This window comes from Triturus cristatus, chromosome 1_1, assembly GCF_964204655.1.
Source record: "Triturus cristatus chromosome 1_1, aTriCri1.1, whole genome shotgun sequence".
NCBI classification, from domain to species: Eukaryota; Metazoa; Chordata; class Amphibia; order Caudata; family Salamandridae; genus Triturus; species Triturus cristatus.
The window spans coordinates 1,251,457,168-1,251,601,346 of record NC_140579.1 but is presented as its reverse complement, the minus strand read 5'-3'; the positions used below and the strand labels follow the sequence as shown (position 1 = coordinate 1,251,601,346).

At 46.9% G+C, this 144,179-nt stretch overlaps 2 long non-coding RNA genes across 3 annotated transcripts; one reads left to right on the top strand and one right to left on the bottom strand.

The window, feature by feature from the left end:
* Positions 1–59,884: 59,884 nt before the first annotated feature.
* On the bottom strand, positions 59,885–63,152 carry LOC146871912 (uncharacterized). Of its 2 annotated transcripts, XR_014981210.1 has the most exons (3): positions 63,060–63,152; positions 60,386–62,624; positions 59,885–59,950 (listed from the first exon to the last, which is right to left on the bottom strand). It is a non-coding gene; the product is annotated as an uncharacterized LOC146871912 (long non-coding RNA). The 2 variants fall into 2 exon arrangements; XR_014981209.1 differs by having other exon boundaries at positions 59,885–62,624.
* Positions 63,153–63,188: 36 nt separating this feature from the next.
* On the top strand, positions 63,189–64,046 carry LOC146871911 (uncharacterized). Its single transcript, XR_014959626.1, has 2 exons — positions 63,189–63,545; positions 63,981–64,046. It is a non-coding gene; the product is annotated as an uncharacterized LOC146871911 (long non-coding RNA).
* The last annotated feature ends 80,133 nt before the right edge of the window (positions 64,047–144,179 follow it).

The window sequence follows — 144,179 nt, the reverse complement described above, 5'->3', positions numbered from 1 at the left end:
CCGAGGTTGAGGGCTCCGGGGGCGGCCTCAGCCTCTGGTGATGGCGCGGTAATTCTAGCCCGATATGAGGGGTGGGCACCCTCGATACACAGCGCTCCTTGCGCTCAATGAAATTTAAAGCGCTCCCGGCGCTAAATACGGATAAAGCACTCCCAGCGCTAGAGCCACGTAAAGCGCTTCCAGGCACTAGAGGAAAAGCGCCCCCAGGCACTATGGGGACAAAATAAAGCGCTCACCGGCGCTTTAGAAGGTCAAACAAGGGTCTCGGTAAAAATATAGCGCTCCCAGCGCTATAAGCAAGGTCCAGCAACAAGGTCCTGACAAAGTTCAGGAAGGTAGGCAGAGGGGGAAAGGCTGGGCCAGGGGCCAGCTCACTGGGCCCTCCAGGCAGGAAGGCAGTCCCAAGTGGCGGTTCCCCCCTCAGATAGGATCCTGGAAGAGAACAGCGAATGGTCCCAAAAGTCCACCAGGCATCCAGGGGCTGGGCAGGGCCCAGGGAGGCAAGCCTTCCCCTGGGCCCCAGCAGCAGCACGCCCCTGGTAGATTCGAGCCAGAGCAAGAACATTTTCATGGGGTCACAGCCCCTCTTTTATACACCAAATCTTTTGTTCTCAAAGGTGCAGGGAAGGGGCGAACCAGATATAACTGGTTCCTGAGCACTTTGTTTTGCTCAGCCCCTCTCCCTATTCACAGAACAGGCCAGGGTCATCAGTCGCACCAGAGGAGACGGAGCCAGCATTGTGTGGGGAAAGCCCAGCCCTATTCAGGTCCCAGGTGTACTCCTCCCACTCATCAACATGCAGCTCTCTCCACCCACCACTGGGGCAGACCCATCCTGACTCCTGGAGCCAGGCACACCAGCCAATCACACGCCAGACAGTCACTTCACATTTTTGCCAGCGTCTCGAAGTGGCGCTTCTATACTAGCTACAGTAACGGCGCACACATCCTTAGGCAGCATTCACTCTCACGAGTTTGCACATATCAAACTCGACCCTGCACTCCCCACGCATCAGGAACTAGCACGGTCACTCAGATCCCCCATGCATTCCTATGGGAGGGCAGGTCAGTCTCATTCAACCACACAGAGCACACGTGCTTTCCACTGGGACACAGTGTAAAAGCGCCGAGAGGCCTAAAACCACTAGTACAACACAGGAAAAAGGCTAGGATACTGCAAAAAGTTCTAGGGGTGAACTTGCCAGAAGGGCCATGTCCAAGAGAGGCTCATTTAACCCTCTTCCCTCTAAAGCTGCCATTACATCTTATGATGTGTCTGCTCATTTGCGGTGCTTCTCTGAGGAGTGACAACGTGACGGCTGCGGGTTTCTGTGCAGCTCCCATAATGTCAAATACACACAGCTCTGGTGAAGACCGGCTACGGGGTCAGGGACAAAATGTGCAGTTCGATTCCCTAAAGTCAACTGGTTTGAAGGAGAAGCAGGTGGATGGACAAGGGTTTGAGAGATTTTACATTGCGAAAGCAAAGGTCTGCAAGTCAATGCGATATAGGGTTGTATGACGATACATTAGGAATACACTTTAGTAATACATTTATTATTGGGTTAGGGAGCTCTCTCTCAAGCGTTGTAGATTCTGGCAATGCCTTTGAGTCCTGGCTTAGAAATGTACCCGTTGTTAAATAGTCTTGTGTTCTGAAGTCTGAAGCATTGGTGGACCCTCATAGATTATCCCCAGGGCACCCCGAACCTTTCTAAAAGAGCAGGACTGATGTTCTGGTTAATGCAGTTCTAGTCTACTTCGTAAGAGTAACCGTGAAGCCAAGCATTAGGTACGTTTTCAGGCATCGATAAACCAACTCTTCCAATTAATTAATTGAAGTCCTTCGAATGCTTAATAAAAATGATTTGTCTCTTAGTTAACCTGCTTTTTCTTTGCAACTGCAGATACAAGTCTGCCCTCTAGTGGTTTACCACGATGGCAACATTTTCCAATTAAGAAAACCGATTCCCTACTTCTCCAGTATATTTCCCCTACATGACATGGATAAAATCCTCTCGGTAGGCATGCGTAGTAGTGGTGTCGGTGTGTGACACACCCCATGTGTGTACCGTTACAATCTTGTGCAGTGATGCACTTTAGTGTGTAGACACTGCTGTGTGATGCGCGGCGTGTTGGAGGCCTTCCTATGGATGTGTGGTGCACACCTGTGTGTGCGCGTGTGTGCACGTACACAATCCTGGTGTTTTGTGACATTCTTTAGGTGTGCCCCTTTGCTGTGTAATACATATTATGGTGCCCGCTTGTGATGCACACTTGTGCACTGAAGCGTGCGTGTGCACGCCCGTGAGCGTCCGATAACGTGACCTGTGCAGACATTTCTGCACCTTGAGGCTCGACGAGAAATGCAATACGGCAGCTGTGGTGGTGGACGGCGTATTTATGGGTGGCAGCGGTGATGTGTGAGGCAGTGGGGGCTCTGTGTGTGTGGCCGTGTGCTGCAATGTGTCAGCAGTTTTGAGCTTGGACGTTGTGATTTACGTGGAAGTAGTGCACTTTGACTGTCTGGTTAGCTGAGAAAATAGGAAACAAGTAATACGGGTGTTGATGACAAATTAGCTGCAAGCACATTGGGGGAAGCATTTGCAATGCAATAAGTCTAGCATTTGCAAGAGTTTAAGCTATTAGGATTCTAAATGTCAATGTCTTTTATTTATGTTTAAAACATAAATAAAAGGCATTGTCATTTGCAATGTCAATAGCTCAAACTTGCGTTAATGCGAGACCTATTGCATTGCAAATGCTTGTTCTTTATCTATGCTGCGTAGGTTCAGGGATGCTATGCAGCATGGCTAACAAGTATTGGCAAAGCCAATAGGTCCCAGGACTCTTCCGGCCTCTCTTATGGGGTTGACTTCAGGACTTCGAGCACAGTTTCTTTTCTGTGCCTTTATAAAGTTTCCGTCTCTCAATCCCACACTCTCCTCCTTTTCTTGGGGTGTCTTCTGCATACAGAGGCGCTCCCTCTTTATGCATCTATGGCCTGCTCTCCTCTTCCTTCTTTCTCACACACTCTTTCTGCTCCTCTATCTGGAGTTCATTCACCATTTCGTGCACAAACTACACATCCCTCTCTGTCTTCCTGTCTATCTATTCAGTGCAGCTCACACCCCTATCTATCTACCATGCCACATAATTCCACTACACTAATCCATTCCACACCACACAATTCCACCAGATACAATTCCACAACTAACAATTCCAATGCAACCCACATAATTCCACTCCAAACCACATACACCCACTCCAAACCACCACATACACCCACTCCAAACCAAAGCACATGGGTAAAAGTTATTGTCATTCACAACGCCAATACATGTAACTCTCGCGAATGCGAGACCTATTGGCATTGCCATGCTTGTTGCTCATCTCTTGGCTGGAGGCCGTTATGATATTGCTCTGATTTCTGCTCTCTAGTGGTTTGGAAAGGTAGAAGGTTAATAAGTGAAGCTCTACAATTGTTTGCCCCTTCTTAATCCTCCCTATAGTGTGGTTTGTCAAGAAATGTTTCTGGATCTTTCTTAACCATGAGTTGAATGTCTTGTGGTGTCTGCACCATCGTTGCGTCCCTGCGCTGTATGCGGCGTGTGTCACGTGGTAACGATCAACGCGGTCCCCGCAGGGCGCAATCTGTGTGATGGATGACACAGCGCTGTTGCATTCTATTTTATGTTAATAATGGTATGCTTAGTACTGTGTAGCTTTGTTTACTGGAACATGGAACATTGTACCTGCGTGGTACGATCTATGTTCCATGTTCCAGGATTGGCAGTTACTTGTGATCTTTCAGTACCTTGTTGTGCTGTGTCTCTGTTCCTTCATATAAAGCCTTATCTATTCAAATTTACCTTGTCTCCTGGATATTTCCACTTTACAAACTGGCAACGGGTCATGGAAGGATTAATCTGCCACAATCCTGCTGAGACACAGGTGAGCTGAGACCTTCCTCCGGATCCACGTTGTTTGCGGTGATTCAAAAAGTGATGAATAGTCTCGTCTTGTTGCTGGTGCCTGATTTATGCTGATACTGGAAATCCCGAGGCTGCCAGCGCTTGGCATCACAAGTTATAAATTTTTCTTCATTTTCCTGGATTACGCCCTGTGTGTGCACGAGCATCTACCCTGCGTTGCCTGGATACCTCGTGAAGAGCTGACACTGGATTTGCCTCTAAGGTGCACATGGGCTCATGAAGCGTTGCTTGTTTACCCTATCAAAACGCTCGTTGTGCTGATGTATACGCACGAATAAAAGAAGAATGCCAGTATTGGATGCGTGTGACATCATCACGCTAGCGGCCATATTGGTAAAACCGGGTGTACAAAGAAATTATACTATCGGTTCTACTTCTACTTGGATTTAACGGCGTTGGTCTCCTCACTTTAAATATTTTGTCCTTCTCTAGAACTTGATGCTACGATGCTCGCGTGAGGTAATTTTGTGAGTTATTTAACGGTGGAACAGTTTGTGCTACAAGACATTTGACTGTGGAACCACTTGGGCTGCTGTGACAGTTTTTGTCAATTTGAACTGCAATATTTGAATTTGAGAAGCAGAGGAGTTGACAGTAGGGGCAACTAAATAATTCTTGCACCTTGTTTATCATAATACTTTATTTACTTCTACAGAAATTTTGTTGAGTGCGCAACATAACTGTCTAACGACTGTACTCTAGTTATAAGACTTATAAGTGTGACTGACTGCAAGGTATTGATTGTAATGTGTGAAATAATTTTTTTTCATAAGACTTCACATTGTGCTTCACCTTATGTTTTAGCGTCCACATAACTACATAGTTTGAACCAGTCTGTATATTGAATTATTTTCCTTTCATTGAAACATGCAATTTGATCCACCTTCTAAGTTTTTACAAAATAAAGGTGAACCACCAATTCCCTGGACAAGATGGAAGGAGGAATTTTTTACTTTTTTAAAGGCCATCGACGGAGAACGCATATCAGCTGAAAGGAAAAAAAAACATTTTTCTCCATTCCTTGGGTTATGAAGGACAATTGGTTTTTAGAACTCTTCCTCCAGTTAGATCTGGTGGAGATCACAATGTTTATGATGAAGCTATTTTGCGTATAGAAGGAAGGTTTAAACCTACTACTAGTGTGGCACTTAATAGGTTTAAATTCTATACTAGAGCTCAGGATGAAAATGAGAGCTTTGATGAATTTCTCACTGCTCTACGTGCTTTATCTTTACATTGTAACTTTGGTCTAATGACTGATGAGATGATCAGGGATCAAATCATAGTGCATGTCAAAAGTAAAAAGATTCAAGAACAACTGTGGATTTTAGGTGATCCTAGTTTGGAGACGGCAATTAGTACTGCCAAACAGCTAGAACAATCTGATAGATGGATTAAAGCACTTGACAAGGATACGAAATCCGTCACTTCTAATGAAGTTAGTGTGATTAATCCAAAGGGATATTCTACTCACAAGAGTGAGAGTAAGTCCAGACAATTTTATTGCTATAGATGTGGCAATCCGGAGCACATAGCTTCGTTTCCGCAGTGTCCTGCTATAGGGAAGGAGTGTAATAAGTGTGGACGTTCTGGGCATTTTTCCAAATTGTGCAAAAATGTATTTAAATCTAAATCTGATTATAAGAAGTTTACTCCATCTCCTTCCAATGTTGGAAGAGGAAAAGTTTCTTATGGTGCATGTGAGAATTTGCCAAATGATTGTTCCTTTGGAAGTGTAGAGTCTGGTGTTGTTTCAATTCAAAATCCTTTTGATATGTCGGAAACGGATAAAATTGGTTCGCCTAAATGCGTTGTTGACATTTTGGGGAAGAACTTGGAACTCATGGCAGACTCTGGATCTCCTTGGACGATTGTTACTAAAGAGTATTGCTCCCAGTGTTTGGGTGATCTAGTTGATATTGATTCTCTATGTGAGCCGGATATTTTGGCTTTCAACTTTGATGGGTCTAAAATTGATTTTATTGGTTACAAAGAGGTACCTATTCGGTTTAAAGGTAATTCCACCACTATTAAGTTATATGTTACTTTCAAAGGTGCTAATATGCTGGGTTGGCGTGGCCAAGCCAGGCTAGGCATTCTTTTAAATCCCAGAGACAAAGAGCCAGTTTCAGTACTTGCTTTATCTTTATCTACTGGGGATTTTTCACAATTATTTCCTCAGGTTTTTTCGGAAAGTTTAGGGAAACTCAAAGGTTTCACTCACAGGATCAAAGTCAAGTTGGGTTCAATTCCCATAAAACAAAAGTTAAGAGGGGTTCCCATCAATATTAGAAATGATTTAAGGGATATGTTGGATACCATGATTAAGGATGACATTTTTGAAGAGGTTGAGTCTTCAGAATGGGTGTCTCCCATTGTTTTAGCCCTTAAACCGGATAAAAGTATTAGGTTTTGTGTTGACTTAAGGGCACTCAATACCAATTTAGTTGTGGATTGTCATCCTCTTCCCAATATCAATGAAATGCTTTGTATGTTAGACGGTGCATGTGTGTTTTCCACTCTTGACCTTCGGTCAGCCTATCATCAGATTGAACTCACAGATGATTCAAAACACTATACTGCGTTCATAACACCTCATGGCCTTTTTCAGTTTAAAAGGATGCCTTTTGGCCTGGCTTCGGCCGCTTCTGTGTTCCAAAGAGCTATGTATCACATTTTCAGAGATCTTTCTACATTTGTCAAATGTTTTCAAGATGATATCTTGATCTTTTCAAAGAATAATGATAACCATTATCATCATCTTAAAGAAGTGTGCTCTAGGTTAGGTGAGTACGGGTTAACACTCAAGGCTAGTAAATGTAAATTTTTCTGTAAATGGGTAGAATATCTAGGACACACGCTTTCTGGTGAAGGTGTAGTACCTAAGAAAGCTTTGGTGGATGCTAAAATCAATGCACCAGCGCCTGACAATAAGGATAAACTTCTTTCTTTTGCAGGATTATGTGAATATTATAGCAAATGTATACAGAATTTTGCCACTAAAATGAAACCTCTCAGAGAATTAATGAGGAAGTCTTCCGAGTTTGTCTGGACAGATAAACAGGATGCAGCGTTTAAACTTATTAAAGAGGAGATTATCAATGCTCCCACCTTAAGGTCATTTTGTGTCAATAAAAAATGCCTCATTACTGTAGACGCTAGTCTTTATGGACTGGGAGGAGTTCTTAGCCAGTGTGCTGGTAAGGATGAATGGTGTGTAGCGTTTGCATCAAAGACCCTTTCTGAGACGGAAAGAAGGTATGAAGTAATTGAAAAAGAACTATTAGCATGCATCTGGGCCATTGAGCATTTTCGCAACTATGTATGGGGAAGTAGGTTCATACTTAGAACTGACCATAAGCCTCTTGTTGGTATTTTATCTCCAGGAGGTGGTTGGAACTCCACTGCTCGCATAGCTCATCTCACATCTCGTTTACAGGAATATGATTTTGAAGTGGCATATTGAGGAACTTCGATTTCCGATCGTGATCGAATCGCCCCGCCATTTTGTGCTCCGCCGCCATTTTATGTTGCCATCACTCAGGCAGCATGGTGAACGAAGTCTATTCTGCTTTTTCTGCAGCTTCGTGTCAGAACAACCCTTCTGCTTCTATTTGCAAAGCTGGTGTTAGGACTGGCCGAGTACACTAATCCCTGTCTGGTTTTTCTAATCCCCGTCTCAACTATCTGTTGGTTCCCACTATTCTTTTCTGACTTTATCTTATCGTCTGACCTTCACTGTCCTCTGCTAGCATTCTCTCGTTTCACAACTGTCCTCCAACACACACAAACGTATCTCGCCACCTGCAAGTTAGTTACGAATCCGTTAATGAATTAGTTTGAGGAAGGGGTGACAAACATAGTTGGAGGAGAGGTTTCTTCGAGTCATCTGACACTTTGTTTTCAAATCTCTCCTATTGGTTCTGTCCTGTTTTTCAATGTTTCTTATTGGCTCTTTCTTGTATATTCTGGGCGTGTATTCGGTTAATGTATATGTTACCTATATGGTATAAAAGTTTGTGCGCCACGGAGTGAAGTGGCAGTCTCCTGAGAACCTACCTTGTGTACTTCTGAGATAACTGTACTAGCTGCAGCTAATAAATCTGATCTTCTAACGCCTAACAGAGTGTCCCGTGTCTCTGTGTAGCTGAGCAGGAGAACCCAGGAGATTAAGGCGTACCCTGCGCCGCCAGGCCCAAAAGGTTCTGGTTCTTCAACTGGCGCCCAACGTGGGGCGGCTTCAGTGGTACCGGTTCTGCCTGAAGGTCGTGAGGAACCCCGCAAGAAAACTTCTGAGGATTCGCGAGCCACGTCAAGCGACCCCTGTATGTCGAAAGTGGTCCGAAGGTCTTTTGCAGCGCGGTTACTCCTTCCTGACGGCTACTGACGACCGCTTCCCTGACTGCCGCCCTGCCTTGGCCCTTCCTTTGGTGATGTATGGTAAGGCGAGACGGTAGACGGGCCTCTGTTGGCGTGAGAAGACGTCCTTAGTTAAGTATTTGGAGGGTTGCTCCCACAATTTTGTTTCTTATTGTTTACTCTTGGTTCTTAGATTCGACTATTGCAATAGCCGAAGCCGAGGGTAAGTGCATTTGTGCTGCGTAAACTGAGTTTTACCCCCTTGAAGTTTGTGAACAGTCCGGTGATATCACGAGATGCCTGGTCTGACTAAGTTTGGAAAATTTTGTTGCTTTGGTTGTAATAGGGATTCCCGGCTTGAGGACTCTTGTCCGATTCCTTCGGTTGGAACTCCCACATATGAGCTCTATTCAAAACATGGTATTGGCCCCATTGCCTTTAACGAGGCGTGGACCCGATACACAAAGAAAGATGGTGTTCTAAAATGGCCAGAAAATGGTAGTTTTGATCCTGATGTGTTAGACAATTTAGAAGCAGTCTTGTTCAAAAGAAAAGCCCGGCCGGCAATGTTTGACTCTTTCCGCCTTTGGCGTAAGGAAGCCAAACAGAAAGAAATTAAGCAAGCAAAACGAGATAGAAAAGCGCAGGGTATGACAATTATACAGGCTGCCCAGCAGTTTAAAGACGATGAAATTGATAATGCGACAGAAATCTCAGAGAGACAACATCGTATGGCAATAGATAAATGCTATCCGGTGTTGCCTGTTTCCCCTTCCGAAAATAGGAAAGATTTAGAAGAAGATCCCCTAATGTCTCACTTATTGAGATTGCCTCCGCCCTATGTACAAGGTGCCAATGCACCCCAGTTGTTACAGCCTGTTCAGCCGCCAGCGGTACCTCCGCCTGTTCCGGCTCTTCCATATTTGCCTCCTCCAGTATTACCGCCTCTGCCAGCTTTAACATTAACTTCGACTTCTTTGCCCTCGTCTCCTGATCTACGATCTCCTTTGCCTTCCGCACCTCCCGCAATTATTGGTTCTCCTTCTATTAGCTCGCCTAACACTTTGTCTCCTATTCTCATGTCCAACTCTCCGTATATGCGTAAGCGACTCACAGACACTGTCACCGGTATTCTATCTCCTTTCTTTGAAGCTTAAAATGTGTCTCCGGCTTTTGCTCAAAGACAATCTCGTAGTTAGTACCCAGATTTGGAAGAACGAGAGAGATTGGAATCTCTCGCACAAAAATGGATCAAAAAGGGTCCCCAATACAGTGTACTTGATATTATGCCCACTTTCTCACAATGGAATGCACCCACGCAAAGATATGTTTTCGATGTAATGTGCGATACTCTTATTAAAGAATGGGAGGATGTGAATTTAAATTTGGTTCCTCAGGGTCTGTTAGATGTTCAGGCTGACTTTGATAAAGGACTTGTAGTGGGTCCTAAAGTTGAAAATGCTGTAAGGACACTTATTTCCTTTAGAAACTTTTTATCCTCTCAGACTTTCCTTGATTCTGATCCGTCGGTTAAACTGACACTGAAAAATTATCCCATGAGAGAGGTTCCTCCGGTATGGAAGGAAGAGGTTGCAGCAGTAGGTGCTAATCCAGCTATTCCTGCTCATTTTCAGCGTATATGGGTACATGTCCCCTGGAAGAGATCTGAAGTTTTGGCCCTAAAACAGACTCTACCGGATCCTCGTAAAAACCCTGTGGGTTATTATAAAGAATTAACACAGACAGTTGATGCTTGCATCATGAACCTAGCTGATATCGATATGTTAATGGGAAATGTAGTCCCACAGACAATATGGGCTAAGATTCGTAAGGAAAACCACGCACAGGAATTAGGTGCTACTTGGGATGTTATAGCTGCCACAGATAGAGACCAAGTGGGTGGTGCAAAGCCTGACGCTTTGATTTCAGAACTCCCCGGTAGGATTATTACATTAATGAAAATGATGATGCCTGCATTGAGAGTTAGTTGGGATAAATTAGCGGCATGCAAACAAAAGAAAGATGAAAGTGTCTCTGATTTCTTCATCCGTTTCGAGGAGACATTTATTGATCACAGTGGTCAAGATATGGCTACAGAGGGGGGCAGCGATTATTTGTGGACACATTTGTATTTAATTTGCTTCCCGAGCTGTCACACAAATTAAAAGATTCAGAAAGTTCATGGGCTGTTTCCTCTTCTGCCCAGATATTGGCTACTGCACAATATTATGAAAACAGAGATAAAGAAGAAAAAGAAAAGCAAGAGAAAAAGACGAAAGAATTAAAAATGAAGGATCTCTTGCAACAAGCTTATCCTCCTCGTCTTGCTCAGCCTCAGTTTCAACAGCCTCCGCAGTTTCAGAGGTTATATCAAAAACCTGAGCCATACAATCCGTGACCTTTGTTAGGACCTAATCAATGTGCCTATTGTAGAGAAGAAGGTCATTTTAAAAATAGTTGTCCGGTTTTATTACAACGCAATGGAGCATTGTCTGTTCCACGAGGACGTGCTGGCCTCCAATCAGCAAACAGAGGTAGAGGTCGAGGTGTGTTGACTCAAGAACAGCGTGCTCTTCCTTCTCCCAATTCTATGAATTACTTTGATCAGCAAAATGTTAGGTCTACACAGTACTACAATGAAGACCATTATATTGAAAGCGGAAACGAAAGTCTTCATGCTAACTAGGACAGCCATGTACAAAGCAAGGGAGTTGTGTCGATTCCAGTAGATCAGAATGGACTTTATGTTAACGTCACTACAATGGGTGTTTTAGAGCCATTTCTTCTAGATACTGGGGCGATGAGAAGTTCTATCATTCATTCTAAACTCCCTGGGGCACCTTTGTCTGGCTTAACGAACGTATCTGTAGGATTTTCAGGCGCCCCTGTTCGTAATCCGGTTTCTTGCCCTCTGCCTATCTCAATTGGCCCTTATGATTTGGAAGCTCCACTTCTGTTGACGAATGGTTGTGGTGAGAATCTGTTGGGTTTGGACCTATTGAAAAGAATGCATGCTACGATATATTGTTCTCCTTCAGGTGTACATCTTACTCTAGGACAGAAACTGATTTCTCCTATGTATTTGTCCAAAGATCAGTTACCACCTGAATTGCTTTCTCTTCCGGCAACGCTTTGGGCCACGGGTCCGAATGATGTGGGCTGTCTCGAAATTCCACCTTATGTTGTCACTCTCAAGCCTAATGTTGAATTGCCGCGTATTCCGCAGTATAGAATTTCCACTGAAGGTGAAAAAGCGCTTTTGGAAATCATTCATGATTTGATTCAGAAGGGTGTGGTTGAAGAAACAAGAGGTAACACATGCAATAGTCCTATTCTTCCAGTTCTTAAACGCACTGATCCTTCTCAGCCACCTGTATATCGTTTTGTAATTGATCTTCAGGAGGGAAATAAAATTGTTGTACCACAATTTCCTGTTGCTCCAGATATCACTGCTCTGTTGACAATGATACCTTCCACAGCGACTTGGTTCTCTGTTATTGATCTAAAGAATGCCTTCTTTAGTATTCCTATTGCAGAAGAGAGTAGGGACATTTTTGGCTTCTCTCTTGGAGGCCGAAGCTTCCGGTTTAAGCGCGCACCTCAGGGCTATTGTGAAAGTCCCTCCATTTACAGCCAAGCTTGAAAATGTCATCTTGATACTTTTCATTTGCCGTCTGGTGCTGCTCTTATACAATACATGGATGACTTATTGATCGCTGCTGATTCAGAAGATATTTGCAAAAATGTGACTGTTGCATTGTTACGCCATTTGTTTAATCTGAATCATAAGGTTTCACCTTCCAAACTACAATATGTCCGTCGAGAGGTTACCTACTTGGGTCATCTCCTATCAAAGGAGGGACGACGATTAACACCAGAACGAATTCAGGCGATTACGCAAATGTCTGTGCCATCCACACAAAGGGAGGTACGTGCCTTTCTGGGTATTACTTCCTACTGTAGGCAGTGGATCCCTAACTTCTCTCTGTTGGCCAAGCCTCTGTTGGCACTCACTTTGAAAGATGCGCCTCAGCCCCTTCCTTGGACTGGTGAGTGCCAAAGGAGTTTTACTGACTTACGTACTGCTCTGTGTTCTGCTCCTGTATTGGGTACTCCTGATTACAGTAAGCCTTTTACGCTCTATGTTCATGAGAGAGAAGGTTGTGCATTGTCAGTTTTAACACAGCAATTTGGAGACAAACAGCGGCCATGTGCCTATTTTTCGGCTACGTTAGATCCCGTAGCTAAAGCATTGCCCAGTTGTCTCAAAGCGACAGCAGCAGCAGCAATTTCTATTCAACAGTCTGCTGGAGTGGTGTTGGATAACACTCTCATTGTCATGGTACCACATGCAGTGGATACCTTACTAAACAGAACGAAAACGCAGCATCTTACGAGTGCTCGTCTAGCTGGATACGAGCTGACGCTTTTGGCTAGTCACGTACACATCAAACGATGTAATACCCTAAATCCAGCTACTCTGTTTCCCCTTCCAGATGAGAAAAGTGTTGAGGAGCAACATGATTGTTTCTTTCGTACTGAGGAAGAGACAAAAGGAAGAATTGATTTGAAAGACACACCGCTAGAGAATCCGGATGGAACTCTATGGGTAGATGGTTCTTGCTTTAAAATGGCTAATGGAGATACAGTTGCAGCCTATGCTGTAACTACTTTACATACAGTTGTGGAAACAGCACGTGTCAGACACAATTCAGCGCAAGCAGCAGAACTGATAGCTTTAACGAGAGCATGTATATTGTCAAAAGGGAAAAGAGTGAACGTATACACTGACAGCCAATATGCCTTTGGTGTAGCATTCAACTTTAGGCGTCTTTGGAAGGAAAGGGGATTCCTCACTTCACATGGCACTAAAATACAACATGGTCAGTTAGTAACTGATCTTCTTGAATCACTTGCCTTACCCACCCAAATAGCGATTGTGAAGTGCAGTGCGCACAAAAAGATTACAGATGAGGTTGGCCCAGGAAATGCATTTGCCGATGTAGTAGCGAAAAAGACAGCGAGAGATGTTACAAGTCGAATGTGTGTGGCAGGTCCTGCGAATTGGGTCAGAGAGAGAGGAATGTATGAGAATACAGTAGAAAGTGTAAAATCGATTCAGGAAGAGGCTACAAAGAAGGAATTAAGTAGGTGGAAAGAAAGTACGGGAATGTTAGATGAGATGGGTTGTTGGGTGGAATTATCTGAACACCAACGTTGGCTGTTACCAGATGCCTATGTACTCCCAGTAGTTACCATGGCGCATGGTCCAGCCCACTTAAGTGCAAAAGGTATATGCAAACTTCTGGCTCCAGTGTGGCAAAATGAAGGAATCCCAAAGTGTGCAGACAATGTAGTGAAACATTGTATTGTTTGTTTAATGTACAATCCGGGAAAGGGAACCCCAACTCCAACAGGTCACTTTGCTCCTCCATCATATCCATTTGAGGTGTTGCAGATCGATTATATTCATATGGAACGATGCAACAACCTTAAATACGTTCTGGTGGTAGTATGCGCCTTTTGAAGATGGATAGAAGCATACCCTTTAAAAGACAAATCAGCCTTATCCACAGCTAAAGCTTTACTAAAAGAATTTTTCCCCAGGTTTGGTTTGCCGCGCATTGTCTGGAGTGACAATGGGAGCGAATTTGTTGCCAAGTCATGCAAAAGGTTTGTGCGGGTCGTGGTATCAAGCAAAAGTTCCATGCGGCAAATCATCCACAGTCAGCGGGTTTAGTAGAATGCTACAACGGTACATTAAAGTTAAAACTAGCAAAAGTTCAGGCTAGTACAGGACTCAATTGGCCCGATGCTTTACCATTGGCTCTGCTGTCCACCAGAACTGCAGTACACTCTCGTTTGGGACTTAGCCCTTACAGAGTGGTTTTTGGATGCCCGGCTAATGTATGGGGAGTCCCTCGCCGTAAGAAATACTCAGACTTGCCATATCCAATGTTGATTGACTACTTGCATGATCTTACGACTAAATTGTGTGTTCTCCATCAACAGTTTCAGAGTGCTTTACCGGAGGCTTCCACAGATCCAGGTCATTCCATCCGACCAGGTGACTGGGTCTGCACCAAGAATTTCCAAAGGACGAGAAATTTGGAGCCCAGGTGGAGGGAGCCTCGTTTGGTGCTTTTGACCACGAGAACAGCAGTTAAAGTTGAAGGAAAGAAAAACTGGATTCACGGCGTGCATTGTAAGAAAGTGCCTTTGCCTTTACCTTATGATCAATGGGTGCGTAGGGGCATTGGTGACTCTGAAAGCGAGAAGGTTCCACGATTCGTGCCCTTTAGTGATGCACGCCTGAATGGGGCACTGTCTGAGAAAGAGGACGACGACATTCTGCAGGAAGCAATAACACCACATCGTCGCTTGGATACGACAAATCCATGAACATTGTTCCAAGACCAGACTGTACCAAACAAAGAACATTATAATTTGAGACCTAGACCAAAGAACACTTAAGATTTTTCTCTCTTGTGTAGTATTCTGTCCCGGTTGCAGGGTCACGGTAGGAGTCTTGATTGTGACCTGAGTAGTGGCAATAGGCCTGCAGGATTTGCAGTGTCATAGGACGGCAGATAATCATAATTGAGTGATCGAGGAAGATTGCCGTGAGCATCCATTAGAAAGATGGAAACTACACAAAGCAAAAGAGAGAGAAAGGATTAAATAAAGAGAGAATCCTGTAATTTAATGTACAGTCATTTTAATATAACCTTATGTGTTATTATATTATTGTGTATTGTTTTGGCGTTTCTAGGTTGGATTATTTATGCTCTGCAGCAAAAAGTTGTCTCTCCTTCTTCCTCTTCGTCTTCTTCTACTGTCTCACCACATCTATTTCATACCCTTCCTCAACATGAACTCATTAGAAGAACTGAATATTACAATAACTCATTTGTCCAGTTATTACATCAACACCAGTTAGTGGTCAATACAACTGACTGTTGGGTGTGTGGACCCTTGCCACATACCACAGAGAAAGGAATGCCATATTTTGTTCTCCCGTTTTCTTATGAGGGTTCTGCTTGGGCTTATTTTGTCATTTTCTCCAATGCCTACCAAAGCAAGTTCAAACGATCCGTTAGTTCATATATTGGTGGTCCGGATTTTAGTCATAGCTCATTAATTAAGGGAATGGTAGCTATGGCTAAAATCATGGAAAATAGTAAGATTTCCGTTGATGAAAGAAAAGCGTATACAAACTGGAATGTCACCCATTATGTCACTAGCTTAAGTGATAAGATCAAACAAAGAAAATCTCCACCAATTTGAACTATTCCTCATCAGGGAAATTTCTGTCTGCAAATAAATGATCACTCTTCTGACACCATACAAAGAAATAACTGTTCCCACATATACGTTTACTCCTCTCAGAACTCGCCTCCTCTAGTGCCATCTCAGGGCACGTATTTTATCTGCCACAATAGAGCTTACACGTGGTTACCAACAGGTTTTTCTGGTACCTGCTATATAGCTTTCCTTCTTCCCCCTACATACACCGCTTCTGCAAACTATCATCGAAACAGATATGGCAGAGGGATTGTTGATTCAAAAGACACAGCAGACCAGGAGGGAGGAGATTTCCTCAAAGGATTTCTTCCTTTTTGGGGTCCAATGGCCAACAGCAGAAATATAAGGCAACTGGTCCGTGTCGTAGAGACCACAATAGACATTACTGTAGGAGCCTTAAGTAATATCACGGCAGAACTACAGGAGGACCGTCTTATGACCTTAAAAAATCGAGTTGCCTTAGATTTTGTTCTTGCAGATCGTGGTGGAGTGTGCAAATTGATCGAGTCAAGTTGCTGTATTTTCATACCTAATGACGCTCCGACAGTATACCAAGCTATCTCCAAGTTGCATATAATCTCTGAATCGATTCATCAGGACGAAGGAGATTGGTCCTTTTCGGAGTGGTTTTGGGGACTACTGTCCAAATGGGGTTGGAAAGCATTGACATTCCTTGGAATAATTTTGACCATTATTTTCTCTTGTTGCCTTTGTATGCACTGTGGTCCTGCCATCTGTGACCTTTGTGCTACAATGTGCATCCCTAAACCCAAATCACCAAGAACAGAAAACATAAGAATGATGTTACAGCAACAACTCGATGACCTCATGGCTATCGACACTGACTCAGATTAACATGAGTCTATCTTGCCGGAGTTCTGGCAAAAGGAGGGTCTGAGGAACTTCGTTTTCCGATCGTGATCGAATCGCCCCGCCATTTTGTGCTCTGCCGCCATTTTATGTTGCCATCACTCAGGCAGCACGGTGAACAAAGTCTATTCTGCTTTTTCTGCAGCTTCGTGTCAGAACAACCCTTCTGCCTCTATTTGCAAAGCTGGTGTTAGGACTGGCCGAGTACACTAATCCCTGTCTGGTTTTTCTAATCCCCGTCTCAACTATCTGTTGGTTCACACTATTCTTTTCTGACTTTATCTTATCGTCTGACCTTCACTGTCCTCTGCTAGCATTCTCTCGTTTCATACCTGTCCTCCAACACACACAAACGTATCTCGCCACCTGCAAGTTAGTTACAAATCCGTTAATGAATTAGTTTGCGGAAGGGGTGACAAACATAGTTGGAGGAGAGGTTTCTTCGAGTCATCTGACACTTTGTTTTCAAATCTCTCCTAATGGTTCTGTCCTGTTTTTCAATGTTTCTTATTGGCTCTTTCTTGTATATTCTGGGTGTGTATTTGGTTAATGTACATGTTACCTATATGGTATAAAAGTTTGTGCGCCACGGAGTGAAGTGGCAGTCTCCTGAGAACCTACCTTGTGTACTTCTGGGATAACTGTACTAGCTGCAGCTAATAAATCTGATCTTCTAACGCCTAACAGAGTGTCCCGTGTCTCTGTGTAGCTGAGCAGGAGAACCCAGGAGATTAAGGCGTACCCTGCGCCGCCAGGCCCAAAAGGTTCTGGTTCTTCAATATGTTCCGGGCAGAAACAATGTCACTGCTGACTTTCTGTCTAGATTACCTAGTAGTGATGGCTGTGTTTCTTCGATCGAACAAGACATGGACATAGTTGCCACAATAAAAGATTTTGTGTCTCAGGATTTTGTAAAATTATCTCAGAGTGATTGGACATTGGAAATGGAAAATGATCGTTTGTGTCAGAAAATATTGAGTTGTGTGAAAAATGGGTGGCCTAAGGAAAAGGGTGCTCCTGCTGATCTTGCTCCTTTTTGTCGTGTATCTGCGGATATAGAGGAAAGTGATGGTTTACTTTTCAAAGGGGGTAAGATCATTCCTCCTATTTCCATGCAAAAAAAAATTCTGTTACTTACTCATCAAACTCACTTGGGTATGTCATCTATGAAGCGTTTAATTAGAGCTAACTTTTGGTGGCTGGGCCTTGACAAAATGGTGGATAGAACGGTCAGAGAATGCCCATAATGCATTAACAGTGATAGGATGCTGCACACTTCATCTGCTCGCCTGTTGTGTGGCCAGCATTTCCTTGGCAAAAAGTGGCCTTTGACATCTCTGGACCATTTAGTAATCTGCCCTCAAGTGCTCGTTTTGCTTTAGTCATGGTTGACTATCATTCCAAATGGCCAGAGGTCAAATTTGTGGCTAATGCGTCAACCCAAGTGATTGTCACTTTCTTTAGGGAAGTTTTTGCACGTGAAGGTTATCCTGAGATAATCGTAACTGATAATGGGATACAACTTACATCTCATGAAATGGAACATTTCTTGAGTATGGGCAATATTAAACATGTGACTACTTCTCTATATGAACCAAGGGAAAATGGTCAAGTAGAACGGTTTAATCGAGTTCTCAAAGATAGTGTTCACTCGGCACAAATGTCCAGTGATCCTTGGTTAGATGTGGTTAAAAAGAAGCTGTGGATGTACCGTATCACTCCACATTCTGTAACTGGTGTAAGTCCCTTCAAATTATTGAAGGGAAGAGAACCTCCATCTGAGATTTGTCCATGGTGGATTAAAAAGATCAACAAAACTAATGACACAACTGATATCAGTGCTGTTGCTAGACATGTTAAAGATAAACAAGATGAAATGAAAAGAAGGTTTGACTATAAAATGAATGTCAAGACTCCTGACTTTGTGGTAGGGGAATGGGTCAGGATCAGGAAGCCTGGGTTTTTGGCTAAGGTGATTCCAAACTTTATCATCCTATTAAGGTGGTTAAAGTATGTAAAAACAGTGTCATTGCCCAGGATGGTAGGGTCTGGAATGTAAGAAGAGTTGCAAAGTGCAAAATGTTGATTCGTGATAAACCCTATGTATTTCAAAAATCTTCTGAAATTTTGAATGATGTTTCTCACTCTACACGTTCAGTGGCATCTAGAGTTAAGCACAATCTTCGGGAAAAAAAATTACCTGTAAGGTATTTGGATTAATATGTTCCATTTGTTAGGAGGGAAATGTGTTGCATTCTATTTTATGTTAATAATGGTATGCTTAGTACTGTGTAGCTTTGTTTACTGGAACATGGAACATTGTACCTGCGTGGTACGATCTATGTTCCATGTTCCAGGATTGGCAGTTGCTTTTGATCTTTCAGTACCTTGTTGTGCTGTGTCTCTGTTCCTGCATATAAAGCCTTATCTATTCAAATTTACCTTGTCTCCTGGATATTTCCACTTTACAAGCGCATCTTCGCGGTTGTGGCAATCTTACTCTGTTGTGTGGGCGTCAGATGACAGCGCTCGGGAGCACTGGAAACGTACAGCCCTAGTATGTCAAGGACGTTGTTTTGAGACAATGTGATGCTGGGGATAATGGACAAGCCTCTCCCGGGGCACTGTCGCAATGGGCTTTTCTGGCGCTGCGAAGAGATGAGTGCACGTTTTATGCGCCTGCAGGGTGTACAGTGAACTCATTTAACTGGATATTTCGCAGAGTTAATGTTTTATTTTAAGACAACACAGCTCAGAAACAGAAATAGGAAAACCTCGCTCACTGTTTCGGAGCTGTACTATCCTAAAGTAAAGCACTGACTCGAGAAATATATGTTACGTTAATATACTTGCACTGCAGGTGCATAAAACAGGCATTCTGTTCTGCGCTGCACCCTCATGATAAAATCCCTGAATGTGTGGTGAATGTAATCCTGACAGTGTTTTACGTTAAACCTCCCCGTGTTTATAAAACATAGAATGACAGATGACAACGTAGCCTGTCTACTGGATAAAGCTCCTTACATATATATTATGAAACTCATGTGGACATTGTGTGGTGACAAGTAGTATTCACAGCTCGTCAGGCTAGCTGGCTGCCTTTACTGATATAGGAAGGTTGTACTGACACCCTCAAACTTACCTCTTGCGCCCCCGAGTTTTTGTAGAATAGCTAGTATTCTACTATGTCTGTAGTGGAAGTTGGGGACCAGACAGATGCGACTCAGTGGTTTCCTAACTCTCCCTAGAAACATAAAACAGGGGAGTAGGGGGCTGGCAGACTTGATGGCTGACTGCTTTCACATGTGTTGGTCGCAAGTTCAGAGGTCCTGACCCCAGTTTGGCCCATTATTGGCGTGGTAAGTACAGGAATATGTCTACTGAGGTAGGGAGAGACTGAGACAAAGGAACGTTATCAGCTGCCCCAGTCCACAATTCCCACTACTGACTTTAGACAAGCATTTGCAATGCAATAGGTCTCGCATTTATGTGAGTTTAAGCTATTGGCATTGTAAATGACCATGCCTATTATTTGTGTGTTTTTAAAACATAAATAAAGGGCATTGTCGTTTACAATGCCAATAGCTTAAACTCGCGTAAATGCGAGACCTATTGCAGTGCAATTACTTTCGTAAGTTTAAAACTGAGAGCGGCGCCACTTCAAGGACACCGCGCTCAGTTTCTTTTTTAACTTTAACACCGAGCACAGTGTCCTTGAAGCGGCGCTGCGCTCAGTTTTAAAGTTAAAAAAGAAAACGAGCGCGGTGTCCCTGAAGCGGGCACCGCGCTCCTTATGAAAGTAAAAAAGAACAACAAAAAAAAACAGAGCTCGGTGTCCCAGAAGTGGACACCGAGCTCAACATAAAAGATAAATATAAATAAATAAATAAACTGAGTGCAGTGTCCCTAAAGCGTGCGCCTCGCTTAGGATACAAATACAATAAAATAGCATCCGCCATTGTACCCATAAGTGCCCATAAACAAAATAGTGCTGACCCCCTAGATAAAGCCAACCGTGTGTGGAGCCAAGTAAATGGTCCAGTCGTCATGGGCGATAACAAATGGCGACAAGGCGGTAACAAGGAGGGACTAACAAGTCTCATAATGAAACGGAAGCCAGCATTTACCAAGGACAATGACACCAGCCAATGAAAAGTATGGACGGAGAGTGGGCGAGCCTTACACAGCATACTCGACTACAGAATGCCTCACAGAGCGATCAGTGCATGCGCGTAGCCGCTTGGCTCAACCTAAAAAACAACTCATTATATGACAGAGTTCATTATGTGGGCCATCAGTTAGCTGCTCTGACCCCCACTTTACTACAGACACAGTAGTGTTTCTACTCTTGCCTGTTGTGCGAGGAGTGACTTTCTAAACATAACACCAGTGCACTGCCATGCTCAATTTCCAAAGCAAAGTTATAATTAAGATAAAAATATGAGCGCCTGACTTCTCCTGCAGTCTTTTATTTGTGCACATTCTAATTCTGTGGCAAATGTATGAACGGGATTCTGGGGTTCCAGAGATGCCTTGATATTCGCCAGTGATCAAAATGTCCTTACTTACAACCCGCACAACCTTAGATGCCCACTCACAGCCATTCTGTGTACACATACTCGCTATAGACATGAGTAACCTGCCCTCAAGTATGTTGATGCCATGACTGTAATCTGAGAAAGAAAGTGCTGATAAGTGTGAAGGTGTCTCTTCGAAACACTAGGGGGCATATTCACAAGAACGTGTGATAACTACCGCAAAAGTAACTTAACGCAACTCTCAACAATGCAGCCCATCGCGGGAAAATAACCCAGTGTCAACTTGGAATTCACAACAAGGCGGTACCATGCGACAGTCTGCCGAAACCGTGGACAATGTCCACGACACAACCACTTCAATGGAGATAAAAACACAAACCACAACACCAGAAAACCTGCGATGGGCCAAAGCGCCATGAGGAAAACAGCGATAACAACACACACCTGGCCGGCGGGAAAAATCTCCATAAAAGTAGAAAAAAACACCCAAACACAAACTGACTAACACCCAAGCACCATGGAGGCAGCCGGAGCAGGTGCAGAGGACGAGCGCAACCCCACAAGCACCCTGGAAGACCAATTCGGGACCTCGGGGACAGGGAAGGCCAAGGACAAGAAAAAGAGGAAGACAAAGTTCAGTCCGCAGGCGAACAGGATCATAGTCAGGGAGATGATGGAACACCAACAACAACTGTTCGTCACCTCCAACGTGTCATTGGGCACCAAAAATGGAATATGGCGGGACATCGTGGATAAGGTGAATACCGTCGGTGAGCACGAGAGGACAATGGACGAGGTCAAGAGGCGATGGAATGACATCAAGCTGAAGACCAAGGAGAAACTCGCAGCCAACCAGAAGGCAGCAATGCAGACTGGAGGTGGGGGCCCAGCGCCACAGCTCGAGCTGGATGACATGGAGGAGCTGGTGCTGACAGTCATCAGTGTGGATACTGTGGCCGGAGTCGGGGGACCATACACTGCTTGACAGGACACAACACAACCGCAACAGGGTGAGTGACCACCAGGTACTGGGGGGATGGGTGGAGATGGCCACAATGGCACGCATGCACAATCAAGCAGAGCACAGTGCACACCCTCAATGACTCTGGGTCATCGCCCAGATCCACAGACTGTCGCAATGTACAATGCCATGCTGTCTGAATGTCAACATGTACCATGCGGCTATATAAATGTGGACACATTGCAATACACCATCTCCCCTTCACATTGCAAGGCTAACGTCAACACCCCCTGCAGAGCAGTCCCATCCATTCTTCACTGATGATGAGGAGGACAACCCCAGTATCGACACCCAAGCCCTCCTAGACATCATTGACATCATCCGCGACTCACCTCCAGGATCAGGGCTGACCAGCTGCATCAAGGAGACCCGACCCACCAGCCAAACCACCCAGCAGGAGGCACCCACGGCCCCGCCAGTCTCACAAGACCCCCAGGAAAAACACATGGCCTTCCAAGGCCATGTGCTGGAGTCCCAGAGGGAGACAGCTGAGCAGGTGCGGGTGGGGTTCGACTTCATGGCTACCAAACTGGGCGCCATTCATGGGTGCCTAGACCCACTCCATGGCCTCCAATGAGCCCTGACTGACATTGCTGGAGTTCTGACGCGGAGATAAGAGCACCTGTCCACTCAGAGGGGCTCCAGCGATAGCAGCCGTGAGCTGGCACACATGCGGAGGCTCATGGAGGACATGGTGCGGATGAAGGCGGAAAGGATGGCAGCCAGCTCTGTACATCAGCGAAATGTAGCTGGGATATACCATGCCCTGCGACCATCATAATTGCATTGCTGCCACAAGGCGTGGCGCTGATGAATGCTGCTGACCCCACACCATCCACATCTCCGCCCCCTGGTGTGTCAGTGCCCCACAGTGTGGCAGGCGTATCCACTCCGGCACCTGATGTGTCACTGCCACACAGTGCGTCCGACAACCCTCCTCCGGCCCGTGATGTGGCAGTGGCACACAGTGCCCCAGCCGGTACTGCAACACCCACAGGTGGGGCAGAGCACACATCCGGGGATGAGGACGTGGATGGATTTGTGATCAGGAAGCACTAGCATTCATTTCCGCCACCTGGCCTGTTCCTGCTTGGTGCCGCACATGGCCCCATGACCTACCACTGACCCCGATACACTCCGATGCACTCACCTTGGACAGCGACATGGACTGCCATATCCTGTTTGATGACCAATGACACAGCAACCACACTGCGGACTGTACCCTACCTCTTCCGCAGGACTTGTCATCCCCGGATGGACTCTGGCTGGCCCTCCACGGGCCCATATTGTGTAGTGTGCTCGGCATTGCCCTATACCGCTCCAGCTGCAGGACTGCACTGGATGTGCAATAAACATCCAGTGACGCACTGCGGTGTTATGTCATTCATCATCCATGTATGAATGTGTGGGTGAATGTAGGGACAGTGATGTCCCTTGCGTCAATGATGCTCATCCTGTGGGATGCCAGTCAGAGGTTGCTACATTGCATATTGTGAACCGGGTCCCGTGAACACTACAACATGGACACACGCATCAGTCACTTCCATGTCCGGACATGGACTGAACCACGCCCAGATCCCAAGTGTCATTGTTGCAAGCCCTGTGCTGGTCCGGCATACGGCAGGCCAGACCACTCCTTTTACGCTCCGAGGGAGGGGCCTCATTGCTACCCGTCACAGGCGTATTCGCTGGTGGTGTGCAGGTCACTGGTCTAGTTGTCAGCATGTCACAGCCACTCCCTGAGGGCAGGTTTGCACGAACACCACACCCATCCTGCACAGGCGTCACAGGCCATGTGACTGTGCCAACATAAGGGGCCGACGATGTCACATTCACATTCCCCTCTGCCGGTGGTGACTGGATGACTGACGCTCCACGGTTCTCAATCATAAAGGGCCCATGAGTAGTTGCGCACCGGGTTAATGGCACCCGAGGCCTTGTGTCCATCACGGGCCTGCCACCACATGGCACTGACTGGGCTTGCACAGTGTTAGTGGCACCCGAGGCCTTGTGTCCGTCACGGGCCTGCCACCACGTGGCTCTGACTGGGCTTGCACAGGGTTAGTGGCACCTGGAGCATTGCAGCCGGCACAGGCACCCCGCCACGGGACGGTGACTTTGGGTGCACTGAGTCAGTAGCACCTTAAGCTGCTGAGCGGGTGTGCAGCCTGCGATGATGCCCCCTCCCGGAGATCTGGACAGCTCAGGTTTTGTGTGCCCTGCTGGACCGCAGTGTAGGCCAGAGCCAGCAGGCAGCGCGGGCCTACCGCAACGTGGCGTCGCTTCCGGGATCACAGAGTTGGTGGCACCTATTGGGCTGAGCGGGTGTGCAGCCAGCGATGAGGCCGGATGCCCTGGTATGTCCTCTGCCATGGAGTAATCAAGACCCAGCATCAAACGTGAGCGGGGCGGCATGGCGTGGAGTGTGCCATGTCCGCGGGCCCGGGCTTGTGGCCTGTAGCGGCACGTGGTGGGACCTCCTGTCTGCACGCCGTTGGTGGAAGGTGAGCAGTGTGGCCTAAGTGAGTATGGGCGGGCAAGCTCAGATGGGCGTCGGGAGGGGCTGGGTTGCCTCTGTCAGGGTGTGCATGGGTGGGCAGGCGATGTTGTCTTGTGCGATTGTGTGTACTGGCCAAACATGTATCTGGACTCTGTTTCAGATGACGGGTCTGTCTCAGATGTGTGACCTAATGGACTGCACTTCATGCTGGCAAGTGGTTGTAAACACATTGGTGGCAACAGGTGAGCAGTGTGGCCTGGGTGCGCAGGGGCAGCGCTCTCTCTCTCTCTCCCCCTCTCTTCGTCCTCTCTCTCTCTCCCTCTTCCTCTGTCTCTCTCTCTCTCTCTCTCTCTCCCACTCTCTTCTCTGTCTCTCTCTCTCTCTCTCTCTCCCACTCTCTTCTCTCTCTCTCTCTCTCTCTCTCTTCCTCTCTCTCGCCCCCCTCTCTTCTTCTCTCTCTCTCTCCCTCTTCCTCTGTCTCTCTCTCTCTCTCTCTCTCCCACTCTCTTCTCTCTCTCTCTCTCTCTCCCTCTCTTCCTCTCTCTCTCCCCCCTCTCTTCTTCTCTCTCTCTCTCCCCCTCTTCTTCTCTCACTCTCCCACTCTCTTCTTCTCTCTCTGTCTCTCCCCCTCTCTTCCTCTCTCTATCTCTCTCCCCCTCTCTTCTTCTCTCTCTCTCCCTCTCTTCCTCTATCTCTCTGTCCTTTGATGTGCGCAGGACACACCTTCTCATCATGATTTTTGTCTTGCAGGCTGTGACCTACGGATTGGCCCGAGGGCAGCCGCAATGTTTCTTCATTTCATTTCTGTGTTCATTTTAATAAAGTTTGATTTGTTGCTTAGGAAATGAATGTGTGATGCTCATTTATGTGACGACACATGCATGTCACCAGTTGAGATTCTGCGACATCATGCGGATTAGTTTGTACGTGATCGGGTGTGGCTGATGTGGCATGTCTTTGGTCGGGGTGGGGAGGGGGAGTCCTGGGGTGGTTGCGGCGGGTGTTGTTTCCCTTTCGACCCTCCGGGCTGCATGTTCAGTTGCCCGGGTGCATCTGTTGTTATTTAGGCGTGGCTGTGGGCTGGTCTCCCTTTTGTGGTGCAGGCTGTGATCTGACTTAGCAGCAGGTCAGAGCAGGTGTTATTTTCCTGCTGCTAACGCGTGTTCTTATCGCAGTTCTGTCTGGTCGTTGTGAATGTTGTGGAGTGGTGTTGTTGCGGCTTTGGGCACGGGAACGCCTACTATGCATCTCATTAGCGATAGTTGTGGGGGTCACCGCAACTAACACCAGCTTGTGAATGAGGCGATAGATTTATCACAACTTTGGCTGCGATAAAGTGCCGTTGACTCGGCGATAGCTCCGTGTGAATATCCCCCTAGGTCATGGAATGTCACGACATTGTCCACGGCCGAATCAGTTACTACGAAACTCAACAAAATGCTTGATGCTGCTTGGCTGTGTTTTTCATCTGTACCTGAAAAACTTTCACGTTATGCATCAGCAACATCCACCATCCAAGATTCCAGAAGCACACCTGCCTCCGCACTGCCGTTTTAAAGGTGTTTTCGTTCGAGCAGTGGGGTACCATCATTCATCAAAAGTGGGAATCAGTTCAGTGTGAGCTTGCCGACCTCGCTCATAACGTTCATTTTGGGGCACGTTTCTGCCTGTGCGCCATGCCTCCAGGGCTTCGGTACTCTGAAAGGGATTCCCGTTGTTCTTCAGTGCTTAACAAAAACGGTAAACAACGTTTACCACAAATCTTTTTCCCCGCAGGGAATCACAACACGGTCGTTACAACGACCACGTTGTGATTCCGCATACCATTACTCCGCAAGTCGGAACAACGACTTGCGGAGGGGGGTGAGGTGTTGGATTTAAAATCCAACACCTTCCCTATTGTCCGCACAGACTGGAGTTGGAATAGTAAATTATGCTATTCCAACATCCAGCGCCCCCCCTCCGCAAGTTGTTGTTCCGACTTGTGGAGTAATGGTATGCGGAATCACAACAACGTCGTTGTAATGACCGCGTTGTGATTCCCTGTGGGGAAAAAGACTGCGGGATAACAACATACATTCAACTAAAACACATCAAGTCATTCAGAAAAAAAACAGAAGAGCTGGGCCCATCTCCTCGAGGTACGCGTTCATTCATCTTTACTGTGGCCATCAGTCTAAAGCGGGAGGGCTGCGGCTCTCCAGAGAATGGCCCTGGGGTTCTCTTCAGCTGAGTCTGTTACCTGGAATAAAACTTGAAAAAATGATGGGAGGGAAAATCCACACAGTATACGAGAGGGCACAGAAGGGAAGTTGGAGGAGGGAGGGGTAAGGGGAGGGGCTTCCACGGATTGCAAATCCTGCAAGAAACGACTTTAAAACACTCACATCCCCCTCACAGTTCGCTTTGAAGACACTGCACAGCCTTAAGCAATACTGAACTTCTATAAAAATACAATTTGTAATTGTTTAAAAAGGCGAGATATTGAAATACATATTATGCCCAGAACGCATTCAACCGTTTCACTATCTTGCAGCATTATTTCTATTTTAAAATTGCTGTAGGTCTTAAAAATGCTGTTTTCTGTAAGGTGCAGGACCGCAGACTATGTCTGAAGGAGCGTGCAGGCGATGTTATGCCCCCACTAAAAAACAAAGAAAATGGTAATTGATATAGACGCCCTGTGGCACGAAACCAACCGCATTTATGCATTTAGTTTCAATTAACGAATTAACACTTAGTAGGGCTTTTTGTGATCACATGTTTGTATTATTACTAAGCATGCACCGTCTTCCGATTTTGCTTTTTTAGGTTCCCCTTTTTGTATGCCTTTTACTCGTGATTTAATAGCTTTCTCGTCTATCTCAGTTCACTGCTCCTGATTGGATGGACCTCCTTAATATTCTTATGTTGATCCCACCTCCCATATTGTTTTGATTGAGTTGTACCATTCCACTGCTGATGTCACTACCATACGTTGCTATGCACGAGGAACTATTTTTCTCCCACTGTGTATATCTCCAGTTTCTGCCTCCTGTGACCCCCTTCTTTTGTTCTAAATGATTAGCCTACCCCAGCCTCCTTGCCTCCCTGACCCCCTTGTACTGCCACTCATTGGGTTCCTCAGTCATGTGGGTAAATTGCTCTTCGGGAAGCAATAACCACAGCCGGAATCATATCTTGCCAACATTTTTTATGAATGATAAGCTTCCACTTTGAGCTAATGCCACTGCCAGAGGCAGATTAACGACTTCGAAATGTAGAGCTGCACCAGCGAAGGAGGGGAACATACAGATTCAGTTGTACCAAAGACAGGCCAGCCGATGGGTTACATGTCCCTTTCATTCCTTGCCCCTGTATTTTCATAATTTGTCAACGCTTGGCAACTGAAAGTTGGTGACATTTCTACTAATGTTTTTAAGGTGCCAGACATTTTCAGTAGTTGTATGTATAACAGGTATTTATGAATGTTAGATATTTCCTAATCTTTTTATTTTCCCACACGTTTGTCTTCCTGTCTTTGCCATACCATACATCCCCCATCTCACCTATCAAACTGTCTGTCCATCCAAAAAACTGTTCAATGCGCATTATCTATCTATCTATCTATCTATCTATCTATCTATCTATCTATCTATCTATCTATCTATCTATCTATCTATCTATCTATCTATCTATCTATCTATCTATCTATCTATCTATCTATCTATCTATCTATCTATCTATCTATCTATCTATCTATCTATCTATCTATCTATCTCAACTTCCTCAGCTAGCTAGACTGTGAAATGTTTTTGTGTGCATGTTTTTAAGTTTTTTGTGATCTTGGTAAAGACAGTTTCAGCTGTCTGCTGCAGACAGCATTGCATACAATACTAACTACGTAGATCTGACTTTGGGCCAGCCCCTTGCCCGCGATTGGACCGATTGCTTGCCAATCCCAGTTGTCTAACATTTACTGTCTGACTTTGCTGCCTTTCCTCCATATTCGTGTGTTTCTCCCACCGGGGAGCTTTGCTTCTTTGTCCTCACTTTTGATTGAATGGGTTGCATCTTTACACTGCTGATGTCATGGTGCTATTCTTTCTTTTTTTCCCTTTCACTTACCATTCAGCACTACACGAGAGTGCATTTCTTCTCCTGGCTCTCTGCTCATACGTGCACTTACACTCTCTTACTCACTGCTAAATCCCCTTGCCTTTTTGTCTTCCCACCTCATGTATTGCTCCTTCCTCTCGGTCTTTTTTGTGTTATACATTTTGAGTAGGAGCTAGTATAATTTCCCTCAGTCCCATTCCCTTTCTGTTTATACAGCCGTCTTCTTAGTGTTTCCCATGTCCTTTAGGCTCTGTTTCCCTTCAATAGCTTTTGTCCCATCCTTTATCTCTCCTACCATCACTTTCTACTACCACCATCCCACGCCTGTCCACCGCCCAACACTATTGGCTTTGTCAATGACAGATGTTTAAAAAATGCACCAGCATTGGTATAGCCAACAGTTTTGACCGCACATTTCAGTAGCCTGTTTTTTATACTTTAAAGTTGGCACCACTTTGTGTGATGCAACATGACACAATGCAATGCTGCACAATGCAATGCAGCAGTCATCTTAAAAGAATAGAACATAATCTTTTCTTGCTTAAAAGATGGCTTCCACGTTGCAACATGTCTCACAATATGCACACCAATCTTGAAAGTAGGAAACATTTTCAAGGTGGCCCTGCCTTGTGTTATGCCATGTTGCATCACGCAACATGGAGGCCATCTTGAAAATAGAAAAAAATAGACTTTTAAGGTAGCTGATCTCTGCTAGCAGCTTTGATAGTGCCAGTATATTGAAAAAGCATCAAGCATTGGCAAAGCCAAAACTGATGCCTTACTGCATTGGAAAAACAACACTGAATAGCTATGCCAATGCTTGTTAACATTACAGCCCCAAACTTAAGCTACCTCCTCACAGCATTAATCATGTCTACATAACTAGTCCTGGCTGTTAAACAGCTCCCTGTTTACAACTGTTAGCTGAATAAATAATACCACTTCTCTTCCTCCCATTCCATTATCCTTATGTGGATAAACCTCTGACATAACCTGGCAAAGATGTCTAATTAGAACTTGGAATTGTAGCCCTTCTATCAATTCGAATATGACACTTTACAATGCACATGTTACAACGAGTGTCATTACAACAAATTTTTTACATCGCAAAATCCATTATAAGGCATGTTGTTACAACCCATGTCATTGCAATGCATAACCCATTACAACGCAATTACTATTCTAACTCTGCTGGGGCGTTATTTTGGGGAATGCGTTGTAATGGATTTTGTGATGTAGTGACAGGCGTTGTAATGATTTTGCGTTGTACAACATTAATTGTAATGGCATGTGTTGTAAAGCTTGCGTTGTAAACGATATTTCCCACCAATTCACCACTGAAAAAGGGAGTATAAGATATGTGCTTCGCCCTCGACTAAGCAGAAAACTCTAGCTAAAAACAAAGCTCAGATTAGCAGGAAATATTGGCCCAGATATGAAGATTACCTGCATGGTCCAAGAGTTTTTCCTTACTTCTGGGCAGCACTAGTGCCTTTAAGAATACTAAATTAGCAAACTTATGTTCTTTGTGTTCTTTGTTAAATCTTGTGGGATCTCAGTGTGAGAGACTTCTGGAATGGATAACTACAGCGGAATGCTTCACTTCTATTGCTTTTTGGATAGAGCTGCAAGGAGGTGCAATTCTTCAAAAATCTCCCCAATTGTCATTATCTACGGACACCGTAAGGGTTACACGTTTCTTTCTTTCCTGTTTGCATTATATACTGATGCCTAGCTTTTGTGAGTGTTCCTTTATGGTCATGTAAGATAGAACGTGTATTTACACCTTTCCATGAAGTGGTCTCTTGGCACTACTGACAGATGGAAAAAAGATCATTGTTACTCAGTTCAAAGCTTTATTCGGTTTGTTAAACATAACCATATAAGCAGAACAGCAATACCTTCACAAAATGTAAAAACTAATATCAATAGTAACATATAATGTATAATACAACCTTCTGCAAAACTACATATATTCCAGCAGAATCTATACTAAAAATTATTCTATAAATCTAAATGATGTGTTATATGCATTTTTCGTAAAAAATGTCGCGTGGCATTAAAAAAGTGCATATACTGACTTTGTTTTAGTGAAGATGTGCAATTTGAGCAATAATGAATTGAGTGTTGCACAGATTTATGAACTAAAATCAGTAAAACATATAGTATATAATACGACCTTCTACAAAACTATACATATATTCCAGCAGCATTAATACTAAAAATTATTCTATAATCCTGAATAATGTATTATGTGCAATTTTCGCAAAAAGTGTCACGTGGCATTAATAAAGTGCATATACTGGCTTCGTTTTAGAAATAATGTGCAAATTGAGCAATAATATAAATGTTACACAGAAAGAACAATTGATTTCCTTACAACAATACATTTCAATATATACGATGGGACATAAAAACAAATATCTGCATCTCCTAAAGATAATAAAAGCTTCATTGCCAATTTAGTGGAACGAACATTATGTTTTAAAAATATGGGTTTCAGATAAAATTTCCTATAAAAGTAATAAAATTTACAGAACATAAGGAAGTGGCAACAACTTTGTCTAGAAATATTATCACATGGGCATACGGAATTGGATCTAATTTTCATATGCGGAAATGACACCAGATGATGAACAATTCCCATACTAAGACGTGTCAAAACAAAGCGATGGGAATTGCGTGTCACTGTAGTTAGATATGCCTGAAAACCTTTATTTAAGTTTAAGGCATAATAAAAAACAGAGGTTGGTGAATTCTTAATCAACCTCTCTCGAGCCTCCCTTTTATATAGTAAAAACCTTGTTTTTAACTCTTTCCTAGTGATTGATGCTGCAAACTCGGGGTCCAGAAAAATATTGTGTTCAAATAAAAGGTTATACCAATAATAAATATATTTAAGCCATGGTATACACAAAGAATGATCCAGCCTCAGGCAGTCTTTAATAATAGTTTGTGTAAATTGTGTTTCACTTTTGGACCAAATAGAACGCCAGAGTGTCAAAGGGCGTAATGCTGCTAGATACGAAATATATTCAATTCCTACTTCCTCATGAATTAATATTGTTGATGCAGAGGGGGGAACGCACAATAAACGTTTGAGAAACTTATTTTCATCATGCTGGAGTCTTTTAGCACATTGATGGCCCCACACTCCTGCCCCATATAATGCGGATGAGACACTTCGCATAATAAATGGCCATAATTTCTTTTATTCTTCTGTCCCCTAGTTTGGCTGAAAATCTAAAAATGTTATTAGTATTCCTACTCATCTTGAGGCTCATATTATCATGTTCGTTTGTCCAATCCCCATCCCCTGCAAATGTTATTCCGAGGTAACAGAACGATTGGACAGATTGCATCTTGGCCTTTTCAATGTAGAAGGTACTAGCTGACTCAACTTTACTTCCACAAGTCATCACAAAGGTCTTGGATTTGTTAAAGTTTCCTACACTCTATAAATTTTACAAACTTGTCAATAAGACGCTGCAATCCGATCTGTGTGCGAGATAGCAAGACGGCGTTGTCCGCATATAACAGAATTGGGACTGCCCTCCCATCTATAAGTGGGGCATCCGATGAAATCTCATTTAGGGTAGAGTCGACTTGATTAATAAATAAAGAAAATAAAAAAGGCGCCAGGGCACAAACCTGTTGGATGCCTCTCGCAACCTTGCAAAAAGGGGTGCATTTACCAGACGGTCCATAGCGGACTTTACATGACAACATCCAATAGAGTCTTGCTAAAAAATATACAATTTCCTTAGGTGCACCTAGATCAAGTAAAATGTGCCACAAAATAGTGTGATCTACAAGATCAAAGGCACTACTCAGATCCGCGAAACAAAGGAACAGGTTGCCCTCCCTGACAGTTGTATATTTATTAATAAGAAGGTCAAGGTTGACACACTGCTCCAGAGTCCCCAGGCCTTTTCTGAACTCGTACTTTGCCTTTGATAAGCTTTTGTGAGTGTTCCTTTATGGTCATGTAAGATAGAACGTGTATTTACACCTTTCCATGAAGTGGTCTCTTGGCACTACTGACAGATGGAAAAAAGATCATTGTTACTCAAATCAAAGGTAACTGGCTTATTGACCTCAAACCAATGAATGGCTAGGAGGACCTGCTCGCATTTAAACCTGTGACTAAGGGGTTAAACACTGATTTAGTGCAGTTGGTGAATAAGATATAGCAGTTTTTAATGAGCCCCCCTTCAGCCTGTATTTAGCATCTAGATTTACTAGCCTTAATCTTGCTCTGGTAAAGGATTAATCTCTGCCAATCAGCAAGATCTGTCTCAACATGTTATTTTACACAATGTTTTCTTTTGAACTGGGTTTGGTTTCAGCACAATCTTTAGGTGATAGAGGATTTATGCTATTATTTCTGCCAACACTTTATCAATATTGGTCAAAGCACACCTTTTGTAGCCTCAATTTAAAGTAAAGTGACCTATTAGACATTGCATTCATTGTGTTTTCATTATGAAGTATAATATCACCACAACAGGGTTGTCGTCACTTTCTACCTTGTTGTTGTAACCTAAGTATTACATACTATACAATAGTAATTTGGGTGATTGGCGCTTGCCCTAACCTTACACATGACGGGAGTTCACGTGGATGCCATCCAATCTGGGAGTGTTGGCTGTGAGAGGACTAAGTTTCAAGAGGTCAGATTTTGGTTACAAGTGTGTGAAATCGCAAAGTCAAAGGCTTTGTGTACAGTTTTGAATGATTCATTTTGGATTGGCTACCCCATCAACTTAATAAGACGATATGCTGCTACGTCAAACAATTGTTCAAATAGAAAACATGTTCAGTCTTCAAATCAGGTGTTTGTTAAGCGCGACTACTCACCCGTAAGGGTCTCAAGGTGCTGGGGGGTGTGGGGGGGGGGTTTGCAGGTTCCAGTCCATCAAGGAGTGGGTCTGTCGAAGAGCCAGGTTTTGCGAAGATGGAGAGTCGTTAGTATCTATAGTACACGCAGCAGGCTTTTCCCAAGAGATTACCATGCTTTCACGCCTTACCAAACAAAATAAAAGCTAACAAGCAACACAATTAAGATATGGAATCAATTTAGAACAATCAAAAAATATTAATAGCCTAATGATACAAAAATTTTAAAAATTAAACCAAGGACACCGGAGATATGACTTTTGATGTTTTCAAGGAAAACAAATTGCCAGCTAAAGACATGGGTTATGTCTGACCGGAAAGGTTTTCTTTAAGACTAACTATGATGGACTGGACATCCGATAAGTCTTGCTGGTCACAACTGTAAAGTTGTACCTTTGTTTTGGAAGTCAAATTCCTCCAGTGAGAAAAGTAGAATGCTGAAATTGGTTAGAGTCCCTCAAAGTTGTACATCTCAGATTTTGTGACAAAAGCTTCAAGCGAGACAAAGCTGGATTCTTTTCTTCAGGGAAGTCTTCAGTGTCTTGGTCCCATTTCCTATGCTTTGACATTTTTAGTTCTTAGAAATCTCAAGTGAGGTGAGACAGGAAGCTGTCACAAATAAGGGCTTGCTGGGATTGCGTCTTTGTTTTTGGTGGTCCTGTCGTAGCTTTCGCTGGAAAAGATCAGAGAAGAATATATCAATTGTTAATAGTTGTTGAGCTATTCAGTACGTTAAGTTTACAGCGAAGGACAGCTACTAGTGTCCAGGGCACTCTCCAAGCAGGCATGCCAAAGGGTCCAGTGCAGTTCACTCCCAAGTGGGTAACAGGTACTCCCACCCAGAATGGGCCATTCTCTAGCCTTTTTGCTTAAGTCTTTTTTATCCTTGGGATTAAAAGGAGGTTGAACAACCGACCATTTTAGTGTAATTCTGGTTTCTGGTAGTGAGCATGCAGGTCTAGACAGTACTGTATTTCTTGTAAGTCTTCACCATGTCCTGTTGCGGTATGATGAGCTGATAGTGGGTTGCGATTGTTTCTTGCACACTTGAAAGTCATTAGTATCAATCTCTGATCCAATCTTTGCATAATTTCCACAGACCAGCCATCCCACCTTTGCACCAGTTCCTGTTTGCCCAGGTGTAAGTTTTCCCAGAAGCCTTTATGCAAAATGGCAGGACTCAGTCGCCTATGTTCAGAAGCCCGAACCACTTCTCAGGATATGCCACATGGAAATCAGGATCCACCACCTAAAACTGCTCTGGAACAGGCCCCACACCACCAACTTGGGGTATCAACAGAATTCTGAGAGAGATGCCTAGATCAAAGACCTGGTCCCTTGGGATGCCCTCTATGTTGTTGTTCAGGCCCAACTTCCATATTCCAAGGTAGCTATCCAGTGCTTATCGCCTGCAATCTTTACTACACTTAGGAGTAGTGACATTGTAATTAGTGTGAGGAAGGACAGCTGGGAGAACTAAATGAATTACTGCTAAAGCATCCTCGGAGCACAATGTAGGTATTTATAATGGTAGCCTTCTAATACACGCTACCTTCATCATTGAAGTGAATGTTTATTAAATTAATGACTTTTTGTACTCATTTTTCTGGCCCGCTGTATAGAAAATAAACATTTAATAACAAATTGTCCTTTTCTTAGGATAAAAATCAGTTTCTCTATACAGTAAAAAATACTTTGTAGAAATTTACTCTAGGACACTCAATTTTATTATTTAGAATGTCTCACATTTACACAACCTTATGGGATACATACAATATTTTGTCTACACAGAAAAACAATTTCCATTTGGCATGCATTGCTACTGTGCTTAGGTTGCAGCCCATCATGTCACATCGGTGTACAGGAAAGTAGGGAGCTTATTTACGAGGAGGTTTGCATTGCATTTGCACCCAATAAGGTGGTACACGAGCGACGTAAACCTTAAGTAGGATTTATGAAGCCACGCAAAGCCACTTTGTAATGGCCCTGAGTGACTTCATAAATCTGGAGTAATGCAATGTAGTGCAAATCGTTGCATTGTGTTACTCTGCTCTGGCAAAGCATTCCATGGGCGTTGCGTGGGTGTTCCCACGCAACTCCTATGGTTTTTGATGCATTCCTAGATTTACCAGTTTCAGTAAACCTGGGAATGAGCAAAAAAGTTACACCTTCTCAGGGGAGGCATAACAAGTAGAAATATCTCTAATTTTCCTTGTTTCGTCCTCTTTCTATGTGTGCTGCCTTCTGCAACACACATAGAAAGAGAAATTTGCCTCCCAGGATTGCTTTTGTACAGGAAGGTGACCCTTCCTACACAAAAACATCCTCCATGCAACACAGGCACCCTTGCACCATGGTGCAAGGGTGCCTTCATTGGCGCTAGGCTGCAAAAAGGGCACCAGCACATGGGAAAGGACAAGAATGCTGCATACTGCCTTAAATATGGCACATTGTTGCCCTTTCCTTGTCATGCAGTTCAGCACTATATGGTGACTTGCTGCGCTGCATTGCATGACTTTTTCGCAAATAGGCCTCTAGGGCTGTCAAGTCAGACATGAGGGTGGGAGGATGGTACACTCCCACCTACATAAAACTTCAATAGCTGTGTTGGAAATTGGGTTACTGGTTGAGGGGGGTGAAACCCTAATCAAGCAGCAATCACAATCTCTGTTAGGGTGAAACACAAGCAAACCCTAAATTAACTTATACTTAACCCTCTGGTAGATTGGCACAAAAACAGGCAGGCTCATCTTAGAGGCAATGTGTAAAGCATTTATGCAGCACTTCAAACAGTAACAAACTGAAAACACAACATAGGAAAAAACCCACACTAATACAGAAAAATTAAGTAAAATGTAAGAAATTATTTGAGAGCAAAATGACAAAAATCCAACCAGTAGAACCAGATATGCAATTTTAAAGATTTAGGTGAAAATAGCATCTAAAGGCACAAAGTGCCAACTGTGGTTATCTGGTTGCAATTGACCGGGACAATGTCACAAGTTTAGGCAGACCTCATTTAAGTGTGGGCCATGTACAGGGACCAAGTAATTTATGCCAGGTAAACAAAGTATCTTAAATCCTGGTTGCGGAGTGTTGCGAGATCCCGCGTCGAGAATGCGTCGCACAGCGGTGGTTTCAAGGAAGCTGCAGGGCTATGATGCAGAGTCCTCTATCGTCATTAAGGATACCATTGATGAGGGGCTTGTAATGTGTCAAGGATGCATAGCGCAGCGGCGGTTAAGGGGAAGTTGCAGGCTGGGATGCAAGACCTTGCATTAGAGATTTGTTGTGTGGCATCAGTTCCAATGTGGCTGCAACAAGAAGCTTCGCACTGCATGAGTTCTGCCCACAGGACCACATCTGGGCTGGCAGAGCACCTCCATGTCCTCTTCCAAGGGTCCAGGACTGGGTTGGCACCACTTTGAGGGCCTGACTCACAACAGTCCGAGTCCAGGTGCTGGGTTCAGTGTGGTTGGACCCTTTATTGTCCCTGAGGCTCTTATCAGGAAGCCAGCCAACTAGTCCATGAAGTCACTATGGAGGTCCTGGGTTCATGATGCAGGTCCAGTCTTTTTTACTCAGTCAGCAGGGCAGCGAGGTTGCAGGACAACAGAGCAGCAGTCCTTCTGGCAGAGCAGCACTGCAGACCTTCTGAGAGTACCACAGATCCAGAGGTGTACTGAATAGTTGGGTCTAAGGATCCAATATTTATACCTGATGTCAGCTTGGAAATAGGAGAAGGTTCAGGAGGTTCCCAACCCCAGAGCTATTTGGAATTTTCTGCCTCGCTGCGCTGGTCCCAGCTTGTCTAGGGACAACAAAGATTAGTGTCAATCCCTTTGTGATGGTGCCCAGGCAGAGGCTTTTTAGTGTGCAAGTGTGGTAGGTGACATCTCCCTCCTATCAAGTCAGAGATGGCCCATCCTGCCAACACCTATTCCCCCTTTGCCTCACTGTCTGGGAGCACCTGCCAACACCTATTCCCCCTTTGCCTCACTGTCTGGGAGCAATATACAAAGACCAACTGCCATTTACACTTGGTCATATGACGCAGTTTACAGGCTGCATGCACCAAATGGTTAGAACAAGAAAATGCCAACTTTCTAAAAGTGAAATAACTACCCCAGATATGTGTCTGGGAATATCCAGTGCACTACAATCGGTACACTGTCCAGTGTACATAATTTTATCAGCACATGTAGTTATCAAACAACAATTGTAAATCATAAACTCTCGTAATCCAATTGATATTCCATGAAACAATAAGGTAGAATCCAGTATTCAAACAGTCCAAAGGAACGAAGTAGATATGAATCTGCTTTATTTCTAAGAGATGCAGCTGTAGTTGTAGAAGCAACAAACAAACGTTTTTGCTTGTAATCAGCGAAACATCAATATTTCATATCTCCCAATGCATTTTGGGATCTGTACATGAGCCCTTCGTCAGGGGATCTGTAAAAAGCAATAATAACCACATTGTAATACATATGATATCATGACATTCAAATCAAAGTCAAAAGACTGTATGGATCCATAGAGGGCAGGAAAATAATGCACTGCCATTCTCATTCAGTGAGTAAAGTTAAAATGGTAAGGAAAAAGACAAAAGAAAAAAGAAAAAGAAAAAGAAGAGTATTTACTGAAACAAGTGAAAGTGAGTGAAACACAAATTCATGGTAAATCAGTCCCCCATTATCATGAACAAACCAAACTCTTACTACGTGAGGGGAATTCAAAAAGTGGTGAGATAACACCCGTGAATTAAAATCACAATCACGTGAACCCAACATGAATACCTGAAAACTCATCGTACCTCTAACGTTTGAAGTATAACCTCTAAACCAAGTTAAGAGCCGCGCCACGTCAATTACATGTGCCTAAGGAAAAATGTTTCATAGTGATTGAAGTCGAGTCAGCTAAATGTGAACAGAGTGTTTGCCCCCATTAATCGTGTGCTTACCTATGATACAAAATTTCACCACGAGAATCTGCAAATGCAAAAAGAGGAACACTGTGTAGGAAATTCCCAATACAGGGAACTATTGGCGTAAACTGACTTTGAAAATGCTGTGATTCCTGAAACACACCCGAAATTAACGGGGCCATCTCATCCTGTAAATACATGATGAGTCCACCATAATACAACTGACTCGTCAATACAAAATCCTACATGCAAGTCTCAAAACGCTTAAACAAACCCGAGCCTGAACGCCTGTTGCGGTATCCTCATGCAGGTTAAAAATATTTAGTCAGAACGCCATAACACTCCGAAGCTTACCTCCAGAAACCAAATACACGACGTCTCAATCTCAGTACACAGAACGCCAGCTCTATCAAGTGTTTCCAGTGAACTCCGCGTTTTTAAAACATGTGCAGGTGCGTTCGTGAATGGAAATAGAGATGGGACTACACGAACTGGATTAAGCGGCAGCCATAATGGCAAAGTAAAAGACATAATCTGCACCATGCAAAACGTGAAGACAAGAGTGAAAGTGAAAAGTAAAAAGCAAACTGTAGCCAAAGACTGAAACAGAATATGAATGATTTGTGCAATATAATGAGAAATAATAAAAACAAAACTAATCTAATACAGTAACAAACCTGTCCTAGTCAAGCAACAAACGTATGCATAAATGAGCAACAGTTTTAGAAATTCACAAAGATTCAGGAAATTACAAAAAGCAAGATAATTCAAATTTATCGTTCAGTCCCTTGGGGGACAAAGTTTGCATGAACCAAATCCAGTGAGATTCACGTTGAGATAAAATTTTGGAGGTATCTCTATCTGGACGCACTTCCACCATTTCTACAACCCCAAATATTAATTGAGCGATAGTATGTTTTGCATCAAACCAGTGTTGCGCTATTGGGGAGGTGATAGTTTTGGTTCGAATCCTGCTTTTGTGTTCTGTAATCCGAGTGCGCAGCACTCTTTCAGTTTTGCCTATGTAATACAAATCACAAGGACATTTGATTATATAAATCACATGATGACTGTTACAATTTGCATTAAAATTCAAAGTGATCTTTTTACCAGAAAGGGGATGTGATGGACTGTTGCCTACAATCACATTATTACAATATGAACAGTTCATACACTTGGACATACCCTTGTAAGACATTTCAATTTTTTGGGATTTGTTAAGGATTTCTTTTAAATTAGAAGATCTTTTGTATGCCAACAGCGGAGAATGAGAAAACAACCCATCTTGACAATATACTTTTCTTGAGCAACTGAGAATGAGTAGAAAACGTGGACACAAACACTTCTCTAACATTATCAGTTTGTTTGATTTTCTTTTCTAACAAATCATCACAATGAATGGTTAATGACCTTGTAGCCGCCTCGTCTACTACGTGTGAGGGATAGCCTCTACGTAAAAATGTATCTTTGGAATCTTTCTAAAAGTGGCACTTTCACAATACTTTTTTTCTTTATTAGGAAAGTACATCAATATAAAATGTCATTAACATTTATGTGACAAAATGAATACAAATGTTACTACAATTTCACCACTTACAGCATCTCCGATATTTTAAAACTTTTTAAAACATATCGACAGAACATAACAGGTTATAGTCGTTTTAGACATTTTAGACAATCCCTACTTAATTGCACATACATTTTCTGTTTGCTTTAAATGTGTCGACCTTTAAAGGCATCTCAAACATTTTCTAATTTAGCTGTGCACCAATCTTCATCTTCAAGATGAATTTTATTGAAAACCCATCTCAAAATATTTTTACATTTATCAAACTCTGCCATCTCCATTTTTGTCAGGGGATGGTCAGAAAAAACATTCTGAATATGCATGTACTTATTTAATCTTAATTTGTGGGAAGTAAGAAAGTAGTCTTGCCGAGCCGCGATTTTATATTTAGCGGAGAGACACGAATACTCTCTCTTTTCTGGGTAGTTAGTCCGCCCGATGTCAATCAAGTCTAATTCCTTCATGCATCCCACCAGCACCCTAGCTATTCAAAGCTTATTTTGCCTACAGGTCTCCGAGGACGAATCCCTTTCAGGGTTTTGTAGAAAATTAAAATCGCCACCTATTATTAGTGCCCAAAGTATCTGCACAAGTGCATCACAAAGATCTAATAGTGATGTAGGATTGTGTTCTACCGGTGCGTATATTGTCGCTATCGTCAATCTAATCTGGTTAATACACCCGCTGATCAGAGCTCATCTCCCTTCTTTATCTGTCTGAAATGAGGTAATTTGTAAAAGGAATGTTTTATCAAGAAAGATGGCAACCTCTCTATGTGCAGCGTTAACTCATGAAAAGTATTGGCCGCTAGCCCAATACTTAAACATTTTATGTGTAGACTCAGTTTTACCTGTGTAATGCGTCTCTTGAATTAACATAATATCGGGAATGTAGCCTCTTATCCATTCATCTATGGCCCGAGCTTTAATCCTATTGTTGAGGCCATTCGCATTTAAAGAGACGATGCAGATGGAGCCTTTATACATTCAAAATAAAAGAACATGTCTGCTAATAATCCTGCCTCTCCATCAATCTTTTAAAGTGCACTCTACTACCCTTATAAATAACCATTCCCTAAAGCTTCCCCATCTTAAACCTTTTAAAGCGCACAGAGGTATGTGATATACATCCTACATCTGCATTTTTATCATAAACAATCATAATGACCTCATTTGCAGCAGTCCTCGGTAGTATAAAGTGCATTTTGTAAAAAGTTTTTTCTCTCCTTATTAAAGTGCCTATATGAACACAAGTGCATGGTGCATAAAGCAAAGTGCAAAGTGCATAAGAAATATTGCACATACATATTTATACAATTTTATACAAACACCTAAAACCAAATTTGATATAATATCATTTGTAACCCTTATTAAAGTGCTAATATGAAATAAAGTGCCAAATAAGGTGCACAAAGTGCACAGTACATAGATAATGCTGCACATTCATGCATGGAGTATAAAGTGCATCTTGCATTTTATGCTGAAATATAGAAGAATTCGAATTTGTTTATACAACATTACCGCCATAATTATATAATATCTCTTCATGTATCCCCATACTTAGCCTTGTGAATACAGATGTACAATGGACACTTAAAGTGCTTGTGCAGATTAAAGGCGTGCAGTTTATAAACAGCTATAAAATAATGTTTGGTGGGGGAAAATCCTCCTGACACCACTACCTCAAATGTTTGCTCTTCTCTTACAGATCTGTTTACTTTTGTCAAAAAATAAAGATGTACTCTCCATTTTTTTACCGATATTGCCACCCAGTGTCCATCCCTATTCCCACCTAGGTTGCACACCCAATCCCACTCCCTTGTGCCCCTTGGGAGAAAAGCCCACACCTTCTCCCAAATCCCACTATATACCTTAGGCGCTATGGTTTTGCACCTGTGGTAATGCACACCTGGTCAGCAGGAAGACACTGGGTCTTCTGGCTCCTGCCCACCCCATATAAATTTAATGGACTTCTTAGCCGAACCAAAAACCCAGGAACCAACAAACAAAACCCCCTTCACCCCAGAAAGTGCTATGTTCTATAAAGATCATAACTTTGCCTGTATATGCCAGTTTTACAGTGAACTAGACATTTGCTGTAAGAGTTCATGCGTTTCCCCCACATCATCAAATATATGGAATTTGCCATTTGCAAGAACTTTCAGCTGTTTTAAAAGAGTCAAGCATTCGTACAAAGTCTCTTCTTCTTTTTGCAGTCATTGCTGTCATATCTGAGAAAAACTTAAATTGAGGTACCGTTTGCGTCATAAAATATCTTTTTTCAATGGCTTTGGTTAATATTTTCTTGTGCATTCGATAATCGGTAAAGTTGACCAATATTGTTCGGATATATTTTGCATTAGGAAAACGCTGAGAGGGTATCCTACTTGCCCTCATGATCATTAAATCCCCAGTTAGCTCTGGAATAATGTCTTTCAATAAAGATTCTACCCACTTTTGCACTGAGGTCCTTTAACCAATTCTGGAATTCCCACCAAGCGCAAGTTTGTGCGTCTGTTATAGTTCTCTAGATCTTGGAGCATGGTCTCCAAAGCCTCTTTATTTCGTTTTATCTGTGCAAACTCCTGTTGGAAAGTCTCTGTCTTGCCTTCCAAACCAGAGACCCTCTCCTCTGCCTCTGTTATTCGCTCCGGAAGTTTCCTCATAGTTTCCTCAATATTTGACAGTCTTACGTGGAAGGAGGAGATTTCCTGAGATTGTGTTTAGCGGAGCTCTTTTATCTCAGAAAGGATGAGCTCAAACGTATTTTCACTGCCTGGCAGAACTGCGGATCGAGCAGTTGTTGTGGATCCTGGGAAGAAGCTGTCTCACTATCTGGTACTAGTGCTTTAGTTCTGTCGACTGCTGATCCACTTGATTCATGCAGAGACTGCTCCTGCGGCTGGGGCGAGATTTGGGCTTGCTGTAGTGGTGGCTCAGTTTGTATCTGATTACTGGCACTTAAAGCTGCTGGAGCTATATGCAAATTAGAAAAAAGAGGGTGTTGCTTGCAGCAGAGGGTGGTTGAGAAAGACTCTGCTGTACTCGATTTCTGACAGGTCTCCATTAGATTGCTATTCTCTTCATTCTCCGCGCTCCCACATATGATATCTCTGCTGTTCTCCATTTCTGACCTGCTTTCTCCCTCTGTCTGAGCAGCCAGGGTCTCAAGGCACCTAGCTTCCAAGATGTGCTGCACTTTAGTGTCCATTCTCTGCTGTCTGTGTTTCAGTGCTCGCACCTTTGTGAGTGGCTTCTCTGAGTTTCCCTTCTGAAGCAGTCTTGGGGTAGGAGTGGACTGGTTCAGCGAGACTATACTAACTCCGGGAGGCTTGCGCTTCATTGTGCGCATAATGTAATTATAGCTATCACAGCCAGCACCCGGCGGTTAGTTCCCTACTTACCAGTCTCCTCCTCCTTAATCCTTAATCTTTAAACAAAACCCAGCACAAGAGGCCCACGAAGGGGCGAGGGACACTGTTTTATTCTGGTTTGTACAAAGCTCCTCTCACTAGCATACTCCTCTAAGTTAACGGAGAAATTAAAATAGCGTAAATCAGAATAAAAGGTCCAGAAATCAAGTTTTGCCTCTACTATAATCAATACTGTCTCATGTGTGGTCAGGCAAGACTTAACAACTATGGAGACTCGGACGGGGGCCACTTACAGCACGCTTGTATTGCCAGCAGCTGCCAGATAACGAGGTCTCATGCATCCTCAGGACACCCAGTGTGTTCAAGTTGGTGGCAAAAGCGAGTCACAGCACTTCAGTGTCAATTTTCGCCGGTCCCGCCGGTCCCGTCATCTCCGTGATTCAAGGCTTTGGCGGCCGCCCGAAATGGCTGCCTCCACCGACTATCATTCCAGGGAGCGTGGCAGGTCCAGGTGTATTAGCAGAGACACGTGTTGGAGGCATCCGCCACCATCATCGTTCTCCCAACCCGATCTTAGCCCTGGTGACACCACGACAATGTTGCTGCTCCTGAGTTTCAAAAAGAGAAGGGACAGTTTCACAATTTTGACTTAAAATCTGACTTTACCATGAGATTGGGTTTAAATTACAAGTCTTTAGACACCAAACTTGATATTCCTACTTGCTCAGAATTAAAAGATAGCACTTATTAAATGTATTAAGGTAACACAATTGTATCCTATAAGTGAGGTAGAACTTACAGTAGTGACAAACGGAGTTTTTCACTACCAGGACACGAAAAACTTAAAAGTACATGACCAACATTTTCAATACACTGCACGTTACCCTCTGGGGTGTTTAAGGCCTACTGTAGGGCTGATCTATATGTATTAAAATGGATGGTTAGGGCCTGGCAAAAGGTTTCATTTACCATGTCCAAATGGCAGTGTAAAACTGCACACAAAGGCTGCAATGGCAACCCTGAAACCTGCTTAAAAGGCTACTTAAGTAGGTGGCACAATAAGTGCTGCAGGCCCACTAGTCGCAATTACTTTACAAGCTCCAGGTACATGTAGTACAACTTTACTTGGGACATACAAATAAATTAAATGAACCAATTGTGTGTAAGCCAAGGTTACCATGTTTAAAGGAGAGAGCACAAGCACTTTAGCATTGGTTAGCAGTGGTAAAGTGTGAAGTTTCCTAAAGAACAACAAAAATGGGTTCAGAAAACAGGAGGGTAAAGGCAAACGTTTGGGGATGACCCTGCAGAAAGAGTCAAGTTGCATGGTAGTGCTTATATAATGAAGTTTAAAAAAAGAGAGAAATAAAATAATATGTCTTCTGCCATCAAGGCCACAAGCTTTTCAACCCCACCATGGCCTGGCAGTTGCTCATAATTCACTAGAGTTTCATTACCTATATACCAAGACATCTGATGGAGGGAATGGATTGTGCACATCTGAATTCTTTGCCTAAGGGAAGTCCTACCACTTAGGAAGATACATCTTGCAGTTTGTGGATATTCCAGACTTTCCCTGCTGCCAGTCAGGGCTGAGGAGAACTCTGAAAAGAGGTAACAAATCCTAACTCACCTGTCTAGACTATTCCCTGTATCCTGAAATAATGTCTTTCTTTTATGAATTAGTGCTAAAGTTAAATTTTGGTTTGTGCAAGCAAATACGCACTCCTAGCTTTAGAATAGAAAAAATACAACCATTTATTTCTTTATGTACTCTGGCAGCAAACTGGGTTAGAGAAAATAAACACACACTTGAAGATTCTCTTTTTCTAGTAACCACTGGAAACCTTGTCCAACAATTGGGGTTGTCAGGTGATGCTGAAATATTCCTGAAGTTTTGAGGAAGATGAAATGCTAAGGTCCAGCATTATGTAAAATGGTATCTCATGTACTATATGGACCAGACAATGGGATACTCCTGACATCATATGTACTATTAAGAAAGGCCCGCAGTGACAGAGATAGAAATGTATACATGAGCTAAAGCCTCTAAGTGACTGTAAGGTGAGGCGAGGGTGTGGTAGGCTTAGTAGTGGAACTCTAAAAACAGTCTTAAGGCTTTTAGGATAGTTTGGAGTTATAAACTTGGAGCTCAACAGTACATCAATAGTTCATTGTCCTTGACCAAACTACAGGAGAAATATTGTTTACTTATAAAATAGTGGTTGAAAGTACTAATGCTTCCACTCCAGGGATCTGTGTTTGACCTCCTAGTCACATGTTCAAATCCTGATGGGTCTACTCAGCCCTTCATCCTTTTATCACTAAATTGAGTAGCAATAAACATCTGCTATTGGTCAATAGCACCAAGAGACTCTTCAAGGGTGAATGTGTTCCCATCAAATATGCCTATTATTTTATATTTATACATAATGATAATTACAAGGTTACACTGAAAATTAAGTGTTCCAGTTCCATTTGACAGCATATCTGGCTCACATAATCTTCCTGGTGACCTTCCCCCTTGTTCAAGGATAAAGGTCCACAGCTTTAAATATTGCCCCCTTCTCACTACCCATCCCGCCATTTCTTGCATGTTTCATTTTGCTAATCTAAGGGTTTACTCTAAGCTGCAAACCATGTGCTACCAAATTGGAACTGGTCTTCCAGCCTCATTAGTCTTGAGGGGGTAGTCTTCTTAGTCCCAGTGCACATGGGTTTTGCCTGGTGACAATGTATTCAAAGTTTAGGAGTGCCTGCTGGCCTTGAAGAATCAGAACTTTGTTGCCCTGCTTTAGGGCGGTGCCACCAGTGCTGCCACACTGAGCACCTTGAAGGGGGCGCACTTTGCATTTAAGAGAAGACTGCTGAGTTTTTGTGTGCCCTGCATTTTAATTACACTGACATGAAAACTCTCATTGCCAATGAACTTGACAGGGAGATCTGTGTTTGATCATCACAGTTTTGACTAATGATAAACTAGCACCGTGGGTTCATGTTTGCACTGTGATGCACACACTGTAACAAGAGGTCACAGATTTGTAGATAGCTCAGTGGGGTACTGCTTTTGCCACAGAGATCCTTTTGTTAACTCCTTCGGTGCGCAGGACGGCCAGGAGCCGTTCTGCGCCACGGTGCTCGTGTGTGCAGGACAGCTCCCGGCCGTCCTGGAAAATGGAACTGGAAATCCTTTTGGTACAGGCACCAGAGGGATTTCTATTTCTCCCCTGTAGCCTCGGGAGCTGGGGAAGAGCTTCCCCAGCTCCCCAGCCCCCCCCCCGTTTCAGTGAAATGACAATCAGTGTGCACGTCGCCCTGACGTCATTTCACTGAAACCGAAACTGAAATGAGCCTCTAGGCTCATTTCAGTTTCACTTTCTACGTGCTCAGGGTGCTATCTCAGCCCCCTGAGCACGTAGAAAGACAGAAGGGGTATCATTGGAAAGGGGAGAATCTCCCCAGTGGATCCCTGCTTGGAGGATTTTTTTAGTGGCATATGCCAATGCCCCCACCCCCGCCACCATTACATCCTTTCTGCCTCCCTGGGGGGCAGATGGGGCAGTAGCCCCCAATCTGCCCCCCCAGGGGGGCAGAAAGCCCACTTGACGCAAGGGATTTTTTGTTCCCATATGTAATTAGGGTGGGGGCTGCCCAAAATGGGCATGCCAATGCCCCACCCTCGCCACCATTACAGCCTTTCTGCCCCCACGGGGGGACAGAAAGCCCACTTGATGCAAGGGATTTTTTTGTTGCCATATGTAATTAGGGTGGGGGCTGCCCAAAATGGGCATGCCAATGCCCCCACCCCACCACAATTACAGCCTTTCTGCCCCCTGGGGGGCATATGGGGCAATAGCCCCCAATATGCCCCCCGGGCAGTAGAAAGGCCACTAGAAACCAGGGATTTTTTTTTTATTCGTGTAGGGGTAGGGGCTGCCCAAAATGGGCATGACAATACCCCCCCAAGGAGAAATTCCAGTCTTTCTGCCCCCCCGGGAGGGCAATTGGGGTCAGTGGCCCCTGATCTGCCCCCAGGGGGAGCAGAAAGTCCACTAGGCGCCAGCAATTACGCTGGATTTTTTATGTGCCAGGGTGGGGGCTCCCCAAAATGGGTATACCAATGCCTCCAACCCCACTCCCTCAAACAATAGCCACAGTCTTTCTGCCCCCCTTGGGGGCATATTGGGGCAAACCCCCCCCCCCCGATTCCCCTCCAGGGTAGCAGAAACCCACTGGGCACAACTTTTTTTTAGCAATTTACCTACCTGTGGATTTTGGGCCCTAGCGCAGGTGGCACATAGGGAAACCTAGCAAACCTGTACATTTTTTAAAATTAGACACCAAGGGGAATCCAGGATGGAGTGACTTGTCTGGCTCTCACCACGTTCTGTTACCCAGAATCCCTTGCACACCTCAAAAAACTTATGGAGGCGAAATCAAAATTGCCTTTCACAAAATGTTTTGATCCTTTGCCTGTTGGAAGTACTTGGGCCTACCACACGAGTGAGGCACCATTTTTATCTGGAGACCCTGGGGGAACGCTGGGTGATAGGAAATTTGTGTCAGCCCACTGATGCCACAACTTTCCCACACAAAAATGTGTGGAAAAGTGATTTTTTCAGCTAAATTTGTAGTTTGCAGGGGATTCTTGGTGAGAAAACGTTGGTCGATCCACGCAAGCCATACCTCCCGTGAATCCCTCGGGTGTCTACTTTTCAGAAATGTGAGGGTTTGGTAAGTTTCCTTAGCTGGCCACCGAGCACGGGGCCAAAAACCCTTTGATGTCGCCTCAATATGTTTTGGGCCCTTGCCTGTTGTGGGTACTTGGGCCTCCCACACGAGTGAGGCACCATTTTTATCAGGAGACCTGGGGGAATGTTGAGTGGTAGAAAATTTGTCTCAGCCCGGTGATGCCACAACTTTCCCACACAAAAATGTGTGGAAAAAGTGATTTTTTCAGCTAAATTTGAGGTTTGGAGGGGATTCTGGGTAAGAAAACGTTGGGTGATCCACGTAAGCCATACCTCGCTGGAATCCCCCGGGTGTCTCGTTTTCAGAAATGTGTGGATTTAGTAGGTTTCCCTAGCTGGCTGCTGTGCACCGGGCCAAAAATCCAGGTGTTCCCCCTTGCAAAAAGAGGTTGTTTTGTGATAGGCAACTTTGATGTCGCCTCAATACGTTTTGGGTCCTTGCCTGTCGCGGGTACTTGGGCCTCCTGCACGAGTGAGGCACCATTTTTATCGGGAGACCTGGGGGATCGCTGGGTGGTAGGAAATTTGTGTCAGCCCGGTGATGCCACAACTTTCCCACACAAAAATGAGTGGAAAAAGTGATTTTTTAGGTAAATTTGAGGTTTGCAGGGGATTCTGGGTAAGAAAACATTGGGGAATGCACGCAAGCCATACCTCCCTGGAATCCCCGGGTGTCAAGATTTTTCAGAAATGTGTGGGTTTGGTAGATTTCCCTAGCTGGCCGCCGAGCATGTGGCAAAAAACCTAGGTGACCCCCTTTGCAAAACCAGGTCATTTTGGATAGGCAATTTTGATATTGCCTCAATATGTTTTGGGCCCTTGCCTGTCGCGGGTACTTGGGCCTCCCGCACGAGTGATGCACCATTTTTATTGGGAGACCTGGGGGAACGCAGGTTGGTATGAAATTTGTCTCAGCCCGGTGATGCCAAAACTTTCCCACACAAAAATGTGTGGAAAAAGTATTTTTTAAGCTAAATTTGAGGTTTGCAGGGGATTCTGGGTAAGAAAACATTTGGGGATCCACACAAGCCATACCTCCCTGAAATCCCCCGGTTGTCTAGTTTTCAGAAATGTGTGGGTTTGGAAGGTTTCCCTAGCTGACCGCCGAGTACGGGGCCAAAAACCCAGGTGACTCCCCTTGCAAAACCAGGTTGTTTTGTGATAGGCAATTTTGATGTCGCCTTAATAAGTTTTGGGCCCTTGCCTGTCGCGGGTACTTGGGCCTCCTACAGGAGTGGGGCCCCATTTTTATCGGGAGACCTGGGGGAACGCTAGGTGGTAGGAAATTTGTGTCAGCCCGGTGATGCCACAATTTACCCACACAAAAATATGTGGAAAAAGTGATTTTATTCAGCTAAATTTGAGGTTTGCAGGGTATTCTGGATAAGAAAATGTTGGGGGATCCACGCAAGCCTTACCTCCTTGAAATCCCCCGGTTGTCTAGTTTTCAGAAATGTGTGGGTTTGGTAGGTTTCCCTAGCTGACCGCTGAGTACGGGGCCAAAAACCCAGGTGACTCCCCTTGCAAAACCAGTTTGTTTTGTGATAGGCAACAATGATGTCGCCTCAATACGTTTTGGGCCCTTGCCGGTCACGGGTTCCTGGGCCTCCCACACAAGTGAGGCACCATTTTTATCGGAAGACCTGGGGGAATGCTGGGTGGTAGGAAATATTTGTCAGCCCGGTGATGCCACAACTTTCCGACACAAAATTCTGTGGAAAAACTGATTTTGTCATCTAAATTTGAGGTTTGCAGGGGATTCTGTGTAAGAAAACGTTGGGGGATCCACACAAGCCATACCTCCCTGAAATCCCCTGGGTGTCTAGTTTTCAGAAATGTGTGGGTTTAGAAGGTCTCCCTAGCTGTCCGCCGAGCACCGGGCCAAAAACACAGGTGACCCCCCATTGCAAAACCAGGTCGTTTTGTGATAGGCAACTTTGATGTCGCCTCAATACGTTTTGGGCCCTTGCCTGTCATGGGTACTTGGGCCTTGTTAGACCTTGCACCTTGGCGTGGGTCTCCATTCCATTTTTTTGTTGTTGTCTCATGTGTTTTTGCTGGTGTTAGATGCTTTGTGCACTGTGAAACTGCTGTCCAGTGCCACAGTGCAAGTGTTCCATATGGTAAAGTGATGAATGGATTAGTGATTCCATGACTGGCTGATTTGGTTTCCCTTGCCAAACCCTAGTACAGTACATGAGGAATGCCCAGGGCTTGTCAATCCAAATGCTGCTGATGGGCTTGCAGCACTAGTTGCGCCACCCAAAGAAGCAGCCTGTAAAAGTGTGTCTAAGACCTGCCATTGCAGATCCTGCGTGCAGTCCGGTACTGTTATGCTGACTGGTCAAGTGCACCCACTTGCCAGTCCCTAAACCTTCCCTTTTCTTCATATCAGACACCCCTATGGGAGGCCCAAGGGCAGGGTGCATTGTAAGTATAAGGTAGGACATGCCCTGGTGTGTGTGGCATGTTCTAATAGTGAATTGCAGCCATTTTCGTTTTTCACTATTGCAAGGCTACCTGTTCTCCATAGGCCAGAATGGGCAGTTTGATTATTACATCTTATAATCCTAACTGACTCAGGGAACACAGTAGAAATTCGAATTTGGTATGCCTGAACTCAGAATGATAAAATACATCGTTTAGTGAAGTTAGTTTTAACATCCTGTGTTTGAAAATACCACTTTTAGAAAGTGGGTATTTTCTTGTCTAACCATCCAAATCTGCCTCTGCTATGCTGTGTATTCCTTGTCTGGAGTTTGAATGACAGGGGCTGGGGAAATTCCAGGAGACAGGGTGAGTCAGCAAAGGACTGAATAGAGAGATCTGCATCTAGATGGGTGGGAGGAGTTGCACCAGGGACCTGAATAGGGCTGTGGCTTCCCTGCACAATGCTGGCTCCACCTCCTGTGGTGCGTCTGATGTCTCTGCCCTGCACTCTGAAAGGAAAGAAGGAGTCTTGTCAACAAAGTTTTCCAGGACTGACCAGAACTGGTTTGAAGTAGGCAAAGGCCTGTCTGCCTTCAAAGAACAAAGAGAAACTTGTTATAAATATTGGGACCCAAACCCAAGAACTTAAGATCATTTTGGGAAACAAGAAGAAACCTTTGCTGAGGAGTGGAACCAGAAGAAACTGAGGAGAGACTATCCCTAAGCTGAAGTGCTGCTTGGGGGATTGGCCTGCAGTGGTTGCCTGACTGCCAAAGAAGGAAGAAAAGACTTTGTGTGCACTTTTATTCAACTTGTGAAGGATCTCCAAGGGCTTGGAAAAGAGCTTGCCTCCTGCTGAAGTCTCAGGGCTAACAGACTTCACCCACCAGCTCCCCAAGAGTTCTTTTTAAGTACCTACGGTTGTGCTGGACTTTTTGAGGACTTGCGTGTCACAAGGAGCTAGAAGCGCAACTCAAGCACAAGAAGCGTGTCGCCGAACTGCCACTGCCGCTTCACAACACGAAGCGCCTCGCATCGCCGGAAAAGAGGATCGACATTGCATGAGACGCCGCCGCATCACCAGGAAGCGTGTCGCAGAAGAATCGTTGAGTCATCGCAGGTTCACCGAAGCGCCTCACATCGCCGGAGAAGAGGATCGACGTCGCATCAGACGTCACCGCTTCTCCGGGAAGCGTGTCGCAGCTCCTGTCGCGGCTCAATGCCGGAGAAGAGGATCGACGTCGCATCAGGAGCCGCTGCATCTCCGGGAAGCGTGTCGCAGGGGCTGTCACGGCTCATCGCCGGAGAAGGGGATCCACGTCGCATCAGATGCTTCAGCATAACCGGGAAGAGTGTCGCAGGGCCTGTCGCGGCTCGCATCATTGTGGAAGCAAATCGCATCGCCAGGAGAGAGGATCGACGTCGCATCAGACGCCGCCGCATCACCAGGAAGCGTGTTGCATCAAGAAGAAAGCGCCATCTTTGTTTCTTTGCACCAGATCTACAACGCATCGCCGTCCTTGCGTGTAAGGGACTACCGCATCTCCTTTCCTGCAACACTATCGTTGCCCTGCGTGTCGCATCTTAAGGTACATTGAACTCTGAGTGTCGCATTTACCATCTTAAGAGAACTAAGATAAATTCTACCATTTTAAAGTAACAGTATTGTGGATTTTTGCCGTTTATGGTCTTGTGTTAAATCTATATAAAAATACTTATTTTTGATATAAAACTTGTGTGGTGTCCATCTGTAGTGTTGTCACTTGATTACTGTATGTGTTCACAAATGCTTTACACACTGCCTCCGAGATAAGCCTGTCTTCTCGTGCCAAGCTACCAAGGGGGTGAGCAGGGGTTGTTTTAGGAGTTTATCCCCTCACCTTGACTAGGCGCAAGGGTCCCTACCTATGCCAACTAGAGACCCCCAAATCTAACATTGGTAGTCAGCGGTGAGGATTTGGACTTGCATTTTTGACTCATGTACAGTGATTGGTGAGCACTACTAGTGAGTGCAGACCAAAACGCGACCACATACTTTTGGTAGATTGTTTTTTCTGGGACTGTATTTTTGCAAAAAACTGCCAAGCAACCACCATGGAGAAAGCAGCATCCATAGCATATTTTGATTGTGATTGGGAAGAGGAGAAACTGGAATTCTACACTGTTACCCAGCTGAAGCACTTCTGCAGGAGGTTCAAAGTTTCTATGACCGGTATCTCCAGAAAAGAGGAGTTACAAAAGGCGCTGAGGGCCTGGTTTGAAGCAAGGAGCGCCCCTGAGCATGTGGAGGGGGCAGATAATGCAGATGAGCTGGTAGAGGGGCCATTGGGTCCAGGGGAGAGGAGAGCAGTCTCCCCAACAGAAGAGCTGGCGGAAAGGAAAGAAAACAGGATGCATGAGATGGAGCTGGCCAAGCTCAAGTTGGGTGGGCAACTGGAGTTAGAAAATAGAAAATTGGCCCTAGAGGAAAAGAGAATGCAGTTGGATCATGAGAAAAGTTTGAGAGAGTTGGAATTGAAAGCCAGGAGCTTAGAGATTACTCCCTCAGGTGGCAGCACACCATCTATGCCTGTCGAAGCTAGAGTGTATATTCCCAAGGATGTGGTAAAAGAATTTTACAAGAATTATGATATTGGGCAGTGGTTCAAGGCCTATGAGATAGCCATGTCTTCCCACCGGGTCACTGAGAAGGATTGGGGAGCGGGGTTGTGGGGGCCGTTCCTTAGTGAGGGGCGGGACACACTGTTAGACTTACCTTCTGAAGTCTATAATTCATATCACCACATGAAAGATGCATTAATGTCCAGGTATGGTTTAACTCCTGAATTGTATAGAAAGAGGTTCAGAGGTTGCAAGAAGATAGAGAGCAGTACCTGGGTGGAAGTTGTCACTTTTTTCTGCAGAGCATTGGATGGTTGGGTGAAGGGTAGCAAAGTTGATGATTTTCAGGGGCTCTTTGATGTGATTGCATGGGATCACTTGTCAAGTAATTGTTTTCCAGAGCTACACCAGCACCTGACAGATAGCAGGCTGACTAACCCTAGGACGCTTGCTGAGGAGGCGGACCACTGGGTAAGTACCAGGGTCCACAAGTGTCACGTGGGAGATTCAGCCAAGAGTGGGCAGGGTCCCCAGCAGAAGAGTGGGGGGGACAAGGGTAAACAGAGGGAGTTCCAAAGAATGCCCCAAAGTAGTCCCCAAGGGAACCAAGGGAAAGGTTCCCAGCCTCCCCCCCAGAAACCATCAGGGGCCCGACAGGTCCACCTGTTCAAGGGGGACCCCTGAGATGCTACAAATGTGGGGACCTGGGTCATAAAGCGAATGATCCCAGGTGCCGCCAGTTTGTGAAGAGAGCACCCCCTGGTGCAACCCCCCGGCAGATGGCTAGTGTAGCCCTGGGTGAGGAGATGGGTGCCCAAGGTGGGTAGGGGCCAGCAGAGATGTCCCTTGTCTCTTTAGGAGACTGTGAGGTAGTCCCCAGGACCCAACTGCCTGATAACACTAAGAAATACAGGCAGTAGGTGACCATCAATGGCCATAGAGTGGAGGCTCTTAGAGCTACAGGAGCCAGTGTGACAGCTGTCAAGTGTCATCTGGTATCTCAAGAGCAGGTTGTCCCCAATGCATTCTATCCAGTTGTTGCCGCTGACAACACAGAGAGCCACTGCAAGGTGGCTCAGGTTCCCTTTGAGAGGAGGGGTCTCTGGTACTCTTCAGGTAGCTGTGAGGCCCGCCATGCCTGTTGACTGTTTGTTAGGGAACGATCTGGAGAGCTCACCTTGGGCAATGGTGGAGCGGAGTGCTCATTTGGAAATGTTGGGTCTGCCTGACTGGGCGTGTGTCACCACACGGTCCATGGCAGCCAGTAGGGGTTCTCAAGAGGACCTGGTACCTGAGAGGGGGGCCCAGGTACCTGCCTTAGAGAGATGAGGCAGGGGGCATGGGAAACCAGCACCCGAAGTTCCCATGGCCCAAGAGGGAGCAGACCCTGAGGGGGATGCCCTGGAGTCTACAGGGGAACAGGTAGCGGAACTGGGAGACCTACCTGAGCTGACCCATTCACAGCAAGAAGGAGGACCCTCCAGGGAGGAGTCCTGTGAGGAGCAGAACAAGTGCCCTTCTCTCGTGGGTCTGCAGACCAGGAAGAAGGTGATCAGTCTGGATCACATTGGGTCTACTGGGAGAATGGTCTCCTGTATTCTGAGCCTAAGGTTGCTGAGCCTGGGTCAGCCTGTGTGCTGGTGGTACCCCAGCGCTTCAGAGCCTTCCTACTGGGGCTGGCTCATGATGTACCATTGGCAGGACATTTGGGGCAGGACAAGACCTTTGAGAGGCTTGTCACCCACTTTTATTGGGCCCAAATGCGCAGGAGTTCAGACACTCACTGCAGGACATGTCAGACTTGCCAGGCAAGTGGAAAGAGTGGGTGGAAGCGCATGGCTCCTCTCCAGCCATTCCCTGTGGTCAGCACCCCTTTGAACGGGTGGGTATTGACATTGTGGCGCCACTGGACCCCAAGACAGCCATGGGCAACAGGTTCCTCCTGGTCTTGGTGGACCATGCCACCCTGTGCCCGGAAGTAATACCTCTGAGGACAGTGATGGCCCCGTGGTGGGACGAGCATGGATGGGAATTTTCTCCAGAGTGGGATTCCCTCGCGAGGCAGTGTCTGACCGAGTTACTAACTTCATTTCCAAGTATATGAAGTCCCTGTGGCAGGAGTGTGGGGTAACCTACAAGTTTACCACTCCTTACCACCCCCAAGGAAATGGGTTGGTTGAAAGGTTCAACCAAACCCTGAAAGGCATGATTATGGGTCTTGAGGAACCCATGAGGCACAAGTGGGACGTCCTCTTACCATGCTTGCTCTTTGCTTACCGTGAGGTGCCACATAAATCTTTAGGGTTCAGCCCCTTTGAGCTTCTCTATGGACACCCAGTGAGAGGACCTCTAAGTTTGGTCAAAGAAGGCTGGGAGCAATCTCATAGGAAAACTCCTCAGGATGTATATAGCTACATGCTGGCCTTTAGGAACCAAACTAGGCATTTCAGGCAACTCGCTGAGGCGAATCTGGAAGCCAGCCAGGAGGAGATGAAGCGGTGGTATGACCAGAATGCCACTCTGGTAGAGCTTCAGCCTGGTCAGAAAGTGTGGGTCAGGACCCCAGTGGAGCCCTGCGCGCTCCAGGATAAGTGGACCGGACCATTTGAGGTTGTGGAGCGCAAAAGTCCGGTCACCTACTTGGTGGACTTGCGGTCTCCCAGGAACCCCTTGAGGGTCCTGCATGTCAACTGCCTGAAGCCTCACTTGGAGAGGTCCCAAGTGGACATGCCCTTAGCGACAGATGGTGGAATGGAGGAGGAGACCGAGCCTCTTCCAGACCTCCTGTCGGCGACAGAGCAAGATGGGTCAGTGGATGGTGTCAGCCTCTCTTCCACCCTGACCCATGAGCAACAGAATGACTGCCGCCAGTTTCTGGGACAGTTTTCTGATCGGTTCTCCCTGATTTCCGGTGTCACTGATTGGTGCGTCCATGATGTGAATACTGGGGATAGTACACCTGTGAGGCACAAAACCTACAGGGTGACTGATAGGGTGAGAGATTGCATCAAGGAGGAGGTCTCCAAGATGCTTGCGTTAGGGGTGATTGAGTCCTCTAACAGTCCTTGGGCCAGCCAAGTGGTCTTGGTCCAAAACGCTGCCGCACCGGGTGCCACACCAGAACTCCGGTTCTGTGTGGACTACCGAGGGCTCAATTCAGTCACCAGGACTGACGCGCACCCCATCCCCAGAGCTGATGAGCTCATAGATCGGCTAGGGGCTGCATTGTACCTCAGCATGTTTGACTTAACGTCTGGGTACTGGCAGATCGCCTTGACTGATGGGGCAAGAGAGAGGTCAGCATTCTCCACATCAGATGGGCACTACCAGTTCTGGGTTATGCCCTTTGGTATGAAGAATTCCCCTGCCACCTTTCAGAGGTTGGCCAACCATGTGTTGGCTGGACTGGACAAGTTTGGTGCCGCCTGCCTGGGTGACATTGCAATGTTCAGCGCCAGTTGGGAAGAATATCTGCGCCACCTCTGGGAAGTGTTGATGGCGCTGCGGAGGGCAGGCCTCACGATCAAGGTGAGTAAGTGCCAGATTGGGCAGGGTTCCATGGTGTACTTGGGAAACCAGGTTGGGAGCGGCCAGGTGGCGCCCCTGCAGCCCAAGATTGAAACCATCCTGTCTTGGGAGCCCCCCAAAACCCAGACAGAGGTGAGAGCCTTTTTAGGACTCATGGGTTACTACAGGAGGTTTGTCAAGGGGTATGGCAACATTGTTGCACCCTTGACCGCTCTGACTTCCAGGAAGCAGCCCAAGAGAGTGATTTGGATTGACACCTGTCAGAAAGCTTTTGAGGCCCTGAAAACTGCTATGTGCACGGCGCCCGTGCTCCTGTCACCCAACTTCTCCAGAGAGTTCATAGTACAAACAGACGCTTCAGAGCATGGTGTGGTGGCTGTTTTGGCACAGATGAATGAGGAGGGTCTAGATCAACCTGTAGCCTTCATCAGTAGGAGGATACTTCCACAGGAACAGAGGTAGAGTGCTATTGAGTGTGAGGCATTTGCCGTGCTCTGGGCACTGAAGAAGCTGAGACCATACCTGTTTGGGACTCACTTCCGGGTTCAGACAGACCACAGGCCCCTCAGATGGTTGATGCAGATGAGGGGTGAGAATCCAAAGCTGTTGAGGTGGTCCATTTCCCTACAGGGGATGGATTTCACGGTGGAACACCGCCCTGGTACAGAACACGCCAACGCTGGTAGTCTGTCCAGATTTTTCCGCCTTAGTGATGAGAACTCCCAGGAGGTAGGGTAGTTCTCCCCACATATCAGCTGGAGGGGACATGTGTTAGACCTGGCACCTTGGTGTGGGTCTCCCTTTCATTTTATTGTTGTTGCCTCATGTGTTTTTGATGGTGTTAGATGCTTTGGGCACTGTGCCACTGCTGTCCAGTGCCACAGTGCAAGTGCTCCCTATGGTAAATTGATGTATGGATTAGTGATTCCATGATTGGCTGATTTGGTTTACTTGTCAGACCCTAGTACAATGCACCAGGAGTGCCCAGGGCTTGTAAATCCAAATGATGCTGGTGGGTTTGCAGCACTGGTTGTGCCACCCACAGAAGCAGCCTGTAAAAGTGTGTCTAAGGCCTGCCATTGCAGAGCCTGCGTGCAGTCTGGTACTTTCATGCTGACTGGGCAAGTGCACCCACTTGCCAGTCCCTAAACCTTCCCTTTTCTTCATATCAGACACCCCTATGGTAGGCCCAAGTGTAGGGTGCATTGTAAGTGTAAGGTAGGACATGCCCTTGTGTGTGTGGCATGTTCTAATAGTGAATTGCAGCCATTTTCGTTTTTCACTATTGCAAGGCTACCTGTTCTCCATAGGCCAGAATGGGCAGTTTGATTATTACATCTTATAATCCTAACTGACTCAGTGAACATGGTAGAAATTCGAATTTAGTATGCCTGAACTCTGAATGATAACATACATCTTTTAGTGAAGTTGGTTTTAACATCCTGTGTTTGAAAATACCACTTTTAGAAAGTAGGTATTTTCTTGTCTAACCATCCAAACCTGCCTCTGCTAGGCTGTGTATTCCTTGTCTGGATTTTGAGTGACAGGGGCTGGGGAAATTCCAGGAGACAGGGTGAGTCAGCACAGGACTGAATAGAGAGATCTGCATCTAGATGGTAGAAGGAGTTGCACCTGGGACCTGAATAGGGCTGTGCCTTACCTCCACAATGCTGGCTCCACCTCCTGTGGTGCGCCTGATGTCTCTGCCCTGCACTCTGAAAGGAAAGAAGGAGTCTTGTCAACAAAGTGCTCCAGGACTGACCAGAACTGGTTTGGAGTAGGCAAAGTCCTCTCTGCCTTCAGAGAACAAAGAAAAACTGGGTATAACTATTGGGACCCAAACCCAAGAACTTTAGATCACTTTGAGAAACAAGAAGAAATCTTTGCTGAGGAGTGGAACCAAAATAAACTGAGGAGAGACTATCCCTAAGCTGAAGTGCTGCTTGGGGGATTGGCTTGCAGTGGTTTCCTGACTGCCAAAGAAAGGAGAAAGGACTTTGTGTGCACTTTTATTCAACTTGTGAAGGATCTTCAAGGGCTTGGAAAAGAGCTTGCCTCCTGCGGAAGTCTCAGGGCCAACAGACTTCACCCACCAGCTCCCCAAGAGTACTTTTTAAGTGCCTGCAGTTGTGCTGGACTTTTTGAGGACTTGCGTGTCGCAAGGAGCTGGAAGCGCGAATCAAGAACAAGAAGCGTGTCGTCGAACTGCCGCTTCACAACACGAAGCGCCTCGCATCGCCGGAGAAGAGGATCGACGTCGCAGCAGACGCCGCTGCATCACCGGGAAGCATGTCGCATCAAGAAGAAAGCGCCATCTTTGTTTCTTTGCACCGGATATTCAAAGCATCGCCATCCTTGTGTGTAAGGGACTACCGCATCACCTTTCCTGCAACACTTTCGCTGCCCTGCATGTCGCATCTTAAGGTACATTGAACTCTGAGTGTCGCATTTACCATCTTAAGAGAACTAAGCTAATTTCTACCATTTTAAAGTAACAGTATTGTGGATTTTTGTCGTTTATGGTCTTTTGTTAAATCTATATAAAGAATACTTATTTTTTATATGAGACTTGTGTGGTGTCCATCTGTAAAGTTGTCACTTGATTACTGTATGTGTTCACAAATGCTTTACACACTGCTTCTGAGATAAGCCTGTCTGCTCGTGCCAAGCTACCAAGGGGGTTAGCAGGGGTTATTTTAGGAGTGTACCCCCTTAACCTGACTAGACACAAGGGTCCCTATTTGTCACAGGTACTTAACTATGCCAACTAGAGACCCCCAAATCTAACAGGCCTCCCGCACGAGTTAGGCACCATTTTTATAGGGAGACCTGGGGGAACACTGGGTGGTAGGAAATTTGTGTCAGCGTGGTGATGCCACAACTTTACCACACCATATCGGGGCGACTGCCCACCCCGTATCCAGTGGCACTGCCAGTACTGCGTTAAGCAATATCTTGTATATTAGTTCAAACTTTACTCCTGTTTACTCCAAAAACACTCTTCATTCTTTGACTCTTGGAACTCGTCAAAACCTTCATGCAAGGAAAGCATTTTCCTTAAGTTTCTCATGTTCAAAATGGGCCATCCGAACCTCTAATTCAGAACACGTACAAGCGCTGTATTTCATCAGAAGCAGTTTATTAACCCAATGCATTTCGGGCCTCGATGGGCCCTTCGTCAGGGGAAACTGAAATTAACAATAAGACAGACATTACAAGTTTATCCTGCAAAATGTATTGGAGTTATCTCATTTAAAAACAATCTTAGTCTTGTAAAATGTCAATCATTTCTCCATAATTGCCACATGCAATGGTAACGAAAACCTCTTTCACAGTGTCATAATGCCCTGTAATACCGGGAAACACTCTTACTCCTTTCACCCATTTAAAATCACATGCATTAAACTGTTGAGATTGCAGCACCCACCACAGGACTTCTTACTTTCCCTTGATTTTGTAACCCTTGTGCCTCGTATTCACATTACTGCTCTCTATTCTTTTTCCTCCCCTGTGTGAAAAACATACTTTCATGTTCAAGGCTCTGAATCCCAAACCACCCCTCTGCGCGAGATCGTATCTATGCTTCATTAATCATCCTGTTCCGATTCATTCCCCGTGCATACCTGCTAAGCGTCACCCGTCCTTTTCTCTCCATCTACAAACGAGTAATTCACTGTCTGCAGCCACTGCCTTAATTTGAACCTGGTGTGCCGACCACGTGACCCTTAGCTAAAACCATGTGCTTTCCTTCCTAGATGCCTGTGACTTTCCTAAAACTCCCGAAAACACTGCATCTCCCACAATGCCCTTAAACATATTGTAAAAATTCCGTTTTTCAACTCTGATTATGCATGTGACTATAAACGACATTTAAAGTACATTAAAATCTTAATGAACCACTTGTAATTTTGCAATGTATAATCTGTCCAATGCTTGTGACTGCTAATTCAATCTTGAACTGACACCTTTTCAAAACGATGCTTCGTGAATACCGATGTTCCGCCTTGCATGAAAGTCACGTGATATTTTCCAACAGTTTGTCACATTGACGTTTTTCGTAGTGGGTGCTAATCCAAAAGGGCATATTTTGATAGACATCACATTTGGGAATGGATTGCACACCTTAGATTATGTGTAACTTCCTCCTTATTTATCATAGAAATCACTGTGGCGTGTATTTTCACTGGTGACGTGCTTAGCCCAAACTGCACGTTGAAACATAACCACACCATATCGGGGCGACTTCCCACCCCGTATCCAGTGGCACTGCCAGTACTGCGTTAAGCAATATCTTGTATATTAGTTCAAACTTTACTCCTGTTTACTCCAAAAACACTCTTCATTCTTTGACTCTTGGAACTCGTCAAAACCTTCATGCAAGGAAAGCATTTTCCTTAAGTTTCTCATGTTCAAAATGGGCCATCCGAACCTCTAATTCAGAACACGTACAAGCGCTGTATTTCATCAGAAGCAGTTTATTAACCCAATGCATTTCGGGCCTCGATGGGCCCTTCGTCAGGGGAAACTGAAATTAACAATAAGACAGACATTACAAGTTTATCCTGCAAAATGTATTGGAGTTATCTCATTTAAAAACAATCTTAGTCTTGTAAAATGTCAATCATTTCTCCATAATTGCCACATGCAATGGTAACGAAAACCTCTTTCACAGTGTCATAATGCCCTGTAATACCGGGAAACACTCTTACTCCTTTCACCCATTTAAAATCACATGCATTAAACTGTTGAGATTGCAGCACCCACCACAGGACTTCTTACTTTCCCTTGATTTTGTAACCCTTGTGCCTCGTATTCACATTACTGCTCTCTATTCTTTTTCCTCCCCTGCGTGAAAAACATACTTTCATGTTCAAGGCTCTGAATCCCAAACCACCCCTCTGCGCGAGATCGTATCTATGCTTCATTAATCATCCTGTTCCGATTCATTCCCCGTGCATACCTGCTAAGCGTCACCCGTCCTTTTCTCTCCATCTACAAACGAGTAATTCACTGTCTGCAGCCACTGCCTTAATTTGAACCTGGTGTGCCGACCACGTGACCCTTAGCTAAAACCATGTGCTTTCCTTCCTAGATGCCTGTGACTTTCCTAAAACTCCCGAAAACACTGCATCTCCCACAATGCCCTTAAACATATTGTAAAAATTCCGTTTTTCAACTCTGATTATGCATGTGACTATAAACGACATTTAAAGTACATTAAAATCTTAATGAACCACTTGTAATTTTGCAATGTATAATCTGTCCAATGCTTGTGACTGCTAATTCAATCTTGAACTGACACCTTTTCAAAACGATGCTTCGTGAATACCGATGTTCCGCCTTGCATGAAAGTCACGTGATATTTTCCAACAGTTTGTCACATTGACGTTTTTCGTAGTGGGTGCTAATCCAAAAGGGCATATTTTGATAGACATCACATTTGGGAATGGATTGCACACCTTAGATTATGTGTAACTTCCTCCTTATTTATCATAGAAATCACTGTGGCGTGCATTTTCACTGGTGACGTGCTTAGCCCAAACTGCACGTTGAAACATAACCACACCATATCGGGGCGACTTCCCACCCCGTATCCAGTGGCACTGCCAGTACTGCGTTAAGCAATATCTTGTATATTAGTTCAAACTTTACTCCTGTTTACTCCAAAAACACTCTTCATTCTTTGACTCTTGGAACTCGTCAAAACCTTCATGCAAGGAAAGCATTTTCCTTAAGTTTCTCATGTTCAAAATGGGCCATCCGAACCTCTAATTCAGAACACGTACAAGCGCTGTATTTCATCAGAAGCAGTTTATTAACCCAATGCATTTCGGGCCTCGATGGGCCCTTCGTCAGGGGAAACTGAAATTAACAATAAGACAGACATTACAAGTTTATCCTGCAAAATGTATTGGAGTTATCTCATTTAAAAACAATCTTAGTCTTGTAAAATGTCAATCATTTCTCCATAATTGCCACATGCAATGGTAACGAAAACCTCTTTCACAGTGTCATAATGCCCTGTAATACCGGGAAACACTCTTACTCCTTTCACCCATTTAAAATCACATGCATTAAACTGTTGAGATTGCAGCACCCACCACAGGACTTCTTACTTTCCCTTGATTTTGTAACCCTTGTGCCTCGTATTCACATTACTGCTCTCTATTCTTTTTCCTCCCCTGCGTGAAAAACATACTTTCATGTTCAAGGCTCTGAATCCCAAACCACCCCTCTGCGCGAGATCGTATCTATGCTTCATTAATCATCCTGTTCCGATTCATTCCCCGTGCATACCTGCTAAGCGTCACCCGTCCTTTTCTCTCCATCTACAAACGAGTAATTCACTGTCTGCAGCCACTGCCTTAATTTGAACCTGGTGTGCCGACCACGTGACCCTGATTATGCATGTGACTATAAACGAAGCATCGTTTTGAAAAGGTGTCAGTTCAAGATTGAATTAGCAGTCACAAGCATTGGACAGATTATACATTGCAAAATTACAAGTGGTTCATTAAGATTTTAATGTACTTTAAATGTCGTTTATAGTCACATGCATAATCAGAGTTGAAAAACGGAATTTTTACAATATGTTTAAGGGCATTGTGGGAGATGCAGTGTTTTCGGGAGTTTTAGGAAAGTCACAGGCATCTAGGAAGGAAAGCACATGGTTTTAGCTAAGGGTCACGTGGTCGGCACACCAGGTTCAAATTAAGGCAGTGGCTGCAGACAGTGAATTACTCGTTTGTAGATGGAGAGAAAAGGACGGGTGACGCTTAGCAGGTATGCACGGGGAATGAATCGGAACAGGATGATTAATGAAGCATAGATACGATCTCGCGCAGAGGGGTGGTTTGGGATTCAGAGCCTTGAACATGAAAGTATGTTTTTCACGCAGGGGAGGAAAAAGAATAGAGAGCAGTAATGTGAATACGAGGCACAAGGGTTACAAAATCAAGGGAAAGTAAGAAGTCCTGTGGTGGGTGCTGCAATCTCAACAGTTTAATGCATGTGATTTTAAATGGGTGAAAGGAGTAAGAGTGTTTCCCGGTATTACAGGGCATTATGACACTGTGAAAGAGGTTTTCGTTACCATTGCATGTGGCAATTATGGAGAAATGATTGACATTTTACAAGACTAAGATTGTTTTTAAATGAGATAACTCCAATACATTTTGCAGGATAAACTTGTAATGTCTGTCTTATTGTTAATTTCAGTTTCCCCTGACGAAGGGCCCATCGAGGCCCGAAATGCATTGGGTTAATAAACTGCTTCTGATGAAATACAGCGCTTGTACGTGTTCTGAATTAGAGGTTCGGATGGCCCATTTTGAACATGAGAAACTTAAGGAAAATGCTTTCCTTGCATGAAGGTTTTGACGAGTTCCAAGAGTCAAAGAATGAAGAGTGTTTTTGGAGTAAACAGGAGTAAAGTTTGAACTAATATACAAGATATTGCTTAACGCAGTACTGGCAGTGCCACTGGATACGGGGTGGGAAGTCGCCCCGATATGGTGTGGTTATGTTTCAACGTGCAGTTTGGGCTAAGCACGTCACCAGTGAAAATGCACGCCACAGTGATTTCTATGATAAATAAGGAGGAAGTTACACATAATCTAAGGTGTGCAATCCATTCCCAAATGTGATGCCACAACTTTCCCAGACGAAAATGTGTGGAAAAAGTGAATTTTTCAACTTAATTTGAGGTTTCCAGGGAATCTGGGTAAGAAAATGTTGGGGGATGCACGCAAGCCATACCTCCCTGGAATCCCCAGGGTGTCTAGTTTTCATAAATGTGTGGGTTTGGTAGGTTTCCCTAGCTGACCGCCGAGCACTGGGCCAAAAACCCAGGTGACCCCCCTTGCAAAACCAGGTTATTTTGTGAAAGGCAACTTTGATGTCGCCTCAATACTTTTTGGGCCCTTGTCTCTCACGGGTACTTGGGCCTCCCACTCGAGTGAGGCACCATTTTTATCGGGAGACCTGGGGGAACACTGGGTGGTAGGAAATTAGTGTCAGCCCGGTGTTGTCACAACTTTCCCACATCAAAATGTGTGGAAAAAGTGATTTTTTCAACTAAATTTGAGGTTTGCAGGGGATTCTGGGTCAGAAAATTTTGGGGGATCCACGCAAGCCATACCTCCCTGGAATAACCCGCGTGTCTAGTTTTCAGAAATGTGTGGGTTTGGTAGGTTTCCCAAGCTATCCACCGAACACGGTGCCAAAAACCCAGGTGACCCCCCCTTGCAAAACCAGTTCATTTTGTGATAGGCAATTTTTATGTTGCCTCAATACGTTTTGGGCCCTTGCCTGTTGTGAGTACTTGTGCCTCCCACACACGTGAGGCACCATTTTTATCGGGAGACCTGGGGGAATGCTAGGTGGTAGGAAATTTGTGTCAGCCCGGTGATGCCACAATTTATCCACACAAAAATATGTGTAAAAACTGATTTTTTCAACTAAATTTGAGGTTTGCAGGGGATTCTGGTTAAGATAACGTTGGGGGATCCAGGGAAGCCATACCTTCCTGGAATCCCCCAGGTGTCTAGTTTTCAGAAATGTGTGGGTTTGGTAGGTTTCCCAAGCTGGCCGCCGAACACGGTGCCAAAAACCCAGGTGACCCCCCCTTGCAAAACCAGGTCATTTTGTGATAGGCAATTTTGATGTTGCCTCAATAAGTTTTGGGCCCTTGCCTGTCGCGGGTACTTGGGCCTCCCACACGCATGAGGAACCATTTTTAACGGGAGTCCTGAGGGAATGCTATGTGGTAGGAAATTTGTGTCAGCCCGGTGATGCCACAATTTACCCACACAAAAATGTGTGGAAAAACTGATTTTGTCATGTAAACTTGAGGTTTGCAGGGGATTCTGGGTAAGAAAACGTTTGGGGATCCACACAAGCCATACCTCCCTTAAATCCCCCGGGTGTCTAGTTTTCAGAAATATATGGGTTGGGTAGGTATCCCTAGATGGCCACCGAGTACGGGGGCGAAAACCCAGGTGACCCCACTTGCAAAACGAAGTCGTTTTGTAATAGCCAATTTTGATGTTGCCTCAATACTTTTTGGGCCCTTGCCTGTCGTGGGTACTTGGGCATCCCACATGGATGAGGCACCATTTTTATAGGGTGACCTGGGGGAATGCTAGGTGGTAGGAAATTTGTGTCAGCCTGGTGATGCCATAATTTACCCCCACAAAAATATGTGGAAAAAGTGATTTTGTCATCTAAACTTGAGGTTTGCAGGGATTCTGGGAAAGAAAATGTTGTGGCATCCACGCAAGCCTTACCTCCCTGGAATCCCCAGGGTGTCTAGTTTTCATAAATGTGTGGGTTTGGTAGGTTTACGTAGCTGACCGGCGAGCACTGGGTCAAAAATCCAGGTGACCCCCCTTGCAAAACCAGGTTATTTTGTGATAGGCAACTTTGATGTCGCCTCAATACTTTTTGGGCCCTTGCCTGTCACGGGTACTTGGGCCTCCCACTCGAGTGACGCACCATTTTTATCTGGAGCCCGGTGATGCCACAATTTACCCACACAAAAATATGTGGAAAAAGTGATTTTGTCATCTAAAGTTGAGGTTCATAGGGGATTCTGGGTAAGAAAACGTTGAGGAATCCACGTAAGCCATACCTCCCTGGAATTCCCCAGGTGTCTAGTTTTCATAAATGTGTGGGTTTTGTAGGTTTCCCTAGCTGGCCGCCGAGCACAGTGCCAAAAACCCAGGTGACCCCCCTTGCAAAACGAGGTCGTTTTGTAATTGACAAAACCAGGGTATTTTGTGATAGGCAACTTTGATGTTGCCTCAATACGTTTTGGGCCCTTGCCTGTCGCGAGTACTTGGGCCTCCCGTACGAGTGAGGCACCATTTTTATCGGGAGACCTGGGGGAACGCTGGGTGGTAGGAAATTTGTGTCAGCCCAGTGATGCCACAACTTTCCCACACAAAAATGTGTGGAAAAAGGATTTTTTTCCGCTAAATTTGAGGTATGCAGGGGATTTTGGGTCAGAAAACTTTGGGGAATGCACGTAAGCCATACCTCCCTGGAGTCCCTGGGTGTCTAGTTTTTTTAGAAGTGTTTGGGTTTGGTAGGTTTCCATAGCTGGCTGCCGAGCACGGGGCAAAAAACCCAGGTGACCCCCCTTGCAAAACCAGGTCATTTTGTGATAGGCAATTTTGAAGTTGCCTCAATATCTTTTGGGCCCTTGCCTGTCACGGGTACTTGGGCCTCCTGAATGATTGAGGCACCAGTTTTATTGGGAGACCTGGGGGAACGCTGGGTAGTATGACATTTGTGTTAGCCCGGTGATGCCACAACTTTCCTACACAAAAATGTGTGGAACAAGTGATTTTTTATGCTAAATTTGAGGTTTGCAGGGGATTCTGGGTAAGAAAACATTTGCGGATCCACACAAGCCATACCTCCCTGGTATCCCTCGGTTGTCTAGTTTTCAGAAATGTGTGGGTTTGGTAGGTTTCCCTAGCTGGCCGCCGAGCACTTGGCCAAAAACCCAGGTGACACCCATTGCAAAACCAGGTCGTTTTCTGATAGGCAATTTTGATGTCGCCTCAATACGTTTTGAGCCCTTGCCTGTTGCGGGTACATGGGACTCCCACAGGAGTGAGGCACCATTTTTATCGGGAGACCTGGGGGAAAGCTAGGTGCTAGGAAATTGTGTAAGCCTGGTGATGCCACAACTTACCCCACAAAAATATGTGGAAAAAGTGATTTTTTTTCAGCTAAATTTGAGGTTTCCAGGGGATTCTGGGTAAGAAAACATTTGGGGGATATACGCAATCCATACCTCCCTAGAATCCCCCGGGTGTCTAGTTTTCAGAAATGTGTGGGTTTGGTAGGTTTCCCTTGCTGGCCGCCGAAGACGGTGCCAAAAACCCAGGTGACCACCCTTGCAAAACCAGGTCATTTTGTGATAGGCAATTTTGATGTTGCCTCAATACTTTTTGAGCCCTTGCCTGTCGTGGGTACTTGGGCCTCCCACACGAGTGAGGCACCATTTTTATCAGGAAACCTGGGGGATCGCTAGGTGGTAGGAAATTTGTGTCAGCCTGGTGATGCCACAATTTACCCAAACAAAAATATGTGGAAAAAGTGATTTTTTAAATCTAAACTTGAGGTCTGCAGGGGATTCTGGGTCAGAAAATGTTGGGGGATTCACGCAAACCTTACCTCCTTGATATCCCCAGGGTGTCTAGTGTTTCATAAATGTGTGGGTTTGGTAGGTTTTCCTAGCTGACCCCCGAGCACGGGGCCAAAAACCCAGGTGACCCCCCTTGCAAAACACGGTCGTTTTGTGAAAGGCAATTTTTGATGTCTCCTCAATACATTTTGGGCCCTTGCCTGTCGTGGGTACTTGTGCCTCCCGCACGAGTGAGGCACCATTTTTATCTGGAGACCTGGGGGAACATTGGGTGGTAGGAAATTTGTTTCAGCCCTGTGATGCCACAACTTCCCCACACAAAAATGTGTGGAAAAAGTGAGTTTTTCAGCTAAATTTGAGGTTTGCAGGGGATTTTGGGTAAGAAAACGTTGGGGGATCCACACAAGCCATACCTCCCTGGAATTCCCCGGGTGTCTAGTTTTCAGAAATGTATGGGTTAGGGGGGTTTCCCTAGCTGACCGCCGAACACAGGGCCAAAAACCCAGGTGACCCCCCTTGCAAAACCAGGTCGTTTTGTCATTGGCAATTTTGATGTTGCCTCAATACATTTTGGACCCTTGCCTGTCGCGGGTATTTGGGCCTCCCGCACGAGTGAGGCACCATTTTTATCTGGAGACCTGGTGGAATATTGGGTGGTAGGAAATTTGTGTCAGCCTGGTGATGCCACAACTTTCCCACACAAAAATGTGTGGTAAAAGTGATTTTTTCAGCTAAATTTGAGGTTTGCAGGGGATTTGGGGTAAGAAAACATTGGGGGATCCACGCAAGCCATACCTCCCTGGAATCCCCAGGGTGTGCAGTTTTTAGAAATGTTTGGTTTGGTAGGTTTCCCTAGCTGGCTGCCGAACACGGTGCCAAAAACCCAGGTGGCCCCCCTTGCAAAACCAGGTTGTTTTGTGATAGGCAATATTGATGTTGCCGCAATACGTTTTGGGCCCTTGCCTGTCGCGGGTACTTGGGACGCCTGCACGAGTGAGGCACCATTTTTATCGGGAAACCTGGGGGAACGCTAGGTGGTAGGAAATTTGTGTCAGCCTGGTGATGCCACAATTTACCCAAACAAAAATATGTGGAAAAAGTGATATTTTTATCTAAATTTGAGGTTTGCCGGGGATTCTGGGTAAGAAAATGTTGGGGGATTCATGCAAGTCTTACCTCCTTGGAATCCCCAGGGTGTCTAGTGTTTCATAAATGTGTGGGTTTGGTAGGTTTCTCTAGCTGGCCACCGAGCACAGGGCCAAAAACCCAGGTGACCCCCCTTGCAAAACCAGGTTGTTTTGTGAGAAGCAATTTTGATGTCTCCTCAATATATTTTGGGCCCTTGCCTGTCGCGGGTACTTGGGCCTCCTGCACGAGTGAGGCACCATTTTTATCTTGAGACCTGGGGGAACATTGGGTGGTAGGAAATTAGTGTCAGCCCTCTGATGCCACAACTTTCCCACACAAAAATATGTGGAAAAAGTGATTTTGTTATCTAAACTTGAGGTTTGCAGGGGATTCTGAGTGAGAAAATGTTGGAGGATTCACACAAGCCTTACCTCCTTGGAATATCCAGGGTGTCTAGTTTTCATAGATGTGTGGGTTTGGTAGGTTTCCCTAGCTGACCCCCGAGCACAGTGCCAAAAACCCAGGTGACCACCCTTGCAAAACGAGGTTGTTTTGTGATTGACAATTTTGAAGTTGCCTCAATGCGTTTTGGACCCTTGCCTGTCACGGGTACTTGGGCCTCCTGAATGAGTGAGGCACAATTTTTATTGGGAGACCTGGGGGAACGCTGGGTTGTATGATATTTGTGTCAGCCCGGTGATGCCACAACTTTCCTACACAAAAATGTGTGGAAAAAGTAGATTTTGTAAGCTAAATTTAAAGTTTGCAGGGGATTCTGGGGAAACATTTGGGGATCCACACAAGCCATACCTCCCTGGAATCCCCCGGTTTTCTAGTTTTCGGAAATGTGTGGGTTTGGTAGGTTTCCCTAGCTGGCCGCCGAGCACGGGGACAAAAACCCAGGTGACCCCCCTTGCAAAACCAGGTCGTTTTGTGATAGGCAATTTTGATGTTGCCTCAATAAGTTTTGGGCCTTTGCCTGTCGAGGGTACTTGGGCCTCCCACTCGAGTGAGGCATAATTTTTATCGAGAGACCTGGGGGAACACTGGGTGGTAGGACATTTTTGTCAGCCCGGTGATGCCACAACTTTCCCACACAAAAATGTGTGGAAAAAGTGATTTTTGAAACTAAATTTGAGGTTTGCAGGGGATTCTGGGTAAGAAAGAAAACTTTGGGAGATCCACGCAAGCCATACCTTCCTGGAATCCACCGAGTGTCTAGTTTTCAGAAATGTGTGGGTTTGGTAGGTTTCCTGTTAGAATCTGGGGTCTCTGGTTGGCGCAGGTAGGCACTTGCGACACGCAGGGACCCTTTCCTCTAAGTCAGGGCAAAGGATCACCTCTTTAAAAATAAACCCTGCTCACCCTCTAGGTAACGTGGCGCGAGCAGTCAGGCTAGATCTCCAGAGGGCATTAGGTTAAGCGTTCAAGATATCCCACACAATAATCACCACCCCACCACACAAAGACACAAGGCTGTATTTATCAAAAATAGAAGTCTTTATGTAAAAGGTTTCTTGCAGGCAGGTTGCACAAATACAGTTCTCTTGGTAAATTAATGTTCCAGTTACCTTCAAATGCTTAAGGGCAGTCCACAGGTTTTAAAATGGCACAGTTTTACTTGTTATAAGTTCTATTGGGGGGTTGTGCGCTTCGTAGCGCTTCAGGTACGCCTCGTACTACGATTTCCGTACGTCGTGCCTTTTCTCACGCTTCTCGCGTGAGGTACGCGTCCACCGGCCTTGAACCAGACAGCCCGTACCGACGTAGGTACGCGTCGGACTTCTTCCAGGCTTCGCTTACCAAGTCCCACGCTTCCCGCGTGAGTCCCGGCAATGCTTTTACTACTGTACGGTCCGTACAGTGATGGGGACGCGCCGTACACGGACGGCAACACAGATACGGCTCAAACAGAGTCGAGCACGGGCCGTACCAGGGCACAAAGCACAAAATCCTTCAAAGGTAGAGACGCACCGCACCAAGGTCAGTACGGGCCGTACTACAGCGCCCCAGCCCTCAATACTGTAAAGGCAGGGACGCACCGTACAAAGGAGGTACGGACCGTACCTCAGTGCGCTTTGGCAGAATACCTTTGTTCTTTCACGGGGAGGTTCGCGGCGGCTTGCAGATGTCAACCATGAGTGTCCCACGTCGCGTCTTGGTCCCGGCTCCTCCGAGGATGCTGATGCTTCGTGGGGGCACTCCTCAACTTCCTAGCACACCAGCGAGGGCAGAGGCAAGAGGGGCAGCCTGGGGGCGAGATCTCAGCGCAGCGCGCTGTCAGCTTCGTCCGGTTGGGGCGAACAGTGCGCACAGGTCCTCACGGTGATTTCTGCAGCCCAGGGGGGTCGCAGGGCTCGATGTTTGGACACAGGGATCTCCTCCTTACTTTGCGAGCAACGGCTCGAGGGGGCAGTTGCTTACTTTGTTTAGGCTTGCGGGCCGTCACAATGCTCACAGCTGCTCCAGCGGCAGAAGTCGCGTAGCTCAGCGGGATTAAGGCACAAGGTTCTCTGGGGTCAGCGGTGCAGAATCACCCACGGCAGTCTCTTCTTCCTCAAGGGGGGGGTAGCACCCAATGTTCCTGGGGCGCAGTTCAGGAGGCAAGTTCTCTAGCAAGCCCTTGGAGATAGTTCAGCACAAGTTGAATCAAAGTCTTTCCTTTCAGTCTTTTCCTCTCCTTCCAGCAGACAGGCACCCACTGCAGGCCAGTCTCTCAGGCAGAGAGACAGTATTCCTCCTTCAGCTTCTCCAGGTCCTTCTCCTTCAGGCAGAGGTTCGTCGTTGCGTAAACAGGATCTGATTTCTTAGGAGCCAGGCTCCTACTTTTATAGCACAATTCTTTTGTTCTTTAGCGCCAGGGGGCCTGGGCCTGGCTCAGTCCAGTTTTGGAGCACTTTGTTGTGGTGACTCTGCTCTTTCCTTTCAGCAGCAGGGCAGAGACATCAGCCGCTCCACAGGGGGCGGAGCCGGCATTGTGGTGGCAGGGCACAGGTCTATTCAGAGTCAAAGGTGTACTCCTCCCACCCATCCTGGTGTAATCTCTCTACCCACCACCTGGCAGCCAGCCTGTCTCTTGGAATTCTCCAGCCCTGCTCCTTACTGTTGCTAGGCAGAACACACACACAGCAGAGGCGGACTGAAATGGCCAGGTCAGTAAATACTAACTTTCTAAAAGTAGTATTTACAAACACAGGATATTAAAATAAACTTTACTAAAAGAATTATTTTATTATTCTGAGTTCAGGCATACTAAATATGACTTTCTACCATGCTCTATGAGTCCACTGGGATTACAGCGTGTAGTAATTCCAGCAGCCCATTCTGGCCCATGGAGAGCAGGTAGCCTTCAATAGTGAAAAACGAAAATGGCTGTAATTCACTATTAAGACATGCCACACACACATCAGGGCATGTCCTACCTTATGCCTACAATGCACCCAGCCCTTGGGCCTACCAGAGGGGTGACTAATATGTAGTTAAGGGAAGGTTTAGGGACTGGCAAGTGGGTGCACTTGCGCAGTCAGCGCGACAGTACCAGACTGCACGCAGGTTCTGCAGTGGCAGACCCTAGACACATTTTACTAGGGGCTGATAGTAAACCAAATAAGCCAAACATGGACACCAATCAATGTATACATTTTACCATAGGGAGAGCATATGCACCTTAGCACTGATCAGCAGTGGTAAGGTGCCCAGAGTCATAAATAAGCCAACACCAGGTCAGAAAAAATACAGGAGGAAGGCAAAAAGGTTAGGGATGACCCTGCAAAAAGGGCTAGGTCCAACACAACCCTCTTCCAGCCAAAACGCAGGGTAGACCAATCACCACCATGCTGGTCTTCCCTGCTTGGGGCAATAGAACAAGGACCTGGCCCGCAACTGCAGGGGCAGACTCCATTTCTACGCCAATCTGAACCTATCGGACTTCCTCTGTCCATACTCTCAGGGCCCACCAAGCCGATCCATGGGGAACCCTTCTCCTCACCTGTGGAAACCACCTGTGCAGCACCTAACCTTAACTGGCCCACAGGTGTGTCCCAACAGACAGACAGCAAAATGCTACAGCGGCCACTGACAGTAGTCAGGGATTAGACCCAGGCCGTATGCCTCTCAGGGCTCTCAAACCTCTGTGGCGCCAGGGAGTGGGGGGCAGTAGCCCCAGGTGCTTGGCACCCTTTGTCCATTCTCCCTCTTGTCAGGTCAGGTATGACATCCTGGCACTGACCCACCAGCCCCAGGACTGTACCCGGCGGCTGGACCAAAGACTGGGGTGGCCTCTCCCACACCCGGTCCTCCTCCTTGGGGCTCTGTACCCTCCCACCTGGAGTGGTACCCCCTTCCAGAATTGCCAGGGCACCTGGGGCAGGTGTCCCGCGCAATTCGCCCACCAGTTCAGGGGTTCTATCCTGCAACTGGGCGTCCAGGCCAGGGGGGACACCTTGAACCTGGCCCTCCAACCTGGGGTCTAAACCCTTCAGTTGAGCCGGGGTCAGAGGCGAGGACGCCCTCCCTCTGAACCCCCTTCCAGAGTACTGCCCACTCCCAACTGGCGTGGTACCCCCAGAAGCAACATGGGTCAGGACACTGATTACAGTGGTCCCACCCTCCAGGTCAGACAACACCTGAACCTGGCTTCCCAACCCTGGGACCAACCCATGCGGTTGAACACTCGCCTGGTGCACCAGGACTTCCCGGGGAGCACGCATGCCCCCCCTGAGGGTGACACATAACTCATGTGTCGTGTGACAGTCTGCCGGGCGCTGATCTCCTGACCCCTGTCCATCTGACAGTGCCTGAAGATCCCCCAGGACAGAATTGGTGTCACCATGGTCATTCACTGGTGACGCAGCCCTTCTGGCTGGCCCCTGACCCACTGGTTCTTCCACTGGGGACTCTTTCCCCCTCTCACCCCTCACTCTGGACTTCTGCACCCTCCCAACTGGAACGGTACTGCCAGAAACCAGAACCGAGGGAGGCCTGCTTACAGACACTCCCGTCCACTAGACACTAGGGGATCCCCCTCAATGGGCGGCCCATCAGGACAGCCTAGGCTCCCCGCCTGGTGTTCTCTTAAAGAACCATCCAGGCTCTGAGACTGGGTTTCGGGCACCTGGGGGCACGCAGCCCCACACTCACTCCTTCTCCACTGAGACAGGACGTGAGCCCCTACACCCCTCCCACTGCCATGGGACCTAGCTGTGCTACTCTGCACCACTTACACCACTCTGGGTTGGAAGATACCTGAGCCACTCCCCACGGGGTCACTCCCCAATGCCTCTCCAGACCCTCTGGACTCCACCAAAAGGTCTGCCTCCTCTGTGAGTTCTCTGCCGTCAGAGAACTCACCCTCACACAGGTGTTGGCATTGCTCTGGAAAACAGGGACTTACAATATGATCTCCCACAATTGGATCACACAGCCCCCTAGCAGGGTTAACCAAACTATCCTTCACCTTACCATCCAGTGCCTCACACACGTTCTCCACACCACTCTCCTGAGACTGGCAAGACAGTATCTGACTGTCTCTGTCACACAACCCACACTCTTCTGGGCGGTCTTCACACTCACCCACCAGGACTTCAGTTTTGGGGGAACCCCTCTCCCTGCACCTCTCATCTAGAGTCAGTAGAGTGTCCCTCTCGCCACTAGGACCATGAACCCCTGCGCCAGTTACCCTATTCCCTTCAGGGATAGTGCGCACTACTGGAGCTACCTCATGCCCTTGAACCTCCTGGTGTATGTTAACCCCCTCCTTCAAGTCAGGCGCCATATCTCTGGGTGTGCGTACTACTCTCTCAGCACTGTAAAATTCAATATTGCTGCCACCATCTGAGCTGGATTCCTCCTCCCACTCAGAAAAGCTCAATCTCTGAGCTATGCACCTTTCTGGTTGCTTGGCTGAGACACTCCTGGCCTCAAGCCTCTCGAGCTCCATATCATATTTCTTCATTATGAAGTCATGCTCCATCTGAATCTTTCTTTCTTCAAGAGCTATCTTCTTCTCTTCCAGAGCCAGTTTCAGTTTCGCCAAAGTGACCTCTTGTTCTATTGCGGCCTGTCTGTCTGCCAGCTCCTCTGGCGACAGGCCTCTGCCAAAACTGCGAACGCTTTCCGCTGGTTTCAATGGTGTAACTTCCTTAGTTGCACCCCTTGATTCAATCCAGGCTTTCAGCGCCTTGAAGAGATCTGATCTGTTTTTGCATCCTGCATGTGGAACCTTGAGCTTCCTGCAGAAGTACTTGAGTTCAGTTCTCTTGTAGCTGTCCAGTTTTGATGCCTCCCATTCCATTCCTAGGATTTCAGAGGTTTCAGAGATTGATTTCTCAATGCTGTTTGGGCCAGGCATGACTCCAAACACAAGGGATCTTCTTTCTTGGCAAGTGAAATTACAACTTGAAAAGTTATGTGGCTTAAGCTACTGGACTGTCCACTGTGCAATGGTTAGTAATCACTGCGCAGACACCAAGAACGCAAATCCGCAAATCCACACCGCTGCCACCAATGTTAGAATCCGGGGTCTCTGGTTGGCGCAGGTAGGCACTTGCGACAAGCAGGGACCCTTTCCTCTAAGTCAGGGCAAAGGATCACCTCTTTAAAAATAACCCCTGCCCACCATCTAGGTAACGTGGTGCGAGCAGTCAGGCTAGATCTCCAGAGGGCATTAGGTTAAGCGTTCAAGATATCCCACACAATAATCACCACCCCATCACACAAAGACACAAGGCTGTATTTATCAAAAATAGAAGTCTTTATATAAAAGGTTTCTTGCAGGCAGGTTGCACAAATACAGCTCTCTTGGTAAATTAATGTTCCAGTTACCTTCAAATGCTTAAGGGCAGTCCACAGGTTTTAAAATGGCACAGTTTTACTTGTTATAAGTTCTATTGGGGGGTTGTGCGCTTCGTAGCGCTTCAGGTACGCCTCGTACTACGATTTCCGTACGTCGTGCCGTTTCTCACACTTCTCGCGTGAGGTACGCGTCCACCGGCCTTGAACCAGACGGCCCGTACCGACGTAGGTACGCGTCGGACTTCTTACAGGCTTCGCTTACCAAGTCCCACGCTTCCCGCGTGAGTCCCGGCAATGCTTTTACTACTGTACGGTCCGTACAGTGATGGGGACGCGCCGTACACGGACGGCAACACAGATACGGCTCAAACAGAGTCGAGCACGGGCCGTACCAGGGCACAAAGCACAAAATCCTTCAAAGGTAGAGCCGCACCGCACCAAGGTCAGTACGGGCCGTACTACAGCGCCCCAGCCCTCAATACTGTAAAGGCAGGGACGCACAGTACAAAGCAGGTACAGACCGTACCTCAGCGCGCTTTGGCAGAATACCTTTGTTCTTTCACGGGGGAGGTTCGCGGCGGCTTGCAGATGTCAACCATGAGTGTCCCACGTCGCGTCTTGGTCCCGGCTCCTCCGTGGACGCTGATGCTTCGTGGGGTCACTCCTCAACTTCCTAGCACACCAGCGAGGGCAGAGGCAAGAGTGGCAGCCTGGGGGCAAGATCTCAGCGCAGCGCGCTGTTGGCTTTGTCCGGTTGGGGCGAACAGTGCGCACAGGTCCTCACGGTGATTTCTGCAGCCCAGGGGGGTCGCAGGGCTCGATGTTTAGACACAGGGATCTCCTCCTTACTTTGCGAGTGACGGCTCGAGGGGGCAGTTGCTTACTTTGTTTAGGCTTGCGGGCCGTCACGATGCTCACAGCTGCTCCAGCGGCAGAAGTCGCGTTGCTCAGCGGGATTAAGGCACAAGGTTCTCCGGGGTCAGCGGTGCAGAATTACCCACGGCAGTCTCCTCTTCCTCAAGGGGGGGTAGCGCCCAATGTTCCTGGGGCGCAGTTCAGGAGGCAATTTCTCCAGCAAGCCCTTGGAGATAGTTCAGCACAAGTTGAATCAAAGTCTTTCCTTTCAGTCTTTTCCTCTCCTTCCAGCAGACAGGCACTCACTGCAGGCCAGTCTCTCAGGCAGAGAGACAGTATTCCTCCTTCAGCTTCTCCAGGTCCTTCTCCTTCAGGCAGAGGTTCGTCGTTGCGTAAACAGGATCTGATTTCTTAGGAGCCAGGCTCCTACTTTTATAGCACAATTCTTTTGTTCTTTAGCGCCAGGGGGCCTGGGCCTGGCTCAGTCCAGTTTTGGAGCACTTTGTTGTGGTGACTCTGCTCTTTCCTTTCAGCAGCAGGGCAGAGACATCAGCCGCTCCACAGGGGGCGGAGCCGGCATTGTGGTGGCAGGGCACAGGTCTATTCAGAGTCAAAGGTGTACTCCTCCCACCCATCCTGGTGTAATCTCTCTACCCACCACCTGGCAGCCAGCCTGTCTCTTGGAATTCCCCAGCCCTGCTCCTTACTGTTGCTAGGCAGAACACACACACAGCAGAGGCGGACTGAAATGGCCAGGTCAGTAAATACTAACTTTCTAAAAGTAGTATTTACAAACACAGGATAATAAAATAAACTTTACTAAAATAAGTATTTTATTATTCTGAGTTCAGGCATACTAAATATGACTTTCTACCATGCTCTATGAGTCCACTGGGATTACAGCGTGCAGTAATTCCAGCAGCCCATTCTGGCCTATGGAGAGCAGGTAGCCTTCAATAGTGAAAAACGAAAATGGCTGTAATTCACTATTAAGACATGCCACACACACATCAGGGCATGTCCTACCTTATGCCTACAATGCACCCTGCCCTTGGGCCTACCAGAGGGGTGACTAATATGTAGTTAAGGGAAGGTTTAGGGACTGGCAAGTGGGTGCACTTGCGCAGTCAGCGCGACAGTACCAGACTGCACGCAGGTTCTGCAGTGGCAGACCCTAGACACATTTTACTAGGCCGCTTCTGTGGGTGGCACAACCAGTGCTGCAAGCCCACCAGTAGCATTTGTAGTTACAAGCCCTGGCACTCCTGGTGCACTTTACTAGGGGCTGATAGTAAACCAAATAAGCCAAACATCGACACCAATCAATGTATACATTTTACCATAGGGAGAGCATATGCACCTTAGCACTGATCAGCAGTGGTAAGGTGCCCAGAGTCATAAATCAGCCAACACCAGGTCAGAAAAAATACAGGAGGAAGGCAAAAAGGTTAGGGATGACCCTGCAAAAAGGGCCAGGTCCAACATTTCCCAAGCTGAATGCCGAACACGGTGCCAAAAACCCAGGTGACCCACCTTGCAAAACCAGATCGTTTTGTGATAGGCAATTTTGATGTTGCCTCAATGTATTTTGGGCCCTTGCCTGTCGCGGGTACTTGTGCCTCTTGCACGAGTGAAGCACCATTTTTATTGGGAGACCTGGGGGCATGCTGGGTGGTAGTAAATTTGTGTCAGTCCGGTGATGCCACAACTTTCCCACACAAAAATATGTGGAAAAGGTGATTTTTTTAGCTACATTTGAGTTTTGCAGGGGAATTTGGGTATGAAAATGTTGGGGATCCACGCAAGCCATACCTCCCTGGAATTCCCAGGGTGTCTAGTATTCAGAAATGTGTGGGTTTGGTAGGTTTCCCTAGCTGACCGCCGAGCACGGGGCCAAAAACCCAGGTGACCCCCCCCTTGCAAAACGTGGTCGTTTTGTGATTGACAATTTTGAAGTTGCCTCAATGCGTTTTGGACCCTTGCCTGTCACGAGTACTTGGGCCTCCTGAATGAGTGAGGCACAATTTTTATTGGGAGACCTGGGGGAACACTGGGTAGTATGATATTTGTGTCAGCCCGGTGATGCCACAACTTTCCTACACAAAAATGTGTGGAAAAAGTGATTTTGTAAGCTAAATTTAAAGTTTGCAGGGGATTCTGGGGAAGAAAACATTTGGGGATCCACACAAGCCATACCTCCCTGGAATCCCCAGGTTTTCTAGTTTTCGGAAATGTGTGGGTTTGGTAGGTTTCCCTAGCTGGCCGCCGAGCACGGGGACAAAAACCCAGGTGACCCCCCTTGCAAAACCTGGTCGTTTTGTGATAGGCAATTTTGATGTTGCCTCAATAAGTTTTGGGCCCTTGCCTGTCTCGGGTACTTGGGCCTCCTCCACGAGTGAGGCACCATTTTTATTGGGAGACCTGGGGGAAGGTTGGGCGGTAGGAAATTTGTGTCAGCCCGGTGATGCCACAAGTTTTCTCCACAAAAATATGTGAAAAAAGTGATTTTTTCAGCTAAATTTAAGGTTTGCAGGGGAATTTGGGTATGAAAATGTTGGGGTATCTACGCAAGCCATACCTCCCTGGAACTCCCCGGGTGTCTAGTTTCCAGAAATGTGTGGGTTTGGTAGGTTTCTCTAGCTGGCCACTGAGCACTAGGCCAAAAACCCAGGTGACCCCCCTTCCAAAACCAGGCTATTTTGTGATAGGCAACTTTGATGTTGCCTCAACACATTTTGGGCCCTTGCCTGTCACGGGTACTTGGGCCTCCCACTCGAGTGAGGCATAATTTTTATCGAGAGACCTGGGGGAACACTGGGTGGTAGGAAATGTTTGTCAGCCCGGTGATGCCACAACTTTCCCACACAAAAATGTGTGGAAAAAGTGATTTTTTGAAACTAAATTTAAGGTTTGCATGGGATTCTGGTTAAGAAAACTTTGGGAGATCCACGCAAGCCATACCTCCCTGGAATCCACAGAGTGTCTAGTTTTCAGAAATGTGTGGGTTTGGTAGGTTTCCCAAGCTGAATGCCGAACACGGTGCCAAAAACCCAGGTGACCCACCTTGCAAAACCAGATCGTTTTGTGATAGGCAATTTTGATGTTGCCTCAATGCATTTTGAGCCCTTGCCTGTCGCGGGTACTTGTGCCTCTTGCACGAGTGAGGCACCATTTTTATTGGGAGACCTGGGGGAATGCTGGGTGGTAGTAAATTTGTGTCAGTCCGGTGATGCCACAACTTTCCCACACAAAAATATGTGGAAAAGGTGATTTTTTTAGCTACATTTGAGGTTTGCAGGGGAATTTGGGTATGAAAATGTTGGGGATCCACGCAAGCCATACCTCCCTGGAATTCCCCGGGTGTCTAGTTTTCAGAAATGTGTGGGTTTGGTAGGTTTCCCTAGCTGACCGCCGAGCACGGGGCCAAAAACCCAGGTGACCCCCCCTTGCAAAACTTGGTCGTTTTGTGATATGCAATTTTGATGTTGCCGCAATAAGTTTTAGGCCCTTGCCTGTCACGGGTACTTGGGCCACCCACACAAGTGAGGCACCTTTTTTATCTGGAGACCTGGGGGGAACGCTAGGTGGTAGGAAATTTGTGTAAGCCTGGTGATGCCACAACTTACCCCACAAAAATATGTGGAAAAAGTGATTTTTTTCATCTAAATTTGAGGTTTGCAGGGGATTCTGGGTGAGAAAACCTTGGGGGATCCACGCAAGCCTTACCTCCCTGGAATGCCCCGGGTGTCTAGTTTTTAGAAATATGTGGGTTTGGTAGGTTTCTCTAGCTGGCCACCAAGCACTGGGCCAAAATCCCAGGTGACCCCCTTTGCAAAACCAGGTTATTTTGTGATAGGCAAATTTGATGTCGCCTCAATACATTTTGGGCCCTTGCCTGTCACGGGTACTTTGGCCTCCCACTCGAGTGAGGCACCATTTTTATCGGGAGACCTGGGGGAACGCTAGTTGGTAGGACATTTGTATAAACCTGGTGATGCCACAATTTACCCACACAAAAATATGTGGAAAAAGTGATTTTGTCATCGAAACTTGAGGTTTGCAGGGGATTCTGGGCAAGAAAATGTTGGGGGATCCACGCAAGCCTTACCTCCCTGGAATCTCCAGGGTTGTCTAGTTTTCATAAATGTGTGGATTTGGTAGGTTTCCCTAGCTGACCACCGAGCACGGGGCCAAAACCCCTAGTGACCCCCCTTGCAAAATCAGGTCGTTTTTCTGATGGGCAATTTTTATGTTGTCTCAATACATTTTGGGCCCTTGCCTGTCGCGGGTACTTGGGCCTCCCGCACGAGTGAGGCACCTTTTTTATCTGGAGACCTGGGGGAACATTGGGTGGTAGGAAATTTGTGTCAGCCTGTAATGCAACAACTTTCCCACACAAACATGTGTGGAAAAAGTGATTTTTTCAGCTAAATTTGAGGTTTGCAGGTGATTTTGGGTAAGAAAACTTTGGGGGATCCACGCAAGCCATACCTCACTCGAATTCCCCAGGTGTCTAGTTTTCAGAAATTTGTGGGTTTGATGGGCTTTCCGAGCTGACCGCCGAGCACGGGGCCAAAAACACAGGTGACCCCCCTTGCAAAACCAGGTTGTTTTGTGATAGGCAATTTTGATGTTGCCTCAATAAGTTTTGGGCCCTTGCCTGTCGAGGGTACTAGGGCCTCCCACAGGAGTGAGGCACCATTTTTATCGGGAGACCTGGAGGAACGCTAGGTGGTAGGAAATTTGTGTCTGCCTGGTGATGCCACAATTTACCCCACAAAAATATGTGGAAAAAGTGATTTTTTTCATCTAAATTTGAGGTTTGCAGGGGATTCTGGGTGAGAAAACCTTGGGGGATCCACGCAAGCCTTACCTCCCTGGAATGCCCCAGGTGTCTAGTTTTTAGAAATATGTGGGTTTGGTAGGTTTCTCTAGCTGGCCACCAAGCACTGGGCCAAAATCCCATGTGACCCCCTTTGCAAAACCAGGTTATTTTGTGATAGGCAAATTTGATGTCGCCTCAATACATTTTGGGCCCTTGCCTGTCACGGGTACTTTGGCCTCCCACTCGAGTGAGGCACCATTTTTATCGGGAGACCTGGGGGAACGCTAGTTGGTAGAAAATTTGTATAAACCTGGTGATGCCACAATTTACCCACACAAAAATATGTGGAAAAAGTGATTTTGTCATCTAAACTTGAGGTTTGCAGGGGATTCTGGTCAAGAAAATGTTGGGGGATCCACGCAAGCCTTACCTCCCTGGAATCTCCAGGGTTGTCTAGTTTTCTTAAATGTGTGGATTTGGTAGGTTTCCCTAGCTGACCACCGAGCACGGGGCCAAAACCACTAGTGACCCCCCTTGCAAAATCAGGTCGTTTTTCTGATGGGCAATTTTTATGTTGTCTCAATACATTTTGGGCCCTTGCCTGTCGCGGGTACTTGGGCCTCCCGCAAGAGTGAGGCACCTTTTTTATCTGGAGACCTGGGGGAACAGTGGGTGGTAGGAAATTTGTGTCAGCCCGTTGATGCCACAACTTTCCCACACAAAAATGTGTGGAAAAGTGATTTTTTGCAGCTAAATTTGTGGTTTGCAGGGGATTTTGAGTAAGAAAACTTTGGGGGATCCCCACAAGCCATACCTCCCTGGAATCCCCCGGGTGTCTAGTTTTCAGAAATGTTTGGGCTTGGTAGGTTTCCCTAGCTGGCTGCCGAACATGGAGCCAAAAACCCAGGTGACCCCGATTGCAAAACCAGGTCGTTTTGTGATAGGCAATTTTGATGTTGCCTCAATACATTTTGGGCCCTTGCCTGTCGCAGGGACTTGGGCCTCCTGCACGAGTGAGGCACCATTTACTATTGGGAGACCTGCGAGAATGCTGAGTGGTAGGAAATTTGTGTCAGCCCGGTGATGCCACAACCTTCCCACACAGAAATATGTGGGAAAGGTGATTTTGTTATCTAAACTTGAGGTTTGCAGGGGATTATGGGTAAGAAAATGTTGGGGGATTCACACAAGCCTTACCTCCTTGGAATCCCCAGGGTGTCTAGTTTTCATAAATGTGTGGGTTTGGTAGGTTTTCCTAGCTGACCCCTGAGCACAGTGCCAAAAACCCAGGTGACCCCTCTTGCAAAACGAGGTCGTTTTGTGACCCCTGAATGAGTGAGGCACCATTTTTATTGGGAGACCTGGGGGAACGCTGTGTAGTATGAAATTTGTGTCAGCCCTGTGATGCCACAACTTTCCTACAAAAAAATGTGTGGAAAAAGTGATTTTTTAAGCTAAATTTGAGGTTTGCAGGGGATTCTGGGTAAGAAAACATCTGGGGATCCACACAAGCCTTACCTCCCTGGAATCCCCCGGGTGTCTAGTTTTCAGAAATATGTGGGTTTGGTAGGTTTCCTCTAGCTGGCCACCAAGCACTTTGCCAAAATCCCAGATGACCCCCCTTGCAAAGCCAGGTTATTTTGTGATAGGCAAATTTGATGTCGCCTCAATACATTTTGGGCCCTTGCCTGTCACAGATACTTTGGCCTCCCACTCGAGTGAGGCACCACTTTTATCGGGAAACCTGGGGGAATGCTAGTTGGTAGGACATTTGTATAAACCTGGTGATGCCACAATTTACCCACACAAAAATATGTGGAAAAAGTGATTTTGTCATCTAAACTTGAGGTTTGCAGGGGATTCTGGGCAAGAATATGTTGGGGGATCCACTCAAGCCTTACCTCCCTGGAATCTCCAGGGTGTCTAGTTTTCATAAATGTGTTTGTTTGGTAGGTTTCCCTAGCTGACCGCCGAGCACGGGGCCAAAACACCTGGTGACCCCCCTTGCAAAATCAGGTCGTTTTGTGATGGGCAATTTTTATGTTGCCTCAATACATTTTGGGCCCTCGCCTGTTGCGGGTACTTGGGCCTCCCGCACGAGTGAGGCACATTTTTTATCTGGAGACTTGTGGGAACATTGGGTGTTAGGAAATTTGTGTCAGCCCTGTGATGCAACAACTTTCCCACACAAAAATGTGTGGAAAAAGTTATTTTTTCAGCAAAATTTGAGGTTTGCAGGTGATTTTGGGTAAGAAAACTTTGGATATCCACGCAAGCCATACCTCACTAGAATTCCCCGGGTGTCTAGTTTTCAGAAATGTGTGGGTTTGATAGGTTTTCCGAGCTGACCGCCGAGCAAGGGGCAAAAAACACAGGTGACCCCCCTTGCAAAATCAGGTCGTTTTGTGATGGGCAATTTTTATGTTACCTCAATACATTTTGGGCCCTTGCCTGTCGCAGGTACTTGGGCCTCCCGCACGAGTGAGGCACCTTTTTTATCTGGAGACCTGGGGGAACAATGGGTGGTAGGAAATTTGTGTCAGCCCGGTGATGCCACAATTTTCCCACACAAAAATGTGTGGAAAAAGTGACTTTTTGCAGCTAAATTTGAGGTTAGCAGAGGGTTTTGGGTAAGAAAACTTTGGGGGATCCATGCAAGCCCTACCTCCCTGGAATCCCCCGGGTGTGTAGTTTTTAGAAATCTTTGGTTTGGTAGGTTTTCCTCACTGGCTGCAGAATATGGTGCCAAAAACCAAGGTGACCCCCTTGCCAAACCAGGTTGTTTTGTGATAGGCAATTTTGAAATTGCCTCAATACCTTTTGGGCCCTTGCCTGTCTTGGCTACCTGGGCCTCCTGCACCAGTGAGGCACCATTTTTATGGGGAGACCTGGGGGAATGCTGGGTGGTAGGAAATTTGTGTCAGCCCAATGATGCCACGACTTTCCCACACAAAAATATGTGGAAAAAGTGATTTTTTCAGCTAAATTTGAGGTTTGCAGGGGAATTTGGGTACGAAAATGTTGGGGTATCCACGCAAGCCATACCTCCCTGGAATTCCCCGGGTGTCTAGTTTTCAGAAATGTGTGGGTTTGGTAGGTTTCTCTAGCTGGCCACCGAGCACTGGGCCAAAAATCCAGGTGACTCCCCTTGCAAAACCAGGCTATTTTGTGATAGGCAACTTTGATGTCGCTTCAATACATTTTGGGCCCTTGCCTGTCATGGGTACTTGGGCCTCCCACTCGAGTGAGGCACCATTTTTATCGGGAGACCTGGGGGAACATTGGGTGGTAGGAAATTTGTGTCAGCCCTGTGATGCCAAATCTTTCCCACACAAAAATGTGTGGAAAAAGTGATTTTTTGAAACTAAATTTGAGGTTTGCAGGCGATTTTGGGTAAGAAAAAGTTGGGTGATCCACGCAAACCATACCTCCCTGGAATCCCCCGGGTGTCTAGTTTTCAGAAATGTGTAGGTTTGATAGGTTTCCCTAGCTGACCGCCGAGCACGGGGCCAAAAACCCAGGTGACCCCCCTTGCAAAACCAGGTCGTTTTGTGATGCGCAATTTTGATGTTGCCTCAATACATTTTGGGCCCTTGCCTGTCGCGGGTACTTGTGCCTCCTGCACGAGTGAGGCACTGTTTTTATTGGGAGACCTGTGGGAATGCTGAGTGGTAGGAAATTTGTGTCAGCCCGGTGATGCCAAAACTTTCCCACACAAAAATATGTGGAAAAAGTGATTTTTTTCAGCTAATTTTGAGGTTTGCAGGGGAATTTGGGTATGAAATTGTTGGGGTATCCACGCAAGCCATACCTCCCTAGAATTCCCCGGGTGTCTAGTTTCCAGAAATGTGTGGGTTTGGTAGGTTTCTCTAGCTGGCCAACGAGCATTGGGCCAAAAACCCAGGTGACTCCCCTTGCAAAACCAGGCTATTTTGTGATAGGCAACTTTGATGTCGCTTCAATACATTTTGGGCCCTTGCCTGTCATGGGTACTTGGGCCTCCCACTCGAGTGAGACACCATTTTTATCAGGAGACCTGGGGGAACACTGGGTGGTAGGAAATTTTAGTCAGCCCGGTGATGCCACAACTTTCCCACACAAAAATGTTTGGAAAAAGTGATTTTTTGAAACTAAATTTGAGGTTTGCAGGGGAATTTGGGTATGAAAATGTTTGGAGATCCATGCAAACCATACCTCCCTGGAATCCCCTGGGTGTCTAGTTTTCAGAAATGTGTGGGTTTGGTAGGTTTCCCTAGCTGGCTGCCGAACATGGTGCCAAAAACCCAGGTGACCCCCCTTGCAAAACCAGGTAGTTTTGTGATAGGCAATTTTGATGTTGCCTCAATACATTTTGGGCCCTTGCCTGTCGCGGGTACTTGTGCCTCCTGCACGAGTTAGGCACCATTTTTATTGGGAGACCTGTGGAAATGCTGGGTGGTAGTAAGTTTGTGTCAGTCCGGTGATGCCACAACTTTCCCACACAAAAATATGTGGAAAAGGTGATTATTTCAGCTACATTTGAGGTTTGCAGGGGAATTTGGGAACGGAAATGTTGGGGGATCTACACAAGCCATACGTCCCTGGAATTCCCCGGGTGTCTTTTTTTCATAAATGTGTGGGTTTGGTAGGTTTCCCAAGCTGACCGCCAAGCTCGGGGCCAAAAACCCAGGTGACCCCCCTTGCAAAACCAGGTCGTTTTGTGAAAGGCAATTTTGATGTCTCCTCAATACATTTTGGGCCCGTGCCTGTCGCGGGTACTTGGGCCGCCCGCCCGAGTGAGGCACCATTGTTATCTGGAGACCTGGGGGAACATTGGGTGGTAGGAAATTTGTGTCAGCCCTGTGATGCCACACATTTCCCACACAAAAATGTGTGGAAAAAGTAATTTTTCAGCTAAATTTGAGGTTTGCAGGAGATTTTGGGTAAGAAAACTTTGGGTGATCCACGCAAGCCATACCTCCCTGGAATTCCCCGGGTGTCTAGATTTCAGAAATGTGTGGGTTTGATAGGTTTCCCTAGCTGACCGTCAAGCACGGGGCAAAAACCCAGGTGACCCCCCCTGCTAAACCAGTTTGTTTTGTGATGCGCAATTTTGATGTTGCCTCAATACATTTTGGGCCCTTGCCTGTCACGGGTACTTGGGCGTCCCGCACGAGTGAGGCACCATTTTTATCTGGAGACCTGGGGGAATATTGGGTGGTAGGAAATTTGTGTCAGCCCGGTGATGCCACAACTTTCCCACACAAAAATGTGTGGAAAAAGTGATTTTTTTTAGCTAAATTTGAGGTTTGCAGGGGATTTTGGGTAAGAAAACTTAGGAGGATCCACGCAAGCCATACCTCCCTGGAATCCCCCGGGTGTGTAGTTTTTAGAAATGTTTGGTTTGGTAGGTTTTCCTCGCTGGCTGCAGAATATGGTACCAAAAACCCATGTGACCCCCCTAGCAAAACCAGGTCATTTTGTGAAAGGTAATTTTGATGTTGCCTTAATACGTTTTTGGGCCCCTGCCTGTCTCGGGTACTTGGGCCTCCTGCACGAGTGAGGCACCATTTTTATTGGAAGACCTGGGGGAATGCTGGGTGGTAGCAAATTTGTGTCAGCCCGGTGATGCGTCTACTTTCCCACACAAAAATATGTGAAAAAAGTGATTTTTTTAGCTAATTTTGAGGTTTGCAGGGGAATTTGGGTATGAAATTGTTGGTGTAACCACGCAAGCCATACCTCCCTGGAATTCCCAGGGTGTCTAGTTTCCAGAAATGTGTGGGTTTGGTAGGTTTCTCTAGCTGGCCACCGAGCACTGGGCCAAAAACCCAGGTGACCCCCCCTTGCAAACCAGGCTATTTTGTGATAGGCAACTTTGATGTCGCCTCAATACTTTTTGGGCCCTTGCCTGTCATGGGTACTTGGGCCTCCCACTCGAGTAGGCACCATTTTTATCGGGAGACCTGGGGGAACACTGGGTGGTAGGAAAGTTTTTTCAGCCCAGTGATGCCACAACTTTCCCACACTAAAATGTGTGGAAAAAGTGATTTTTTTAAACTAAATTTGAGGTTTGCAGGGGAATTTGGGTATGAAAATGTTGGGAGAACCACGCAAACCATACCTCCCTGGAATCCCCCGGGTGTCTAGTTTTCAGAAATTTGTGGATTTGGTATGGGTTTCCCTAGCTGGCTGCCGAACATGGTGCCAAAAACCCAGGTGACCCCCCTTGCAAAACCAGGTAGTTTTGTGATAGGCAATTTTGATTTTGCCTTAATACATTTTGGGCCCTTGCCTGTCGCGGGTGCTTGTGCCTCCTGCACGAGTGAGGTACCATTTTTATCTGGAGACCTGGGGGAACATTGGGTGGTAGGAAATTTGTGTCAGCCCTGTGATGCCACAATTTTCTTACACAAAAATATGTGGAAAAGGTGATTGTTTCAGCTACATTTGAGGTTTGCAGGGGAATTTGGGTAGGGAAATGTTGGGGGATAAACACAAGCCATATGTCCCTGGAATTCCTGGGGTGTCTAGTTTTCATAAATATGTGGGTTTGGTAGGTTTCCCTAGATGACCGCCGAGCAGGGGGCCAAAAACCCAGGTGACCCCCCTTTTAAAACCAGGTTGTTTTGTGAAAGGCAATTTTGATGTCTCCTCAATACATTTTGGGCCCTTGCCTGTCGCGGGCACTTGGGCCTCCCGCACGAATGAGGCACCATTTTTATCTGGAGACCTGGGGGAACATTGGGTGGTAGGAAATTTGTGTCAGCCCTGTGATGCCACAACTTTCCCACACAAAAATATGTGGAAAACGTGATTTTGTTATCAAAACTTGAGGTTTGCAGGGGATTCTGGATAAGAAAATGTTGGGGGATTCACCCAAGCCTAATCTCCTTGGAATCTCCAGGATGTCTAGTTTTCATAAATGTGTGGGTTTGGTAGGTTTTCCTAGCTGACCGCCGAGCACGGGCCAACATCCCAGGTGACCCCCTTGCAAAACGAGGTCGTTTTGTGAAAGGCAATTTTGATGTCTCCTCAATACATTTTGGGCCCTTGCCTGTCACGGGTACTTTGGCCTCCCGCACGAGTGAGGCACCATTTTTACCTGAAGACCTCGGGAACCATTGGGTGGTAGGAAATTTGTGTCAGCCCTGTGATACCACAACTTCTCCACACATAAAAATGTGGAAAAAGTGAGTTTTTCAGCTAAATTTGAGGTTTGCAGGGGATTTTGGGTAAGAAAACATTGAGGGATCCACACAAGCCATACCTCCCTGGAATTCCGCAGGTGCCTAGTTTTCAGAAATGTGTGGGTTTGGTAGGTTTCCCTAGCTGACCGCCGAGCACAGGGCCAAAAATCCAGGTGACCCCCCTTGCAAAACCAGGTCGTTTTGTGATGGGCAATTTTGATGTTGCCTCAATACATTTTAGGCCCTTGCCTGTCATGGGTACTTGGGCCTCCCACTCGAGTGAGGCACCATTTTTATCGGGAGACCTGGGGGAACACTGGGTGGTAGGAAATTTTTGTCAGCCCGGTGATGCCACAACTTTCCCACACAAAAATGTGTGGAAAAAGTGATTTTTTTAAACTAAATTTGAGGTTTACAGGGGATTTTGGGTAAGAAAACTTAGGAAGATCCACGCAAGCCATACCTCCCTGGAATCCCCCGGGTGTGTAGTTTTTAGAAATGTTTGGTTTGGTAGGTTTTCCTCGCTGGCTGCAGAATATGGTGCCAAAAACCCAGGTGACCCCCCTTGCAAAACCAGGTCATTTTGTGATAGGCAATTTTGATGTTGCCTCAATACGTATTTGGGCCCTTGCCTGTCTCGGGTACTTGGGCCTCCTGCACGAGTGAGGCACCATTTTTATTGGAAGACCTGGGGGAATGCTGGGTGGTAGCAAATTTGTGTCAGCCCGGTGATGCCTCAACTTTCCCACACAAAAATATGTGGAAAAAGTGTTTTTTTCAGCTAATTATGAGGTTTGCAGGGGAATTTAGGTATGAAATTGTTGGTGTAACCACGCAAGCCATACCTCCCTGGAATTCCCCAAGTGTCTAGTTTCCAGAAATGTGTGGGTTTGTTAGGTTTCTCTAGCTGGCCACCGAGCACTGGGCCAAAAATCCAGGTGACCCCCCTTGCAAACCAGGCTATTTTGTGAAAGGCAACTTTGATGTCGCCTCAATACTTTTTGGGCCCTTGCCTGTCATGGGTACTTGGGCCTCCCACTCGAGTGAGGCACAATTTTTATCGGGAGACCTGGGGGAACACTGGGTGGTAGGAAATTCTTGTCAGCCCGGTGATGCCACAACTTTCCCACACAAAAATATGTGGCAAAAGTGATTTTGTTATCTAAACTTGAGGTTTGCAGGGGATTCTGAATAAGAAAATGTTGGGGGATTCACGCAAGCCTCATCTCCTTGGAATCCCCAGGGTGTCTAGTTTTCATAAATGTGTGGGTTTGGTAGGTTACGATAGCTGACCCCCGAGCACAGTGCCAAAAACCCAGGTGACCCCCCTTGCAAAATGAGGTTGTTTTGTGATTGACAATTTTGAAGTTGTCTCAATAAGTTTTGGACCCTTGCCTGTCACGGGTTCTTGGGCCTCCTGAATGAGTGAGGCACTATTTTTATTGGGAGACCGGGGGGAATGCTGGGTAGTATGAAATTTGTGTCAGCCCGGTGATGCCACAACTTTCCTACACAAAAATGTGTGGAAAAAGTGATTTTGTAAGCTAAATTTGAGGTTTGCAGGGGATTCTGGGTTAGAAAACATTTGGGGATCCACACAAGCCATACCGCCCTAGAATTCCCCAGGTGTCTAGTTTTCAGAAATGTGTGGGTTTGGTAGGTTTCCCTAGCTGACCGCCGAGCACGGGGTCAAAAATCCAGGTGACCCCCCTTGCAAAACCAGGTCGTTTTGTGATGGGCAATTTTTATGTTGCCACAATACATTTAGGGCCCTTGCAAGTCGCGGGTATTTGGGCCGCACGAGTGAGGCACCATTTTTATCGGTAGACCTGTGGGAATGCTGGGTGGTAGTAAATTTGTGTCAGTCCGGTGACGCCACAACTTTCCCACACAAAAATATTTGGAAAAGGTGATTTTTTCAGCTACATTTGAGGTTTGCAGGGGAATTTTGGCACGGACTTGTTGGGGGATCCACGCAAGCCATAAGTCCCTGGAATTCCCCGGGTGTCTAGTTTTCAGAAATGTGTGGGTTTGGTAGGCTTCCCTAGCTGGTCGCCAATCACGGGGCCAAAAACCCAGGTGACCCCCCTTGCAAAACCAGGTTGTTTTGTGATAGGCAATTTTGATGTTGCCTCAACACATTTTGGGCCCTTGCCTGTCACGGGTACTTGGGCCTCCCACTCGAGTGAGGCATAATTTTTATCGAGAGACCTGGGGGAACACTGGGTGGTAGGAAATGTTTGTCAGCCCGGTGATGCCACAACTTTCCCACACAAAAATGTGTGGAAAAAGTGATTTTTTGAAACTAAATTTAAGGTTTGCAGGGGATTCTGGTTAAGAAAACTTTGGGAGATCCACGCAAGCCATACCTTCCTGGAATCCACAGAGTGTCTAGTTTTCAGAAATGTGTGGGTTTGGTAGGTTTCCCAAGCTGAATGCCGAACACGGTGCCAAAAACCCAGGTGACCCACCTTGCAAAACCAAATCGTTTTGTGATAGGCAATTTTGATGTTGCCTCAATGCATTTTGAGCCCTTGCCTGTCGCGGGTACTTGTGCCTCTTGCACGAGTGAGGCACCATTTTTATTGGGAGACCTGGGGGAATGCTGGGTGGTAGTAAATTTGTGTCAGTCCGGTGATGCCACAACTTTCCCACACAAAAATATGTGGAAAAGGTGATTTTTTTAGCTACATTTGAGGTTTGCAGGGGAATTTGGGTATGAAAATGTTGGGGATCCACGCAAGCCATACCTCCCTGGAATTCCCCGGGTGTCTAGTTTTCAGAAATGTGTGGGTTTGGTAGGTTTCCCTAGCTGACCGCCGAGCACGGGGCCAAAAACCCAGGTGACCCCCCCTTGCAAAACTTGGTCGTTTTGTGATATGCAATTTTGATGTTGCCGCAATAAGTTTTAGGCCCTTGCCTGTCACGGGTACTTGGGCCACCCACACAAGTGAGGCACCTTTTTTATCTGGAGACCTGGGGGGAACGCTAGGTGGTAGGAAATTTGTGTAAGCCTGGTGATGCCACAACTTACCCCACAAAAATATGTGGAAAAAGTGATTTTTTTCATCTAAATTTGAGGTTTGCAGGGGATTCTGGGTGAGAAAACCTTGGGGGATCCACGCAAGCCTTACCTCCCTGGAATGCCCCGGGTGTCTAGTTTTTAGAAATATGTGGGTTTGGTAGGTTTCTCTAGCTGGCCACCAAGCACTGGGACAAAATCCCAGGTGACCCCCTTTGCAAAACCAGGTTAATTTGTGATAGGCAAATTTGATGTCGCCTCAATACATTTTGGGCCCTTGCCTGTCACGGGTACTTTGGCCTCCCACTCGAGTGAGGCACCATTTTTATCGGGAGACCTGGGGGAACGCTAGTTGGTAGGACATTTGTATAAACCTGGTGATGCCACAATTTACCCACACAAAAATATGTGGAAAAAGTGATTTTGTCATCGAAACTTGAGGTTTGCAGGGGATTCTGGGCAAGAAAATGTTGGGGGATCCACGCAAGCCTTACCTCCCTGGAATCTCCAGGGTTGTCTAGTTTTCATAAATGTGTGGATTTGGTAGGTTTCCCTAGCTGACCACCGAGCACGGGGCCAAAACCCCTAGTGACCCCCCTTGCAAAATCAGGTCGTTTTTCTGATGGGCAATTTTTATGTTGTCTCAATACATTTTGGGCCCTTGCCTGTCGCGGGTACTTGGGCCTCCCGCACGAGTGAGGCACCTTTTTTATCTGGAGACCTGGGGGAACATTGGGTGGTAGGAAATTTGTGTCAGCCCTGTAATGCAACAACTTTCCCACACAAACATGTGTGGAAAAAGTGATTTTTTCAGCTAAATTTGAGGTTTGCAGGTGATTTTGGGTAAGAAAACTTTGGGGGATCCACGCAAGCCATACCTCACTCGAATTCCCCAGGTGTCTAGTTTTCAGAAATGTGTGGGTTTGATGGGCTTTCCGAGCTGACCGCCGAGCACGGGGCCAAAAACACAGGAGACCCCCCTTGCAAAACCAGGTTGTTTTGTGATAGGCAATTTTGATGTTGCCTCAATAAGTTTTGGGCCCTTGCCTGTCGAGGGTACTAGGGCCTCCCACAGGAGTGAGGCACCATTTTTATCGGGAGACCTGGGGGAACGCTAGGTGGTAGGAAATTTGTGTCTGCCTGGTGATGCCACAATTTACCCCACAAAAATATGTGGAAAAAGTGATTTTTTTCATCTAAATTTGAGGTTTGCAGGGGATTCTGGGTGAGAAAACCTTGGGGGATCCACGCAAGCCTTACCTCCCTGGAATGCCCCAGGTGTCTAGTTTTTAGAAATATGTGGGTTTGGTAGGTTTCTCTAGCTGGCCACCAAGCACTGGGCCAAAATCCCATGTGACCCCCTTTGCAAAACCAGGTTATTTTGTGATAGGCAAATTTGATGTCGCCTCAATACATTTTGGGCCCTTGCCTGTCACGGGTACTTTGGCCTCCCACTCGAGTGAGGCACCATTTTTATCGGGAGACCTGGGGGAACGCTAGTTGGTAGAAAATTTGTATAAACCTGGTGATGCCACAATTTACCCACACAAAAATATGTGGAAAAAGTGATTTTGTCATCTAAACTTGAGGTTTGCAGGGGATTCTGGTCAAGAAAATGTTGGGGGATCCACGCAAGCCTTACCTCCCTGGAATCTCCAGGGTTGTCTAGTTTTCATAAATGTGTGGATTTGGTAGGTTTCCCTAGCTGACCACCGAGCACGGGGCCAAAACCACTAGTGACCCCCCTTGCAAAATCAGGTCATTTTTCTGATGGGCAATTTTTATGTTGTCTCAATACATTTTGGGCCCTTGCCTGTCGCGGGTACTTGGGCCTCCCGCAAGAGTGAGGCACCTTTTTTATCTGGAGACCTGGGGGAACAGTGGGTGGTAGGAAATTTGTGTCAGCCCGTTGATGCCACAACTTTCCCACACAAAAATGTGTGGAAAAGTGATTTTTTGCAGCTAAATTTGTGGTTTGCAGGGGATTTTGAGTAAGAAAACTTTGGGGGATCCCCACAAGCCATACCTCCCTGGAATCCCCCGGGTGTCTAGTTTTCAGAAATGTTTGGGCTTGGTAGGTTTCCCTAGCTGGCTGCCGAACATGGAGCCAAAAACCCAGGTGACCCCGATTGCAAAACCAGGTCGTTTTGTGATAGGCAATTTTGATGTTGCCTCAATACATTTTGGGCCCTTGCCTGTCGCAGGGACTTGGGCCTCCTGCACGAGTGAGGCACCATTTACTATTGGGAGACCTGCGGGAATGCTGAGTGGTAGGAAATTTGTGTCAGCCCGGTGATGCCACAACCTTCCCACACAGAAATATGTGGGAAAGGTGATTTTGTTATCTAAACTTGAGGTTTGCAGGGGATTATGGGTAAGAAAATGTTGGGGGATTCACACAAGCCTTACCTCCTTGGAATCCCCAGGGTGTCTAGTTTTCATAAATGTGTGGGTTTGGTAGGTTTTCCTAGCTGACCCCTGAGCACAGTGCCAAAAACCCAGGTGATCCCTCTTGCAAAACGAGGTCGTTTTGTGACCCCTGAATGAGTGAGGCACCATTTTTATTGGGAGACCTGGGGGAACGCTGTGTAGTATGAAATTTGTGTCAGCCCTGTGATGCCACAACTTTCCTACAAAAAAATGTGTGGAAAAAGTGATTTTTTAAGCTAAATTTGAGGTTTGCAGGGGATTCTGGGTAAGAAAACATCTGGGGATCCACACAAGCCTTACCTCCCTGGAATCCCCCGGGTGTCTAGTTTTCAGAAATATGTGGGTTTGGTAGGTTTCCTCTAGCTGGCCACCAAGCACTTTGCCAAAATCCCAGATGACCCCCCTTGCAAAGCCAGGTTATTTTGTGATAGGCAAATTTGATGTCGCCTCAATACATTTTGGGCCCTTGCCTATTATTATTATTATTTCTGATTTTGTATAGCGCCTGGTTACACTGTCAGTGTGTCCCCGCGCTGTCAGAAGAGCTAGTTGCTCCGTCAGTCAGACAAGACGGGGCTATTCTTTAGGAAAGAGGAATGTTTTAAGTTTCCTGCGGAAGATGAGCTCCGATGTTTCCACTCTTAAGCTCAGGGGGAGAGAGTTCCATTTATGTGCCGCCAAAGTACGAAAGGATCTACCCCCCATTCTGGCTCTCTTGTGTCTGGGGACAGCGAGGAGGCCTGCTCCTAATGAGCGGAGTTGTCGGGTAGGCGTATAGGGGCAGAGAAGGTTCCGAAGGAAGGCCGGGCCCTTGCCATGTACGATCCTGTGACCAATGCATAGGACCTTGAAGTCGATCCTTTCATTGATCGGAAGCCAATGTAGTATTTGTAGAGATTTTTTAGAGGCGGCTCTTCTGGACAGCCGGAGGACCAGGCGAGCAGCAGCATTCTGGATTGTCTGCAGTCGACGCCGACTAGTGGCGTTGGCGCCTAGATACAAAGCATTGCCGTAGTCCAGTCTCGACGTGACAAGAGCGTGGACCAGGGTCTTCCTTGAGGATTCTGGGAGCAGGTCCAGGGTCTTACGGAGTTTCCGTAGAATCGAAAAGCACGTACCAGCGACCCGTCTGGTGTGGTAGTCGTAATTAAGCTTTGAGTCCACCCATACTCCAAGGTTCTTGACCTGATCACTGGGGGTAGGGAGAGGCCCCAGGGTCTGTGGCCACCAGGCAGATGACCAGACTGAGGGGGGTTTTCCTACAATCAGCACCTCAGTCTTGTCTCCGTTCAGACGGAGGCAGTTCTTCGCCATCCATCCAGCCAGCTCTTGGAGGCATGATGAGAAGTTCGCGGCGGCTTGTTCAGCAGGTTGGGTCAGAGCGACCACCAGCTGAGTGTCGTCTGCGTATGTCACTACTTCCACCCCATAGCGTTCCGCAGTAGTAGCCACGGGGGTGACATATAAATTGAAAAGGGTAGGACTGAGGCTTGATCCCTGAGGCACTCCTTGACCGAGGTCAAAGGTGTCGGAGCGTGCTCCTCCTTGCTCCACCGAGAAGCTACGGTTAGTAAGAAAAGATTCCAGCCATAACCAGGCCGTGCCTGTCACCCCTCCTTTCTTCAGACACTGTAGCAGCGTATGATGTGCTACAGTGTCGAAGGCTGCGCTGAGGTCCAGGAGCACTAGTGCCGCCACATGCCCGGCGTCCACGTGCTTCCTCAGTGCCTCAGTCGAAAAAAGGAGGGCTGATTCTGTGGAGTGGCGGGCCCGGAAGCCCGATTGGTTGGTATGCAGGAGGCCTCTGGACTCTATGTGTGCTGAGAGTTGTTGGTTGACCAGCTTTTCCGCCAGTTTTGAGAAGAAGGGTAGGAGCGAAATGGGGCGCAGGTTGCTAAGCTGGGACGCACTGATATGGGGTTTTTTCTTAAGAGGCAGTACGACTGCTTGTTTCCACCCGTGTGGGACCTTGCCAGTGTTAAAAGAGGTAGACAATATATGGCCTACATACGGTGCCAGAAGACTCATGGCACTGGCCAGGAATTTGGCAGGGGCAGGATCGTGAGGGGAGCCTGATTTGATTCCTTTAGCAGTGGCTATCAAAAGGTCCTCTGTCGGAACCTGGTATGCTGTAAGGCAGTCTTCGATCTTTGCCTCCCAAGTCGCTTCTTCCTGAGGAGGTAGAAGGTTGGAGCCAGTTCTGGCATCATCAGGGAAACTGGTGTAAATGTCGCGTACTTTTTTGTGAAAAAATTCCGCAATGACGTTACAAGATTGTACTGAGGTATCGGCCTGCTCTAAAGAGGGGGGAGGTGTAGTGATCTCTTTATAGATCCTAAAGAGCTCCTTGGATGAGCAGTTAGCACTATCTATACGGTCAGCGTAGAAGGTCGCTTTGGTTTTCCTAATTTGGAAGTGGTATTTTTTTATGCTAGCTTTGTACACATCTCTTGCCTCTGGTGAATAGTTCTTTCTCCAGGCACGTTCGAGCCTCTTGCAGGCTGCCTTGGTTTTTCTAAGAGCTGTGCTGAACCAAGGTGCAGTTTTAGTTTGCCGCTCCGGGCCCTTATTGGCCCAAGGGGCAGTGATGTTTAGGGCTTTAGTGATGTGTCCGTCCAGGGCCATGCAAGCCTTGTCAACATCTACTCCTAAGTCTGTGGGGGAACCATTCAGTAGGAAGTGATATTCAAAAGAGTCCATGGAGAAACGGGCCCATTTCCTTTGTTGTTTATTGGCGCTATGGTGGGTTTGTTTATGGTGAGTCTTGACTAGGAAGTGAAAGGGGACTAGGAAGTGGTCGGTCCACAGCAAAGGAATGGGAGGGTCCTGTTTCAGATCCTCCAAATTACTAAAGATGGGGTCAAGTTGGTGCCCCTGTCGATGGGTCGGGAGGAGGGAGGCTATTTCTAATTGTATGGTTTGCAGCTCTTGACGCAATTCTTGAGCAGCTGAATTGTTGAAGTCTTCGAAGTGGAGATTAAGATCCCCTAATACAAGGAACTTCCTGTATCTCATAGCCAATGGGGTAGCGTTCTGGATGAGACTTTCCGCGAAGTTTCTGCTACCTCCCGGGGGTCTATAGATTAATAGGCCTTTGATGACCGTATTTTTGTCGATATCGATGGAGAAAGCTCCAGTTTCGCTATCTTTTATATTAGCTGGTTCGAGGGAGCATGTCATATTCACTCTATAGATTATGGCAATGCCACCTCCCCTTCCCTTAGGTCTATCCTGCCTGCAAATTGCATAGCCAGGGGGAAGGGCCTCCCTGACTTCAGGGTCTGAGTCCTCGTCCAGCCAAGTTTCAGTGAGGCATAGTATGTCCCATTTGTTGTCTATTATAAGGTCGAATACTTCTAGTTTATGTTTTTTGAGAGAACGACAGTTAAGCAGAGCGCCACTGATTTTCCTAGTGTGCTCTGGTCGGGCGTTGTCGTTGGGCGTGCTTGCTTTAGGATGCTTATTGAGGATGAAGCCACAGTGTTCACAGGGATTTGTAGGACTGCGTATACTGAGATCAATACTGTGCTCACATACCTTAAAGTATTTGTTGCGAAGGTTGAGGAGCTCCTCTTTATCGTATCGGTTATCTGGGAGGTGAGGACTAGGGGGTCTGGCCCCGTGCCCCGGTCTGCCGCGGACGGGCGCAGACGGGCTTGCCTTAGGCGCGCCTTCGGCGCGCAAACGGCGCTCCCGCTGCGCTCGTCCGCTGCGCTTCCGGAGGCAACACATGATATGGGCGGGGGAGGGCGTGGCCTTGAAAGTGGGCGTGGCCTGTGCGTCGCCGGGGAGGCGAGCTAGGGGTCGTTGCAGCCGTCACGAAGGACGCTGTTTAAGATTAGGTTCAGGTAGGTGAAGCAACAAGCTTAAAATTGAATAAACACAGTTAAAAACAGATTTAACAAGCTTTAAAAAGAACGTGTCTCCCGGCGTCTGCCTGCGGAGCTCTGGCACTTCTGGAGGCGGCGCACAGCGCGCGCGCTTTTAAGTGAAGTCACAGAGGGGGCGTGGCCTTGAAAGTGGGCGTGGCCTGTGCGTCGCCGGGGAGGCGAGCTAGGGGTCATTGCAGCCGTCACGAAGGACGCTGTTTAAGATTAGGTTCAGGTAGGTGAAGCAACAAGCTTAAAATTGAATAAACACAGTTAAAAACAGATTTAACAAGCTTTAAAAAGAACGTGTCAACCGGCGTCTGCCTGCGGAGCTCTGGCACTTCTGGAGGCGGCGCACAGCGCGCGCGCTTTTAAGTGAAGTCACAGGGGGGCGTGGCCTTGAAAGTGGGCGTGGCCTGTGCGTCGCCGGGGAGGCGAGCTAGGGGTCGTTGCAGCCGTCACGAACGACGCTGTTTAAGATTAGGTTCAGGTAGGTGAAGCAACAAGCTTAAAATTGAATAAACACAGTTAAAAACAGATTTAACAAGCTTTAAAAAGAACGTGTCTCCCGGCGTCTGCCTGCGGAGCTCTGGCACTTCTGGAGGCGGCGCACAGTGCGCGCGCTTTTAAGTGAAGTCACAGAGGGGGCGTGGCCTTGAAAGTGGGCGTGGCCTGTGCATCGCCGGGGAGGCGAGCTAGGGGTCGTTGCAGCCGTCACGAAGGACGCTGTTTAAGATTAGGTTCAGGTAGGTGAAGCAACAAGCTTAAAATTGAATAAACACAGTTAAAAACAGATTTAACAAGCTTTAAAAAGAACGTGTCTCCCGGCGTCTGCCTGCGGAGCTCTGGCACTTCTGGAGGCGGCGCACTTGCCTGTCTCAGATACTTTGGCCTCCCACTCGAGTGAGGCACCACTTTTATCGGGAAACCTGGGGGAATGCTAGTTGGTAGGACATTTGTATAAACCTGGTGATGCCACAATTTACCCACACAAAAATATGTGGAAAAAGTGATTTTGTCATCTAAACTTGAGGTTTGCAGGGGATTCTGGGCAAGAATATGTTGGGGGATCCACTCAAGCCTTACCTCCCTGGAATCTCCAGGGTGTCTAGTTTTCATAAATGTGTTTGTTTGGTAGGTTTCCCTAGCTGACCGCCGAGCACGGGGCCAAAACACCTGGTGACCCCCCTTGCAAAATCAGGTCGTTTTGTGATGGGCAATTTTTATGTTGCCTCAATACATTTTGGGCCCTCGCCTGTTGCGGGTACTTGGGCCTCCCGCACGAGTGAGGCACATTTTTTATCTGGAGACTTGTGGGAACATTGGGTGGTAGGAAATTTGTGTCAGCCCTGTGATGCAACAACTTTCCCACACAAAAATGTGTGGAAAAAGTTATTTTTTCAGCAAAATTTGAGGTTTGCAGGTGATTTTGGGTAAGAAAACTTTGGATATCCACGCAAGCCATACCTCACTAGAATTCCCCGGGTGTCTAGTTTTCAGAAATGTGTGGGTTTGATAGGTTTTCCGAGCTGACCGCCGAGCAAGGGGCAAAAAACACAGGTGACCCCCCTTGCAAAATCAGGTCGTTTTGTGATGGGCAATTTTTATGTTACCTCAATACATTTTGGGCCCTTGCCTGTCGCAGGTACTTGGGCCTCCCGCACGAGTGAGGCACCTTTTTTATCTGGAGACCTGGGGGAACAATGGGTGGTAGGAAATTTGTGTCAGCCCGGTGATGCCACAATTTTCCCACACAAAAATGTGTGGAAAAAGTGACTTTTTGCAGCTAAATTTGAGGTTAGCAGAGGGTTTTGGGTAAGAAAACTTTGGGGGATCCATGCAAGCCCTACCTCCCTGGAATCCCCCGGGTGTGTAGTTTTTAGAAATCTTTGGTTTGGTAGGTTTTCCTCACTGGCTGCAGAATATGGTGCCAAAAACCAAGGTGACCCCCTTGCCAAACCAGGTTGTTTTGTGATAGGCAATTTTGAAATTGCCTCAATACCTTTTGGGCCCTTGCCTGTCTTGGCTACCTGGGCCTCCTGCACCAGTGAGGCACCATTTTTATGGGGAGACCTGGGGGAATGCTGGGTGGTAGGAAATTTGTGTCAGCCCAATGATGCCACGACTTTCCCACACAAAAATATGTGGAAAAAGTGATTTTTTCAGCTAAATTTGAGGTTTGCAGGGGAATTTGGGTACGAAAATGTTGGGGTATCCACGCAAGCCATACCTCCCTGGAATTCCCCGGGTGTCTAGTTTTCAGAAATGTGTGGGTTTGGTAGGTTTCTCTAGCTGGCCACCGAGCACTGGGCCAAAAATCCAGGTGACTCCCCTTGCAAAACCAGGCTATTTTGTGATAGGCAACTTTGATGTCGCTTCAATACATTTTGGGCCCTTGCCTGTCATGGGTACTTGGGCCTCCCACTCGAGTGAGGCACCATTTTTATCGGGAGACCTGGGGGAACATTGGGTGGTAGGAAATTTGTGTCAGCCCTGTGATGCCAAATCTTTCCCACACAAAAATGTGTGGAAAAAGTGATTTTTTTAAACTAAATTTGAGGTTTGCAGGCGATTTTGGGTAAGAAAAAGTTGGGTGATCCACGCAAACCATACCTCCCTGGAATCCCCCGGGTGTCTAGTTTTCAGAAATGTGTAGGTTTGATAGGTTTCCCTTGCTGACCGCCGAGCACGGGGCCAAAAACCCAGGTGACCCCCCTTGCAAAACCAGGTCGTTTTGTGATGCGCAATTTTGATGTTGCCTCAATACATTTTGGGCCCTTGCCTGTCGCGGGTACTTGTGCCTCCTGCACGAGTGAGGCACTGTTTTTATTGGGAGACCTGTGGGAATGCTGAGTGGTAGGAAATTTGTGTCAGCCCGGTGATGCCAAAACTTTCCCACACAAAAATATGTGGAAAAAGTGATTTTTTTCAGCTAATTTTGAGGTTTGCAGGGGAATTTGGGTATGAAATTGTTGGGGTATCCACGCAAGCCATACCTCCCTAGAATTCCCCGGGTGTCTAGTTTCCAGAAATGTGTGGGTTTGGTAGGTTTCTCTAGCTGGCCAATGAGCATTGGGCCAAAAACCCAGGTGACTCCCCTTGCAAAACCAGGCTATTTTGTGATAGGCAACTTTGATGTCGCTTCAATACATTTTGGGCCCTTGCCTGTCATGGGTACTTGGGCCTCCCACTCGAGTGAGACACCATTTTTATCAGGAGACCCGGGGGAACACTGGGTGGTAGGAAATTTTAGTCAGCCCGGTGATGCCACAACTTTCCCACACAAAAATGTTTGGAAAAAGTGATTTTTTGAAACTAAATTTGAGGTTTGCAGGGGAATTTGGGTATGAAAATGTTGGGAGATCCATGCAAACCATACCTCCCTGGAATCCCCTGGGTGTCTAGTTTTCAGAAATGTGTGGGTTTGGTAGGTTTCCCTAGCTGGCTGCCGAACATGGTGCCAAAAACCCAGGTGACCCCCCTTGCAAAACCAGGTAGTTTTGTGATAGGCAATTTTGATGTTGCCTCAATACATTTTGGGCCCTTGCCTGTCGCGGGTACTTGTGCCTCCTGCACGAGTTAGGCACCATTTTTATTGGGAGACCTGTGGAAATGCTGGGTGGTAGTAAGTTTGTGTCAGTCCGGTGATGCCACAACTTTCCCACACAAAAATATGTGGAAAAGGTGATTATTTCAGCTACATTTGAGGTTTGCAGGGGAATTTGGGAACGGAAATGTTGGGGGATCTACACAAGCCATACGTCCCTGGAATTCCCCGGGTGTCTTTTTTTCATAAATGTGTGGGTTTGGTAGGTTTCCCAAGCTGACCGCCAAGCTCGGGGCCAAAAACCCAGGTGACCCCCCTTGCAAAACCAGGTCGTTTTGTGAAAGGCAATTTTGATGTCTCCTCAATACATTTTGGGCCCGTGCCTGTCGCGGGTACTTGGGCTGCCCGCCCGAGTGAGGCACCATTGTTATCTGGAGACCTGGGGGAACATTGGGTGGTAGGAAATTTGTGTCAGCCCTGTGATGCCACACATTTCCCACACAAAAATGTGTGGAAAAAGTAATTTTTCAGCTAAATTTGAGGTTTGCAGGAGATTTTGGGTAAGAAAACTTTGGGTGATCCACGCAAGCCATACCTCCCTGGAATTCCCCGGGTGTCTAGATTTCAGAAATGTGTGGGTTTGATAGGTTTCCCTAGCTGACCGTCAAGCACGGGGCAAAAACCCAGGTGACCCCCCCTGCTAAACCAGTTTGTTTTGTGATGCGCAATTTTGATGTTGCCTCAATACATTTTGGGCCCTTGCCTGTCACGGGTACTTGGGCGTCCCGCACGAGTGAGGCACCATTTTTATCTGGAGACCTGGGGGAATATTGGGTGGTAGGAAATTTGTGTCAGCCCGGTGATGCCACAACTTTCCCACACAAAAATGTGTGGAAAAAGTGATTTTTTTTAGCTAAATTTGAGGTTTGCAGGGGATTTTGGGTAAGAAAACTTAGGAGGATCCACGCAAGCCATACCTCCCTGGAATCCCCCGGGTGTGTAGTTTTTAGAAATGTTTGGTTTGGTAGGTTTTCCTCGCTGGCTGCAGAATATGGTGCCAAAAACCCATGTGACCCCCCTAGCAAAACCAGGTCATTTTGTGAAAGGTAATTTTGATGTTGCCTTAATACGTTTTTGGGCCCCTGCCTGTCTCGGGTACTTGGGCCTCCTGCACGAGTGAGGCACCATTTTTATTGGAAGACCTGGGGGAATGCTGGGTGGTAGCAAATTTGTGTCAGCCCGGTGATGCGTCTACTTTCCCACACAAAAATATGTGGAAAAAGTGATTTTTTTAGCTAATTTTGAGGTTTGCAGGGGAATTTGGGTATGAAATTGTTGGTGTAACCACGCAAGCCATACCTCCCTGGAATTCCCAGGGTGTCTAGTTTCCAGAAATGTGTGGGTTTGGTAGGTTTCTCTAGCTGGCCATCGAGCACTGGGCCAAAAACCCAGGTGACCCCCCCTTGCAAACCAGGCTATTTTGTGATAGGCAACTTTGATGTCGCCTCAATACTTTTTGGGCCCTTGCCTGTCATGGGTACTTGGGCCTCCCACTCGAGTAGGCACCATTTTTATCGGGAGACCTGGGGGAACACTGGGTGGTAGGAAAGTTTTTTCAGCCCAGTGATGCCACAACTTTCCCACACTAAAATGTGTGGAAAAAGTGATTTTTTTAAACTAAATTTGAGGTTTGCAGGGGAATTTGGGTATGAAAATGTTGGGAGAACCACGCAAACCATACCTCCCTGGAATCCCCCGGGTGTCTAGTTTTCAGAAATTTGTGGGTTTGGTAGGTTTCCCTAGCTGGCTGCCGAACATGGTGCCAAAAACCCAGGTGACCCCCCTTGCAAAACCAGGTAGTTTTGTGATAGGCAATTTTGATGTTGCCTTAATACATTTTGGGCCCTTGCCTGTCGCGGGTGCTTGTGCCTCCTGCACGAGTGAGGTACCATTTTTATCTGGAGACCTGGGGGAACATTGGGTGGTAGGAAATTTGTGTCAGCCCTGTGATGCCACAATTTTCTTACACAAAAATATGTGGAAAAGGTGATTGTTTCAGCTACATTTGAGGTTTGCAGGGGAATTTGGGTAGGGAAATGTTGGGGGATAAACGCAAGCCATATGTCCCTGGAATTCCTGGGGTGTCTAGTTTTCATAAATATGTGGGTTTGGTAGGTTTCCCTAGATGACCGCCGAGCAGGGGGCCAAAAACCCAGGTGACCCCCCTTTTAAAACCAGGTTGTTTTGTGAAAGGCAATTTTGATGTCTCCTCAATACATTTTGGGCCCTTGCCTGTCGCGGGCACTTGGGCCTCCCGCACGAATGAGGCACCATTTTTATCTGGAGACCTGGGGGAACATTGGGTGGTAGGAAATTTGTGTCAGCCCTGTGATGCCACAACTTTCCCACTCAAAAATATGGGGAAAACGTGATTTTGTTATCAAAACTTGAGGTTTGCAGGGGATTCTGGATAAGAAAATGTTGGGGGATTCACCCAAGCCTAATCTCCTTGGAATCTCCAGGGTGTCTAGTTTTCATAAATGTGTGGGTTTGGTAGGTTTCGATAGCTGACCCCCGAGCACAGGGCCAAAAACCCAGGTGACCCCCCCTTGCAAAACGATGTCGTTTTGTGATTGACAATTTTTAAGTTGTCTCAATACATTTTGGACCCTTGCCTGTCACGGGTACTTGGGCCTCCTGAATGAGTGAGGCACCATTTTTATTGGGAGACCGGGGGGAATGCTGGGTAGTATGAAATTTGTGTCAGCCCGGTGATGCCACAACTTTCCTACACAAAAATGTGTGGAAAAAGTGATTTTGTAAGCCAAATTTGAGGTTTGCAGGGGATTCTGGGTAAGAAAACATTTGGGGATGCACACAAGACATACCTCACTGGAATCCCCCAGTTTTCTAGTTTTCAGAAATGTGTGAGTTTGGTAGGTTTCCCTAGCTGGTCGCCGAGCACGGGGCCAAAAACCCAGGTGACCCCCCTTGCAAAACCAGGTTGTTTTGTGATAGGCAATTTTGATGTTGCCTCAATAAGTTTTGGGCCCTTGCCTGTCGCGGGTACTTGGGCCGCCCACAGGAGTGAGGCACCATTTTTATCGGGAGACCTGGGGGAACGCTAGGTGGTAGATAATTCGTGTAAGCCTGGTGATGCCACAACTTACCCCACAAAAATATGTGGAAAAAGTGATTTTTATCAGCTAAATTTAAGATTTGCAGGGGATTCTGGGTGAGAAAATGTTGGGCGATCCACGCAAGCCTTACCTCCCTGGAATCCTCCGGGTGTCTAGTTTTCAGAAATGTGTGGGTTTGGTAGGTTTCTCTAGCTGGCCACCGAGTACTGGACCAAAATCCCAGGTGACCCCCCTTGCAAAACCAGGGTATTTTGTGATAGGCAACTTTGATGTCGCCTCAATACTTTTTGGGCCCTTGCCTGTCATGGGTACTTGGGCCTCCCACTCGAGTGAGACACCATTTTTATCAGGAGACCTGGGGGAACACTGGGTGGTAGGACATTTTTGTCAGCCCGGTGATGCCACAACTTTCCCACACAAAAATGTGTGCAAAAAGTGATTTTTTGAAACTAAATTTGAGGTTTGCAGGGGAATTTGGGTATGAAAATGTTGGGAGATCCACGCAAACCATACCTCCCTGGAATCCCCGGGTGTCTAGTTTTCAGAAATGTGTGGGTTTGGTAGGTTTCCCTAGCTGGCTGCCGAACATGGTGCCAAAAACCCAGGTGACCCCGCTTGCAAAACCAGGTAGTTTTGTGATAGGCAATTTTGATGTTGCCTCAATAAGTTTTGGGCCCTTGCCTGTCACGGGTACTTGGGCCTCCCACAGGAGTGAGGCACCATTTTTATCGGGAGACCTGGGGGAATGCTAGGTGGTAGGAAAATAGTGTCAGCCTGGTGATTCCACAATTTACCTACACAAAAATATGTGGAAAAACTGATTTTGTCATCTAAACTTGAGGTTTGCATGGGATTCTGGGTGAGGAAATGTTGGGGGATTCACGGAAGCCTTACCTCCTTGGAATCCTCAGGATGTCTAGTGTTTCGTAAATGTGTGGGTTTGGTAGGTTTTCCTAGCTGACCGCCGAGCACGGGCCAACATCCCAGGTGACCCCCTTGCAAAACGAGGTCGTTTTGTGAAAAGCAATTTTGATGTCTCCTCAATACATTTTAGGGCCCTTGCCTGTCACGGGTACTTTGGCCTCCCGCACGAGTGAGGCACCAGTTTTACCTGAAGACCTCGGGAACCATTGGGTGGTAGGAAATTTGTGTCAGCCCTGTGATACCACAACTTCTCCACACATAAAAATGTGGAAAAAGTGAGTTTTTCAGCTAAATTTGAGGTTTGCAGGGGATTTTGGGTAAGAAAACATTGAGGGATCCACACAAGCCATACCTCCCTGGAATTCCGCAGGTGCCTAGTTTTCAGAAATGTGTGGGTTTGGTAGGTTTCCCTAGCTGACCGCCGAGCACAGGGCCAAAAATCCAGGTGACCCCCCTTGCAAAACCAGGTCGTTTTGTGATGGGCAATTTTGATGTTGCCTCAATACATTTTAGGCCCTTGCCTGTCATGGGTACTTGGGCCTCCCACTCGAGTGAGGCACCATTTTTATCGGGAGACCTGGGGGAACACTGGGTGGTAGGAAATTTTTGTCAGCCCGGTGATGCCACAACTTTCCCACACAAAAATGTGTGGAAAAAGTGATTTTTTTAAACTAAATTTGAGGTTTACAGGGGATTTTGGGTAAGAAAACTTAGGAAGATCCACGCAAGCCATACCTCCCTGGAATCCCCCGGGTGTGTAGTTTTTAGAAATGTTTGGTTTGGTAGGTTTTCCTCGCTGGCTGCAGAATATGGTGCCAAAAACCCAGGTGACCCCCCTTGCAAAACCATGTCATTTTGTGATAGGCAATTTTGATGTTGCCTCAATACGTATTTGGGCCCTTGCCTGTCTCGGGTACTTGGGCCTCCTGCACGAGTGAGGCACCATTTTTATTGGAAGACCTGGGGGAATGCTGGGTGGTAGCAAATTTGTGTCAGCCCGGTGATGCCTCAACTTTCCCACACAAAAATATGTGGAAAAAGTGTTTTTTTCAGCTAATTATGAGGTTTGCAGGGGAATTTAGGTATGAAATTGTTGGTGTAACCACGCAAGCCATACCTCCCTGGAATTCCCCAAGTGTCTAGTTTCCAGAAATGTGTGGGTTTGTTAGGTTTCTCTAGCTGGCCACCGAGCACTGGGCCAAAAATCCAGGTGACCCCCCTTGCAAACCAGGCTATTTTGTGAAAGGCAACTTTGATGTCGCCTCAATACTTTTTGGGCCCTTGCCTGTCATGGGTACTTGGGCCTCCCACTCGAGTGAGGCACAATTTTTATCGGGAGACCTGGGGGAACACTGGGTGGTAGGAAATTCTTGTCAGCCCGGTGATGCCACAACTTTCCCACACAAAAATATGTGGCAAAAGTGATTTTGTTATCTAAACTTGAGGTTTGCAGGGGATTCTGAATAAGAAAATGTTGGGGGATTCACGCAAGCCTCATCTCCTTGGAATCCCCAGGGTGTCTAGTTTTCATAAATGTGTGGGTTTGGTAGGTTTCGATAGCTGACCCCCGAGCACAGTGCCAAAAACCCAGGTGACCCCCCTTGCAAAATGAGGTTGTTTTGTGATTGACAATTTTGAAGTTGTCTCAATAAGTTTTGGACCCTTGCCTGTCACGGGTTCTTGGGCCTCCTGAATGAGTGAGGCACTATTTTTATTGGGAGACCGGGGGGAATGCTGGGTAGTATGAAATTTGTGTCAGCCCGGTGATGCCACAACTTTCCTACACAAAAATGTGTGGAAAAAGTGATTTTGTAAGCTAAATTTGAGGTTTGCAGGGGATTCTGGGTTAGAAAACATTTGGGGATCCACACAAGCCATACCGCCCTAGAATTCCCCAGGTGTCTAGTTTTCAGAAATGTGTGGGTTTGGTAGGTTTCCCTAGCTGACCGCCGAGCACGGGGTCAAAAATCCAGGTGACCCCCCTTGCAAAACCAGGTCGTTTTGTGATGGGCAATTTTTATGTTGCCACAATACATTTAGGGCCCTTGCAAGTCGCGGGTATTTGGGCCGCACGAGTGAGGCACCATTTTTATCGGTAGACCTGTGGGAATGCTGGGTGGTAGTAAATTTGTGTCAGTCCGGTGACGCCACAACTTTCCCACACAAAAATATTTGGAAAAGGTGATTTTTTCAGCTACATTTGAGGTTTGCAGGGGAATTTTGGCACGGACTTGTTGGGGGATCCACGCAAGCCATAAGTCCCTGGAATTCCCCGGGTGTCTAGTTTTCAGAAATGTGTGGGTTTGGTAGGCTTCCCTAGCTGGTCGCCAATCACGGGGCCAAAAACCCAGGTGACCCCCCTTGCAAAACCAGGTTGTTTTGTGATAGGCAATTTTGATGTTGCCTCAACACATTTTGGGCCCTTGCCTGTCACGGGTACTTGGGCCTCCCACTCGAGTGAGGCATAATTTTTATCGAGAGACCTGGGGGAACACTGGGTGGTAGGAAATGTTTGTCAGCCCGGTGATGCCACAACTTTCCCACACAAAAATGTGTGGAAAAAGTGATTTTTTGAAACTAAATTTAAGGTTTGCAGGGGATTCTGGTTAAGAAAACTTTGGGAGATCCACGCAAGCCATACCTTCCTGGAATCCACAGAGTGTCTAGTTTTCAGAAATGTGTGGGTTTGGTAGGTTTCCCAAGCTGAATGCCGAACACGGTGCCAAAAACCCAGGTGACCCACCTTGCAAAACCTTGCACCTGCGCGCCTTGAAAGGTACTTTACCTATTTTTAATTGCAGGCAGTCTACACAGCACCCCTCACACTTACCTACTCCCTGCTGACGAGAGGCAAATACCTCGAAACACGTGTCCAGGGATGGCTAATGCGACACATACTTATTCTTATACTTCGTAGCATAGGCGTACTCGCCGTCGCTACTACATCGCCCATAGTTCCATGGGGCAACTTGCTGGTATGACGAGCAGTGTGCGGCCATTTATACCTAATTCATTGCGGCTCTCCTGAGCTACCGGACTGACGAGTCTTTGACCGGCACCTGCGCGCCTTGAAAGGTACTTTACCTATTTTTAATTGCAGGCAGTCTACACAGCACCCCTCACACTTACCTACTCCCTGCTGACGAGAGGCAAATACCTCGAAACACGTGTCCAGGGATGGCTAATGCGACACATACTTATTCTTATACTTCGTAGCATAGGCGTACTCGCCGTCGCTACTACATCGCCCATAGTTCCATGGGGCAACTTGCTGGTATGACGAGCAGTGTGCGGCCATTTATACCTAATTCATTGCGGCTCTCCTGAGCTACCGGACTGACGAGTCTTTGACCGGCACCTGCGCGCCTTGAAAGGTACTTTACCTATTTTTAATTGCAGGCAGTCTACACAGCACCCCTCACACTTACCTACTCCCTGCTGACGAGAGGCAAATACCTCGAAACACGTGTCCAGGGATGGCTAATGCGACACATACTTATTCTTATACTTCGTAGCATAGGCGTACTCGCCGTCGCTACTACATCGCCCATAGTTCCATGGGGCAACTTGCTGGTATGACGAGCAGTGTGCGGCCATTTATACCCACCTTGCAAAACCAGATCGTTTTGTGATAGGCAATTTTGATGTTGCCTCAATGCATTTTGAGCCCTTGCCTGTCGCGGGTACTTGTGCCTCTTGCACGAGTGAGGCACCATTTTTATTGGGAGACCTGGGGGAATGCTGGGTGGTAGTAAATTTGTGTCAGTCCGGTGATGCCACAACTTTCCCACACAAAAATATGTGGAAAAGGTGATTTTTTTAGCTACATTTGAGGTTTGCAGGGGAATTTGGGTATGAAAATGTTGGGGATCCACGCAAGCCATACCTCCCTGGAATTCCCCGGGTGTCTAGTTTTCAGAAATGTGTGGGTTTGGTAGGTTTCCCTAGCTGACCGCCGAGCACGGGGCCAAAAACCCAGGTGACCCCCCCTTGCAAAACTTGGTCGTTTTGTGATATGCAATTTTGATGTTGCCGCAATAAGTTTTAGGCCCTTGCCTGTCACGGGTACTTGGGCCACCCACACAAGTGAGGCACCTTTTTTATCTGGAGACCTGGGGGGAACGCTAGGTGGTAGGAAATTTGTGTAAGCCTGGTGATGCCACAACTTACCCCACAAAAATATGTGGAAAAAGTGATTTTTTTCATCTAAATTTGAGGTTTGCAGGGGATTCTAGGTGAGAAAACCTTGGGGGATCCACGCAAGCCTTACCTCCCTGGAATGCCCCGGGTGTCTAGTTTTTAGAAATATGTGGGTTTGGTAGGTTTCTCTAGCTGGCCACCAAGCACTGGGCCAAAATCCCAGGTGACCCCCTTTGCAAAACCAGGTTATTTTGTGATAGGCAAATTTGATGTCGCCTCAATACATTTTGGGCCCTTGCCTGTCACGGGTACTTTGGCCTCCCACTCGAGTGAGGCACCATTTTTATCGGGAGACCTGGGGGAACGCTAGTTGGTAGGACATTTGTATAAACCTGGTGATGCCACAATTTACCCACACAAAAATATGTGGAAAAAGTGATTTTGTCATCGAAACTTGAGGTTTGCAGGGGATTCTGGGCAAGAAAATGTTGGGGGATCCACGCAAGCCTTACCTCCCTGGAATCTCCAGGGTTGTCTATTTTTCATAAATGTGTGGATTTGGTAGGTTTAACTAGCTGACCACCGAGCACGGGGCCAAAACCCCTAGTGACCCCCCTTGCAAAATCAGGTCGTTTTTCTGATGGGCAATTTTTATGTTGTCTCAATACATTTTGGGCCCTTGCCTGTCGCGGGTACTTGGGCCTCCCGCACGAGTGAGGCACCTTTTTTATCTGGAGACCTGGGGGAACATTGGGTGGTAGTAAATTTGTGTCAGTCCGGTGATGCCACAACTTTCCCACACAAAAATATGTGGAAAAGGTGATTTTTTTAGCTACATTTGAGGTTTGCAGGGGAATTTGGGTATGAAAATGTTGGGGATCCACGCAAGCCATACCTCCCTGGAATTCCCCGGGTGTCTAGTTTTCATAAATGTGTGGATTTGGTAGGTTTCCCTAGCTGACCACCGAGCACGGGGCCAAAACCACTAGTGACCCCCTTGCAAAATCAGGTCGTTTTTCTGATGGGCAATTTTTATGTTGTCTCAATACATTTTGGGCCCTTGCCTGTCGCGGGTACTTGGGCCTCCTGCAATAGTGAGGCACCTTTTTTATCTGGAGACCTGGGGGAACAGTGGGTGGTAGGAAATTTGTGTCAGCCCGTTGATGCCACAACTTTCCCACACAAAAATGTGTGGAAAAGTGATTTTTTGCAGCTAAATTTGTGGTTTGCAGGGGATTTTGAGTAAGAAAACTTTGGGGGATCCCCACAAGCCATACCTCCCTGGAATCCCCCGGGTGTCTAGTTTTCAGAAATGTTTGGGCTTGGTAGGTTTCCCTAGCTGGCTGCCGAACATGGAGCCAAAAACCCAGGTGACCCCGATTGCAAAACCAGGTCGTTTTGTGATAGGCAATTTTGATGTTGCCTCAATACATTTTGGGCCCTTGCCTGTCGCAGGGACTTGGGCCTCCTGCACGAGTGAGGCACCATTTACTATTGGGAGACCTGCGGGAATGCTGAGTGGTAGGAAATTTGTGTCAGCCCGGTGATGCCACAACCTTCCCACACAGAAATATGTGGGAAAGGTGATTTTGTTATCTAAACTTGAGGTTTGCAGGGGATTATGGGTAAGAAAATGTTGGGGGATTCACACAAGCCTTACCTCCTTGGAATCCCCAGGGTGTCTAGTTTTCATAAATGTGTGGGTTTGGTAGGTTTTCCTAGCTGACCCCTGAGCACAGTGCCAAAAACCCAGGTGACCCCTCTTGCAAAACGAGGTCGTTTTGTGACCCCTGAATGAGTGAGGCACCATTTTTATTGGGAGACCTGGGGGAACGCTGTGTAGTATGAAATTTGTGTCAGCCCTGTGATGCCACAACTTTCCTACAAAAAAATGTGTGGAAAAAGTGATTTTTTAAGCTAAATTTGAGGTTTGCAGGGGATTCTGGGTAAGAAAACATCTGGGGATCCACACAAGCCTTACCTCCCTGGAATCCCCCGGGTGTCTAGTTTTCAGAAATATGTGGGTTTGGTAGGTTTCCTCTAGCTGGCCACCAAGCACTTTGCCAAAATCCCAGATGACCCCCCTTGCAAAGCCAGGTTATTTTGTGATAGGCAAATTTGATGTCGCCTCAATACATTTTGGGCCCTTGCCTATTATTATTATTATTTCTGATTTTGTATAGCGCCTGGTTACACTGTCAGTGTGTCCCCGCGCTGTCAGAAGAGCTAGTTGCTCCGTCAGTCAGACAAGACGGGGCTATTCTTTAGGAAAGAGGAATGTTTTAAGTTTCCTGCGGAAGATGAGCTCCGATGTTTCCACTCTTAAGCTCAGGGGGAGAGAGTTCCATTTATGTGCCGCCAAAGTACGAAAGGATCTACCCCCCATTCTGGCTCTCTTGTGTCTGGGGACAGCGAGGAGGCCTGCTCCTAATGAGCGGAGTTGTCGGGTAGGCGTATAGGGGCAGAGAAGGTTCCGAAGGAAGGCCGGGCCCTTGCCATGTACGATCCTGTGACCAATGCATAGGACCTTGAAGTCGATCCTTTCATTGATCGGAAGCCAATGTAGTATTTGTAGAGATTTTTTAGAGGCGGCTCTTCTGGACAGCCGGAGGACCAGGCGAGCGGCAGCATTCTGGATTGTCTGCAGTCGACGCCGACTAGTGGCGTTGGCGCCTAGATACAAAGCATTGCCGTAGTCCAGTCTCGACGTGACAAGAGCGTGGACCAGGGTCTTCCTTGAGGATTCTGGGAGCAGGTCCAGGGTCTTACGGAGTTTCCGTAGAATCGAAAAGCACGTACCAGCGACCCGTCTGGTGTGGTAGTCGTAATTAAGCTTTGAGTCCACCCATACTCCAAGGTTCTTGACCTGATCACTGGGGGTAGGGAGAGGCCCCAGGGTCTGTGGCCACCAGGCAGATGACCAGACTGAGGGGGGTTTTCCTACAATCAGCACCTCAGTCTTGTCTCCGTTCAGACGGAGGCAGTTCTTCGCCATCCATCCAGCCAGCTCTTGGAGGCATGATGAGAAGTTCGCGGCGGCTTGTTCAGCAGGTTGGGTCAGAGCGACCACCAGCTGAGTGTCGTCTGCGTATGTCACTACTTCCACCCCATAGCGTTCCGCAGTAGTAGCCACGGGGGTGACATATAAATTGAAAAGGGTAGGACTGAGGCTTGATCCCTGAGGCACTCCTTGACCGAGGTCAAAGGTGTCGGAGCGTGCTCCTCCTTGCTCCACCGAGAAGCTACGGTTAGTAAGAAAAGATTCCAGCCATAACCAGGCCGTGCCTGTCACCCCTCCTTTCTTCAGACACTGTAGCAGCGTATGATGTGCTACAGTGTCGAAGGCTGCGCTGAGGTCCAGGAGCACTAGTGCCGCCACATGCCCGGCGTCCACGTGCTTCCTCAGTGCCTCAGTCGAAAAAAGGAGGGCTGATTCTGTGGAGTGGCGGGCCCGGAAGCCCGATTGGTTGGTATGCAGGAGGCCTCTGGACTCTATGTGTGCTGAGAGTTGTTGGTTGACCAGCTTTTCCGCCAGTTTTGAGAAGAAGGGTAGGAGCGAAATGGGGCGCAGGTTGCTAAGCTGGGACGCACTGATATGGGGTTTTTTCTTAAGAGGCAGTACGACTGCTTGTTTCCACCCGTGTGGGACCTTGCCAGTGTTAAAAGAGGTAGACAATATATGGCCTACATACGGTGCCAGAAGACTCATGGCACTGGCCAGGAATTTGGCAGGGGCAGGATCGTGAGGGGAGCCTGATTTGATTCCTTTAGCAGTGGCTATCAAAAGGTCCTCTGTCGGAACCTGGTATGCTGTAAGGCAGTCTTCGATCTTTGCCTCCCAAGTCGCTTCTTCCTGAGGAGGTAGAAGGTTGGAGCCAGTTCTGGCATCATCAGGGAAACTGGTGTAAATGTCGCGTACTTTTTTGTGAAAAAATCCCGCAATGACGTTACAAGATTGTACTGAGGTATCGGCCTGCTCTAAAGAGGGGGGAGGTGTAGTGATCTCTTTATAGATCCTAAAGAGCTCCTTGGATGAGCAGTTAGCACTATCTATACGGTCAGCGTAGAAGGTCGCTTTGGTTTTCCTAATTTGGAAGTGGTATTTTTTTATGCTAGCTTTGTACACATCTCTTGCCTCTGGTGAATAGTTCTTTCTCCAGGCACGTTCGAGCCTCTTGCAGGCTGCCTTGGTTTCTCTAAGAGCTGTGCTGAACCAAGGTGCAGTTTTAGTTTGCCGCTCCGGGCCCTTATTGGCCCAAGGGGCAGTGATGTTTAGGGCTTTAGTGATGTGTCCGTCCAGGGCCATGCAAGCCTTGTCAACATCTACTCCTAAGTCTGTGGGGGAACCATTCAGTAGGAAGTGATATTCAAAAGAGTCCATGGAGAAACGGGCCCATTTCCTTTGTTGTTTATTGGCGCTATGGTGGGTTTGTTTATGGTGAGTCTTGACTAGGAAGTGAAAGGGGACTAGGAAGTGGTCGGTCCACAGCAAAGGAATGGGAGGGTCCTGTTTCAGATCCTCCAAATTACTAAAGATGGGGTCAAGTTGGTGCCCCTGTCGATGGGTCGGGAGGAGGGAGGCTATTTCTAATTGTATGGTTTGCAGCTCTTGACGCAATTCTTGAGCAGCTGAATTGTTGAAGTCTTCGAAGTGGAGATTAAGATTCCCTAATACAAGGAACTTCCTGTATCTCATAGCCAATGGGGTAGCGTTCTGGATGAGACTTTCCGCGAAGTTTCTGCTACCTCCCGGGGGTCTATAGATTAATAGGCCTTTGATGACCGTATTTTTGTCGATATCGATGGAGAAAGCTCCAGTTTCGCTATCTTTTATATTAGCTGGTTCGAGGGAGCATGTCATATTCACTCTATAGATTATGGCAATGCCACCTCCCCTTCCCTTAAGTCTATCCTGCCTGCAAATTGCATAGCCAGGGGGAAGGGCCTCCCTGACTTCAGGGTCTGAGTCCTCGTCCAGCCAAGTTTCAGTGAGGCATAGTATGTCCCATTTGTTGTCTATTATAAGGTCGAATACTTCTAGTTTATGTTTTTTGAGAGAACGACAGTTAAGCAGAGCGCCACTGATTTTCCTAGTGTGCTCTGGTCGGGCGTTGTCGTTGGGCGTGCTTGCTTTAGGATGCTTATTGAGGATGAAGCCACAGTGTTCACAGGGATTTGTAGGACTGCGTATACTCAGATCAATACTGTGCTCACATACCTTAAAGTATTTGTTGCGAAGGTTGAGGAGCTCCTCTTTATCGTATCGGTTATCTGGGAGGTGAGGACTAGGGGGTCTGGCCCCGTGCCCCGGTCTGCCGCGGACGGGCGCAGACGGGCTTGCCTTAGGCGCGCCTTCGGCGCGCAAACGGCGCTCCCGCTGCGCTCGTCCGCTGTGCTTCCGGAGGCAACACATGATATGGGCGGGGGAGGGCGTGGCCTTGAAAGTGGGCGTGGCCTGTGCGTCGCCGGGGAGGCGAGCTAGGGGTCGTTGCAGCCGTCACGAAGGACGCTGTTTAAGATTAGGTTCAGGTAGGTGAAGCAACAAGCTTAAAATTGAATAAACACAGTTAAAAACAGATTTAACAAGCTTTAAAAAGAACGTGTCTCCCGGCGTCTGCCTGCGGAGCTCTGGCACTTCTGGAGGCGGCGCACAGCGCGCGCGCTTTTAAGTGAAGTCACAGAGGGGGCGTGGCCTTGAAAGTGGGCGTGGCCTGTGCGTCGCCGGGGAGGCGAGCTAGGGGTCGTTGCAGCCGTCACGAAGGACGCTGTTTAAGATTAGGTTCAGGTAGGTGAAGCAACAAGCTTAAAATTGAATAAACACAGTTAAAAACAGATTTAACAAGCTTTAAAAAGAACGTGTCAACCGGCGTCTGCCTGCGGAGCTCTGGCACTTCTGGAGGCGGCGCACAGCGCGCGCGCTTTTAAGTGAAGTCACAGGGGGGCGTGGCCTTGAAAGTGGGCGTGGCCTGTGCGTCGCCGGGGAGGCGAGCTAGGGGTCGTTGCAGCCGTCACGAAGGACGCTGTTTAAGATTAGGTTCAGGTAGGTGAAGCAACAAGCTTAAAATTGAATAAACACAGTTAAAAACAGATTTAACAAGCTTTAAAAAGAACGTGTCTCCCGGCGTCTGCCTGCGGAGCTCTGGCACTTCTGGAGGCGGCGCACAGCGCGCGCGCTTTTAAGTGAAGTCACAGAGGGGGCGTGGCCTTGAAAGTGGGCGTGGCCTGTGCGTCGCCGGGGAGGCGAGCTAGGGGTCGTTGCAGCCGTCACGAAGGACGCTGTTTAAGATTAGGTTCAGGTAGGTGAAGCAACAAGCTTAAAATTGAATAAACACAGTTAAAAACAGATTTAACAAGCTTTAAAAAGAACGTGTCTCCCGGCGTCTGCCTGCGGAGCTCTGGCACTTCTGGAGGCGGCGCACTTGCCTGTCACAGATACTTTGGCCTCCCACTCGAGTGAGGCACCACTTTTATCGGGAAACCTGGGGGAATGCTAGTTGGTAGGACATTTGTATAAACCTGGTGATGCCACAATTTACCCACACAAAAATATGTGGAAAAAGTGATTTTGTCATCTAAACTTGAGGTTTGCAGGGGATTCTGGGCAAGAATATGTTGGGGGATCCACTCAAGCCTTACCTCCCTGGAATCTCCAGGGTGTCTAGTTTTCATAAATGTGTTTGTTTGGTAGGTTTCCCTAGCTGACCGCCGAGCACGGGGCCAAAACACCTGGTGACCCCCCTTGCAAAATCAGGTCGTTTTGTGATGGGCAATTTTTATGTTGCCTCAATACATTTTGGGCCCTCGCCTGTTGCGGGTACTTGGGCCTCCCGCACGAGTGAGGCACATTTTTTATCTGGAGACTTGTGGGAACATTGGGTGGTAGGAAATTTGTGTCAGCCCTGTGATGCAACAACTTTCCCACACAAAAATGTGTGGAAAAAGTTATTTTTTCAGCAAAATTTGAGGTTTGCAGGTGATTTTGGGTAAGAAAACTTTGGATATCCACGCAAACCATACCTCACTAGAATTCCCCGGGTGTCTAGTTTTCAGAAATGTGTGGGTTTGATAGGTTTTCCGAGCTGACCGCCGAGCAAGGGGCAAAAAACACAGGTGACCCTCCTTGCAAAATCAGGTCGTTTTGTGATGGGCAATTTTTATGTTACCTCAATACATTTTGGGCCCTTGCCTGTCGCAGGTACTTGGGCCTCCCGCACGAGTGAGGCACCTTTTTTATCTGGAGACCTGGGGGAACAATGGGTGGTAGGAAATTTGTGTCAGCCCGGTGATGCCACAATTTTCCCACACAAAAATGTGTGGAAAAAGTGACTTTTTGCAGCTAAATTTGAGGTTAGCAGAGGGTTTTGGGTAAGAAAACTTTGGGGGATCCATGCAAGCCCTACCTCCCTGGAATCCCCCGGGTGTGTAGTTTTTAGAAATCTTTGGTTTGGTAGGTTTTCCTCACTGGCTGCAGAATATGGTGCCAAAAACCAAGGTGACCCCCTTGCCAAACCAGGTTGTTTTGTGATAGGCAATTTTGAAATTGCCTCAATACATTTTGGGCCCTTGCCTGTCTTGGCTACCTGGGCCTCCTGCACCAGTGAGGCACCATTTTTATGGGGAGACCTGGGGGAATGCTGGGTGGTAGGAAATTTGTGTCAGCCCAATGATGCCACGACTTTCCCACACAAAAATATGTGGAAAAAGTGATTTTTTCAGCTAAATTTGAGGTTTGCAGGGGAATTTGGGTACGAAAATGTTGGGGTATCCACGCAAGCCATACCTCCCTGGAATTCCCCGGGTGTCTAGTTTTCAGAAATGTGTGGGTTTGGTAGGTTTCTCTAGCTGGCCACCGAGCACTGGGCCAAAAATCCAGGTGACTCCCCTTGCAAAACCAGGCTATTTTGTGATAGGCAACTTTGATGTCGCTTCAATACATTTTGGGCCCTTGCCTGTCATGGGTACTTGGGCCTCCCACTCGAGTGAGGCACCATTTTTATCGGGAGACCTGGGGGAACATTGGGTGGTAGGAAATTTGTGTCAGCCCTGTGATGCCAAATCTTTCCCACACAAAAATGTGTGGAAAAAGTGATTTTTTGAAACTAAATTTGAGGTTTGCAGGCGATTTTGGGTAAGAAAAAGTTGGGTGATCCACGCAAACCATACCTCCCTGGAATCCCCCGGGTGTCTAGTTTTCAGAAATGTGTAGGTTTGATAGGTTTCCCTAGCTGACCGCCGAGCACGGGGCCAAAAACCCAGGTGACCCCCCTTGCAAAACCAGGTAGTTTTGTGATAGGCAATTTTGATGTTGCCTTAATACAAAATGGGTACTTGGGCCTCCCACTCGAGTAGGCACCATTTTTATCGGGAGACCTGGGGGAACACTGGGTGGTAGGAAAGTTTTTTCAGCCCAGTGATGCCACAACTTTCCCACACTAAAATGTGTGGAAAAAGTGATTTTTTTAAACTAAATTTGAGGTTTGCAGGGGAATTTGGGTATGAAAATGTTGGGAGAACCACGCAAACCATACCTCCCTGGAATCCCCCGGGTGTCTAGTTTTCAGAAATTTGTGGGTTTGGTAGGTTTCCCTAGCTGGCTGCCGAACATGGTGCCAAAAACCCAGGTGACCCCCCTTGCAAAACCAGGTAGTTTTGTGATAGGCAATTTTGATGTTGCCTTAATACATTTTGGGCCCTTGCCTGTCGCGGGTGCTTGTGCCTCCTGCACGAGTGAGGTACCATTTTTATCTGGAGACCTGGGGGAACATTGGGTGGTAGGAAATTTGTGTCAGCCCTGTGATGCCACAATTTTCTTACACAAAAATATGTGGAAAAGGTGATTGTTTCAGCTACATTTGAGGTTTGCAGGGGAATTTGGGTAGGGAAATGTTGGGGGATAAACGCAAGCCATATGTCCCTGGAATTCCTGGGGTGTCTAGTTTTCATAAATATGTGGGTTTGGTAGGTTTCCCTAGCTGACCGCCGAGCACGGGGCCAAAAACCCAGGTGACCCCCCCTTGCAAAACGATGTCGTTTTGTGATTGACAATTTTTAAGTTGTCTCAATACATTTTGGACCCTTGCCTGTCACGGGTACTTGGGCCTCCTGAATGAGTGAGGCACCATTTTTATTGGGAGACCGGGGGGAATGCTGGGTAGTATGAAATTTGTGTCAGCCCGGTGATGCCACAACTTTCCTACACAAAAATGTGTGGAAAAAGTGATTTTGTAAGCCAAATTTGAGGTTTGCAGGGGATTCTGGGTAAGAAAACATTTGGGGATGCACACAAGACATACCTCACTGGAATCCCCCAGTTTTCTAGTTTTCAGAAATGTGTGAGTTTGGTAGGTTTCCCTAGCTGGTCGCCGAGCACGGGGCCAAAAACCCAGGTGACCCCCCTTGCAAAACCAGGTTGTTTTGTGATAGGCAATTTTGATGTTGCCTCAATAAGTTTTGGGCCCTTGCCTGTCGCGGGTACTTGGGCCGCCCACAGGAGTGAGGCACCATTTTTATCGGGAGACCTGGGGGAACGCTAGGTGGTAGATAATTCGTGTAAGCCTGGTGATGTCACAACTTACCCCACAAAAATATGTGGAAAAAGTGATTTTTATCAGCTAAATTTAAGATTTGCAGGGGATTCTGGGTGAGAAAATGTTGGGCGATCCACGCAAGCCTTACCTCCCTGGAATCCCCCGGGTGTCTAGTTTTCAGAAATGTGTGGGTTTGGTAGGTTTCTCTAGCTGGCCACCGAGTACTGGACCAAAATCCCAGGTGACCCCCCTTGCAAAACCAGGGTATTTTGTGATAGGCAACTTTGATGTCGCCTCAATACTTTTTGGGCCCTTGCCTGTCATGGGTACTTGGGCCTCCCACTCGAGTGAGACACCATTTTTATCAGGAGACCTGGGGGAACACTGGGTGGTAGGACATTTTTGTCAGCCCGGTGATGCCACAACTTTCCCACACAAAAATGTGTGCAAAAAGTGATTTTTTGAAACTAAATTTGAGGTTTGCAGGGGAATTTGGGTATGAAAATGTTGGGAGATCCACGCAAACCATACCTCCCTGGAATCCCCGGGTGTCTAGTTTTCAGAAATGTGTGGGTTTGGTAGGTTTCCCTAGCTGGCTGCCGAACATGGTGCCAAAAACCCAGGTGACCCCGCTTGCAAAACCAGGTAGTTTTGTGATAGGCAATTTTGATGTTGCCTCAATAAGTTTTGGGCCCTTGCCTGTCACGGGTACTTGGGCCTCCCACAGGAGTGAGGCACCATTTTTATCGGGAGACCTGGGGGAATGCTAGGTGGTAGGAAAATAGTGTCAGCCTGGTGATTCCACAATTTACCTACACAAAAATATGTGGAAAAACTGATTTTGTCATCTAAACTTGAGGTTTGCATGGGATTCTGGGTGAGGAAATGTTGGGGGATTCACGGAAGCCTTACCTCCTTGGAATCCTCAGGATGTCTAGTGTTTCGTAAATGTGTGGGTTTGGTAGGTTTTCCTAGCTGACCGCCGAGCACGGGCCAACATCCCAGGTGACCCCCTTGCAAAACGAGGTCGTTTTGTGAAAGGCAATTTTGATGTCTCCTCAATACATTTTGGGCCCTTGCCTGTCACGGGTACTTTGGCCTCCCGCACGAGTGAGGCACCATTTTTACCTGAAGACCTCGGGAACCATTGGGTGGTAGGAAATTTGTGTCAGCCCTGTGATACCACAACTTCTCCACACATAAAAATGTGGAAAAAGTGAGTTTTTCAGCTAAATTTGAGGTTTGCAGGGGATTTTGGGTAAGAAAACATTGAGGGATCCACACAAGCCATACCTCCCTGGAATTCCGCAGGTGCCTAGTTTTCAGAAATGTGTGGGTTTGGTAGGTTTCCCTAGCTGACCGCCGAGCACAGGGCCAAAAATCCAGGTGACCCCCCTTGCAAAACCAGGTCGTTTTGTGATGGGCAATTTTGATGTTGCCTCAATACATTTTAGGCCCTTGCCTGTCATGGGTACTTGGGCCTCCCACTCGAGTGAGGCACCATTTTTATCGGGAGACCTGGGGGAACACTGGGTGGTAGGAAATTTTTGTCAGCCCGGTGATGCCACAACTTTCCCACACAAAAATGTGTGGAAAATGTGATTTTTTTAAACTAAATTTGAGGTTTACAGGGGATTTTGGGTAAGAAAACTTAGGAAGATCCACGCAAGCCATACCTCCCTGGAATCCCCCGGGTGTGTAGTTTTTAGAAATGTTTGGTTTGGTAGGTTTTCCTCGCTGGCTGCAGAATATGGTGCCAAAAACCCAGGTGACCCCCCTTGCAAAACCAGGTCATTTTGTGATAGGCAATTTTGATGTTGCCTCAATACGTATTTGGGCCCTTGCCTGTCTCGGGTACTTGGGCCTCCTGCACGAGTGAGGCACCATTTTTATTGGAAGACCTGGGGGAATGCTGGGTGGTAGCAAATTTGTGTCAGCCCGGTGATGCCTCAACTTTCCCACACAAAAATATGTGGAAAAAGTGTTTTTTTCAGCTAATTATGAGGTTTGCAGGGGAATTTAGGTATGAAATTGTTGGTGTAACCACGCAAGCCATACCTCCCTGGAATTCCCCAAGTGTCTAGTTTCCAGAAATGTGTGGGTTTGTTAGGTTTCTCTAGCTGGCCACCGAGCACTGGGCCAAAAATCCAGGTGACCCCCCTTGCAAACCAGGCTATTTTGTGAAAGGCAACTTTGATGTCGCCTCAATACTTTTTGGGCCCTTGCCTGTCATGGGTACTTGGGCCTCCCACTCGAGTGAGGCACAATTTTTATCGGGAGACCTGGGGGAACACTGGGTGGTAGGAAATTCTTGTCAGCCCGGTGATGCCACAACTTTCCCACACAAAAATATGTGGCAAAAGTGATTTTGTTATCTAAACTTGAGGTTTGCAGGGGATTCTGAATAAGAAAATGTTGGGGGATTCACGCAAGCCTCATCTCCTTGGAATCCCCAGGGTGTCTAGTTTTCATAAATGTGTGGGTTTGGTAGGTTTCGATAGCTGACCCCCGAGCACAGTGCCAAAAACCCAGGTGACCCCCCTTGCAAAATGAGGTTGTTTTGTGATTGACAATTTTGAAGTTGTCTCAATAAGTTTTGGACCCTTGCCTGTCACGGGTTCTTGGGCCTCCTGAATGAGTGAGGCACTATTTTTATTGGGAGACCGGGGGGAATGCTGGGTAGTATGAAATTTGTGTCAGCCCGGTGATGCCACAACTTTCCTACACAAAAATGTGTGGAAAAAGTGATTTTGTAAGCTAAATTTGAGGTTTGCAGGGGATTCTGGGTTAGAAAACATTTGGGGATCCACACAAGCCATACCGCCCTAGAATTCCCCAGGTGTCTAGTTTTCAGAAATGTGTGGGTTTGGTAGGTTTCCCTAGCTGACCGCCGAGCACGGGGTCAAAAATCCAGGTGACCCCCCTTGCAAAACCAGGTCGTTTTGTGATGGGCAATTTTTATGTTGCCACAATACATTTAGGGCCCTTGCAAGTCGCGGGTATTTGGGCCGCACGAGTGAGGCACCATTTTTATCGGTAGACCTGTGGGAATGCTGGGTGGTAGTAAATTTGTGTCAGTCCGGTGACGCCACAACTTTCCCACACAAAAATATTTGGAAAAGGTGATTTTTTCAGCTACATTTGAGGTTTGCAGGGGAATTTTGGCACGGACTTGTTGGGGGATCCACGCAAGCCATAAGTCCCTGGAATTCCCCGGGTGTCTAGTTTTCAGAAATGTGTGGGTTTGGTAGGCTTCCCTAGCTGGTCGCCAATCACGGGGCCAAAAACCCAGGTGACCCCCCTTGCAAAACCAGGTTGTTTTGTGATAGGCAATTTTGATGTTGCCTCAATAAGTTTTGGGCCCTTGCCTGTCACGGGTACTTGGGCCTCCCACAGGAGTGAGGCACCATTTTTATCGGGAGACCTGGGGGAATGCTAGGTGGTAGGAAATTTGTGTAAGCCTGATGATGCCACAACTTACCCCACAAAAATATGTGCAAAAAGTGATTTTTTTCAGCTAAATTTGAGGTTTGCGGGGGATTCTGGGTGAGAAAACGTTGGGGGATCCATGCATGCCTTACCTCACTGGAATCCCCCGGGTGTCTAGTTTTCAGAAATGTGTGGGTTTGGTAGGTTTCTCTAGCTGGCCACCGAGCACTGGGCCAATATCCCAGGTGACCCCCCTTGGAAAACCAGGGTATTTTGTGATAGGCAACTTTGATGTCGCCTCAATACTTTTTGGGCCCTTGCCTGTCACGGGTACTTTGGCCTCCCACTCGAGTGAGGCACCATTTTTATCGGGAGACCTGGGGGAATGCTAGGTGGTAGGAAATTAGTGTCAGCCTGGTGATGCCACAATTTACCCACACAAAAATATGTGATTTTGTCATCTAAACTTGAGGTTTGCATGGGATTCTGGGTGAGAAAATGTTGGGGGATTCACGGAAGCCTTACCTCCTTGGAATCCTCAGGATGTCTAGTGTTTCGTAAATGTGTGGGTTTGGTAGGTTTTCCTAGCTGATCGCCGAGCACGGGCCAACATCCCAGGTGACCCCCCTTGCAAAACCAGGTCGTTTTGTGAAAGGCAATTTTGATGTCTCCTCAATACATTTTGGGCCCTTGCCTGTCACGGGTACTTGGGCCTCCCGCACGAGTGAGGCACCATTTTTACCTGGAGACCTCGGGGAACATTGGGTGGTAGGAAATTTGTGTCAGCCCTGTGATACTACAACTTCCCCACACAAAAATGTGTGGAAAAAGTGCGTTTTTCAACTAAATATGAGGTTTGCAGGGGATTTTGGGTAAGAAAACATTGAGGGATCCACACAAGCCATACCTCCCTGGAGTTCCCCAGGTGTCTAGTTTTCAGAAATGTGTGGGTTTGGTAGGTTTCCCTAGCTGACCGCCGAGCACTGGGCCAAAAATCCAGGTGACCCCCCTTGCAAAACCAGGTCGTTTTGTGATGGGCAATTTTGATGTTGCCACAATACATTTTGGGCCCTTGCAAGTCGCGGGTATTTGGGCCTCCCGCACGAGTCAGGCACCATTTTTATTGGTAGACCTGGGGGAACATTGGGTGGTAGGAAATCAGCCCAGTGATGCCACAACTTTCCAAACAAAAATCTGTGGTAAAAGTGATTTTTTCAGCTAAATTTGAAGTTTGCAGGGTATTTTGGGTAAGAAAACATTGTGGGATCCACGCAAGCCATACCTCCCTTGAATCCCCCGGGTGTATAGTTTTTAGAAATGTTTGGTTTGGTAGGTTTCCCTATCTGGCTGCCGAACATGGTGCCAAAAACCCAGGTGACCCCCTTTGCAAAACAAGGTCGTTTTGGGCCCTTGCATGTCGTGGGTACTTGGGACTCCAGCACGAGTGAGGCACCATTTTTATCGGGAAACTTGGGGAAACGCTAGGTGGTAGGAAATTTGTGTCAGCCTGGTGATGCCACAATTTACCCAAACAAAAATATTTCGAAAAAGTGATTTTTTTTATCTAAACTTTAGGTTTGCAGGGGATTCTGGGTAAAAACTGTTGGGGGATTCACGCAAGCCTTACCTCCTTGGATGTGTGGGTTTGGTAGGTTTCCCTAGCTGACCGACGAGCACGGGGCCAAAAACCCAGGTGACCACCCTTGCAAAACCAGGTCGTTTTGTGAAAGGCAATTTTGATGCCTCCTCAATACATTTTGGGCCCTTGCCTGTCGCGGGTACTTGGGCCTCCCGCATGAGTGAGGCACCATTTTTATCTGGAGACCTGGGGGAACATTGGGTGGTAGGAAATTTGTGTCAGCCCTGTGATGCCACAACTTTCCCACACAAAAATGTGTGGAAAAAGTGATTTTTTAAAACTAAATTTGAGGTTTGCAGGGAAATTTAGGTATGGAAATATTGGGAGATCCATGCAAACCATACCTCCCTGGAATCCCCCGGATGTCTAGTTTTCAGAAATGTGTGGGTTTGGTAGGTTTCCCTAGCTGGCTGCCGAACATGGTTCCAAAAACCCAGGTGACCCCCCTTGCAAAACCAGGTAGTTTTGTGATAGGCAATTTTGATGTTGCCTCAATACATTTTGGGCCCTTGCCTGTCGTGGGTGCTTGTGCCTCCTGCACGAGTGAGGCACCATTTTTATTGGGAGACCTGTGTGAATGCTGGGTGGTAGTAAATTTGTGTCAGTCCGGTGATGCCACAACTTTCCCACACAAAAAGTTGTTGAAAAGGTGATTTTTCAGCTACATTTGAGGTTTGCAGGGGAATTTGGGTACGGAAATGTTGGGGCATCCACGCAAGCCATACGTCCCTGGAATTCCCCGGGTGTCTAGTTTTCATAAATGTGTGGGTTTGGTAGGTTTCCCTAGCTGACCGCCGAGCACGGGGCCAAAAACCCAGGTGACCCCCCTTTTAAAACCAGGTTGTTTTGTGAAAGGCAATTTTGATGTCTCCTCAATACATTTTGGGCCCTTGCCTGTCGCGGGCACTTGGGCCTCCCGCACGAATGAGGCACCATTTTTATCTGGAGACCTGGGGGAACATTGGGTGGTAGGAAATTTGTGTCAGCCCTGTGATGCCACAACTTTCCCACACAAAAATATGTGGAAAAATCGATTTTGTTATCTAAACTTGAGGTTTGCAGGGGATTCTGGATAAGAAAATGTTGGGGGATTCACCCAAGCCTCATCTCCTTGGAATCTCCAGGGTGTCTAGTTTTCATAAATGTGTGAGTTTGGTAGGTTTCGATAGCTGACCCCCGAGCACAGGGCCAAAAACCCAGGTGACCCCCCTTGCAAAACGATGTCGTTTTGTGATTGACAATTTTTAAGTTGTCTCAATACATTTTGGACCCTTGCCTGTCACGGGTACTTGGGCCTCCTGAATGAGTGAGGCACCATTTTTATTGGGAGACCGGGGGGAATGCTGGGTAGTATGAAATTTGTGTCAGCCCGGTGATGCCACAACTTTCCTACACAAAAATGTGTGGAAAAAGTGATTTTTTCAGCTAAATTTGAAGTTTGCAGGGTATTTTGGGTAAGAAAACGTTGTGGGATCCACGCAAGCCATACCTCCCTGGAATCCCCCGGGTGTGTAGTTTTTTTAAATGTTTGGTTTGGTAGGTTTCCCTATCTGGCTGCCGAACATGGTGCCAAAAACCCAGGTGACCCCCTTTGCAAAACAAGTTCGTTTTGGGCCCTTGCATGTGGTGGGTACTTGGGACTCCAGCACGAGTGAGGCACCATTTTTATCGGGAAACTTGGGGAAACGCTAGGTGGTAGGAAATTTGTGTCAGCCTGGTGATGCCACAATTTACCCAAACAAAAATATTTGGAAAAAGTGATTTTTTTTATCTAAACTTTAGGTTTGCAGGGGATTCTGGGTAAAAACTGTTGGGGGATTCACGCAAGCCTTACCTCCTTGGAATCCCCAGGGTGTCTAGAGTTTCATAAATGTGTGGGTTTGGTAGGTTTCCCTAGCTGACCGACGAGCACGGGGCCAAAAACCCAGGTGACCACCCTTGCAAAACCAGGTCGTTTTGTGAAAGGCAATTTTGATGCCTCCTCAATACATTTTGGGCCCTTGCCTGTCGCGGGTACTTGGGCCTCCCGCATGAGTGAGGCACCATTTTTATCTGGAGACCTGGGGGAACATTGGGTGGTAGGAAATTTGTGTCAGCCCTGTGATGCCACAACTTTCCCACACAAAAATGTGTGGAAAAAGTGATTTTTTAAAACTAAATTTGAGGTTTGCAGGGAAATTTAGGTATGGAAATATTGGGAGATCCATGCAAACCATACCTCCCTAGAATCCCCCGGGTGTCTAGTTTTCAGAAATGTGTGGGTTTGGTAGGTTTCCCTAGCTGGCTGCCGAACATGGTTCCAAAAACCCAGGTGACCCCCCTTGCAAAACCAGGTAGTTTTGTGATAGGCAATTTTGATGTTGCCTCAATACATTTTGGGCCCTTGCCTGTCGTGGGTGCTTGTGCCTCCTGCACGAGTGAGGCACCATTTTTATTGGGAGACCTGTGTGAATGCTGGGTGGTAGTAAATTTGTGTCAGTCCGGTGATGCCACAACTTTCCCACACAAAAAGTTGTTGAAAAGGTGATTTTTCAGCTACATTTGAGGTTTGCAGGGGAATTTGGGTACGGAAATGTTGGGGCATCCACGCAAGCCATACGTCCCTGGAATTCCCCGGGTGTCTAGTTTTCATAAATGTGTGGGTTTGGTAGGTTTCCCTAGCTGACCGTCGAGCACGGGGCCAAAAACCCAGGTGACCCCCCTTTTAAAACCAGGTTGTTTTGTGAAAGGCAATTTTGATGTCTCCTCAATACATTTTGGGCCCTTGCCTGTCGCGGGCACTTGGGCCTCCCGCACGAATGAGGCACCATTTTTATCTGGAGACCTGGGGGAACATTGGGTGGTAGGAAATTTGTGTCAGCCCTGTGATGCCACAACTTTCCCACACAAAAATATGTGGAAAAATCGATTTTGTTATCTAAACTTGAGGTTTGCAGGGGATTCTGGATAAGAAAATGTTGGGGGATTCACCCAAGCCTCATCTCCTTGGAATCTCCAGGGTGTCTAGTTTTCATAAATGTGTGAGTTTGGTAGGTTTCGATAGCTGACCCCCGAGCACAGGGCCAAAAACCCAGGTGACCCCCCTTGCAAAACGATGTCGTTTTGTGATTGACAATTTTTAAGTTGTCTCAATACATTTTGGACCCTTGCCTGTCACGGGTACTTGGGCCTCCTGAATGAGTGAGGCACCATTTTTATTGGGAGACCGGGGGGAATGCTGGGTAGTATGAAATTTGTGTCAGCCCGGTGATGCCACAACTTTCCTACACAAAAATGCGTGGAAAAAGTGATTTTTTCAGCTAAATTTGAAGTTTGCAGGGTATTTTGGGTAAGAAAACGTTGTGGGATCCACGCAAGCCACCCTGGAATCCCCCGGATGTGTAGTTTTTTGAAATGTTTGGTTTGGTAGGTTTCCCTATCTGGCTGCCGAACATGGTGCCAAAAACCCAGGTGACCCCCTTTGCAAAACAAGGTCGTTTTGGGCCCTTGCATGTCGTGGGTACTTGGGACTCCAGCACGAGTAAGGCACCATTTTTATCGGGAAACTTGGGGAAACGCTAGGTGGTAGGAAATTTGTGTCAGCCTGGTGATGCCACAATTTACCCAAACAAAAATATTTGGAAAAAGTGATTTTTTTTATCTAAACTTTAGGTTTGCAGGGGATTCTGGGTAAAAACTGTTGGGGGATTCACGCAAGCCTTACCTCCTTGGAATCCCCAGGGTGTCTAGAGTTTCATAAATGTGTGGGTTTGGTAGGTTTCCCTAGCTGACCGACGAGCACGGGGCCAAAAACCCAGGTGACCACCCTTGCAAAACCAGGTTGTTTTGTGAAAGGCAATTTTGATGCCTCCTCAATACATTTTGGGCCCTTGCCTGTCGCGGGTACTTGGGCCTCCCGCATGAGCGAGGCACCATTTTTATCTGGAGACCTGGGGGAACATTGGGTGGTAGGAAATTTGTGTCAGCCCTGTGATGCCACAACTTTCCCACGCAAAATTGTGTGGAAAAAGTGATTTTTTAAAACTAAATTTGAGGTTTGCAGGGAAATTTGGGAATGAAAATGTTGGGAGATCCATGCAAACCATACCTCCCTGGAATCCCCCGGGTGTCTAGGTTTCAGAAATGTGTGGGTTTGGTAGGTTTCCCTAGCTGGCTGCCGAACATGGTGCCAAAAACCCAGGTGACCCCCCTTGCAAAACCAGGTAGTTTTGTGATAGGCAATTTTGATGTTGCCTCAATACATTTTGGGCCCTTGCCTGTCGCGGGTGCTTGTACCTCCTGCACGAGTGAGGCACCATTTTTATTGGGAGACCTGTGCGAATGCTGGGTGGTAGTAAATTTGTGTCAGTCCGGTGATGCCACAACTTTCCCACACAAAAATATGTGGAAAGGGTGATTTTTCAGCTACATTTGAGGTTTGCAGGGGAATCTGGGTACGGAAATGTTGGGGATCCACGCAAGCCATACGTCCCTGGAATTCCCCGGGTGTCTAGTTTTCATAAATGTGTGGGTTTGGTAGGTTTCCCTAGCTGACCGCCGAGCACGGGGCCAAAAACCCAGGTGACCCCCCTTTTAAAACCAGGTTGTTTTGTGAAAGGCAATTTTGATGTCTCCTCAATACATTTTGGGCCCTTGCCTGTCGCGGGCACTTGGGCCTCCCGCACGAATGAGGCACCATTTTTATCTGGAGACCTGGGGGAACATTGGGTGGTAGGAAATTTGTGTCAGCCCTGTGATGCCACAACTTTCCCACACAAAAATATGTGGAAAAATCGATTTTGTTATCTAAACTTGAGGTTTGCAGGGGATTCTGGATAAGAAAATGTTGGGGGATTCACCCAAGCCTCATCTCCTTGGAATCTCCAGGGTGTCTAGTTTTCATAAATGTGTGGGTTTGGTAGGTTTCGATAGCTGACCCCCGAGCACAGACCAAAAAACCAGGTGACCCCCCTTGCAAAACGATGTCGTTTTGTGATTGACAATTTTTAAGTTGTCTCAATACCTTTTGGACCCTTGCCTGTCACGGGTACTTGGGCCTCCTGAATGAGTGAGGCACCATTTTTATTGGGAGACCGAGGGGAATGCTGGGTAGTATGAAATTTGTGTCAGCCCGGTGATGCCACAACTTTCCTACACAAAAATGTGTGGAAAAAGTGATTTTGTAAGCTAAATTTGAGGTTTGCAGGGGATTCTGGGTAAGAAAACATTTGGGGATCCACACAAGCCATACCTCCCTGGAATCCCCCAGTTTTCTAGTTTTCAGAAATGTGTGAGTTTGGTAGGTTTCCCTAGCTGGTCGCCGAGCACAGGGCCAAAAACCCAGGTGACCCCAATTGCAAAACCAGATTGTTTTGTGATAGGCAATTTTGATGTTGCCTCAATAAGTTTTGGGCCATTGCCTGTCGCGGGTCTTGGGCCTCCCACAAGAGTGAGGCACCATTTTTATCGGGAGACCTGGGGGAACGCTAGGTGGTAGGAAATTTGTGGAAGCCTGGTGATGCCACAACTTACCCCACAAAAATATGTGGAAAAAGTGATTTTTTTCAGCTAAATTTAAGATTTGCAGGGGATTCTGGGTGAGAAAACGTTGGGCGATCCACGCAAGCCTTACCTCCCTTGAATCCCCCGGGTGTCTAGTTTTCAGAAATGTGTGGGTTTGGTAGGTTTCTCTAGCTGGCCACCGAGTACTGGGCCAAAATCCCAGGTGACCCCCCTTGCAAAACCAGGGTATTTTGTGATAGGCAACTTTGATGTCGCATCAATACATTTTGGGCCCTTGCCTGTTATGGGTACTTGGGCCTCCCACTCGAGTGAGGCACCATTTTTATTGGGAGACCTGGGGGAACACTGGGTGGTAGGAAATTTTTGTCAGCCCGGTTGATGCCACAACTTTCCCACACAAAAAATTGTGGAAAAAGTGATTTTTTGAAACTGAATTTGAGGTTTGCAGGGGCATTTGGGTATGAAAATGTTGGGAGATCCACACAAACCATACCTCCCTGGAATACCCCGGGTGTCTAGTCTTCAGAAATGTGTGGGTTTGGTAGGTTTCCCTAGCTGGCTGCCGAACATGGTGCCAAAAACCCAGGTGACCCCCCTTGCAAAACCAGGTAGTTTTGTGATAGGCAATTTTGATGTTGCCTCAATACATTTTGGGCCCTTCCCTGTTGCGGGTACTTGTGCCTCCTGCACGAGTGAGGCACCATTTTTATTGGGAGGCCTGTGGGAATGCTGGGTGGTAGTAAATTTGTGTCAGTCCGGTGATGCCATAACTTTCCCACACAAAAATATGTGGAAAAGGTGATTTTTTCAGCTACATTTGAGGTTTGCAGGGGAATTTGGGTACGGACATGTTGGGGGATCCACGCAAGCCATACGTCCCTGGAGTTCCCCTGGTGTCTAGTTTCAGAAATGTGTGGGTTTGGTAGGTTTCCCTAGCTGGTCGCCAAGCACGGGGCCAAAAACCCAGGTGACCCCCCTTGCAAAACCAGGTTGTTTTGTGATAGGCAATTTTGATGTTGCCTCAATAAGTTTTGGGCCCTTGCCTGTCACGGGTACTTGGGCCTCCCACAGGAGTGAGGCACCATTTTTATCGGGAGACCTGGGGGAATGCTAGGTGGTAGGAAATTTGTGTAAGCCTGGTGATACCACAACTTACCCCACAAAAATATGTGGAAAAAGTGATTTTTTCAGCTAAATTTGAGGTTTGCAGGGGATTCCGGGTGAGAAAACGTTGGGGGATCCATGCAAGCCTTACCTCCCTGGAATCCCCCGGGTGTCTAGTTTTCAGAAATGTGTGGGTTTGGTAGGTTTCTCTAGCTGGCCACCGATCACTGGGCCAATATCCCAGGTGACCCCCCTTGGAAAACCAGGGTATTTTGTGATAGGCAACTTTGATGTCGCCTCAATACTTTTTGGGCCCTTGCCTGTCACGGGTACTTTGGCCTCCCACTCGAGTGAGGCACCATTTTTACCTGGAGACCTCGGGGAACATTGGGTGGTAGGAAATTTGTGTCAGCCCTGTGATACCACAACTTCCCCACACAAAAATGTATGGAAAAAGTGACTTTTTCAGCAAAATTTGAGGTTTGCAGGGGATTTTGGGTAAGAAAACATTGAGGGATCCACACAAGCCATACCTCCCTGGAATTCCCCAGGTGTCTAGTTTTCAGAAATGTGTGGGTTTGGTAGGTTTCCCTAGCTGACCGCCGAGCACAGGGCCAAAAATCCAGGTGACCCCCCTTGCAATACCAGGTCGTTTTGTGATGGGCAATTTTGATGTTGCCTCAATACATTTTGGGCCCCTGCCAGTCGCGGGTATTTGGACCTCCCGCACAAGTGAGGCACCATTTTCATCGGTAGACCTGGGGGAACATTGGGTGGTAGGAAATTTGTGTCAGCCCGGTGATGCCACAACTTTCCCACACAAAAATGTGTGGTAAAAGTGATTTTTTCAGCTAAATTTGAGGTTTGCAGGGTATTTTGGGGAAGAAAACGTTGGGGGATCCACGCAAGCCATACCTCCCTGGAATCCCCCGGGTGTGTAGTTTTTAGAAATGTTTGATTTGGTAGGTTTCCCTATCTGGCTGCCGAACATGGTGCCAAAATCCTAGGTGACCCCCTTTGCAAAACAAGGTCGTTTTGTGATAGGCAATTTTGATGTTGCCTCAATACGTTTTGGGCCCTTGCCTGTCGTGGGTATGTGGGACTCCTGCACGAGTGAGGCACCATTTTTATCGGGAAACTTGGGGAAATGCTAGGTGGTAGGAAATTTGTGTCAGCCTGGTGATGCCACAATTTGCCCAAACTAATATATTTGGAAAAAGTGATTTTTTTATCTAAACTTGAGGTTTGCAGGGGATTCTGGGTAAGAAACTGTTGGGGGATTCACGCAAGCCTTACGTCCTTGGAATCCCCAGGGTGTCTAGAGTTTCATAAATGTGTGGGTTTGGTAGGTTTTCCTAGCTGACCGACGAGCACGGGGCCAAAAACCCAGGTGACCCCCCTTGCAAAACGAGGTCGTTTTGTGAAAGGCAATTTTGATGCCTCCTCAATACATTTTGGGCTCTTGCCTGTCGCGGGTACTTGGGCCTCCCGCATGAGTGAGGCACCATTTTTATCTGGAGACCTGAGGGAACATTGGGTGGTAGGAAATTTGTGTCAGCCCTGTGATGCCACAACTTTCCCACACAAAAATATGTGGAAAAAGTGATTTTTTTATCTAAACTTGAGGTTTGCAGGGGATTCTGGATAAGAAAATGTTGGGGGATTCACGCAAGCCTTATCTCCTTGGAATCCCCAGGGTGTCTAGTTTTCATAAATGTGTGGGTTTGGTAGGTTTCCCTAGCTGAACCCCTAGCACAGTGTCAAAAACCCAGGTGAACCCCCTTGCAAAACGATGTCGTTTTGTGATTGACAATTTTTAAGTTGTCTCAATACATTTTGGACCCTTGCCTGTCACGGGTACTTGGGCCTCCTGAATGAGTGAGGCACCATTTTTATTGGGAGACCGGGGGGAATGCTGGGTAGTATGAAATTTGTGTCAGCCCGGTGATGCCACAACTTTCCTACACAAAAATGTGTGGAAAAAGTGATTTTTTCAGCTAAATTTGAGGTTTGCAGGGTATTTTGGGTAAGAAAACGTTGGGGGATCCACGCAAGCCATACCTCCCTGGAATCCCCCGGGTGTGTAGTTTTTTGAAATGTTTGGTTTGGTAGGTTTCCCTATCTGGCTGCCGAACATGGTGCCAAAAACCCAGGTGACCCCCTTTGCAAAACAAGGTCGTTTTGGGCCCTTGCATGTCGTGGGTACTTGGGACTCCAGCACGAGTGAGGCACCATTTTTATCGGGAAACTTGGGGAAACGCTAGGTGGTAGGAAATTTGTGTCAGCCTGGTGATGCCACAATTTACCCAAACAAAAATATTTGGAAAAAGTGATTTTTTTTATCTAAACTTTAGGTTTGCAGGGGATTCTGGGTAAAAACTGTTGGGGGATTCACGCAAGCCTTACCTCCTTGGAATCCGCAGGGTGTCTAGAGTTTCATAAATGTGTGGGTTTGGTAGGTTTCCCTAGCTGACCGACGAGCACGGGGCCAAAAACCCAGGTGACCACCCTTGCAAAACCAGGTTGTTTTGTGAAAGGCAATTTTGATGCCTCCTCAATACATTTTGGGCCCTTGCCTGTCGCGGGTACTTGGGCCTCCCGCATGAGCGAGGCACCATTTTTATCTGGAGACCTGGGGGAACATTGGGTGGTAGGAAATTTGTGTCAGCCCTGTGATGCCACAACTTTCCCACGCAAAATTGTGTGGAAAAAGTGATTTTTTAAAACTAAATTTGAGGTTTGCAGGGAAATTTGGGTATGAAAATGTTGGGAGATCCATGCAAACCATACCTCCCTGGAATCCCCCGGGTGTCTAGGTTTCAGAAATGTGTGGGTTTGGTAGGTTTCCCTAGCTGGCTGCCGAACATGGTGCCAAAAACCCAGGTGACCCCCCTTGCAAAACCAGGTAGTTTTTTGATAGGCAATTTTGATGTTGCCTCAATACATTTTGGGCCCTTGCCTGTCGCGGGTGCTTGTGCCTCCTGCACGAGTGAGGCACCATTTTTATTGGGAGACCTGTGTGAATGCTGGGTGGTAGTAAATTTGTGTCAGTCCGGTGATGCCACAACTTTCCCACACAAAAATATGTGGAAAGAGTGATTTTTCAGCTACATTTGAGGTTTGCAGGGGAATCTGGGTACGGAAATGTTGGGGATCCACGCAAGCCATACGTCCCTGGAATTCCCCGGGTGTCTAGTTTTCATAAATGTGTGGGTTTGGTAGGTTTCCCTAGCTGACCGCCGAGCACGGGGCCAAAAACCCAGGTGACCCCCCTTTTAAAACCAGGTTGTTTTGTGAAAGGCAATTTTGATGTCTCCTCAATACATTTTGGGCCCTTGCCTGTCGTGGGCACTTGGGCCTCCCGCACGAATGAGGCACCATTTTTATCTGGAGACCTGGGGGAACATTGGGTGGTAGGAAATTTGTGTCAGCCCTGTGATGCCACAACTTTCCCACACAAAAATATGTGGAAAAATGGATTTTGTTATCTAAACTTGAGGTTTGCAGGGGATTCTGGATAAGAAAATGTTGGGGGATTCACCCAAGCCTCATCTCCTTGGAATCTCCAGGGTGTCTAGTTTTCATAAATGTGTGGGTTTGGTAGGTTTCGATAGCTGACCCCCGAGCACAGACCAAAAAACCAGGTGATCCCCCTTGCAAAACGATGTCGTTTTGTGATTGACAATTTTTAAGTTGTCTCAATACCTTTTGGACCCTTGCCTGTCACGGGTACTTGGGCCTCCTGAATGAGTGAGGCACCATTTTTATTGGGAGACCGAGGGGAATGCTGGGTAGTATGAAATTTGTGTCAGCCCGGTGATGCCACAACTTTCCTACACAAAAATGTGTGGAAAAAGTGATTTTGTAAGCTAAATTTGAGGTTTGCAGGGGATTCTGGGTAAGAAAACATTTGGGGATCCACACAAGCCATACCTCCCTGGAATCCCCCAGTTTTCTAGTTTTCAGAAATGTGTGAGTTTGGTAGGTTTCCCTAGCTGGTCGCCGAGCACAGGGCCAAAAACCCAGGTGACCCCCCTTGCAAAACCAGATTGTTTTGTGATAGGCAATTTTGATGTTGCCTCAATAAGTTTTGGGCCATTGCCTGTCGCGGGTCTTGGGCCTCCCACAAGAGTGAGGCACCATTTTTATCGGGAGACCTGGGGGAACGCTAGGTGGTAGGAAATTTGTGGAAGCCTGGTGATGCCACAACTTACCCCACAAAAATATGTGGAAAAAGTGATTTTTTTCAGCTAAATTTAAGATTTGCAGGGGATTCTGGGTGAGAAAACGTTGGACGATCCACGCAAGCCTTACCTCCCTGGAATCCCCCAGGTGTCTAGTTTTCAGAAATGTGTGGGTTTGGTAGGTTTCTCTAGCTGGCCACCGAGTACTGGGCCAAAATCCCAGGTGACCCCCCTTGCAAAACCAGGGTATTTTGTGATAGGCAACTTTGATGTCGCATCAATACTTTTTGGGCCCTTGCCTGTTATGGGTACTTGGGCCTCCCACTCGAGTGAGGCACCATTTTTATCGGGAGACCTGGGGGAACACTGGGTGGTAGGAAATTTTTGTCAGCCCGGTTGATGCCACAACTTTCCCACACAAAAAATTGTGGAAAAAGTGATTTTTTGAAACTGAATTTGAGGTTTGCAGGGGCATTTGGGTATGAAAATGTTGGGAGATCCACACAAACCATACCTCCTTGGAATCCCCCGGGTGTCTAGTCTTCAGAAATGTGTGGGTTTGGTAGGTTTCCCTAGCTGGCTGCCGAACATGGTGCCAAAAACCCAGGTGACCCCCCTTGCAAAACCAGGTAGTTTTGTGATAGGCAATTTTGATGTTGCCTCAATACATTTTGGGCCCTTCCCTGTTGCGGGTACTTGTGCCTCCTGCACGAGTGAGGCACCATTTTTATTGGGAGGCCTGTGGGAATGCTGGGTGGTAGTAAATTTGTGTCAGTCCGGTGATGCCACAACTTTCCCACACAAAAATATGTGGAAAAGGTGATTTTTTCAGCTACATTTGAGGTTTGCAGGGGAATTTGGGTACGGACATGTTGGGGGATCCACGCAAGCCATACGTCCCTGGAGTTCCCCTGGTGTCTAGTTTCAGAAATGTGTGGGTTTGGTAGGTTTCCCTAGCTGGTCACCAAGCACGGGGCCAAAAACCCAGGTGACCCCCCTTGCAAAACCAGGTTGTTTTGTGATAGGCAATTTTGATGTTGCCTCAATAAGTTTTGGGCCCTTGCCTGTCGCGGGTACTTGGGCCTCCCACAGGAGTGAGGCACCATTTTTATCGGGAGACCTGGGGGAATGCTAGGTGGTAGGAAATTTGTGTAAGCCTGGTGATACCACAACTTACCCCACAAAAATATGTGGAAAAAGTGATTTTTTCAGCTAAATTTGAGGTTTGCAGGGGATTTTGGGTAAGAAAACATTGAGGGATCCACACAAGCCATACCTCCCTGGAATTCCCCAGGTGTCTAGTTTTCAGAAATGTGTGGGTTTGGTAGGTTTCCCTAGCTGACCGCCGAGCACAGGGCCAAAAATCCAGGTGACCCCCCTTGCAATACCAGGGTATTTTGTGATAGGCAACTTTGATGTCGCCTCAATACTTTTTGGGCCCTTGCCTGTCACGGGTACTTTGGCCTCCCACTCGAGTGAGGCACCATTTTTACCTGGAGACCTCGGGGAACATTGGGTGGTAGGAAATTTGTGTCAGCCCTGTGATACCACAACTTCCCCACACAAAAATGTGTGGAAAAAGTGACTTTTTCAGCAAAATTTGAGGTTTGCAGGGGATTTTGGGTAAGAAAACATTGAGGGATCCACACAAGCCATACCTCCCTGGAATTCCCCAGGTGTCTAGTTTTCAGAAATGTGTGGGTTTGGTAGGTTTCCCTAGCTGACCGCCGAGCACAGGGCCAAAAATCCAGGTGACCCCCCTTGCAATACCAGGTCGTTTTGTGATGGGCAATTTTGATGTTGCCTCAATACATTTTGGGCCCCTGCCAGTCGCGGGTATTTGGACCTCCCGCACAAGTGAGGCACCATTTTCATCGGTAGACCTGGGGGAACATTGGGTGGTAGGAAATTTGTGTCAGCCCGGTGATGCCACAACTTTCCCACACAAAAATGTGTGGTAAAAGTGATTTTTTCAGCTAAATTTGAGGTTTGCAGGGTATTTTGGGGAAGAAAACGTTGGGGGATCCACGCAAGCCATACCTCCCTGGAATCCCCCGGGTGTGTAGTTTTTAGAAATGTTTGATTTGGTAGGTTTCCCTATCTGGCTGCCGAACATGGTGCCAAAATCCTAGGTGACCCCCTTTGCAAAACAAGGTCGTTTTGTGATAGGCAATTTTGATGTTGCCTCAATACGTTTTGGGCCCTTGCCTGTCGTGGGTATGTGGGACTCCTGCACAAGTGAGGCACCATTTTTATCGGGAAACTTGGGGAAATGCTAGGTGGTAGGAAATTTGTGTCAGCCTGGTGATGCCACAATTTTCCCAAACTAATATATTTGGAAAAAGTGATTTTTTTATCTAAACTTGAGGTTTGCAGGGGATTCTGGGTAAGAAACTGTTGGGGGATTCACACAAGCCTTACGTCCTTGGAATCCCCAGGGTGTCTAGAGTTTCATAAATGTGTGGGTTTGGTAGGTTTTCCTAGCTGACTGACGAGCACGGGGCCAAAAACCCAGTTGACCCCCCTTGCAAAACGAGGTCGTTTTGTGAAAGGCAATTTTGATGCCTCCTCAATACATTTTGGGCTCTTGCCTGTCGCGGGTACTTGGGCCTCCCGCATGAGTGAGGCACCATTTTTATCTGGAGACCTGAGGGAACATTGGGTGGTAGGAAATTTGTGTCAGGCCTGTGATGCCACAACTTTCCCACACAAAAATATGTGGAAAAAGTGATTTTTTTATCTAAACTTGAGGTTTGCAGGGGATTCTGGATAAGAAAATGTTGGGGGATTCACGCAAGCCTTATCTCCTTGGAATCCCCAGGGTGTCTAGTTTTCATAAATGTGTGGGTTTGGTAGGTTTCCCTAGCTGAACCCCTAGCACAGTGTCAAAAACCCAGGTGACCCCCCTTGCAAAACAAGGTCGTTTTGTGATTGACAATTTTGAAGTTGTCTCAATACGTTTTGGACCCTTGCCTGTCACGGGTACTTGGGCTTCCTGAATGAGTGAGGCACCATTTTTATTGGGAGACCGGGGGGAATGCTGGGTAGTATTAAATTTGTGTCAGCCCGGTAATGCCACAACTTTCCTACAGAAAAATGTGTGGAAAAAGTGATTTTGTAAGCTAAATTTGAGGTTTGCAGGGGATTCTGGGTGAGAAAACGTTGGGGGATCCACACAAGCCTTACCTCCCTGGAATCCCCCGGGTGTCTAGTTTTCAGAAAAGTGTGGGTTTGGTAGGTTTCTCTAGCTGGCCACTGAGTACTGGGCCAAAATCCCATGTGACCCCCCTTGCAAAACCAGGGTATTTTGTGATAGGCAACTTTGATGTCGCCTCAATACTTTTTGGGCCCTTGCCTGTCACGGGTACTTTGGCCTCCCACTCGATTGAGGCACCATTTTTATCGGGAGACCTGGGGGAACGCTAGGTGGTAGGAAATATGTGTAAGCCTGGTGAAACCACAACTTACCCCACAAAAATATGTGCAAAAAGTGATTTTTTTCAGCTAAATTTGAGGTTTGCAGGCGATTCTGGGTGAGAAAACGTAGGGAGATCCACGCAAACCATACCTCCCTGGAATCTCCCGGGTGTCTAGTTTTCAGAAATGTGTGGGTTTTGTAGGTTTCCCTAGCTGGCTGCTGAACATGGTGCCGAAAACCCAGGTGACCCCCTTGCAAAACCAGGTAGTTTTGTCATTGGCAGTTTTGATGTTGCCTCAATACATTTTGGGCCCTTGCCTGTCGTGGGTACTTGTGCCTCCTGCTTGAGTGATGCACCATTTTTATTGGGAGACCTGTGGGAATGCTGGGTGGTAGTAAATTTGTGTCAGTCCGGTGATGCCACAACTTTCCCACACAAAAATATGTGGAAAAGGTTATTTTTTCAGCTACATTTGAGGTTTGCAGGGGAATTTGGGTATGGACATGTTGGGGGATCCACACAAGCCATACGTCCCTGGAATTCCCTGGGTGTCTAGTTTTCAGAAATGTGTGGGTTTGGTAGGTTTCCCTAGCTGGTCGCCAAGCACGGGGCCAAAATCCAAGGTGACTCCCCTTGCAAAACCAGGTCGTTTTGTGAATGGAAATTTTGATGTCTCCTCAATATATTTTGGGCCCTTGCCTGTCGCAGGTACTTGGGCCTCCCACAGGAGTGAGGCACCATTTTTATCAGGAGACCTGGGGGAATGCTAGGTGGTAGGAAATTAGTGTCAGCCTGGTGATGCCACAATTTACCCACACAAAAATATGTGGAAAAACTGATTTTGTCATCTAAACTTGAGGTTTGCATGGGATTCTGGGTAAGAAAATGTTGGGGGATTCACGGAAGTCTTACCTCCTTGGAATCTGCAGGATGTCTAGTGTTTCATAAATGTGTGGGTTTGGTAGGTTTTCCTAGCTGAACGCCGAGCACGGGCCAAAATCCCAGGTGACCCCCCTTGCAAAACCAGGTCGTTTTGTGAATTGCAATTTTGAGCCCTTGCCTGTCGTGAGTACTTGGGCATCCCGCACGAGTGAGGCACCATTTTTACCTGGAGACCTCGGGGAACATTGGGTTGTAGGAAATTTGTGTCAGCCCTGTGATACCACAACTTCCCCACACAAAAATGTGTGGAAAAAGTGATTTTTTGAAACTAAATTTGAGGTTTGCAGGGGAATTTGGGTATGAACATGTTCGGAGATCCACGCAAACCACACCTCCCTGGATTCCCCCGGCTGTCTAGTTTTCAGAAATGTGTGGGTTTGGTAGGTTTCCCTAGCTGGCTGCCGAACATGGTGCCAAAAACCCAGGTGACCCCCCTTTGCAAAACCAGGTAGTTTTGTGATAGGCAATTTTGAAGTTGCCTCAATACATTTTGGGGCCTTGCCTGTCGCGGGTACTTGTGCCTCCTGCTCGAGTGAGGCACCATTTTTATTGGGAGACCTGTGGGAATGCTGGGTGGTAGTAAATTTGTGTCAGTTCGGTGATGTCACAACTTTCCCACACAAAAATATGTGGAAAAGGTGATTTTTTCAGCTACATTTGAGGTTTGCAGGGGAATTTGGGTACGGACATGTTGGGGGATCCACGCAAGCCATACGTCCCTGGAATTCCCCGTGTGTCTAGTTTTTAGAAATGTGTGGGTTTGGTAGGTTTCCCTAGCTGGTCGCCGAGCACGGGGCCAAAAACCCAGGTGACCCCCCTTGCAAAACCAGGTTGTTTTATGATAGGCAACTTTGATGTTGCCTCAATACTTTTTGGGCCCTTGCCTGTCACGGGTACTTTGGCCTCCCACTCGAGTGAGGCGCCATTTTTATCGGGAGACCTGGGGGAATGCTAGGTGGTGGGAAAATAGTGTCAGCCTGGTGATGCCACAATTTACCCACACAAAAATATGTGGAAAAACTGATTTTGTCATCTAAACTTGAGGTTTGCATGGGATTCTGGGTACGAAAATGTTGGGGGATCCACGGAAGTCTTACCTCCTTGGAATCCTCAGGATGTCTAGTGTTTCATAAATGTGTGGGTTTGGTAGGTTTTCCTAGCTGACCGCCGAGCACGGGCCAAAATCCCAGGTGAACCCCTTTGCAAAACCAGGTCCTTTTGGGAATGGCAATTTTGATGTCTCCTCAATACATTTTGAGCCCTTGCCTGTTGTGGTCACTTGGGCCTCCCGCACGAGTGAGGCACCATTTTTACCTGGAGACCTGGGGGAACATTGGGTGGTAGGACATTTGTATCAGCCCTGTGATACCACAACTTCCCCACCCAAAAATGTGTGGAAAAAGTGAATTTTACAGCTAAATTTGAGGTTTGCAGGGGATTTTGGGTAAGAAAACATTGGGGGATCCACACAACCCATACCTTCCCTGAAATTCCCCAGGTGTCTAGTTTTCAGAAATGTGTGGGTTTGGTAGGTTTCAACAGCTGACCGCCGAGCACGGGGCCAAAAATCCAAGTGACCCCCCTTGCAAAACCAGGTCGTTTTGTGATGGGCAATTTTGATGTTGCCTCAATACATTTTGGGCCCTTGCCTGTCGCGGGTATTTGGGCCTCCCGCACGAGTGAGGCACCATTTTCATCGGTAGACCTGGGGGAACATTGGGTGGTAGGAAATTTGTGTCAGCCCGATGATGCCACAACTTTCCCACACAAAAATGTGTGGTAAAAGTGATTTTTTCAGCAAAATTTTAGGTTTGCAGGGTATTTTGGGTAAGAAAACGTTGCGGGATCCATGCAAGCCATACCTCCCTAGAATCCTCCGGGTGTGTTGTTTTTAGAAATGTTTCATTTGGTAGGTTTCCCTATCTGGCTGCCGAACACGGTGCCAAAAACCCAGGTGACCCCTTTGCAAAACAAGGTCGTTTTGTGATAGGCAATTTTGATGTTGCCTCAATACGTTTTGGGCCCTTGCCTGCCGTGGGTAATTGGGACTCCTGCACGAGTGAGGCATCATTTTTATCGGGAAACTTGGGGAAACGCTAGGTGGTAGGAAATTTGTGTCAGCCTGGTGATGCCACAATTTACAAAAAACAAAAATATGTGGAAAAAGTGATTTTTTTATCTAAACTTGAGGTTTGCAGGGGATTCTGGGTAAGAAACTGTTGGGGGATTCACGCAAGCCTTACCTCCTTGGAATCCCCAGGGTGTCTAGTGTTTCATAAATGTGTGGGTTTGGTAGGTTTCCTGAGCTGACCGCTGAGCACGGGGCCAAAAACCCAGGTGACCCCCCTTGCAAAACAAGGTCGTTTTGTGAAAGGCAATTTTGATTTCTCCTCAATACATTTTGGGCCCTTGCCTGCCGCGGGTACTTGGGCCTCCCGCACGAGTGAGGCACCATTTTTATCGGGAAACTTGGGGAAACGCTAGGTGGTAGGAAATTTATGTCAGCCCTTTGATGCCACGACTTCCCCACACAAAAATGTGTGGAAAAAGTGAGTTTTTCAGCTACATTTGAGGTTTGCAGGGGAATTTCTCCCGGTGTCTAGTTTTCAGAAATGTGTGGGTTTGGTAGGTTTCCCAGGCTGACTACCGAGCATGGGGCCAAAAACCCAGGTGACCCCCCCTTGCAAAACTTGGTCGTTTTGTGATATGCAATTTTGATGTTGCCTCAATACGTTTTGGGCCCTTGCCTGTGGCGGGTACTTGGGCCTCCCACACGAGTGAGGCACCATTTTTATCGGGAGACCTTGGGGAATGCTACGTGGTAGGAAATTTGTGTCAGCCCGGTGATGCCACAATTTACCCACACAAAAATATGTTGAAAAACTGATTTTGTCATCTAAACTTAAGGTTTGCAGGGGATTCTGGGAAAAAAAACGTTGGGGGATCCACACAAGCCATACCTCCCTGGAATCTTCCGGGTGTCTAATTTTCAGAAATATATAGGTTTGGTAGGTTTCCCTAGCTGGCCGCCGAGTACTGGGCCAAAAACCCAGGCGACCTCTCTTGCAAAAGGAGGTAGTTTTGTGATAGGCAATTTTGATGTTGCCTCAATACTTTTTGGGCCCTTGTCTGTCGCGGGTACTTGGGCCTCCCACATGAGTGAGGCACCATTTTTATCAGGAAACCTGGGGGAACGCTAGGTGGTAGGAAATGTGTGGGTTTTGTAGGTTTCCCCAGCTGACCGGCGAGCACGGGGCCAAAACCCAGTTGACCCCCCTTGCAAATCCAGGTCGTTTTGTGATGGGCAATTTTGATGTTGCCTCAATACATTTTGGGCCCGTGCCTGTCGCGGAAACTTAGGCCTCCCGCACGAGTAAGGCACCATTGTTATCTGGAGACCTGGGGGAACATTGGGTGGTAGGAAATTTGTGTCAGCCCTGTGATGCCAAAACTTTCCCACACAAAAATGTGTGGAAAAAGTAATTTTTCAGCTAAATTTGAGGTTTGCAGGCGATTTTGGGTAAGAAAACGTTGGGTGATCCACGCCAGCCTTACCTCCCTGGATTTCCCAGGGTGTGTAGTTTTTAGAAATGTTTGGTTTGGTAAGTTTTCCTCGCTGGCTGCAGAATATGATGCCAAAAACCCAGGTGACCCCCCTTGCAAAACCAGGTCATTTTGTGATATGCAATTTTGATATTGCCTCAATACGTTTTTGGGCCCTTGCCTGTCTCGGGTACTTGGGCCTCCTGCACAAGTGAGGCACCATTTTTATTGGAAGACCTGGGGGAATGCTGGGTGGTAGATAATTTGTGTCATCCTGGTGATGCCACAACTTTCCCACACAAAAATATGTGGAAAAAGTGATTTTGTCAGCTAATTTTGAGGTTTGCAGGGGAATTTGGGTATGAAATTGTTAGGGTATTCACGCAAGCCATACCTCCCTGGAATTCCCCGGGTGTCTAGTTTCCAGAAATGTGTGGGTTTGGTAGGTTTCTCTAGCTGGCCACCGAGCACTGGGCCAAAAACCCAGGTGACCCCCCTTGCAAACCAGGCTATTTTGTGATAGGTAACTTTGATGTCGCCTCAATACTTTTTGGGCCCTTGCCTGTCATGGGTACTTGGGCCTCCCACTCGAGTGAGGCACCATTTTTATCGGGAGACCTGGGGGAACGCTAGGTGGTAGGAAATATGTGTAAGCCTGGTGAAACCACAACTTACCCCACAAAAATATGTGCAAAAAGTGATTTTTTTCAGCTAAATTTGAGGTTTGCAGGGGATTCTGGGTGAGAAAACGTTGGGAGATCCACGCAAACCATACCTCCCTGGAATCTCCTGGGAGTCTAGTTTTCAGAAATGTATGGGTTTGGTAGGTTTCCCTAGCTGGCTGCTGAACATGGTGCCGAAAACCCAGGTGACCCCCTTGCAAAACCAGGTAGTTTTGTCATTGGCAATTTTGATGTTGCCTCAATACATTTTGGGCCCTTGCCTGTCGCGGGTACTCTTGCCTCCTGCTCGAGTGAGGCACCATTTTTATTGGGAGACCTGTGGGAATGCTGAGTGGTAGTAAATTTGTGTCAGTCCGGTGATGCCACAACTTTCCCACACAAAAATATGTGGAAAAGGTGATTTTTTCAGCTACATTTGAGGTTTGCAGGGGAATTTGGGTACGGAC